This window comes from Salmo trutta, chromosome 29 (assembly GCF_901001165.1).
Source record: "Salmo trutta chromosome 29, fSalTru1.1, whole genome shotgun sequence".
Lineage (NCBI taxonomy): Eukaryota > Metazoa > Chordata > Actinopteri > Salmoniformes > Salmonidae > Salmo > Salmo trutta.
Window position 1 is genome coordinate 11,527,623 of NC_042985.1, and position 135,269 is coordinate 11,662,891.

At 44.4% G+C, this 135,269-nt stretch overlaps 2 protein-coding genes and 1 long non-coding RNA gene across 4 annotated transcripts; 2 read left to right on the plus strand and 1 right to left on the minus strand.

The window, feature by feature from the left end:
- The first annotated feature begins 12,871 nt into the window (after nucleotides 1-12,871).
- Nucleotides 12,872-51,757, plus strand: LOC115166917 (serine incorporator 4). Of its 2 annotated transcripts, none has more exons than XM_029720844.1 (12): nucleotides 12,872-13,457; nucleotides 18,527-18,694; nucleotides 22,959-23,137; nucleotides 25,012-25,091; nucleotides 28,670-28,763; nucleotides 33,535-33,746; nucleotides 38,601-38,696; nucleotides 47,278-47,404; nucleotides 47,866-47,938; nucleotides 48,309-48,348; nucleotides 48,896-49,046; nucleotides 49,921-51,757. In XM_029720844.1, the coding sequence occupies exons 1-12, from the start codon at nucleotides 13,392-13,394 to the stop codon at nucleotides 50,132-50,134; spliced, it is 1,500 nt and encodes a 499-aa protein (XP_029576704.1). In that variant the 5' UTR covers nucleotides 12,872-13,391; the 3' UTR covers nucleotides 50,135-51,757. The 2 variants fall into 2 exon arrangements, with proteins under 2 accessions (XP_029576704.1, XP_029576705.1); XM_029720845.1 differs by having other exon boundaries at nucleotides 49,566-50,010.
- On the plus strand, nucleotides 31,189-31,490 carry LOC115166920 (uncharacterized). Its single transcript, XR_003870388.1, has 2 exons — nucleotides 31,189-31,330; nucleotides 31,403-31,490. It is a non-coding gene; the product is annotated as an uncharacterized LOC115166920 (long non-coding RNA).
- A 2,256-nt stretch (nucleotides 51,758-54,013) lies between the features above and the next one.
- LOC115166921 (ADAMTS-like protein 5) lies at nucleotides 54,014-114,940 on the minus strand. The gene is made up of 13 exons (XM_029720849.1): nucleotides 113,699-114,940; nucleotides 89,112-89,187; nucleotides 83,238-83,398; nucleotides 82,296-82,356; nucleotides 81,166-81,271; nucleotides 80,588-80,715; nucleotides 73,193-73,313; nucleotides 68,202-68,288; nucleotides 66,508-66,671; nucleotides 62,727-62,925; nucleotides 59,182-59,322; nucleotides 56,926-56,997; nucleotides 54,014-56,561 (listed from the first exon to the last, which is right to left on the minus strand). Exons 1-13 carry the CDS (start codon nucleotides 113,716-113,718, stop codon nucleotides 56,218-56,220), a joined length of 1,680 nt encoding a protein of 559 aa, XP_029576709.1. The 5' UTR covers nucleotides 113,719-114,940; the 3' UTR covers nucleotides 54,014-56,217.
- Between the last annotated feature and the right edge of the window lie 20,329 nt (nucleotides 114,941-135,269).

Genomic DNA, 135,269 nt, shown 5'->3' on the forward strand with positions numbered 1-135,269 from the left:
GGGAGGGCCAACTGTTTTTTCCATTGTATATTTTTTTTAAACATACAAAAATGAATATAAGCCTGTTTATCTGAAGGGTGGAGTGATTTAGCCAACAGCAGATTAAAGATCTTCAAACCAGATTAAAGTTCTTAGTGATTCTACTCTGCTGCAATTACATCAGTGTATGTTGATTCTTGGAGAATAGTATTTGTTCATTGTCACTGTAAGGAATTAATTGGTAGTCACTAGTGTTTTTTAGGGCAATGATTGCGAGTGTTGATGGTTTTGTGATCTCAGACAGGAGCTATGATTGCTTGATATCCATCTGGGATGAAGGAAAACAAATAGTACCACTGTCACATTTGAAGAAGAAAAACAGTCCTCACCGTGTCACATTTAGCATATTGATTAACATATTTCCATTTGTACCTTAATGGGAGGAAAATACATGAACATCTCCAACGCAAGCCTGTACAGTATAGACCTATAACTCAATCTGAATTACATCAATTATCTACTGAGAGACAGCGGTGAGATCTTTCATCCACCTTGTCATCTATCCTCTCTGTCATTAGTGAGACAGGTCCCCAGAAAAAGGACAGGCATTGGCTATTTCTAGCTATTTTTGGCTACAATCCTACAGCTGTTGCTATGCTAGAGGCTTTGTCAGGCTTGTACGTCCCCAACAGACAATCAATGTGAGAGTATTCGATAACGCTTTACTTTATAACCGTGTCATGAAAGCTGACATAACTTGTCATAATCTGTCATAATATGGTCATAACACTGACATGACACATATATTTACACCTGTTGTGACATGTATTGCGTTATTTCATGGCTGGTTATGACACCTGCATAAGTGTCAATCTGGCAGTAAGTTTTTATTTCACTTGAAAGTTTGTTTTTTAAATCTTTTGTTGTTGTTGTAATTCATTCTTTCAAGTCATGTTTTTACACTTTATGAAACTGTCAAGTAGCATTAGGACTATCCTGTGTCACTTTACTTGGACTAAGAAAATACACCTCATGACACTGTCATGAAGCATTATGACCATCATAATCATATAAGCCAGATAGGCCTATCACGTATATGCCCTTATGTCAGTCATCAGTCAAAAACAGGGTGTCTTGTCCTGCTCCTGGAGGGGGCAGGACAAGAGGGTTAACCCTAACCCTAACCCAAAAAGAGGGTGTCTTGTCCTGCTCCTGAAATCTGCTCCTGCGTTCATCCCAGTCATCAGAAACAGAGCATCGGGGTAGGTGCATGTCTGACATCAATGTGTGCTCAATTACAATAATTTTATATGGTACATTTCAGAAAATGTGATATAACAAACATACTGTTGACAAGTAGGCTATGGTGTAATGGAATGTTTTGCCTTGTGTGGTAGGTTTTGTGGGTTTTGACACTCTTATGTGGGTGTCATAACCAGCCATAAAATAACACAATATATGTCACAAGAGGTCTAAATGTGTCATGACAGTGGTATGACCATATTATGACAGGTTATGACAAGTTGTGTCAGCTGTTGACATATTATTACATGGTTATGACCATGTCATATAGTGTTATGACGCTAGGTGTCAAGTAAAGTTTTACTGAGTATTCATTCAGCCGGTTTGTATCCCCCCACAAGCCTCTTATCCCAGTCAGACAGGGTCATGTCAGACAGCTCTCTAGGAAGGCCTCTTACTAGGCTCACTTGTACCAAGGATCAGAGTTGTGGAAGACAGAGAAGTTGCTATTCTGAGAGCAGATAGTAAATATTGACACAATGTGAACTTTCCACTATGTCAGAAAAGAGTTTTGTCATTGATCATCAACACAGCTTTACAGTGCATGCAGGGAGAACCAGTGTATCAGAGAGTGTGCAGTTAGATAACATAGGCCATTCTTAAATCAATCCCTAGACCCTAGACTGGGGTTGCAAAATTCCATTAACTTCTGGTCGGAAGATTCCACGTATAAGTGTATATACCCCATCAAAGTATTCAGACCCCTTGACTTATTCTATATTTTGTTACGTTATATCCTTATTCTAAAATAAATTAAATATTTATTTTTCTAAGAAATCTATACACAATACCCCATAATGACAAAGTGAAAACAGGTTTTTAGAAATGTTTGCAAATTTGTATTAAAAAAAAAAACTGTACCTTATTTACATAAGTATTCAGACCATTTCTATGAGACTCGAAATTGAGCTCAGGTGCATCCTGTTTCCATTGATCATCCTTGAGATGTTTCTACAACTTGATTGGAGTCTTCCTGTGGTAAATCCAATTGATTGGACTTGATTTGGAAAGGCACACACCTGTCTATATAAAGAAAACCAAGCCATGAGGTCGAAGGAATTGTTTGTAGAGCTCCGAGACATGATGGTGTTGAGGCACAGATCTGGGGAAGGGTACCAAAACATTTCTGCAGCACTGAAGGTTCCCAAGAACACAGTGGCCTCCATCATTCGTAAATGGTGGAAGTTTGGAACCACCAAGACTCTTCTTAGAGCTGGCCGCCCGGCCAAACTGAGCAATCGGGGGTGAAAGGCCTTGGTCAGGGAGGTGACCAAGAACCCGATGGTCACTCTGACAAAGCTCTAGAGTTCCTCTGTGTAGATGGGAGAACCTTCCAGAAGGACAACCATCTCTGCAGCACTCCACCAATCAGGCCTTCATGGTAGAGTGGCCAGATGGAAGCCACAAAAGGCACATGACAGCCCGCTTGGAGTTTGCCAAAAGGCACCTAAAGACTCTCAGACCATGAGAAACAAGATTCTCTTGTCTGATGAACCCAAGATCGAATTCTTTGGCCTGAATGCCAAGCGTCACGTCTGGAGGAAACCTGGCACCATCCCTACGGTGAAGCATGGTCAAATCAAATCAAAGTTTATTTGTCACGTGCGCAGAATACAACAGGTGTAGACCTTACAGTAAAATGCTTACTTACAGGCTCTAACCAACAGTGCAAAAAAGGTATTAGGTGAACAATAGGTAAGTAAAGAAATAAAAACAACAGTAAAAAAGACAGTGAAAAATAACAGTAGCGAGGCTATATACAGTAGCGAGGCTATATACAGGCACCGGTTAGTCGGGCTGATTGAGGTAGGATGTCTATGTAGATATGATTAAAGTGACTATGCATATATGATAAACAGAGAGTAGCAGTAGCGTAAAAGAGGGGTTGGCGGGTGGTGGGTGGCGGGACACAATGCAGATAGCCCGATTAGCCAATGTGCAGGGGCACTGGTTGGTCAGGCCAATTGAGGTAGTATGTACATGAATGTATAGTTAAAGTGAGTATGCATATATGATAAACAGAGAGTAGCAGCAGCATAAAAGAGGGGTTGGAGGGGCACACAATGCAAATAGTCCAGGTAGCCATTTGATTACCTGTTCAGGAGTCTTATGGCTTGGGGGTAAAAACTGTTGAGAAGCCTTTTTGTCCTAGACTTGGCACTCCGGTAACGCTTGCCATGCGGTAGTAGAGAGAACAGTCTATGACTGGGGTGGCTGGGGTCTTTACAATTTTTAGGGCCTTCCTCTGACACAGCCTGGTGTAGAGGTCCTGGATGGCAGGCAGCTTAGCCCCAGTGATGTACTGGGCCGTACGCACTACCCTCTGTAGTGCCTTGCGGTCGGAGGCCGAGAAATTGCCGTACCAGGCAGTGATTTAACCAGTCAGGATGCTCTCGATGTTGCAGCAGTAGAATCTTTTGAGGATCCGAGGGCCCATGCCAAATCTTTTTAGTTTCCTGAGGGGGAATAGGCTTTGTCGTGCCCTGTTCACGACTGTCTTGGTGTGTTTGGACCATTCTAGTTTGTTGGTGATGTGGACACCAAGGAACGTGAAGCTTTCAACCTGCTCCACTACAGCCCCGTCGATTAGAATGCGGGCGTGCTCGGTCCTCCTTTTCCTGTAGTCCACAATCATCTCCTTAGTCTTGGTTACGTTGAGGGATAGGTTGTTATTCTGGCACCACCCGGCCAGGTCTCTGACCTCCTCCCTATAGGCTGCCTCGTCGTTGTCGGTGATCAGGCCTACCACTGCTGTGTTGTCTGCAAACTTAATGATGGTGTTGGAGTCGTGCCTGGCTGTGCAGTCGTGGGTGAACAGGGAGTACAAGAGGGAACTGAGCACGCACCCCTGAGGGGCTCCAGTGTTGAGGATAAGCGTAGCTGATGTGTTGCTATCTACCCTCACCACCTGGGGGCGGCCCCTCAAGAAGTCCAGGATCCAGTTGCAGAGGGAGGTGTTTAGTCCCAAGATCCTTAGCTTAGTGATGAGCTTTGAGGGTACTATGGTGTTGAACGTTGCGCTGTAGTAAATGAATAGCATTCTCACATAGGTGTTCCTTTTGTCCAGGTGGGAAAGGGCCGTGTGGAGTGCAATAGAGATTGCATCATCTGTGGATCTGTTTGGGCGGTATGCAAATTGGAGTGGGTCTAGGGTTTCTGGGATAATGGTGTTGATGTGAGCCATTACTAGCCTTTCAAAGAACTTCATGGCTACGGACGTGAGTGCTACGGGTCTGTAGTCATTTAGGCAGGTTGCCTACGTGTTCTTCGGCACAGAGACTATGGTGGTCTGCTTGAAACATGTTGGTATTATAGACTCAATCAGGGACATGTTGAAAATGTCAGTGAAGACACCTGCCAGTTGGTCAGCACATGCCCGGAGCACAAGTCCTGGTAATCCGTCTGGCCCCGCAGCCTTGTGTATGTTGACCTGTTTAAAGGTCTTACTCACGTCGGCTACGGAGAGCGGGATCACACAGTCGTCCGGAACAGCTGATGCTCTCATGCATGCCTCAGTGTTGCTTGCCTCGAAGCGAGCATACAAGTGATTTAGCTCGTCTGGTAGGCTCGTGTCTGCTGGTGGTGGCAGCATCATGCTGTGGGGATGTTTTTCAGTGGCAGCGACTGGGAGACAAGTCAGGATTGAGGGAACAATGAACGGAACGGATGAAAACCTGCTCAAGAGCGCTCAGGCCCTCAGCCTGGGACGAAGGTTCACCTTCCAACAGGACAACGACCCTAAGCACACAGCCAACACAACGCAGGAGTGGCTTTGGGACAAGTCTCTGAATGTCTTTGAGTGGCCCAGCCAGAGCCCGGATTTGAACCCAATCAAACATCTCTGGAGAGACCTGAAAATAGCTGTGCAGCGATGCTCCCCATCCAACCTGACAGAGCTTGAGAGGATCTGCAGAGAAAAATGAGAGAAAATCCCCAAGTACAGGTGTGTCAAGCTTGTAGCGTCGTTCCCAAGAAGACTCGAGGCTGTAATCACTGCCAAATGTGCTTCAACAAAGTACTGAGTAAAGGGTCTGAATACTTATGTAAATGTGACATTTCAGTATTTTTTTTATATTTTTGGCGAAAATGTCTAAAAACCTGTTTTTGCTTTATCATTATTGGGTATTGTGTGTAGATTGATGAGGGGAAAAAATGATTTAATCAATTTTAGAACAAGTCTGTAACGTAACAAAATGTGGAAAAAGTCAAGGGGTCTGAATACTTTCCCGAATGTTTTGAGTTGCTGACAGTTCTTTATAGGCTACAGGTGGCTAAAAACTGTGTTCTGGTAGAATTTGTTATGTTTACTTGGCCTGTAACAAGAACATTTGACAGGCCCTAGTTGGGTCACACAACCCCGAAAGGTCTGGGAACCACTGATGAGTTAGGCCTATGCTGTTGTAGAGTAGTAGCCCCAGTAAGAACTGTTCTGCAGCCGAACGATGATAACCCAGTGTGGGTTATGGAGTTAGTCTGCGGCAGGGTCGGAGAGAGAGAGGGACTGATAAAGGTCACTCTAACTGACACTGAGAGGACTGTACAACTTCCCTGGATTATCCTGGCACAGCGCCCTGCACACTGACCCAAATCTATTCTGACTCACTCTCTCTCTCTGCGTACTCCCTCCCTGTGTAAACAACCTGTGTGGGCTACTGTACTCCAGATAAGATTGTGGGCGCAGTCCTTCTCTTGTCTTGAGAAAGGCCACTAGGCCGAAACATCGAGCAAGTCCACCTATGTAAACATGGATTAGAAACATACAGATCACCAGCATTTTTTATAGTCTACTGTACTCTTCTGCCATGGTAGAGCTCACACCCTGGCACTCAGCCCCAGTCAATGGCAGTTTAAAACAGAATATGCCAATATGGTGTCTATGACAGAATTGTCAGCGCCATTGAGGCTATCTCTATTTTAAAGTAGTCAATTTGCTTATTTTGTGTTTGAAAATTAAACAACTTTTAACTAGAAAATGACTTCTTCAAGATTTCACGTTACATATTTTGCCCGCTGGGTTGACTAGAGGCCTACATCCTCCTTCACGTGACTCAGACACAGCCCTACATGTGTCCTCTTTCTCTTGACTCACAGACACAGCCCTACATGTGTCCTCTTTCTCTTGACTCACAGACACAGCCCTACATGTGTCCTCTTTCTCTTGACTCACAGACACAGCCCTACATGTGTCCTCTTTCTCTTGACTCACAGACACAGCCCTACATGTGTCCTCTTTCTCTTGACTCACAGACACAGCCCTACATGTGTCCTCTTTCTCTTGACTCAGACACAGCCCTACATGTGTCCTCTTTCTCTTGACTCACAGACACAGCCCTACATGTGTCCTCTTTCTCCTGACTCAGACACAGCCCTACATGTGTCCTCTTTCTCCTGACTCAGACACAGCCCTACATGTGTCCTCTTTCTCCTGACTCAGACACAGCCCTACATGTGTCCTCTTTCTCTTGACTCACAGACACAGCTCTACATGTGTCCTCTTTCTCTTGACTCACAGACACAGCCCTACATGTGTCCTCTTTCTCTTGACTCACAGACACAGCCCTACATGTGTCCTCTTTCTCTTGACTCACAGACACAGCCCTACATGTGTCCTCTTTCTCTTGACTCACAGACACAACCCTACATGTGTCCTCTTTCTCTTGACTCACAGACACAGCCCTACATGTGTCCTCTTTCTCTTGACTCAGACACAGCCCTACATGTGTCCTCTTTCTCTTGACTCACAGACACAGCCCTACATGTGTCCTCTTTCTCCTGACTCAGACACAGCCCTACATGTGTCCTCTTTCTCTTGACTCACAGACACAGCCCTACATGTGTCCTCTTTCTCCTGACTCAGACACAGCCCTACATGTGTCCTCTTTCTCCTGACTCAGACACAGCCCTACATGTGTCCTCTTTCTCCTGACTCAGACACAGCCCTACATGTGTCCTCTTTCTCTTGACTCACAGACACAGCTCTACATGTGTCCTCTTTCTCTTGACTCACAGACACAGCCCTACATGTGTCCTCTTTCTCTTGACTCACAGACACAGCCCTACATGTGTCCTCTTTCTCTTGACTCAGACACAGCCCTACATGTGTCCTCTTTCTCTTGACTCACAGACACAGCCCTACATGTGTCCTCTTTCTCCTGACTCAGACACAGCCCTACATGTGTCCTCTTTCTCTTGACTCACAGACACAGCCCTACATGTGTCCTCTTTCTCCTGACTCAGACACAGCCCTACATGTGTCCTCTTTCTCCTGACTCAGACACAGCCCTACATGTGTCCTCTTTCTCCTGACTCAGACACAGCCCTACATGTGTCCTCTTTCTCTTGACTCACAGACACAGCCCTACATGTGTCCTCTTTCTCTTGACTCACAGACACAGCCCTACATGTGTCCTCTTTCTCTTGACTCACAGACACAGCCCTACATGTGTCCTCTTTCTCTTGACTCACAGACACAGCCCTACATGTGTCCTCTTTCTCCTGACTCAGACACAGCCCTACATGTGTCCTCTTTCTCCTGACTCAGACACAGCCCTACATGTGTCCTCTTTCTCTTGACTCAGACACAAACCTACATGTGTCCTCTTTCTCTTGACTCAGACACAGCCCTACATGTGTCCTCTTTCTCTTGACTCACAGACACAGCCCTACATGTGTCCTCTTTCTCCTGACTCAGACACAGCCCTACATGTGTCCTCTTTCTCTTGACTCACAGACACAGCCCTACATGTGTCCTCTTTCTCCTGACTCAGACACAGCCCTACATGTGTCCTCTTTCTCTTGACTCACAGACACAGCCCTACATGTGTCCTCTTTCTCTTGACTCACAGACACAGCCCTACATGTGTCCTCTTTCTCTTGACTCACAGACACAGCCCTACATGTGTCCTCTTTCTCTTGACTCACAGACACAGCCCTACATGTGTCCTCTTTCTCCTGACTCAGACACAGCCCTACATGTGTCCTCTTTCTCCTGACTCAGACACAGCCCTACATGTGTCCTCTTTCTCTTGACTCAGACACAAACCTACATGTGTCTTCTTTCTCTTGACTCACAGACACAACCCTACATGTGTCCTCTTTCTCTTGACTCACAGACACAGCCCTACATGTGTCCTCTTTCTCCTGACTCAGACACAGCCCTACATGTGTCCTCTTTCTCTTGACTCAGACACAGCCCTACATGTGTCCTCTTTCTCCTGACTCAGACACAGCCCTACATGTGTCCTCTTTCTCCTGACTCAGACACAGCCCTACATGTGTCCTCTTTCTCCTGACTCAGACACAGCCCTACATGTGTCCTCTTTCTCCTGACTCAGACACAGCCCTACATGTGTCCTCTTTCTCTTGACTCACAGACACAGCCCTACATGTGTCCTCTTTCTCTTGACTCACAGACACAGCCCTACATGTGTCCTCTTTCTCTTGACTCACAGACACAGCCCTACATGTGTCCTCTTTCTCTTGACTCACAGACACAGCCCTACATGTGTCCTCTTTCTCCTGACTCACAGACACAGCCCTACATGTGTCCTCTTTCTCCTGACTCAGACACAGCCCTACATGTGTCCTCTTTCTCCTGACTCAGACACAGCCCTACATGTGTCCTCTTTCTCTTGACTCAGACACAAACCTACATGTGTCTTCTTTCTCTTGACTCACAGACACAACCCTACATGTGTCCTCTTTCTCTTGACTCACAGACACAGCCCTACATGTGTCCTCTTTCTCTTGACTCACAGACACAGCCCTACATGTGTCCTCTTTCTCTTGACTCACAGACACAGCCCTACATGTGTCCTCTTTCTCCTGACTCAGACACAGCCCTACATGTGTCCTCTTTCTCTTGACTCACAGACACAGCCCTACATGTGTCCTCTTTCTCTTGACTCACAGACACAGCCCTACATGTGTCCTCTTTCTCTTGACTCACAGACACAGCCCTACATGTGTCCTCTTTCTCTTGACTCACAGACACAGCCCTACATGTGTCCTCTTTCTCCTGACTCAGACACAGCCCTACATGTGTCCTCTTTCTCCTGACTCAGACACAGCCCTACATGTGTCCTCTTTCTCCTGACTCAGACACAGCCCTACATGTGTCCTCTTTCTCTTGACTCACAGACACAGCCCTACATGTGTCCTCTTTCTCTTGACTCACAGACACAGCCCTACATGTGTCCTCTTTCTCTTGACTCACAGACACAGCCCTACATGTGTCCTCTTTCTCTTGACTCACAGACACAGCCCTACATGTGTCCTCTTTCTCCTGACTCAGACACAGCCCTACATGTGTCCTCTTTCTCCTGACTCAGACACAGCCCTACATGTGTCCTCTTTCTCCTGACTCAGACACAGCCCTACATGTGTCCTCTTTCTCTTGACTCACAGACACAGCCCTACATGTGTCCTCTTTCTCTTGACTCACAGACACAGCCCTACATGTGTCCTCTTTCTCTTGACTCACAGACACAGCCCTACATGTGTCCTCTTTCTCTTGACTCACAGACACAGCCCTACATGTGTCCTCTTTCTCCTGACTCAGACACAGCCCTACATGTGTCCTCTTTCTCCTGACTCAGACACAGCCCTACATGTGTCCTCTTTCTCTTGACTCAGACACAAACCTACATGTGTCTTCTTTCTCTTGACTCACAGACACAACCCTACATGTGTCCTCTTTCTCTTGACTCACAGACACAGCCCTACATGTGTCCTCTTTCTCCTGACTCAGACACAGCCCTACATGTGTCCTCTTTCTCTTGACTCACAGACACAGCCCTACATGTGTCCTCTTTCTCCTGACTCACAGACACAGCCCTACATGTGTCCTCTTTCTCTTGACTCACAGACACAGCCCTACATGTGTCCTCTTTCTCTTGACTCACAGACACAGCCCTACATGTGTCCTCTTTCTCCTGACTCAGACACAGCCCTACATGTGTCCTCTTTCTCTTGACTCAGACACAAACCTACATGTGTCCTCTTTCTCTTGACTCAGACACAGCCCTACATGTGTCCTCTTTCTCTTGACTCACAGACACAGCCCTACATGTGTCCTCTTTCTCCTGACTCAGACACAGCCCTACATGTGTCCTCTTTCTCTTGACTCACAGACACAGCCCTACATGTGTCCTCTTTCTCCTGACTCAGACACAGCCCTACATGTGTCCTCTTTCTCTTGACTCACAGACACAGCCCTACATGTGTCCTCTTTCTCTTGACTCACAGACACAGCCCTACATGTGTCCTCTTTCTCTTGACTCACAGACACAGCCCTACATGTGTCCTCTTTCTCTTGACTCACAGACACAGCCCTACATGTGTCCTCTTTCTCCTGACTCAGACACAGCCCTACATGTGTCCTCTTTCTCCTGACTCAGACACAGCCCTACATGTGTCCTCTTTCTCTTGACTCAGACACAAACCTACATGTGTCTTCTTTCTCTTGACTCACAGACACAACCCTACATGTGTCCTCTTTCTCTTGACTCACAGACACAGCCCTACATGTGTCCTCTTTCTCCTGACTCAGACACAGCCCTACATGTGTCCTCTTTCTCTTGACTCACAGACACAGCCCTACATGTGTCCTCTTTCTCCTGACTCAGACACAGCCCTACATGTGTCCTCTTTCTCCTGACTCAGACACAGCCCTACATGTGTCCTCTTTCTCCTGACTCAGACACAGCCCTACATGTGTCCTCTTTCTCTTGACTCACAGACACAGCTCTACATGTGTCCTCTTTCTCTTGACTCACAGACACAGCCCTACATGTGTCCTCTTTCTCTTGACTCACAGACACAGCCCTACATGTGTCCTCTTTCTCTTGACTCAGACACAGCCCTACATGTGTCCTCTTTCTCTTGACTCACAGACACAGCCCTACATGTGTCCTCTTTCTCCTGACTCAGACACAGCCCTACATGTGTCCTCTTTCTCTTGACTCACAGACACAGCCCTACATGTGTCCTCTTTCTCCTGACTCAGACACAGCCCTACATGTGTCCTCTTTCTCCTGACTCAGACACAGCCCTACATGTGTCCTCTTTCTCCTGACTCAGACACAGCCCTACATGTGTCCTCTTTCTCTTGACTCACAGACACAGCCCTACATGTGTCCTCTTTCTCTTGACTCACAGACACAGCCCTACATGTGTCCTCTTTCTCTTGACTCACAGACACAGCCCTACATGTGTCCTCTTTCTCTTGACTCACAGACACAGCCCTACATGTGTCCTCTTTCTCCTGACTCACAGACACAGCCCTACATGTGTCCTCTTTCTCCTGACTCAGACACAGCCCTACATGTGTCCTCTTTCTCCTGACTCAGACACAGCCCTACATGTGTCCTCTTTCTCTTGACTCAGACACAAACCTACATGTGTCTTCTTTCTCTTGACTCACAGACACAACCCTACATGTGTCCTCTTTCTCTTGACTCACAGACACAGCCCTACATGTGTCCTCTTTCTCTTGACTCACAGACACAGCCCTACATGTGTCCTCTTTCTCTTGACTCACAGACACAGCCCTACATGTGTCCTCTTTCTCCTGACTCAGACACAGCCCTACATGTGTCCTCTTTCTCTTGACTCACAGACACAGCCCTACATGTGTCCTCTTTCTCTTGACTCACAGACACAGCCCTACATGTGTCCTCTTTCTCTTGACTCACAGACACAGCCCTACATGTGTCCTCTTTCTCTTGACTCACAGACACAGCCCTACATGTGTCCTCTTTCTCCTGACTCAGACACAAACCTACATGTGTCCTCTTTCTCTTGACTCACAGACACAAACCTACATGTGTCCTCTTTCTCCTGACTCAGACACAAACCTACATGTGTCTTCTTTCTCTTGACTCACAGACACAGCCCTACATGTGTCTTCTTTCTCTTGACTCACAGACACAAACCTACATGTGTCCTCTTTCTCGACTCACAGACACAGCCCTACATGTGTCTTCTTTCTCTTGACTCAGACACAGCCCTACATGTGTCCTCTTTCTCCTGACTCAGACACAGCCCTACATGTGTCCTCTTTCTCCTGACTCAGACACAGCCCTACATGTGTCTTCTTTCTCCTGACTCAGACACAAACCTACATGTGTCTTCTTTCTCTTGACTCACAGACACAGCCCTACATGTGTCCTCTTTCTCCTGACTCACAGACACAAACCTACATGTGTCTTCTTTCTCTTGACTCACAGACACAACCCACTGCGAAAACGTCAACAGTATGTCAATGTAATCTGTCAACATACTGACCTTGAACATCAATGGAATTTTGTGTTGAAAATACAAAAAGTTGTCAAAGTACACAAATTTTAACCCGGCTTCAACCACAAATCAACAACAGGATTTCAAGGGTTGGTTAATTTGAACTACAATAGAATTCATGTTTGTTGAGAACAGTAATTTGCGGGTAATTCCATTCTGATGGGTATGTAACCCAATGAACAGTGTGGCCCAAGCCTATTGTGACCATGGGGCTGCTCTGTCCTGTGTGTGTGTGTGTGTGGGGGGGGGGGGGGGGGGGGTGCCTGGAGGCTGTCTCTGGAGCAGTGGAGCGAGGGCCCTGGGGGAAGGGAGGGACAGATGGGACTAACACATGCCCCGCCCCCCTCTCTCCCTGGCTCTGACTAATCTGCCAGGGTAAAGCGGAGCAGGGGGAGGAAGGGTTGAGGGCATTCATCGTCACCACCTCTCTCGCCAACTCTTCTGACAGCGCCCGACACAGAAGCAAAAAGAGAGCACACAGGATATGAGCAAAATAAATACCCGGACACTTTCTATCCCCCCGAAGTTGGATTGAGGTTTAGCAAGGTTGGTTGGATGTGTCTTTGTGTTACATGTGATCCAGGATATAGCAGAGAAGAACTCAGGAAGATCTACCCTGTTGACCCGTTGGAAGTTGGATTGCACAACCACAAGTAGCGATTTTCTTTTGTAACGCCGGTACTTATTTTGGGAAAACAATTTGTATTGTTTTAGATGTTAGAGGATCTTTTTGTGTGGACTTTTAGGATGTCGTCCTCACAGGGTCTGTGATCTAACACCCAAAGCTGTCAGTTTTGGAGGGTTCTGAACGGATGACAGCCCAGGAGATGCACCAGAGTGGCATCTACAGCTACTTCCTCAACATGTTTGCCTACCAGGTGAGACAGAGTCCTGAATGACAGAGAGTTGGCGGGAGGGAAAGAGAGAACATCAAATCAAATTTGATTTGTCACATACACATGGTTAGCAGATGTTAATGCGAGTGTAGCTAAATGCGTGTGCTTCTAGTTCCGACAATGCAGTAATATCCAACAAGTAATCTAACCTAACAATTTCACAACAATTACCTTATACACACAAGTGTAAAGGAATGAATAAGAGTATGTACATACAAAAAAAATATATGAATGAGTGATGGTATAGAACGGCATAGGCAAGATGCAGTAGATGGTATAGAATACAGTATATACATATGAGATGAGTAATGTTGGGTATGTAAACATATAAAAGTGGCATTGTTTAAAGTGGCTAGTGATACATTACATCAAGATGGCAAGATGCAGTAGATGATATAGAGCACAGTATATACATATGAGATGAGTAATGTAGGGTATGTAAACATTATATGAAGTGGCATTGTTTAAAGTGGCTAGTGATACATTTATTACATACATTTTTCCATTATTAAAGTGGCTGTAGTTGAGTCAGTATGTTGGCAGCAGCCACTCAATGTTAGTGATGGCTGTTTAACAGTCTGATGGCCTTGAGATAGAAGCTGTTTTTCAGTCTCTCGGTCCCCGCTTTGATGCACCTGTACTGACCTCGCCTTCTGGATGATAGCGGGGTGAACAGGCAGTGGCTCGGGTGGTTGTTGTCCTTGATGATCTTTTTGGCCTTCCTGTGACATCGGGTGGTGTAGGTGTCCTGGAGGGCAGGTAGTTTGCCCCCGGTGATGCGTTGTGCAGACCTCACTACCCTCTGGAGAGCCTTACGGTTGTGGGGGGAGCAGTTGCCGTACCAGGCGGTGATACAGCCCGACACGATGCTCTCGATTGTGCATCTGTAAAAGTTTGAAAGTGTTTTTGGTGACAAGCTGAATTTCTTCAGCCTCTTGAGCTTGAAGAGGCGCTGCTGCGCCTTCTTCACCACACTGTCTGTGTGGGTGGACCATTTCAGTTTGTCCGTGATGTCTACACAGAGGAACTTAAAACTTTCTACCATCTCCACTACTGTCCCGTCGATGTGGATAGGGGGTGCTCCCTCTGCTGTTTCCTGAAGTCCACGATCATCTCCTTTGTTTTGTTGATGTTGAGTGTGAGGTTATTTTCCTGACACCACACTCTGAGGGCCCTCACCTCCCTGTAGGCCGTCTCGTCGTTGTTGGTAATCAAACCTACAACTGTAGTGTCGTCTGCAAACTTGATGATTGAGTTGGAGAAGTGCATGGCCACGCAGTCGTGGGTGAACAGGGAGTACAGGAGAGGGCTGAGAACGCACCCTTGTGGGGACCCAGTGTTGAGGATCAGCGGGGTGGAGATGTTGTTACCTACCCTCACCACCTGGGGGCGGCCCGTCAGGAAGTCCAGGACCCAGTTGCACAGGGCGGGGTCGAGACCCAGGGTCTCGAGCTTGATGACGAGTTTGGAGGGTACTATGGTGTTAAATGCTGAGCATATAAGAGGAATTATGGAGACGTTACACATGAATGAAAATGTGTTTGGATTGCTGTCTGTTTAGTAAGACATTGAGTCCCATATTTTCATGATATGTTTGCTAGTAGCTGTTGTGTTAAACATAGCTATATTAGTTGTTGTGTAAAACATAGCTAAATTAGTTGTGTTTAAAACATAGCTATATTAGTTGTTGTGTTTAAACATAGCTATATTAGTTGTGTTTAAAACATAGCTATATTAGTTGTTGTGTTTAAACATAGTTATATTAGCTGTTGTGTTAAAACATAGCTATATTAGTTGTTGTGTTAAAACATAGCTATATTAGCTGTTGTGTTAAAACATAGCTATATTAGTTGTTGTGTTAAACATAGCTATATTAGCTGTTGTGTTAAAACATAGCTATATTAGTTGTTGTGTTTAAACATAGTTATATTAGTTGTTGTGTAAAACATAGCTATATTAGTTGTTGTGTTAAAACATAGTTATATTAGTTGTTGTGTTAAAACATAGCTATATTAGTTGTGTTAAAACAAAGCTATATTAGTTGTTGTGTAAAACATAGCTATATTAGTTGTTGTGTTAAAACATAATTATATTAGTTGTTGTGTTAAAACAAAGCTATATTAGTTGTTGTGTTAAAACAAAGCTATATTAGTTGTTGTGTTAAAACAAAGCTATATTAGTTGTTGTGTTAAAACATAGTTATACTAGTTGTTGTGTTAAAATATAGCTATATTAGTTGTTGTGTTAAAACATAGTAATATTAGTTGTTGTGTTTAAACATAATTATATTAGTTTTTGTGTTTAAACATAGCTATATTAGTCGTTGTGTTAAAACATAATTATATTAGTTGTTGTGTAAAACATAGCTATATTAGTTGTTGTGTTAAAACATAATTATATTAGTTGTTGTGTTAAAACAAAGCTATATTAGTTGTTGTGTTAAAACATAATTATATTAGTTGTTGTATTAAAACAAAGCTATATTAGTTGTTGTGTTTAAACATAATTATATTAGTTGTTGTGTTTAAACATAGTTATATTAGTTGTTGTGTTAAAACACATCTTCACTTTCTCATGGCTATTGTTTTGTACCTAACTGGCCTGGCCTGTTGTTAATGCGTATCAGGTCCAGAACTAGCATCAGGTGCTCTATGTTACAATGCATCAGGTGCTCTATGTTGTTACAATGCGTCAGGTGCTCTATGTTGTTACAATGCATCAGGTGCTCTATGTTGTTACAATGCATCAGGTGCTCTATGTTATTACAATGCATCAGGTGCTCTATGTTGTTACAATGCATCAGGTGCTCTATGTTGTTACAATGCATCAGGTGCTCTATGTTGGATAGAGATCAATACACCCATTGTACAGTAGTCTATACTGTGTCTCATTGCATTTTGCCCCATTCTCCACCCCCTCCGCTTGAGACCTGAGGCTGTGTCCTGTATTAATATTAGGTCTATTGGACTCTGAAATGTTATTGGCAAGATATACATTTGATACAACAATGCAGGTTAATCTCATATTGGAAAGACGTGAGTCATTGTCCCACAAATCCAACATGACCTAGCCACTCTACAAATTACACTGACCAGGTGAACCAGCTGTCTGTTGCAGATTAGAGAGATTAGAGAGATTAGAGAGATACAGGTAGATCGATCGATCGATAGATAGGATAGCTTTCATCTACAGTTCTGGATGTTTATCAAAGAAACAGTCTATGCTTGTGTTTAGACTCTCCTCCCTCATCCAGTAACCCCCCCACCCCCCCCACCCCACCCCCAGTAAAATCCCAGATAACAACAACTTAAAACGGGACAAGCAGTTCTACACAGTGTACTACAATACAATGCTCTTAGTCTATAAATTGGTTTGACTCCAGGAAGATCAGATATTCTGTGTGTTTGGACTACATTCAACCACCTGTAACACGCAACAACCACCTGCCCAAAATCCTCATATCAAGGTGAAGCTCCTCTGAGAATAGTTCACTGAGTTCACTCACTGTGTAAAAGGTGTCCCTTCATATAAACAAATATTATTGAGAGCATCATGTTTTCTCTGTGGTACTACAGTGAATTAGATGTTGGTGAATTTGTAGGCAGTTATGTGCACCTGGTGAGTTGTGGAAAGAATTTCCTCTTGAGGGATGATCACTGTCATTCATTCATGCATTTATTCATTTATTCACTCACTCACTCACTCACCTCACTCACCTCACTCTTCACCTCTCTCTTCCTTCAGTTATGTAGCTTTCTGTCTAGCACTAAGGCTATGTTCAGTTGACTTCTGATGCACAGACAACATGTTGACTCCACTCCATCCTAAAATATGCTAAACACCTCTCTCCTTTCCATCAATCAAATATGTTGACGTTGGAGTGTTGGAGTTGTTGATGATGACCAAGGTTTTGATCCAATTGGTTACGTGCATTATAATCCCTTTATTGTTGAATTTACACATCTCCTCACAGATATTGAACATCTCTGTTCTCCTCTTATAGATATATTGAGCATCTCTCTCTTTATCTCCTCTCAGTTACAGCTCTCATATATCATTTATATTGAAAATCCCTCTCTCCTCCTCCCTCAGATATATTGAGCATCTCTCTCCTCATCTCCTAGGATATATTGAGCATCTCTCTCCTCATCTCCTAGGATATATTGAGCATTGTCACTATATTGTTGAGTTGACTCCTCACCTGTTCTGCTCTCCAGATAGGTTTCTTCCTCTCCCCAGATAGGTTTCTTCCTCTCTCCAGATAGGTTTCTTCCTCTCTCCAGATAGGTTTCTTCCTCTCTCCAGATAGGTTTCTTCCTCTCCCCAGATAGGTTTCTTCCTCTCTCCAGATAGGTTTCTTCCTCTCCCCAGATAGGTTTCTTCCTCTCCCCAGATAGGTTTCTTCCTCTCCCCAGATAGGTTTCTTCCTCTCCCCAGATAGGTTTCTTCCTCTCTCCAGATAGGTTTCTTCCTCTCTCCAGATAGGTTTCTTCCTCTCCCCAGATAGGTTTCTTCCTCTCCCCAGATAGGTTTCTTCCTCTCCCCAGATAGGTTTCTTCCTCTCTCCAGATAGGTTTCTTCCTCTCCCCAGATAGGTTTCTTCCTCTCCCCAGATAGGTTTCTTCCTCTCCCCAGATAGGTTTCTTCCTCTCCCCAGATAGGTTTCTTCCTCTCTCCAGATAGGTTTCTTCCTCTCTCCAGATAGGTTTCTTCCTCTCTCCAGATAGGTTTCTTCCTCTCTCCAGATAGGTTTCTTCCTCTCTCCAGATAGGTTTCTTCCTCTCTCCAGATAGGTTTCTTCCTCTCTCCAGATAGGTTTCTTCCTCTCTCCAGATAGGTTTCTTCCTCTCCCCAGATAGGTTTCTTCCTCTCTCCAGATAGGTACCCTCCTCTCCTCTCCCCTCCCCTCCCCTCTCTCATCTTCTCTCTTCTCCTCTCTTCCTCTCCTCTCCCCTCCCCTCCCCTCTCTCATCTCCTCTCCTCTCCTCTCCTCTCCTCCTCTCTCCTCTCAGATATATATATATGTGAACATATCTCTCTCCTCTCCCCAGATATGTTGCTGCTGTGGCCCGGCCCCGTGCTCACTGTGCTGCTCCTTCTGCCCCCCGGTGAAGTCATCGTCCAGCACGAGGATCATGTACACACTCTTCCACATCATGGCCTGCGCCGTCTCCTGTCTCATGCTCTCACGCACTGTCTCCGAGGCTGTCCGGGACAATGTGAGTGTCTGATGTCATGTCCTCCTTTGGGGATCAACAAAGTTCCATCAATTTCTGAGCACTTTGTTTGCTCTGAGAGGCTATAAAGTGTTCCTGTTCTGATTCAATTGCATTAGTATATTAGTAATCTATTATGGTCAGACTACTTAATATGCAAGATTTGAGTTCTGGGTTAACCAAGATTAGTACATTACTACTGTAGCGAAGGCCGGCAAAGTGCACCTTGAGAGTAACTAAATTAAATGTATTGTTGTGTAAATTAGTGCAGGGCTCTCCAACCCTGTTCCTGGAGAGCTACCGTCCTGTAGGTTTTTTCTACTAATCCTAATCTAGTGCACCTGATTCTATTTAATTAGCTGGTTGATAAACTGAATCAGGTTAGTTACAACTGGGGTTGGAGGAAAAAGCTACAGGAGGGTATCTCTCCAGGAACAGGATTGGAGAGCTCTGAATTAGTGCATTAGAACATCAGCACCTTGTAGGTCTCCAACCCTGGTCTTTCCAGCCCATAGGCAAACGTGCTAATCACTACACAACCAATAGGATGGCATAGTGTAAGGACCCTTCCCTTTCTATCTATTGCATTTGGAAAAACATATCCCCACGCTTCACTATAGCAAGTCCCTCTCCAATGGCCTCACGCGTCCCATCCCACCTCTCACGCGTCCCATCCCACCTCTCACGCGTACCATGCCATCCCACCTCTCACGCGTCCCGTCTCACCTCTCACGCGTCCCGTCCCACCTCTCACGCGTCCCGTCCCACCTCTCACGCGTCCCGTCCCACCTCTCACGCGTCCCGTCCCACCTCTCACGCGTCCCGTCCCACCTCTCACGCGTCCCGTCCCACCTCTCACGCGTCCCGTCCCACCTCTCACGCGTCCCGTCCCACCTCTCACGCGTCCCGTCCCACCTCTCACGCGTACCGTCCCACCTCTCACGCGTCCCGTCCCACCTCTCACGCGTCCCGTCCCACCTCTCACGCGTGCCGTCTCACCTCTCACGCGTGCCGTCCCACCTCTCACGCGTGCCGTCCCACCTCTCACGCGTCCCATCTCACGCGTCCCGTCCCACCTCTCACGCGTCCCGTCCCACCTCTCACGCGTCCCGTCCCACCTCTCACGCGTACCGTCCCACCTCTCACGCGTACCGTCTCACCTCTCACGCGTCCCGTCCCACCTCTCACGCGTCCCGTCCCACCTCTCACGCGTCCCGTCCCACCTCTCACGCGTCCCGTCCCACCTCTCACGCGTCCCACCCCACCTCTCACGCGTCCCGTCCCACCTCTCACGCGTCCCGTCCCACCTCTCACGCGTACCGTCCCACCTCTCACGCGTCCCGTCTCACCTCTCACGCGTCCCGTCCCACCTCTCACGCGTCCCATCTCACGCGTCCCGTCCCACCTCTCACGCGTCCCACCTCTCACGCGTCCCGTCCCACCTCTCACGCGTGCCGTCCCACCTCTCACGCGTGCCGTCCCCACCTCTCACGCGTGCCGTCCCACCTCTCACGCGTGCCGTCCCACCTCTCACGCGTGCCGTCCCACCTCTCACGCGTGCCGTCCCACCTCTCACGCGTCCCGTCCCACCTCTCACGCGTCCCGTCCCACCTCTCACGCGTCCCGTCCCACCTCTCACGCGTCCCGTCCCACCTCTCACGCGTCCCGTCCCACCTCTCACGCGTCCCGTCCCACCTCTCACGCGTCCCGTCCCACCTCTCACGCGTCCCGTCCCACCTCTCACGCGTCCCGTCCCACCTCTCACGCGTCCCGTCCCACCTCTCACGCGTCCCGTCCCACCTCTCACGCGTCCCGTCCCACCTCTCACGCGTCCCGTCCCACCTCTCACGCGTCCCGTCCCACCTCTCACGCGTCCCGTCCCACCTCTCACGCGTCCCGTCCCACCTCTCACGCGTGCCGTCTTACGTGTGCCATCCCACGTCTTACGTGTGCCATCCCACGTCTTACGTGTGCCATCCCACGTCTTACGTGTGCCATCCCACGTCTTACGTGTGCCATCCCACGTCTTACGTGTGCCATCCAAGGGCCAGACTGATTTCTTGAATGTGTAGTAGCGAAACATTTAGGAGAGAAACAGAACATGGATTCCCGTTTGGATATCAGGCAAATGTAGTATGTAGTAGGCTAAGTATGTTTCTCTAGGTAGTGTTGGTCCCATCCACACACAAAAAGTCAGTAAGAAGAAGGGTTGCAAAGGGATGGCATATCACTGGAAACTTTCAAAGTTTATTAGTAAACTACCAGAATGTAGGTATTTTTCAAGGATTTGCTGTAATCTATCAAAAGACATCTAGTGGGCCTTTTGGGTACTACAGGTGTCTGTAATTATCTCTGGCTCTCTGTGGCCTTATCGTGTAATAGTTATGAATTAATTAAATAAGATGATTTTCAAATAAAAAATAGAACAACAAAGCTGTAAAACAGTATCCTAAATACAAACCATTAGTGTTTAACATGAGGGTTTCAGCATGAAATATCCTTTATATTTGTTTTTACACACTTCTATTTATTTTACTATGTCCGTATGTATTTATTTTACTATGTCCGTATGTATTTATTTTACTATGTCCGTATGTATTTATTTTACTATGTCCGTATGTATTTATTTTACTATGTCAGTATGTATTTATTTTACTATGTCCGTATGTATTTATTTTACTATGTCCGTATGTATTTATTTTACTATGTCCGTATGTATTTATTTTACTATGTCCGTATGTATTTATTTTACTATGTCCGTATGTATTTATTTTACTATGTCCGTATGTATTTATTTTACTATGTCCGTATGTATTTATTTTACTATGTCCGTAGTATTATTTTACTATGTCCGTATGTATTTATTTTACTATGTCCGTATGTATTTATTTTACTATGTCCGTATGTATTTATTTTACTATGTCCGTATGTATTTATTTTACTATGTCCGTATGTATTTATTTACTATGTCCGTATGTATTTATTTTACTATGTCCGTATGTATTTATTTTACTATGTCCGTATGTATTTATTTTACTATGTCCGTATGTATTTATTTTACTATGTCCGTATGTATTTATTTTACTATGTCCGTATGTATTTATTTTACTATGTCCGTATGTATTTATTTTACTATGTCCGTATGTATTTATTTTACTATGTCAGTATGTATTTATTTTACTATGTCAGTATGTATTTATTTTACTATGTCCGTATGTATTTATGTATTTATTTTACTATGTCCGTATGTATTTATTTTACTATGTCCGTATGTATTTATTTTACTATGTCCGTATGTATTTATTTTACTATGTCCGTATGTATTTATTTTACTATGTCCGTATGTATTTATTTTACTATGTCCGTATGTATTTATTTTACTATGTCCGTATGTATTTATTTTACTATGTCAGTATGTATTTATTTTACTATGTCCGTATGTATTTATGTATTTATTTTACTATGTCCGTATGTATTTATTTTACTATGTCCGTATGTATTTATTTTACTATGTCCGTATGTATTTATTTTACTATGTCCGTATGTATTTATTTTACTATGTCCGTATGTATTTATTTGTTGTCAGTGTTTTGGCATCAAACTGGAGGCAGTTGTGAAAAAAGTAAACAGTTGGAAGAGTTGCAGAGTTAATTGGTTAATTGGTTGGTTAGATGCTTTTTCCATTAATTTAGGATATTTTCTCTTGAACCATATGTTCTATCCACTAGAAACTCATGAACAATATGGACACAGATGTATAAAAAAAACTATATATGAATACATTTTGTAAAAGTTATTCAAGTATAAATGACCAAAATTACGATAGATTGCCATAGATTACTAGTGCTTTTGACCAGGGCCCATGGTAGTGCACTATGTAGGGAATAGAGTGCCATTTGGGATGCATACCTACTCTCTCCCTGTCACTCGTTGTAGTGTAAATCCACTAATAATGTGTGCCAATGAGAATACTGGTTCTGTTTGTTGTGTCGCGTCACATTCAATAACTGTCTGGTTAATCGCTATGCTACATGCAGTAGGCTACAGGATAATCTCAGTACACTATTTTCCTCCCAAAGACAGACAGAGAAAGGCCTGGAGGCTTCCACTAGCTAACCTCTAGGTTACACACACATATACTGTACATGTATGTACACACACACACATTTAAAAAGAGAGATACGCACGCACGCACACACACACGCTCACAAATGGGCACACACACACGGACACACACACACACCATAACAGTGTGTGTGTGTTTCAGGTGCCTTTCTTCAACATGGTGTGTGACCAGGCCCATGGCGGAGGGCACTGTGAGATGCTGGTTGGCTACTCAGCGGTCTACAGGGTCTGCTTCGGCACCGCCTGCTTCTACCTGATGATGGCGCTGTTCCTCATCGATGTCAAGTCCAGCCAGGACTTCAGAGCGCTCATCCACAATGGGTCAGCAGTAGCCCTGAAGGTTCATTTATATTGGGGAGACGCAGGAGAACTACCATGGTGTATATGTGAATGAAGCTTTGCGTTCTACATGTACTACCCCTTTAAGGTGTTTTGTGCTAATACATCATGTAACCCCCCTCCCACTAGTACAATACTAACGTCATTATCAACACATCTATTTGAGGCTACGTGGGCCTTTTCCTCACCTGCCTGACCAATGCACCAGTGTCCTTTTTTAACCAGCTTGTGATACTGTCCACTGCTGTGCTGTTGATTAGAGCAGTGACGCGCTCTGGGGGGTTGATTAAAGCAGTGACGCGCTCTGGGGGGTTGATTAGAGCAGTGACGCGCTCTGGGGGGTTGATTAGAGCAGTGACGCGCTCTGGGGGGTTGATTAGAGCAGTGACGCGCTCTGGGGAGTTGATTAGAGCAGTGACGCGCTCTGGGGGGTTGATTAGAGCAGTGACGCGCTCTGGGGGTTGATTAGAGCAGTGACGTGCTCTGGGGGGTTGATTAGAGCAGTGACGCGCTCTAGGGGGGTTGATTAGAGCAGTGACGCGCTCTGGGGGGTTGATTAAAGCAGTGACGCGCTCTGGGGGGGTTGATTAGAGCAGTGACGCGCTCTAGGGGGGTTGATTAGAGCAGTGACGCGCTCTAGGGAGGTTGATTAGAGCAGTGACGCGCTCTAGGGGGGTTGATTAGAGCAGTGAGGACCTCTAGGGGAGTTGATTAGAGCAGTGACACGCTCTAGGGGGGTTGAATAGAGCAGTGACACGCTCTAGGGGGGTTGAATAGAGCAGTGACACGCTCTAGGGGGGTTGAATAGAGCAGTGACGCGCTCTAGGGGGGTTGAATAGAGCAGTGACGCGTTCTAGGGGGGTTGAATAGAGCAGTGACGCGTTCTAGGGGGGTTGAATAGAGCAGTGACACGCTCTAGGGGGGTTGAATAGAGCAGTGACACACTCTAGGGGGGTTGATTAGAGCAGTGACGCGCTCTAGGGGGGTTGAATAGAGCAGTGACACGCTCTAGGGGGGTTGATTAGAGCAGTGACGCGCTCTAGGGGGGTTGATTAGAGCAGTGACGCGCTCTAGGGGGGTTGATTAGAGCAGTGACGCGCTCTGGGGGTTGATTAAAGCAGTGACGCGCTCTGGGGGGGTTGATTAGAGCAGTGACGCGCTCTAGGGGGGTTGATTAGAGCAGTGACGCGCTCTGGGGGGTTGATTAAAGCAGTGACGCGCTCTGGGGGGGGGGGGCTTTGAGAGACACATGGCCTCTAGCTGGCCCTCTGTGGCATATCTACCATAAGGCTCTTGTTAATGAGAAGTCAGACAGTCGGCCACAGGGCCCTGGAACTCCTGGGCACTTCTCAGTGCGCACTAGGGGCAGAATCCTAACTTGAGATCAGTGTGAGTAACAATTTTTTTCTTACGTTAAGAATTTTTAAACGTTATATCCCATATGCAACAATAATTGTCATGACATAATTTGTTTTTCCGAAGGTACCCCACCTCCTATTCCACCCACACTCAACATTCAAGCATATTTTGTACCTCAGACCTTCGACTTAAATTATGTGTCAGGTTTAGACCTGTACAGGTTTGAAATACTATAATCGATCAAGGCTATACAAGGTGATCACAGCATCACTTTCCTTAGACCTGCCTACTCAGCTATTCCTCCATTCACTTCCCTTGTGTCATGCAGCTTCTTAACTAAGATGCTCTTCATCTGCATGTCCTCTGTATATAGGGCAGTATATATTGTAGGTGGGTAGTTGTCCCTAGGTGGTTTCAAACAAACATATCAAAAACATGTTATTATGCAAATATTAGGCATACAACCATATAACTGGTCCTGTCTGGTCCTAATGCAGGTTCTGGTTTCTGAAGTTCATCACCCTGCTTGGGATGTGTACTGCTGCCTTCTTCATCCCTACTGAGTCCTTCCTGCATGGTGAGCAGCCTGGACACACAATCAAGATTCCCTCTTAGAATACATTGTTAAACTTTCAACACATAGGATTGCCCTAGCTGAAAGCAATAGATGCAGTTATATTTTAATACTGATAGGGGGCACTGTAGACCTACTCATCATCTCACGAGATTCACCCAGCAGTCAAGCCACCATAAATTTATCTGTGGTTGGATAGTGTTGTTCTAGCAGCAGTAAATCTCATCGTGACACAGTAACTGGTCTCAGATCCTACATGTTTTATGGCTGTTCCTCTGCCTCTGAATCTTCTGTGCTATAAGTTCATTATTTAATAGATGACTACAGTATGTTATTCTTGATGAGGAAATGTGTTTTGCAACATACACATAAGAAAATACTCTCATATACAGTACCAGTCAAAGGTTTGGACACCTACTCATTCAAGGGTTTATCTTTAATTTTTACTATTTTCTACATTTTAGAATAATAGTGAAGACAACAAACTATGAAATAACACATATGGAATCATGCAGTAACCAAAAAAAGTGTTAAACAAATCAAAATATATTTTAGATTTTAGATTCTTCAAAGTAGCCACCCTTTGCCTTGATGACAGCTTTGCACACTCTTGGCATTCTCTCAACCAGCTTCATGAGGAATGGTTTTACATCACTATTGAAGGAGTTCCCACATATGCTGAGCACTTGTTGGCTGCTTTTCCTTCACTCTGCGGTTCAACTCATCCCAAACCATCTCAATTGGGTTGCGGTCGGGTGATTGTCCTGTTGAAAAACAAATGATAGTGGAACTAAGTGCAAACCAGATGGGATAGGGTGTCGCTGCAGAATGCTGTGGTAGCCATGCTGGTTAAGTGTGTCTTGAATTCTTAATAAATCACTGACAGTGTCACCAGCAAAACACCCCCACACCATCACACCTCCTCCTCCATGCTTCACGGTGGGAACCACACATGCGGAGATCATCCGTTCACCTACTCTGTGTCTCACAAAGACACAGCGGTTGGAACAAAAAATCTCAAATTTGGACTGATCAGACCAAAGGACATATTTCCACCGGTCTAATGTCCATTCGCTCGTGTTTCTTGGCCCGACCAAGTCTCTTCTTATTACTGGTGTCCTTTAGCAGTGGTTTCTTTGCAGAAATTCGACCATGAAGGCCTGATTCACGCAGTCCCCTCTGAACAGTTGATGTTGAGATGTGTCTGTTACTTGAACTCTGTGAAGCATTTATTTGGGCTGCAATTTCTGAGGCTGGTAACTCAAATGTACTTATCCTCTGCAGCAGAGGTAACTCTGGGTCTTCCTTTCCTGTGGCGGTCCTCATGAGAGCCAGTTAGCGCCTTATGGTTTTGGCGACCGCAATTGAAGAAACCTTTCCGGATTGATTGACCTTCTTGTCTTAAAGAAAGGATGGACTGTTGTTTCTCTTTGCCTATTTGAGCTGTTCTTGCCATAATATGGACTTGGTCTTTCACCAAATAGGGATATCTTCTGTATACCAACCTTACCTTGCCACAACTGATTGGCTCAAATGCATTAAGAAGGTAATAAATAAGACTAATTAACTTTTAACAAGGCACATCTGTTAAATGAAATGCACTCTAGGGGACTACCTCATGAAGCTGGTTGAGAGAATGCCAAGAGTGTGCAAAGCTGCCATCAAGGCAAAGGGGGGGCTACTTTGAAGAATCTCAAATAGAGAATATATTTAGATTTTTTTAAACATTTTTTGTGTTACTGCATGATTCCATATGTGTTATTTCATCATTTTGATGTCTTCACTATATTCTACAATGTAGAAAATAGTACAAATAAAGAAAAACTCTTGAATGAGTGGGTGTGTCCAAACTTTGACTGGTACTGTACAGTCGTGGCCAAAATATTTGAGAATGACACAAATATGAATTTTCACAAAGTCTGCTGCCTCAGTGTCTTTAGATATTTTTGTTCGACGTTACTATGGAATACTGAAGTATAATTACAAGCATTTCATACGTGTCAAAGGGTTTTATTGACAATTACATGAAGTTGATGCAAAGAGTCAATATTTGCAGTGGTGACCCTTCTTTTTCAAGACCTCTGCAATCTGCCCTGGCATGCTGTCAATTAACTTCTGGGCCACATCCTGACTGATGGCAGCCCATTCTTGCATAATCAATGCTTGGAGGTTGTCAGAATTTGTGGGTTTTTGTTTGTCCACCCGCCTCTTGAGGATTGACCACAAGTTCTCAATGGGATTAAGGTCTGGGGATTTTCCTGGCCATGGACCCAAAATATTGATGTTTTGTTCCCCGGGCCACTTAGTTATCACTTTTGCCTTTTGGCAAGGTGCTCCATCCTGCTGGAAAAGGCATTGTTCGTCACCAAACTGTTCCTGGATGGTTGGGAGAAGTTGCTCTCGGAGGATGTGTTGGTACCATTCTTTATTCATGGCTGTGTTCTTAGGCAAAATTGTGAGTGAGCCCACTCCCTTGGCTGAGAAGCAACCCCACACATGAATGGTCTCAGGATGCTTTACTGTTGGCATGACACAGGACTGATGGTAGCGCTCACCTTGTCTTCTCAGGACAAGCTTTTTTCCGGATGCCCCAAACAATCGGAAAGGGGATTCAGAGAAAATTACTTGTCCTCAGTAGTCCAATCCCTGTACCTTTTGCAGAATATCAGTCTGTCTCTGATGTTTTTCCTGGAGAGAAGTGGCTTCTTTGCTGCCCTTCTTGACACCAGGCCATCCTCCAAAAGTCTTCGCCTCACTATGCGTGCAGATGCACTCACACCTGCCTGCTGCCATTCCTGAGCAAGCTCTGTACTGGTGGTGCCCCGATCCCGCAGCTGAATCAACTTTAGGAGACGTCCTGGCGCTTGCTGGACTTTCTTGGGCGCCCTGGAGCCTTCTTCACAACAATTGAACCGCTCTCCTTGAAGTTCTTGATGATCCAATAAATGGTTGATTTAGGTGCAATCTTACTGGCAGCATATCCTTGCCTGTGAAGCCCTTTTTGTGCAAAGCAATGATGACGGCACGTGTTTCCTTGTAGGTAACCATGTTTGACAGAGGAAGAACAATGATTCCAAGCACCACCCTCCTTTTGAAGCTTCCAGTCTGTTATTCAAACTCAATCAGCATGACAGAGTAATCTCCAGCCTTGTCCTCGTCAACACTCACACCTGTGTTAATGAGAGAATCACTGACATGATGTCAGCTGGTCCTTTTGTGGCAGGGCTGAAATGCAGTGGAAATGTTTTTTTGGGACTCAGTTCATTTGCATGGCAAAGAGGGACTTTGCAATTAATTGCAATTCATCTGATCACTCTTCATAACATTCTGGAATATATGCAAATTGCCATCATACAAACTGAGGCAGCAGACTTTGTAAAAATGTATATTTGTGTCATTCTCAAAACCTTTGGCCACGGCGGTATATATAATTTTTTAAGTATACATACATTTGGACTACACACACATTCAGAATGGGCCTGCATCAAGTGAGTTAGACAGCAAACCTGTTTCTTTCTGTCTGTCTTTTTGTTTCTCTCTGTCTGTCGCTCTCTCTCTTTCCATTTCTCTCTCTCTCCCAGCCTGGCACTACGTAGGTGTGGTGGGAGGATTTGCCTTCATCCTCATCCAACTCAGTCTCATCACAGCATTCGCCCACACCTGGAACAAGAACTGGTGAGAGGAGAGGGAGAGATGTGTGTGTGTGGGAGGGGGAGGGGGGTCTTGGGGGGGTTTCGTGTGGTGGCTTAGTGTGGTGTGTTGGGGATGAGAGGTGATAATGAGTTTGGGCAGTTGTCAGTTGAAGCAGCTGGTGTGAGAGTGGATGTTGGGGTCCTTGTGTTGGAGAAGGACAGGCCACGTCCTCCAACCATAGGAGCGCAAGTGCAGTTTGACTGGACGTTACCTTGTACTGATCTGTTTCAGCTAGGAGCTGCAGTTTGACTGGATGTTACCTTGTACTGATCTGTTTCAGCTAGGAGCTGCTCCTCTCCTCTGCAGCTGTTGCAGTGGGCTAGGGTTTCCATTTCTCCCGTTCGGGGTCGTCTGTAACTCATGATTGCAACTCAGTTCAACTCAATGCAATACAACTTTAAGGGGCAGTTCAGAAGGCATGGTCTGGGCACAAGAGTGCAGCACAATTACATATCCTTTACTTCCTATACATCACAGGTGGCTACTGGCACCTTAATTGGGAAGGACGGGCTTATAGTAATGGCTGGAACGGAATGTATCAAACACATAGTTTCCATGGTTTCCATGTGTTTGACACCACTCCATTCCAGCCATTGTTATAAGCCATCCTCCCCTCACCATTCTCCTGTGCTACATATGTAGCATAGAGTATGTAGCATATCACTCTGACTGCCCTGCTCAGTCCCTCACTGGCCTGCTATCTGTCTCTTCTGCTCCACCTCTCCTCCCCTCTCCAACATCGCTGTATAAATCAGACAGACTTGTTTTAATAAAAACTGTCCTCAAGGGGAGGGCCTCAAACAACACTACTACTGCTTACCCTCTCTCTCTCTCTCTGTAGCTTTTTCATCTCTCCCTCAATCCCATCTCTCTGTCCATCATCTCTTATTTGTTCTCTCGCTCTCTCTCCTCCATCTTTCCTCTCTCTCTCGCTCCCTTTCTATTTCTCTCTCTCTTTCTCTCCTCTCTGTTTCGCTTTCTTCTCTCTCACGCTCTCTCTCTCTCGGTCCCTTTGTCTCTCTCTCTCTCTCAATCTCTTTCCTTCTCTCTCTCAATCTCTTTCCTTCTCTCTCTCTCAATCTCTTTCCTTCTCTCTCTCAATCTCTTTCCTTCTCTCTCTCTCAATCTCTTTCCTTCTCTCTCTCAATCTCTTTCCTTCTCTCTCTCTCTCTCTCTCTCTCCCCCCCTTTGTTTCTCACTCACTTATTCCCATCTCTCAATCTCTTTCCTTCTCTCTCTCTCTCGGTCCATTTGTTTCTCATCTCTCTCTCTCTCGCTCGGTCCATTTGTTTCTCATCTCTCTCAATCTCTCTCTCTCGCTCGGTCCATTTGTCTCAATTTCTCTCTCTCACACTCTCACTCACTCACTCACTCACTCACTCACTCACTCACTCACTCACTCACTCACTCACTCACTCACTCACTCACTCATTCCCATCTCTCAATCTCTTTCCCTTTGTTTCTCACTCACTTATTCCCATCTCTCAATCTCTTTCCTTCTCTCTCTCTTTCCTCTCTCCTCTCTCCCTTTCTGTTTCTCTCTCTCTTCTGTCTCGCTCCTCTCTCTCTTTCCTTCTCTCTTGCCCCATTCGTTATTCTTTTTCTCACTCCCTCATTCCTTCTCATCCTCTGACAGGCATCTTGTTTCCAGATGTTTCTTATTTTTACAGTAAAACATCCACTCCAGCTGTTGTTTTCACTGCTGTATGTGAGGAATGGGTGTGTATGTGTGAGATGCGCTCGTGCAGGCGCGTATGTGTGTGTTTGTGTGTATATATACAGTATGCGTGGCATGTCAGTTAAATGCTGAACCCCTCGCCCCCCATGTCAGAGTTGTAGCTAACACAACTTAAGAGGCTTTGCTCTGTCTGGAACCTCTCCTAGCCAAACACACAGTTACCAGGAAGCGTGTGTAAGCCCTGTCATGGTGTCCCAGTCCCACACGGTCATGTTCCCTCTCCCCTAGTCTCTCATGACAGACTTAACATCAATATAACATAACAGAAATCTAGTTGCTGCCTGGTCAGCATACATGCAATATTTGGTTCTGGGTTACAAGATTACTGACCTAAACCAGCTGCCCTGTCAATGACCTAAACCAGCTGCCCTGTCACTGACCTAAACCAGCTGCCCTGTCACTGACCTACACCAGCTGCCCTGTCACTGACCTAAACCAGCTGCCCTGTCACTGACCTAAACCAGCTGCCCTGTCACTGACCTACACCACCTGCCCTGTCACTGACCTAAACCAGCTGCCCTGTCACTGACCTACACCAGCTGCCCTGTCACTGACCTAAACCAGCTGCCCTGTCACTGACCTAAACCAGCTTCCCTGTCACTGACCTAAACCAGCTGCCCTGTCACTGACCTAAACCAGCTGCCCTGTCACTGACCTAAACCAGCTGCCTTGTCTGAGTCTGTCTCTCTCAGGGTGTGCAGGTCAGGTATGTTGAGTCTGTCTCTCAGGGTGTCCAGGTCAGGTATGTTGAGTCTGTCTCTCTCAGAGTGTGCAGGTCAGGTATGTTGAGTCTGTCTCTCAGGGTGTGCAGGTCAGGTATGTTGAGTCTGTCTCTCAGAGTGTGCAGGTCAGGTATGTTGAGTCTGTCTCTCAGGGTGTGCAGGTCAGGTATGCTGGGTTTATGAGTGGAAAGAGATACAGTTTTAGGAAAGGAGAATGAAGAGAAAGGAGAAGAGAGGGAAAAGAGGAAAGGAGAGGAGAAGAGAGGATAGGGAAGAGAGGAGAGAGGCTCTGTCGAATTTCCCGTTAGGCAATGGGCATCCAAATGTTATTTTAATTTACCAACATAATGTTATTTTAAACAACGATTTTAACATAAATGTATTATCCATCACTCTGTCATTATCCAATTGAATTGGTAATCCTAATGTTAATGAAACTCTGCACTTTATGATGGTAGTGATGGCTGCTGGTGGGTATGTGTTTATGTATTTAAGATCCATAAACCTTTCATCAGTCAACTGCACAACTCTACAATTAATATGATGTTATTAGGTTTTATAGTATGTTGGCTGATTGTCAACACCAGATCAAGCATTATGCACTCAAGTCACCCTGCGTAACTATGACCCTTGCTTAACCAACACCATGGTTTTGATTGAGCAATTGGCTAGAACACTGCTTTGGCTAGTGCGTTGCCATCTGGGGCGGTATTTGTGTTCCGGAGGCAGCGGCTTAGACCACCCTAGGTCACTCAGTTACATATCAATGTGTGTGTATTTCTGGATTGTTCTCTCAGGTTGATGGTGATGTGTGTGTATTTCTGGATTGTTCTCTCAGGTTGATGGTGATGTGTGTATTTCTGGATTGTTCTCTCAGGTTGATGCTAATGTGTGTCTTTCTGGATTCTCCTCTCAGGTTGATGGTGATGTGTGTATTTCTGGATTCTCCTCTCAGGTTGAAGGTGATGTGTGTATTTCAGGATTGTTCTCTCAGGGTGATGGTGATGTGTGTATTTCTGGATTGTTCTCTCAGGTTGATGCTAATGTGTGTATTTCTGGATTCTCCTCTCAGGTTGAAGGTGATGTGTGTATTTCTGGATTGTTCTCTCAGGTTGAAGGTGATGTGTGTGTATTTCTGGATTCTCCTCTCAGGTTGATGGTGATGTGTGTATTTCTGGATTGTTCTCTCAGGTTGATGGTGATGTGTGTATTTCTGGATTCTCCTCTCAGGTTGAAGGTGATGTGTGTATTTCTGGATTGTTCTCTCAGGTTGATGGTGATGTGTGTATTTCAGGATTGTTCTCTCAGGGTGATGGTGATGTGTGTATTTCTGGATTGTTCTCTCAGGTTGATGGTGATGTGTGTATTTCTGGATTCTCCTCTCAGGTTGAAGGTGATGTGTGTCTTTCTGGATTGTTCTCTCAGGTTGAAGGTGATGTGTGTATTTCTGGATTCTCCTCTCAGGTTGATGGTGATGTGTGTATTTCTGGATTGTTCTCTCAGGTTGAAGGTGATGTGTGTATTTCTGGATTGTTCTCTCAGGTTGATGGTGATGTGTGTATTTCTGGATTCTCCTCTCAGGTTGATGGTGATGTGTGTATTTCTGGATTCTCCTCTCAGGTTGATGGTGATGTGTGTATTTCTGGATTCTCCTCTCAGGTTGATGGTGATGTGTGTATTTCTGGATTCTCCTCTCAGGTTGATGGTGATGTGTGTATTTCTGGATTCTCCTCTCAGGTTGATGGTGATGTGTGTATTTCTGGTTTCTCCTCTCAGGTTGATGGTGATGTGTGTGTATTTCTGGATTGTTCTCTCAGGTTGATGGTGATGTGTGTGTATTTCTGGATTCTCCTCTCAGGTTGATGGTGATGTGTGTATTTCTGGATTCTCCTCTCAGGTTGATGGTGATGTGTGTATTTCTGGTTTCTCCTCTCAGGTTGATGGTGATGTGTGTGTATTTCTGGATTGTTCTCTCAGGTTGATGGTGATGTGTGTGTATTTCTGGATTGTTCTCTCAGGTTGATGGTGATGTGTGTATTTCTGGATTCTCCTCTCAGGTTGAAGGTGATGTGTGTATTTCTGGATTGTTCTCTCAGGTTGATGGTGATGTGTGTATTTCTGGATTGTTCTCTCAGGTTGAAGGTGATGTGTGTATTTCTGGATTCTCCTCTCAGGTTGATGGTGATGTGTGTGTATTTCTGGATTCTCCTCTCAGGTTGATGCTAATGTGTGTATTTCTGGATTCTCCTCTCAGGTTGATGGTAATGTGTGGATTTCTGGATTCTCCTCTCAGGTTAACAGGGGCGGCAGAGGACAAGCGCTGGTACCTGGCGGTGATGTGTGCCACCCTGTTCTTCTACAGCATCGCCACCATGGCCTTCACCTTCATGTATAAGTACTACACCCACCCCACCGCCTGCCAGTCCAACAAGGTCCTGCTCTGGACCAACCTGACCCTGTGTGGCATCATGTCCTTCATCGCCGTCACGCCCTGTGTACAGCAGAGTGAGCAGTCACACACACGTACACATTCTGGCTCTCTCTCAAACACATACAGTCGTAGCCAAAAGTTTTGAGAATGACACAAATATACATTTTCAAAGTCTGCTGCCTCAGTGTCTTTAGATATTTTTGTCAGATGTTACTATGGAATACTGAAGTATAATTACAAGCATTTCATAAGTGTCAAAGGGTTTTATTGACAATTACATGAAGTTGATGCAAAGAGTCAATATTTGCAGTGGTGACCCTTCTTTTTCAAGACCTCTGCAATCCGCCCTGGCATGCTGTCAATTAACTTCTGGGCCACATCCTGACTGATGGCAGCCCATTCTTGCATAATCAATGCTTGGAGTTTGTCAGAATTTGTGGGTTTTTGTTTGTCCACCCGCCTCTTGAGGTTTGACCACAAGTTCCCAATGGGATTAAGGTCTGGGGAGTTTCCTGGCCATGGACCCAAAATATCGATGTTTTGTTCCCCGAGCCACATAGTTATCACTTTTGCCTTATGGCAAGGTGCTCCATCATGCTGGAAAAGGCATTGTTCGTCACCAAACTGTTCCTGGATGGTTGGGAGAAGTTGCTCTCGGAGGATGTGTTGGTACCATTCTTTATTCATGGCTGTATTCTTAGGCAAAATTGTGAGTTAGCCCACTCCCTTGGCTGAGAAGCAACCCCACACATGAATGGTCTCAGGATGCTTTACTGTTGGCATGACACAGGACTGATGGTAGCGCTCACCTTGTCTTCTCAGGACAAGCTTTTTTCCAGATGCCCCAAACAATTGGAAAGGGGATTCATCACAGAAAATGACTTTACCCCAGTCCTCAGTAGTCCAATCCCTGTACCTTTTGCAGAATATCAGTCTGTCCCTGATGTTTTTCCTGGAGAGAAGTGGCTTCTTTGCTGCCCTTCTTGACACCAGGCCATCCTCCAAAAGTCTTCGCCTCACTGTGCATGTAGATGCACTCACACCTGCCTGCTGCCATTCCTGAGCAAGCTCTGAACTGGTGGTGCCCCGATCCCGCAGCTGAATCAACTTTAGGAGGCGGTCCTGGCGCTTGCTGGATTTTCTTGGGCGCCCTGAAACGTTCTTCACAACAATTGAACCGCTCTCCTTGAAGTTCTTGATGATCCGATAAATGGTTGATTTAGGTGCAATCTTACTGGCAGCAATATCCTTGCCTGTGAAGCCCTTTTTGTGCAAAGCAATGATGACGGCACGTGTTTCCTTGCAGGTAACCATGTTTGGCAGAGGAAGAACAATGATTCCAAGCACCACCCTCCTTTTGAAGCTTCCAGTCTGTTATTCGAACTCAATCAGCATGACAGAGTGATCTCCAGCCTTGTCCTCGTCAACACTCACACCTGTGTTAACGAGAGAATCACTGACATGATGTCAGCTGGTCCTTACAGTGGAAATGTTTTTGGGGGATTCAGTTCATTTGCATGGTAAAAAGGGACTTCGCAATTAATTGCAATTCATCTGATCACTCTTCATAACATTCTGGAGTATATGCAAATTGCCATCATAAAAACTGAGACAGCAGACTTTGTGAAAATGTATATTTGTGTCATTCTCAAAACTTTTGGCCACAACTGTACAATTGAACTCGGAAGTTTACATACACTTAGGTTGGAGTCATTAAAACTATTTTTTCAACCACTCCACAAGTTTCATGTTAATAAACTATAGTTTTGGAAAGTCAGTTAGGACATCTACTTTGTGCATGACAAGTCATTTTTCCAACAATTGTTTACAGACAGATAATTTCACTTATAATTCACTGTATCAAAATTCCAGTGGGTCAGAAACTTAAATACACTAAGTTGACTGTGCCTTTAAACAGCTTGGAAAATTCCCGAAAATAACGTCATGGCTTTAGAGCTTCTGATTGGCTAATTGACATGATTTGAGTCAATTGGAGGTGTACCTGTGGATGCTTTTCAAGGCCTACCTTGAAACTCAGTGCCTCTCAGTGCCTCTTTGCTTGACATCATGGGAAAATCAAAAGAAATCAGCCAAGACCTCAGAAAAAAAGTTGTAGACCTCCACAAGTCTAGTTCATCCTTGGGAGCAATTTCCAAATGCCTGAAGGTACCACGTTCATCTGTACAAAACAATAGTACGCAAGTATAAACACCATGGGACCACGCAGCCGTCATACCGCTCAGGAAGGAGACGCGTTCTGTCTCCTAAACCGTACTTGGGTGCGAAAAGTGCTAATCAATCCCAGAACAGCAAAGGACCTTGTGAAGATGCTGGAGGAAACGGGTACAAAAGTATCAATATCCACAGTAAAACAAGTCCTATATCGACATAACCTGAAAGGCCGCTCAGCAAGGAAGAAGCCACGGCTCCAAAACTGCCATAAAATAGCCAAACTACGGTTTGAAACTGCACATGGAGACAAAGATGGTACTTTTTGGAGAAATGTCCTCTGGTCTGATGAAACAAAAATAGAACTGTTTGGTCATAATGACCATCGTTATGTTTGGAGGAAAAAGGGGGAAGCTTGCAAGCCGAAGAACACCATCCCAACCGTGAAGCACGGGGGTGGCAGCATCATGTTGTGGGGGTGCTTTGCTGCAGGAGGGACAGGTGCACTTCACAAAATAGATGGCATCATGAGGAAGGACAGTTATGTGGATATATTGAAGCAACATCTCAAAACATCAGTCAGGAAGTTAAAGCTTGGTCGCAAATGGGTCTTCTAAATGGACAATGACCACAAGCATACTTCTAAAGTTGTGGCAAAATGGCTTAAGGACAACAAAGTCAAGGTATTGGAGTGGTCATCACAAAGCCCTGAACTCAATCCCATAGAAAATTTGTGGGCAGAACTGGAAAAGTGTGTGCGAGCAAGGAGGCCTACAAACCTGACTCAGTTATACCAGCTCTGTCAGGAGGAATGGGCCAAAATTCACCCAACTTATTGTGGGAAGCTTGTGGAAGGCTACCCGAAACGTTTGACCCAAGTTAAACAATTTAAAGGTAAGGCTACCAAATACTAATTGAGTGTATGTAAACTTCTGACCCACTGGGAATGTGATGAAAGTATAAAAGCTGAAATAAATGAATTCTCTCTACTATTATTACATTTAGAACTAGGAATAGATATAGTCCTTGGTTCACTCCAGACCTGTCTGCCCTTGACCAGCACAAAAACATCCTGTGGCGTTCTGCATTAGCATCGAATAGCCCCCGTGATATGCAACTTTTCAGGGAAGTTAGGAACAAATATACACAGGCAGTTAGGAAAGCTAAGACTATCTTTTTCAAACAGAAAGTTGCATCCTGTAGTACAAACTCAAAAAAGTTCTGGGACACTAAAGTCCATGGAGAATAAGAGCACCTCCTCCCAGCTGCCCACTGCTCTGAGGCTAGGAAACACTGTTACCACCGATAAATCCACTATAATTGAGAATTTCAACAAGCATTTCTCTACGGCTGGCCATGCTTTCCACCTGGCTACCCCTACCCCGGTCAACTGCCCGGCACCCTCCACAGCAACCTGCCAAAGCCCCCACCATTTCTCCTTCACTCAAATCCAGACAGCTGATGTTCTGAAAGAGCTGCAAAATCTGGACCCCTACAAATCAGCCGGGCTAGACAATCTGGACCCTCTCTTTCTAAAATTATCTACCGAAATTGTTGCAACCCCTATTACTAGCCTGTTCAACCTCTCTTTCGTATCATCTGAGATTCCCAAAGATTGGAAAGCTGCCGCGGTCATCCCCCTCTTCACAGGGGGTGACATTCTAGACCCAAACTGCTACAGACCTATATCTATCCTACCCTGTCTTTCTAAGGTCTTCGAAAGCCAAGTTAACAAACAGATTGCCAACCATTTCGAATCCCACCGTACCTTCTCCGCTATGCTATCTGGTTTCAGAGCTGGTCATGGGTGCACCTCAGCCATGCTCAAGGTCCTAAACGACATCATAATCGCCATCGATAAGAGACATTACTGTGCAGCCGTATTCATCGACCTGGCCAAGGCTTTCGACTCTGTTAATCACAACATTCTTATTGGCAGACTCGACAGCCTTGGTTTCTCAAATGATTGCCTCGCCTGGTTTACCAACTACTTCTCTGATAGAGTTCGTTGTGTCAAATCGGAGGGCCTGTCGTCCGGACCTCTGGCAGTCTCTATGGGGGTGCCACAGGGTTCAATTCTCGGGCCGACTCTCTTCTCTGTATACATCAATGATGTTGCTCTTGCTGCTGGTGAGTCTCTGATCCACCTCTATGCAGACGACACCATTCTGTATACTTCTGGCCCCTCTTTGGACACTGTGTTAACTAACCTCCAGACGAGCTTCAATGCCATACAACTCTCCTTCCATGGCCTCCAACTGCTCTTAAATGCAAGTAAAACTAAATGCATGCTATTCAATCGATCACTGCCTGCACCTGCCCGCCCGTCCAGCATCACTACTCTGGACGGCTCTGACTTAGAATATATGGACAACTACAAATACCTAGGTGTCTGGTTAGACTGTAAACTCTCCTTCCAGTCCTCCAATACTTAGCAGGGAACACTTACTCCATCTCAGGCTGAGCCAACATCCATGTGTGGATGATGCCATATAATCTAACCTGATGTCATCTCTCCTACTGCTCTCGATCATTGTTCAGACAGAACTGTGTTTGGGGACCTCTGTCTATACATGCCAGGGTTTTACCAGGATGTTTTTACCATATATTGAATATCATGCCGATTTCCCGACCTGGCCTCCCACTTTGTGTGTGTGTGCATGTGTTTGTCCATTTGTGTGTGTGTGTGTGTGTGTTTGTGAAAGCTCATAATTGTGTGTTCTTAGTTCTCAAGCTCTCCTCTCGCTCTCTGTCTACAGAACAGCCTCGTTCAGGGCTCCTGCAGGCTTCCATCATCAGCTGCTACGTCATGTACCTCACCTTGTCTGCCCTGTCCAGCCGGCCCCCAGAGAAAAGTATGGCACACTAGCCTTTTCCCTATGGGAAATGGGGCATTGGAAACACTTTAGAACACACATACATACTTGCATGGATGCACGTGTGAGCAGGCACGCACACACACATCATATCCCGTCCGACCCCTCACCACACACACTCACCTGAGTCCCTTCTGGCATCCTGTTCACTTCAGTCACCTCTACTGCACCACAAACAACTCAATCACAGCAATGCCCAAGCACACATTCACTCCAAGACAAAGGCTCTATACATCACACTATCTGCTGCTACATGTTGTTCTTACTGGAGACAGTATGCTGTAGGGAGGTGAAGAGGCTATTTGACATTCCTGATGGATCTAATGACAACATAATAACACAGTAATGCTGCCCGACAGTATCATTACACACTCTTACACACCTTGTCTTGGTGAACAAGTAGTCCTGTCCGCCTGTCTTTATCTGTCTGTCTGTCTGTCTGTCTGTCTCAGTCAGTCATTTTTTCAATGGAAACTAGTGGCTACAAGATGAAATAGTCCAATGTTATTCTGAAAGCATTTTAAAGGTTTTGCTGAAGTTACTCTGACATAATCAGGTAACATTTCAATACGTCAAATGGGATGAAATAATCAATCATTTTTATTGTGTTTTAATGGTTTTGTTAATTGTGCATACTGTAGCTGGGTAAAGTTCACCATGACAAATACTTTATCAACATGCCATTACTGTGGTGATAAAGTAAAGGAGCTTCAACACAAAATACCAGGAGACAAGGGGAGAGAGATTTGATTAGGATCTCTTTTAGTCCACAATGTATAATACAATCACATTTTCACATATAACACACTGTTACAAACAGCAGACATAATGCCCTGCCTTACTGAGCAGATAAATACTCTAACAGTCTGAAAAGTTTGGTTCCTTCATCTACCATGGTCCTGCACAACCTTCCAATTTATTATATTTAAATGGTTCTAAAGTATTGTTTGAATGTATACTGTATATTGAAAGGTTTCCGGTCTGCTCAGATAAGAGAAAGAAGAATTACTGGGATGATAAAGAAGGGGGTCTATTTTTTTTAGTCTTTGAGCTCCTGTCAGCTTCACCAGGCCAGAGGTTCCCCGCAGTGCTGACCCCTCTGAATCCTTGTACATTTTCTCATGATGCATCCAATACACCAAACCAGTGTTTCTGAATCTGTATCCAATCTAGTCTCAAGCTGTGATTCATAAGGTATGAGATTCAGATAGAACTGACCTGTGGCTCCCACCGTTACTGTCATCAGCCAAGCTCCCCTTACTTACACGCGCTTAGTTCAATAACTCCATGTGAACGGATGGATGTGGATGTCAGTGTGCTACGTCAGATGAGTAATGGAGCAGCACAGTACTGTAACTGTACTCTACCTACCTGACCTCTCCACCAGCTCACTGCCATTCCAAACTGCCTCCCCCAATTGCCCCTCATCACTTGCAACCTTCCCCCATCCTCCCCCCAGCCACCTACTACAACTCCAGCCTGGCCCCTCAAACTTTCATTCCAATTCAGATTGCTTTATCATGCTGTACAGTACATTTAGCAAATATTGTTTCTGACTCCTATTCTTCCACCTGCCTCCGCTAATTCCCCCCGGTCTTTCACAACCTCCTCCAGCCCCCGACAGACTCCAAACACAACCCCCAGGGAGTCCAACATAGTCATCTTCCTCATTCCTGTTTCTGGATTTATGAGTCTCTTCAGACATCCAGCTATTTCCTCTCATCTTTCTCCTTTTAAACATTCTCTCTTCCTTTCTTTTGTCTCTATTTATCTATGTATCTTTCTCCCTCTCTCCTCACAAGCCATGCTTCTATCATATAACGGTGATTTGTTGTGACATTGCAACGTGATATTGCTTTGAGGTGACATGTACATACCATTGTTTTGAAAAGGAACGTGTGTTCCACCCATTCTGATTTGTACATTCTTTGTACCTGCTAGTTGTTTTGCGTGGAGGCAGGGGTGCGTGCTGTCCCGGGGCAGTACAGGGCAATGCTGCAACTTGTTGAGGAAATCAGCACAGTGTATAAAAACATCTGTTCAACACATACACTCACACTGTACATCCCCAGTAAGGATAGTGTTTTAAATAGTAATTTTCACTGGAGAGTGTGTATGCGTGTATGTGTGTACACATGCATGTGTATGTGTGGGCCCTGTTCAAAAGTAGTTAACTATAAAGGGAATAGGGTGACATTTGGGACGGAAAAGAGTGGTGCTCCCTCCTGTCCTGTTCAGTCATGTTTGCCTGTTCAGTTTCCCTCTGGCTCTGTCTGACCTCATCAAGCACACAGACACACATCCCTGTTTCTATGTGGAGGAATTAGTCTGGAGTGGGACTGAAAACACACAACACTGGGAGCAGGACAGGTCCCCTACTCCCCTGCAGTGGGCTCGGCCTGGTGTGTGTGTGTACAGTAAGCAACCCTGTAATTGTTTTCACTGAACACAAGGCATCTGTTCTCTTGGTCACAACACACAGGAATCCACAGCCGGCCCTGTTATGGCCATCTGGGGGAGGGAGACACAGAAACAGAGAGAGACACAGAAACAGAGACACAGAGAGAGAGAGACAGAGAGAGACAGAGAGAGACAGAGAGAGAGAGAGAGAGAGAGAGAGAGAGAGAGAGAGAGAGAGAGAGAGACACACACACACACACACATAAATAGCAGTGATGGTGTTAGTTTGTGTAACAGTGTAGGTTCCGTCCCTCTCTTCGCCCCAACCCGGGCTCGAACCAGGGACCCTTGCACACATCAACAACTGACACCCACCGAAGCATCGTTACCCATCGCGCCACAAAAGCCGCGGCCCTTGCAACGCAAGGGGAAACCCTACTTCAAGTCTAAGAGCGAGTGACGTCACCGATTGAAACGCTATTAGCGCGCACCACCGCTAACTAACTAGCCATTTCACATCGGTTACATTTGCATCTCACACAAAATAATCCATGTTTGACAGTCTGTTTAGTCTTACGCACAGACAGAGACTCAGTGGCCCCTCTACCTTTATTGTTCCAATTGTCCCAGGGATAGACATGAGGCAAAGAAAACAATGTCCGGTCAAGTATATTGTTATCATTGCACTTACTTACCTCCAGGGGTGTTTCCTTGTCCTGTCTTGGCTACTATTGTATTGTAAATCTGTAATATTAGAGTAATAATATATTGTATGATGTATTGTGCTGTTAGGTTTTGTTGTGATGTAATTGTTTTAATCCTGTTTGGACCCCAGGAAGATTAGCTGCTGCCTCAGCTAATGGGGATCCTCAGAAATATCAAAACAACTATACAACACTGGGCCTCCGTAGTCTGACATTCTGAATCAGAGCCTGTATTCATTTATCATCTTAGAGAAGGAGTGCTGATCTACGATCAGTTTTGTATTTTAGATCATAATGAAAAAGATAATATGGACAGGGTGGCCCTGATCCTAGATCAGCACTCACTACTCTGAGGTGAATACAGCCCCAGGCGATTATAGAGAACAGCGGAGGCTGGTGACTTGAAAAATGGAAGAGGATGGGAGAACCACGGTATAGGGGCGGAATGCACAGACGCCAAAGTGTGTTTAAAAAATCGTCAGAGTAATTATGTTAACCTAAAGCATTTAATAAAGACATTTATAGTACAATATTACGGGGAATGGGAATGAGAGGGCTACTTACAGTGTTGGAAAGGGATCACAGCAGTGATTGAATGAGGGTTTGAGGCGTGAGTTGAGGTGTTCAGAGGCTTGACTTCAGTGCAGGACAGGATTTGACTAGAAAGACAAAAAACAATAACACAATGCACAGTTAGACAAGAGCTAAGAATGTGTTAGTCCAAGCAAGGAGTCAAATCATGGATGTGTAATAATGTGATTGTATGTGTGATTGACTCTACATACAGTAATGATAGAAAATTGATAGGGGTACTCACAGTGCTTGGAGAGGAAACATTCAATTTACCCCCTGGGACTCAAGAGTTCTTCATTATCTGTTAACCTAACCAGGAAAACTCTGGACCCTACAGTGAGGGGAAAAAAGTATTTAATCCCCTGCTGATTTTGTACGATGGCCCACTGACAAAGAAATGATCAGTCTATAATTTTAATGGGAGGTTTATTTGAACAGTGAGAGACAGAATAACAAAAAAATCCAGAAAAATGCATGTCAAAAATGTTATAAATTGATTTGCATTTTAATGAGGGAAATAAGTATTTGACCCCCTCTCAATCAGAAAGATGTCTGGCTCCCAGGTGTCTTTTATACAGGTAACGAGCTGAGATTAGGAGCACACTCTTAAAGGGAGTGCTCCTAATCTCAGCTTGTTACGTGTATAAAAGACACCTGTCCACAGAAGCAATCAATCAGATTCCAAACTCTCCACCATGGCCATGACCAAAGAGCTCTCCAAAGATGTCAGGGACAAGATTGTAGACCTACACAAGGCTGGAATGGGCTACAAGACCATCACCAAGCAGCTTGGTGAGAAGGTGACAACAGTTGGTGCGATTATTCGCAAATGGAAGAAACACAAAAGAACTGTCAATCTCCCTCGGCCTGGGGCTCCATGCAAGATCTCACCTCGTGGAGTTGCAATGATCATGAGAACAGTGAGGAATCAGCCCAGAACTACACGGGAGGATCTTGTCAATGATCTCAAGGCAGCTGGGACCATAGTCACCAAGAAAACAATTGGTAACACACTACGCCGTGAAGGACTGAAATCCTGCAGCACCCGCAAGGTCCCCCTGCTCAAGAAAGCACATATACATGCCCGTCTGAAGTTTGCCAATGAACATCTGAATGATTCAGAGAACAACTGGGTGAAAGTGTTGTGGTCAGATGAGACCAAAATGGAGCTCTTTGGCATCAACTCAACTCGCCATGTTTGGAGGAGGAATGCTGCCTATGACCCCAAGAACACCATCCCCACCGTCAAACATGGAGGTGGAAACATTATGCTTTGGGGGTGTTTTTCTGCTAAGGGGACAGGACAACTTCACCGCATCAAAGGGACGATGGACGGGGCCATGTACCGTCAAATCTTGGGTGAGAACCTCCTTCCCTCAGCAAGGGCATTGAAAATGGGTCGTGAATGGGTATTCCAGCATGACAATGACCCAAAATACACAGCCAAGGCAACAAAGTAGTGGCTCAAGAAGAAGCACATTAAGGTCCTGGAGTGGCCTAGCCAGTCTCCAGACCTTAATCCCATAGAACATCTGTGGAAGGAGCTGAAGGTTCAAGTTGCCAAACGTCAGCCTCGAAACCTTAATGACTTGGAGAAGATCTGCAAAGAGGAGTGGGACAAAATCCCTCCTGAGATGTGTGCAAACCTGGTGGCCAACTACAAGAAACGTCTTACCTCTGATTGCCAACAAGGGTTTTGCCACCAAGTACTAAGTCATGTTTTGCAGAGGGGTCAAATACTTATTTCCCTCATTAAAATGCAAATCATTTTATAACATTTTTGACATGCGTTTTTCTGGATTTTTTTGTTGTTATTCTGTCTCTCACTGTTCAAATAAACCTACCATTAAAATTATAGACTGATCATTTCTTTGTCAGTGGGCAAACGTACAAAATCAGCAGGGGATCAAATACTTTTTCCCCTCACTGTATAAAGGTATGTGTAACGGATTGGCAGTCGTGGTGAAGGAATGAGGCACAGGAAGCAGCGAGCACAGGGTAGTGGCGTATTTAATGTACACTCACTCATCAAACAAAATATTCCCAAACACAGGGGAGAAAGTACACACGGCGTAAAATAGCGCCGACACGAACATGAACCGTCACAATAGAAATAATCCCGCACAACACGGAAGCGGACCAGCTAACATAAATAGCCCCGCTAATTAACCAAACTAAACACAGGTGCACAAAACCAAAAAGGGAAAACCAAAAAGGGAATCAGTGGTAGCTAATAGGCCGGTGACGACGACCGCCGAGCGCCACCCGAGCAGGAGGGGACGCCACCGTCGGTGGGAATCGTGACAGTATGACAGTGATTATTCAGTTGTAAAAAGGTTTTATAAGGGCTAAGATGGGACCAGTTTTTCCTAATCAGGTCACATGGTTATTTTAAAAACTGTCAAACTGCAGCAACCTTATACTTGTTCATATGAATTATATTTAGACTAGATTAGGAGGGGGATTTCCTCTACCCAGACACAGACAACTGATAGACAGAACTCACAGGGCTGAGCTTGCTTCATGCATGTTTGCGTTATGCAGGCCTATGCAGCTGTAGGCCTTATAACAAATGACTGACATCTGTCATCACTATTATGTTGATAGATTCATTCCAGTTAATCATTTTGGGTTGGAAACGTTTAGGCAGCCTAGCCAGCCCAATGTTGAATATAAGCCAAATTTAATCACATTCACATTTTCTCCTGACACACAAATGGACTATAAATACATAACATGACCAACTATTTACCTTGACCAGATGAACAGGGTGCTTAGGCTGTATGCAGCACCTATTATTAGTAACCTACAGTTAATCAGACTGAAAGATTGTCTCGTTTTCATCACATACAGCATGTCAGATCTGTAATGTTTAGGTAGCCTAGGCTGCTGCAACATTTATGTCATGAGTTTTTGCTTGTGTCTGTCTGGAGTGATTGTGTTATCTTTGGTAAATAAATACCGGAGCAAAGAGGAAACCCTACTTGAGCGCGCGCGAAAAAAACATGTTCCGCGTCAAACTCTCTTTCATCTAACTTTTAATGGATGACGCGATGGAAGAACATCCCAGATTTTTTTTATTTTTAAGTTCCATACACTCGGTTTTAATTAGTACCTTTTCCGTTTACCACTGTGAATTAAAAGGGGTTCTTCATCAAAAAGTTAACTACATTTGCGGTGGCGCACTCGAGCTGGTAGCTAGCTACTACTATTTGCTACTGAAGTTAGCAAGGCAAATTGAAATAAATTGCACTAACTGGACACAAAAATTATGTTCTAAAACCAAGAAAACTATTTATAATCTACCTCCTCCGTCTCCTGTAATTTGAAGAAACGAATTTGAATGGAAAAATATCGTAAAATTGCTCAACTATGACTTTTCAATCTCTATCTAATAGTCATCAAGCTCCTCAACACACAGATCCCCCCACCTTAATACAACACTCGTTTCTTCTGATCCTAATCCTATGATTGGATGACAACATGTCAGTTCATACTTATCAATGCTGATTGGTTGGAGGTCGTCTTCTGGAAGTGGTCAAAATTACCATGCAGGTCTATGGAAGGGGGTGAGGCCGACGTGCCTCCTAGGTTTTGTGTTGAAGTCAATATACACAGAAGACAAAGGCTATCTTTTTTAGTGTTTCACTATTTTTATTTTAATGACATTTCACTGAGGTGGATGGTCCTCCCCTTCCTCCTCTGAGGAGCCTCCACTGATAGAGAACCACACACTACTATAGGGTTAAACAGACAGGGAGAACCACACACTACTATAGGGTTAAACAGACAGGGAGAACCACACACTACTATAGGTTCATACAGAGAGAGAGAACCACACTACTATAGGGTCATACAGACAGGGAGAACCACACACTACTATAGGGTTAAACAGACAGGGAGAACCACACATTACTATAGGGTTAAACAGACAGGGAGAACCACACATTACTATAGGGTCATACAGACAGGGAGAACCACACACTACTATAGGTTCATACAGAGAGAGAGAACCACACTACTATAGGGTCATACAGACAGGGAGAACCACACACTACTATAGGGTTAAACAGACAGGGAGAACCACACACTACTATAGGGTCATACAGACAGAGAGAACCACACTACTATAGGTTCATACAGAGAGAGAGAACCACACTACTATAGGGTCATACAGACGGGGAGAAACACACTACTATAGGTTCATACAGACAGGGAGAAACACACACTACTATAGGGTTAAACAGACAGAGAGAACCACACAGTACTATAGGGTCATACAGACGGGGAGAAACACACACTACTATAGGGTTAAACAGACAGAGAGAACCACACAGTACTATAGGGTCATACAGACCGGGAGAAACACACACTACTATAGGTTCATACAGACAGAGAGAACCACACTACTATAGGTTCATACAGACAGAGAGAACCACACTACTATAGGTTCATACAGACAGAGAGAACCACACTACTATAGGGTCATACAGACAGAGAGAACCACACTACTATAGGTTCATACAGACAGGGAGAACCACACTACTATAGGTTCATACAGACAGAGAGAACCACACTACTATAGGTTCATACAGACAGAGAGAACCACACTACTATAGGTTCATACAGACAGAGAGAACCACACTACTATAGGTTCATACAGACAGAGAACCACACTACTATAGGGTCATACAGACAGAGAGAACCACACTACTATAGGTTCATACAGACAGAGAGAACCACACTACTATAGGGTCATACAGACGGGGAGAAACATACTTCTTTATTCCTTCAGTAAAACCACACAGTTCACTGTTACTAAAGAAAAGCTGGAAACAGAGGATGAAAGTTTCTTTGCTCTGCTCCCTCTCTCTGTTTTCCAGTGGTGTACCAGGGGGTGAATATGACGGTATGTTACCCCAGTGTAGGTCAGGATGGCATCCAGAAGGAAACCAACGCGGTGGCCATTATAGGAGCTGCCATCATGTACTGCTGTGTGCTCTTCGCATGGTGAGTGGCACGTAACTGGAGGAGTGTGCAATGAATGTCAAAACGCTTTCCCATTGAATCATATGTACAGTCTAGTCTCTCTACACAGTGATCGAACAATAAGGGCTCTATTCAATCCGAATCGCTGAAGTTCAGCGTTACAGCGTGATTGAAATTTAAAGACAATTGTCCTGCGTTAGTGGAGACTGCATTCACGGTAAACACTGCATGTGTTGGCTCAATCGGAAAATACCTTTACCTTTATAGTGCGCAATCTGTAACACTTCATCGATACAGACTGAATAGAGACCTAAGTACTTTACTCATTGACTTATTTAGGCTACTTACTAACTTTCTATGTAACAAATGGAGTGCAATGTTTTGAGGTTATTTTTAGTTTCTGTTTGAAAAAAATACATAGCTTGTCTTAATATTAATAATATTTACTTCAGTTGCTTATTCAAACAATGCTATGTTTTCAGTAACGAAGCATCCTACCTAGCAGAGGTATTTGGCCCTTTCTGGATGATCAAAGTTTACCGCTATGAGTTCCAGGTAAAGTACCAATTCATATAAAAATATTACTGTCGAGGATCATTCACTGCCAACATGGATAATCAACTCTGTGTTCCTGTAGCTCTGCCTGCGTCTTGTTCTCAGTGGGTTCGTGGCACTTTAATTGGGGAGGATGGGCTCGTAGTAATAGTTGGAGTGGTTGTAATAGTTGTCCATTCCGGACATTATTATGAGCCCCCCCCCCCCCCCCTCAGCAGCCTCCACTGATCTTGGTATTAATTTGTGATGTGTGAGCGGCATGTTTCCATGCTCCATACATGTGTGGAGAATGTATGGGCATCCTGAGCTCTGCTTACCTCTAGCAGTTTGATATAACTCCTGGAATCTCTCTCTCTCTCTGTTTTCCTAGAAAGCCACATGCTGCTTCTGCTGCCCTGACAAAGAGGAAGGTTAGTAGCCTACATGTCAATATATTCTCAGCAACACTATTTGAAGGGTACCTGAATAAGGACTTCGTAACACATTCATGAAACATGCATAAAACAAAAATAAGCAGTACATTTATGTTGACGAAAAACATCCTTTAAAGTTGTGGTTGTTGACATGAGCATGAATGTTAATGTAGTGCTTATGAATGTTTATAACAGTGTAATGAAGTCCTTATGTAGGTACCCATAAAATATATAGTTACGTAGTTATCTTAATACGGATTCTTCTCCATATTATGAAGATGCCAGTATTAAGGCTGCAGAATAGAAAATATGTCGAAATAATTGATGTACAGACTAGCGGCTAGCCTATACTGAGACTGGTGTTATGACATTCAAATAAATCAATATTATTTAGCACTATTCTTACACCTTCTGGGAAAATAAAATGATTGTGAAAGATAAATTGCATGTTTTCTATATGCTGCTATGGTATTGTCGAGAGCAGCACGATTCTTTATCACCCTCAGGTGATTGACTTTATATGTTCGGTCTGTGGTGTTTCCAGAGGTGGAGTTTGTGATTGACGAAGATATCAAGGGCTGCCAGAAGGTGATTCACAACGAGAGCCAGAGAGTGGCTTACAGCTACTTCTTCTTCCACTTCGTCTTCTTCCTGGCCTCGCTCTACGTCATGATGACCCTAACCAACTGGTTCAGGTCAATATCTCACTCACTGGGCATTGGACACCCCAGCAAACACACAATCACAACACAACGTTGTCGTTACATGAAAATTAAGACACTTTACTTGATGGCTCCATCATAAGGGCTACATGACCCTGTCATAATATAACCCTGTCACAATATAACAGATGTCATAGTCATGATAGCTTTCAACGTGCTAGCACATTTTTCCTCTATATTGTGCTCGCATTTTGTGCACTGCTTTTCCAAAGCGAAGCGTTTCGCACCGCATCCCAAACGCCTGAGGGTAACTCAACATCAGTTTGTCAGTAAATGTCTACAACTAGCTAGCTATTCATTTAGTAATAGTAGCTAAGTTGAGTTAAACATTTTCGGCATAGCTAGTTAGTGATGTATGCTAACGTTAGCTATAGTTGCAAACTAGGTAGCTAGAGGACCGCATCTAACTAGTTCACTTGCTGCTGATGTTGAGTCATTGCTGTTGAGTGTTGATTAAATCTTTGTGGGTTTTAACTGAGCTTTGTGATATAGCTAGCTAGCCTCCAGCTAGAAAGGGAACCAGAACATTTGGTTGGATTCACCTAGCAACAAAAAAGTGCACTGACTCAGCGGAGTGCATCAACAGCTCAGCTGTTCAAAGCGGAGCGTCTCTCTTCTTTTGGGGGAAATTGCCATGTCGACGCAGAACCAAACTTCACAACAGTAATTAAACAAACTACAGTACAGCGTAAAAACAAACATTTTAGTTCCCTTAATTGTGGGTAAGATTATTGTTGACTCACCTCATTCCTTACCTGGGTGTACACAGCAGCTATATTGTGCCATTGTACCTCCATTGCAGTGCTAATCAAAATTCCTCTCCCACCTTTCCTTCCTCCACCTCTAGCTATGAGTCAGCAGTGCTGGAGACCACGTTCACCCACGGCAGCTGGTCCACGTTCTGGGTGAAGATGTCGTCGTGTTGGGCATGCGTGGTGCTCTACCTCTGGCTGCTGCTGAGCCCACTCTGCCACTGTGGCTCCGACTCGCACCGCCCGCGACGCTCCCGCATTAAACGCCGCTCAGCCAACTCCTCCAGCCACGTCAGTGTCAGCGTCTGACTTGTGACCTTTGGGCCAGAGCCTAGCTTCTGGGGGTGGAGAACAGGATAGGACAGCTGGCAGGGGAAGATGGACAATTGCCCCCGCTGTGGTACCCTGAAGGTGAGGGGTGGTTTTGATGATGTCAACTTGCACCCTCCACCTGTCTCCCATGTTGAGGTTGGATGTCAGGGGTCAGAGATGAGAGGTCAAGGGTCAGAGACTCACTCCAGCTAGAAGGACAGACTAACAGACTAACCAGAGGATTAATGATTGAATCTGATGTTCTTCACACAGACCACCTGAACCTCCAAACATAGGCCAAGGGACTAACCAGACTGTGCTCTGAAACAGGAACAAAAGACCCTATACAGAATCACTACATCCTGCCATCCAAACTGATTTCGCAACATTTCACTATTGTTTCACTCGGTGAGTGAAGTATTCAGTCTGGTTTTACTAGGCTAGAACCACTATGGACTACTATGCTGAGACTGCCAAAAGGGAACAAAAAGGATGAGCTCTCGACTCGCGTACGACTGGAGCTGTAGGGAAATGTTGGCTGACTTTTTACTCTTTTTGAATATTTTATTTCTTATAGTAAGGACTGTGTAGCATTTTTTAAATTACAAACAGGGGTAGATTTGTCAGTAGGATCATTATTTTTCTCAGTGGTCTCAACAACTGAAGGTTTACCTGAATGTTTTGGTGAAAGTTTCCCTGAACGTTTCACACCATTTCGAAGGTTTACATTAACATTTTGCACATTAGTGTGTTCACACTGTTTGATTATGCTCGCTCTGGTGTGGAGCTAATGTGAATTATAAAATAAAATAAAATATTACTTAACACTTTCGCCAACAGGTATAATGCTATATTACTTGTTATAAGCATGTATGAGCCTTTATAATGCCTTACAATAAGGCATATAATGTTTTATGTTGGCCGAGCAAATTTCCAATGGACCTAATAGCTCATATAGTCAGGATCATTATGAGTTGATTACAACACATTATAAGGGGTTCATATATGCTTATGACAAGTCTTTCAATACATTATATCTGTCGGCTTTAAGTAAAGTGTTACCAAATACTCTTATACCAATTATTTATTTCGCAATGCCTTTTTAACATCGTGGGAGTGGTTTATCCATTTCTAAATTGGTTTTTGAAAGGAAAATGTGGTAAAATTGTTTTGGCAGTTAAGTTTTACAACTCCAGCTACAAGCCCCTGACATGTTTGGTTTGAAGGGGCTCTCTGTGATCTGGGGTGTATTTGCTAGGAACGGAATGGAAACAAATGTGCCGAAACGGGAAGAGACCTACCTGGAATTTTCCAATATGAAATGCTTGTTTTTGTATTCACGTTTCAAAATGCTTCACTACGGAGTGCACTAATGAATGCACCCGTGTTTTAGAGAACCATTGAGGATCGAGAGCCAAGTTTCTGTGAAGACTTCTCCACAGTTAATGACCAATAATTTGACTCTGTAAAACCTGTGTGTATGATACTACATTTAGGTCCTTTTTTTTTAGCTCATTTCATGTTACTATGATAGCAGATGTGTGAAGTTATTTTTGTAAATACATTTTGTAATGAAACACAGCTTCTGTTGATTAAAGTGTGATTTTTTTTGTAAGCGAACAACCCCTAAAATCACATGGATTTTGGTAAGCGTTATGGCGAGTGGTTCTCTAATCACATGACATGACTGGGAAAAAAACTATGGCCCAGATTAACTAAGAGGGGCACATTTTGAATTGTGTGAACTAACTAGATAGTCATTTTCAATGAAGAAAAATTGTGGCACTTGCTTTAACTCTTTAAGACTATTTTTGTGGTAGTGGAAGAAGTTTAAAACGTTTTACTTAAGCTAAGCAGTTAAATATAGTCAAAGTTAAATGTAGTAAAATAATTGATCGCATTACTTTGATAGACTACCAGATCAACCTTATTACTTTGGATTGTAGGGCAGTTAAATCACACATTTCATCAGAAATAAATACACTCTGACTACTACACTTTTAGACACTCTCCTACTAGAAAATCACAGTATATGCAAACTGTAATAAAAGACAAGACAATGAGGCATTGTTGAAGTCCTCTCTGGGCTGGAGGGGTATCAGTGGGAAGAGGTACCCATTGGCCGGAAAGGCGGAACCCTTTCCCTGGGAGGACATCATCCACTAGTTAACAGAGCATAGCATATACACAGGGCCCTATAAAAACATTCGATTTTTGGGCCCGATCCTGATTAGTTGTTTCCCAAATTCCATTTTCTCCCTTTTGTATTTTTCAGGTTTTCGCTCTCAGAAATCACACTTTTTTTTTTTACAGAGTTCCAAGACCACAATGCTTGAACCACATCATGGCACCACTTTTGAGGTCTGTGAAAAATAGAATACATTTAGATTTTTGGTTGTAGTTACCCTTTAATGCAACTGTGCACCAGCAAGAGACTGTTGTTTGGTTAGTGATGTTTCTGTGGAGCTCATATGATTGCAGAATTTGCAAAACAAATGGCCACTGGATTGATGCAAATAATCATATAATTCTGCCAGGTAGGTATAGGCAACTTTGTAGTTAACATTTAATTGAGAAGGTTTTGGGGAAAAGCCTTTCTATCTCTACCAGGTGGAGGTTATCATTACCATCATTGCTAATGGCTACACAAAGTGTAGACATATGTGCGCGCACACACATACACACACACACAGAAACACACACACATACACACACACACACAGAAACACACACACACACACACACACACACACACACAGAAACACACACACAGACACACACAGACACACACAGACACACACACACACTCCTTTTCCGTTTCAGAAAGTTGCTGGATAATACGAATCACATTCTGACTGACTGAACCGAATAGGCTACACAACGCTCATTCAAATGAAAATATCTAAACTACAGTTGTTGCGTATGAAACGTTTTCACGTGCAGAAAATAAAAAGTCAATGTGCATCAGCGTTTCTTCTTTCCCTACTCTTGCTTCGCTTGTTAGATATTAAGCACATTGATAGTTTGCTAGCAAACTTCTCCTGTTGATTTACTGTATCATAGCAGCAGGCTAACAGGAGGCAGCAGCAGTCTAAATGATCAGATCGAAACATGCGATGAGAAGTGATCAATTGAAATATGAAGCAAGTGAACGGAGACAGCTTCACTCTATCCAATCAGAACAGCAGGATCAACATACAGCCCTCCCTTCTCTTTACAGACAGGCAACTAGCCTGTTGAGGTATGTATAGCACGGTGCTGAGGAGGACGACACGCTGTTGCCTTGGCTGCCACCTCTGGAGCAGCAGCTGCTTTCTTGTTCACAATTCTTCATCATCCTAACACTACTGTTCTAAACACCCTTTTTACCCTCTGCTTTATTTTCCCTGCGAGTGTGAGTATCCATAGCAACGGCTTAATGAAGAGACATGAGAAAGCTGTTAGCTGGAGTTAGCCAGCTAATTTTCTCCACTCAACTAAAACAGCTGTAACTTTTGATTGGTAGCAGATACTTGTTCTGATTCCAGATTTTAATAGCAGATAAGTAGAGGAAGATATCATATGCCCAACGTGTCTGACTTGTTGAGAAACTGGTCAAACGTTGCAGTGAATGGAGTGTTAGAAGTCTGGAAGTTGATATTGTCACAATGGGATTTTTAGAAATCCCATGAAAGTGAATGAAGATGGGAAATAAAATAGTTTCATAGTTTAAAAAGTATAAAAGATATCAAAAAGTTGTATGCAAGCACTTAGCACATTTTAAAATTTGAATGACGTTTCTAGGGTAATCTACCTATACAAAAATGCATATGAGCACAGACCCATCCCGCCTTGTAAAATGTGGTGTCGGTGGTGTTAAAGAAAGCAATGTGTTGGCAAATTTTTAAAACCTTATAATAAAAAATGACTTGTTACAGCATAGTTAATGTATAGGAATAGATTGCAAATAATTCACCAGTCATTCAAATCAAATATGTTTCTTATATTTGTAGCTACTCAGTGCCGCACCAATATAAAATACTGAATAATCCATATTTTTTGTTTCTGACAAAAGTAAATCTTCATGTGAATAAGACAACAGGCGACGTAACAAAACAGACTAAGGGAACCTGATTGATTTAATATTCAAAACACAGTAACACTTTACATTAAGTTGCTCTTATGTCCGTGTATTTTTTATTGCATAGTAATAGTAGTAGAGTTGAGCGGTTTCTGTTACTACACAAGTGGAATAAACTCAACCCCATCACTACGCAATTACAATGCAATTCATGAAGTACTGTGCTATAACATGTAACTACAATGTTACTAGTGTAGTTAATGACACTGTTACTACACAGGTATAAGAGCAAATTGATGTAAATTGTTACCCAAAACACATACATCAATAGAGAGAAATGCATTGATAGATTATTTAAAAAAAATACTATATTTTAGAAGCAAAACACAAATATAAATGTTATGATTTAGATATTATTTTGCCACATAAATACAATATGGAACAATATGTTGTTTTATATATCTTAGGTATGAGAAGAAAGTAAAAAGTCACACATTTATTTTGACAGAGTGACTGAACTGTTAGCAGTCCTGGGGAGTAGTTCCACGACATTTAATTCAGTTAGTAATTTACCTACATTTTGTAGTAACTACATTAAAATCATGGTAGTGTCTTTGGTAGTTAATTACTTGTTTTAGCCATGTAGCCATCTACTGGAACTGCCCACTACATTTATTCAACAACAAAACAACTACCCCCTATTTATTCTCTCTCTCCCTGGCCACTGGGCTAAGCCAAAGCACTCTCTCTGGCTGTCACACAGATCTCACTACACTGTTAACATCTGACTCCAGAATGATGTGTTCTTGCAGTCATTTTTCTTAACTGTGTAGTCGATGACATTTCAGATTTAGATATGATAGTTTTTTACGAAATAGTTTGGATGTAGTGAACTACTTTTTCAAAGTAACTATTAAAGTCAACTATATTTTTCTTTAGGGTAGCGTAAGGGCTCTATTCAATCACATCCGCTTTAGCCGACATCCTCATAGCAGTTGTTCAGGCAGTGTCGGAGGTGGAACTGCGTTAGAACACCTCCTGGCATTACACCTGAAGCAGACATTGCTATTGGCTGCACGGAGTCGCATTAAGACAAATCTCATGCAAGCCTTGTTTACAAGTTCAAAACACTGGAATGTGAGATGTGATCTACACCTCGATTCGGCTGATAGAAATCCTCATTATTTTCTTTAGGCTAATGATTTTCAATTTGAGCATCATTATTTCTATATAGCCTACACTTTGTCATTCTGAATATCTAACTCGAGTGACAATGACAAAGAGTAGCTCTTCACCAGTTTGACAGCTCCAACACAGTTACATCTCCGGCACGTCAAAACATCAGCTATGTAGGTGTCGGCTATCGCCGGTTAACGCTTGATCTGATTGAATCTGGGCTGAAGTGTAGCTTAACCTCTTCCAGTGTGAAGTAATTGATACAAGCTATAAACTATATTTTCAGAGTAGCTTCCCCAACACTGCCTGTTAGTAACCCAGACAGATAGTTATTGTCAGTTTTCTAGTTAGCAAAGGGAACAAAACAACACAAACACTTGGCCATTGAAGTGGATATATTCTTCTCTTTGGTAAGTTTAAAGGTGGGTGATAACGGCCACCTAAAGTGCTATACTTTGTGAGCTGGTCAGCTTTTGCATTGCTCTTTGAGAGGGCTTTGCCTTCTTATCACACTGACTGACAGATCTACTGGGTCACCCTGAGCATAGTCTCTTCCCAGGGTTCAACTAGTGTTTGCCTCCTCCATTTTCAGTTCCCCCATTTTGGAATTCTAGTGGTTCTGTTGCTCTCTGTGTGTCTTTTGAAGGGCCAGAGGCAGGCAGTTGTTGCGTAGGGGTGTATGGGATTTTAATGTCACACACAGACACACACATGCAGCCCCATTGTTTGTCTGATTCGCCATCAGAAGTGCTCAGTCTTGAGGAGTGTTAAGGAGTTGTGACAGTCAAAGTATGTGTGCATCAGTGGTGTCTGGTGTGCACGTGTATACTGTACATCTCTATGTCTAGGCATAGCCGCGTCTCAGTTCCGCAGGTGGCCTGGGCCCTCTGTTACTACACAGATCCTCCAGGGGGCGCAATAGAGCGTCCTCTCTAGGTTTATAGGGTATCGCGTAGCTGTCCTCCTCCATCAGTATCCGGTTCAACGTCTGCTCGTTGTTAATGTGGCGACGCACCATCAGTACGTACTGGCGCCCTTCCTCCAGAGGGGGGCAGTCACACACGTTGGGCACCCACAGGAACTCGCGGTGCTCCAGGCGGAAGCGATTGTGGTAGGTGTGGATGATCTGGACATCGTAGCGCGTCTCCTCGCCCCGGTACAGCTTGCTCATGACTTTGGCACGGAACACTGACAACCAATGAAAGACATTATGCTAACACTTCACATAAAGCCAACAGGCATTATGCATTAAAACTTGTTAGAACTTACAAGCATGTATGCGCCTTTACAATGTCTTATAATAAGGTTTGTTGTGCCATGCTTGTTTTTCCATGCTGCGATTTTTCAACTGGCTTAAAAAGGCTGTTTAAGTTTCACCGAATTACATTCATTCCTTACTTTAAAAAAAACTATTCAAGTGAGATTTGTCACTTGCACCACTATCACCTGATGTTGTAAACCCAAACCCAGCTGTAAACTGGGTCATGTGAATTGAAAGCACACAAGGGTGTTTGAACCTCTAACTTTAGGTATTGAAGAAGTTCAGACTTACCAAAGTCTTTCTGGCAGTACTGCCTCTGGCGCTCCCCTCGACCGCGGGCCCGCCTACATTTCCCACAATGCCCTACGGGAGTAGAAAGAGAAGCAGTGAGTTGATTTGAGCACAGATTGTTTTTTATATCAGGGTATTGCACAATGTTTAGGATGGCACAGATGAGTTTCTGAGAGTGAGTAGGGGACTTAAGGATAGTAGAGTAGAGAGTAGGACAGATTAAAGGAAAGAGTAGAGTAGGACAGATTAAAGGAAAGAGTAGAGTAGGACAGATTAAAGGAAAGAGTAGAGTAGGACAGATTAAAGGAAAGAGTAGAGATTAGGACAGATTGAAAGGAAGAGTAGAGAGTAGGATAGATTAAAGGAAGAGTAGAAGTAGTACAGAGTAGGACAGATTAAAGGAAGAGTAGAGTAGAGAGTAGGATAGATTAAAGGAAGTGTAGAGTAGAGAGCAGGACAGATTAAAGGAAAGAGTAGAGTAGGACAGATTAAAGGAAAGAGTAGAGATTAGGACAGATTGAAAGGAAGAGTAGAGATTAGGACAGATTAAAGGAAAGAGTAGAGTAGGACAGATTAAAGGAAAGAGTAGAGATTAGGACAGATTGAAAGGAAGAGTAGAGATTAGGACATATTAAAGGAAGAGTAGAAGTAGTACAGAGTAGGACAGATTAAAGGAAGAGTAGAGTAGAGAGTAGGATAGATTAAAGGAAGTGTAGAGTAGAGAGTAGGACAGATTAAAGGAAGAGTAGAGTAGGATAGATTAAAGGAAGTGTAGAGTAGAGAGTAGGATAGATTAAAGGAAGAGTAGAGTAGAGAGTAGGATAGATTAAAGGACAGAGTAGAGATTAGGACAGATTACTCTTCCTTTAGAGGTAGTAGAGAGTAGGACAGATTAAAGGAAGAGTAGAGTAGGACAGATTAAAGGATAGAGTAGAGAGTAGGCTAGATGAAAGGAAGCGTAGGACAGATTAAAGGAAGAGTAGAGTGTAGGACATATTAAAGGAAGAGTAGATTAGAGAGTAGGCTAGATGAAAGGAAGAGTAGAGTAGAGAGTAGGACAGATTAAAGGAAGAGTAGAGTAGGATAGATTAAAGGACAGAGTAGAGTAGAGAGTAGGATAGATTAAAGGACAGAGTAGAGATTAGGACAGATTACTCTTCCTTTAGAGGTAGTAGAGAGCAGGACAGATTAAAGGAAGAGTAGAGTAGAGTAGGATAGATTAAAGGACAGAGTAGTGTAGAGAGTAGGATAGATTAAAGGAAGTGTAGAGTAGAGAGTAGGATAGATTAAAGGACAGAGTAGAGAGTAGGCTAGATGAAAGGAAGCGTAGGACAGATTAAAGGAAGAGTAGAGTGTAGGACATATTAAAGGAAGAGTAGATTAGAGAGTAGACTAGATGAAAGGAAGAGTAGAGTAGAGTAGAGAGTAGGACAGATTAAAGGAAGAGTAGAGTAGGATAGATTAAAGGACAGAGTAGAGTAGAGAGTAGGATAGATTAAAGGACAGAGTAGAGATTAGGACAGATTACTCTTCCTTTAGAGGTAGTAGAGAGCAGGACAGATTAAAGGAAGAGTAGAGTAGAGTAGGATAGATTAAAGAACAGAGTAGTGTAGAGAGTAGGATAGATTAAAGGAAGTGTAGAGTAGAGAGTAGGATAGATTAAAGGACAGAGTAGAGAGTAGGATAGATTAAAGGAAGTGTAGAGTAGAGAGTAGGATAGATTAAAGGACAGAGTAGAGAGTAGGATAGATTAAAGGAAGTGTAGAGTAGAGAGTAGGATAGATTAAAGGACAGAGTAGAGAGTAGGATAGATTAAAGGACAGAGTAGAGTAGAGAGTAGGATAGATTAAAGGAAGTGTAGAGTAGAGAGTAGGATAGATTAAAGGACAGAGTAGAGAGTAGGATAGATTAAAGGAAGTGTAGAGTAGAGAGTAGGATAGATTAAAGGACAGAGTAGAGAGTAGGATAGATTAAAGGACAGAGTAGAGTAGAGAGTAGGACAGATTAAAGGATAGAGTAGAGAGTAGGCTAGATGAAAGGAAGCGTAGGACAGATTAAAGGAAGAGTAGATTAGAGAGTAGGCTAGATGAAAGGAAGAGTAGAGTAGAGTAGAGAGTAGGACAGATTAAAGGATAGAGTAGAGTAGAGGGGGGAGGCAGAGGAGAGAGGATCATAGCATTTGAGCAAGGTGAGAGTTGAGGTTTAGGGGAGTGGGGGTGAGATAGGGGTTAAATATTTAGGTGAGGTGGAGCAAACCTCCTCGGGGTGGTTGGGGTAGTCGATTCCTCCTGGTCTCGTCCCTCTCCAGGCGGGGAAGGAGGGGTGGGTGGTGGGGCTGGTGAGGGGGTTGTCGAGCTGGATGGCGAGGGGACTTGATGGGCCAGCCACCTGGAGGAGCTGAGGGACAGTGCGGGAAAAGGTGAGTTACATTATTGAGTATCAACATGCCTTTGGAGTTAGGGCCAGGAGTTTTCATGACCTGACCAAGAAAATGACCTGGGTCCAAGACATAAACTCAAATGTAACTTTAAGGGATAGTTCAGCGAGTTTACATATTTATTAGATATTTGTTTTCTTACCTTAAAAGCAGTCTATGGAAAAGAAGTGACTGCAATCCACACTTTGGTTTTGTTAAACTAGCCACGGCCAACAAAATGTTAACGTTCACATTTTTTGGGACCATGTAAGTAAATCTCCCCAGTTAAGCATGTTTTAAATTTCATGCCCAAATAATTTTAAAATCATTAAAAAAAAAATTAATTGAGGACCACAATCCATTTAAGAGATGAGGGAAAAAAACATTAAATATGTACAATTTCTGAACTATTCCTTTAAATTTTGCATTAATCATCCATTAATTTGAGATTTGTGCAAACGATGGAGAAGCACATGTGTATCTTGAATCAGGATTCGGGCAAGGGATCTTTCCAAGGCATTCTTTAGGTAGAATCTGTAAGGACAGACGCTGGGAGACGAGAAGCAAGTACAGGGAGTGAACGTTTAATGAAATGGACAGGAAACAAAAAATGAACAGCGTCTGGACAGGGGAAACATAACAACATTAATGCCGACACGGAGATCCAACTGAGGAACAGACAGATAGAGAGGGGGCAATCAACAAAGTGAAGGAGTCCAGGTGAGTCCAATGAAGCGCTGATGCGCGTAATGATGGTGACAGGTGTGCGTAATGAGGGGCAGCCTGGCGCCATTGAGCGCCAGAGAGGGGGAGCGGGAGGAGGCGTGATAGAATCACTAAAGAGTGACTTTCTGTCCAGCATCAAATCACTATGATTCGACATGAGCAAACATTGTCTTAGATCATTGATTTCTACTCCAAAATGCTAAAAAGCAAATCGCTTTTGTTTGTCTTGACTCCCCCAAAGGCTTTCAATGCTCCCTGTGAACCACAAGGTAAATAAGACCATGTTTCTGGACCTAACCCAGTCTTTAGCCACGACCCAAAAGGAACTAACTGCGTGACCCTTTAGTGGATCTATACCCACCAGTTGGGAAACACTATGCTACGGGCTAGACTACTTCTCAACCCACCAGTTAGAAAACACTATGCTAGGGGCTAGACTACTTCTCAACCCACCAGTTAGAAAACACTATGCTAGGGACTAGACTACTTCTCAACCCACCAGTTAGAAAACACTATGCTAGGGACTAGGCTACTTCTCAACCCACAAGTTAGAAAACACTATGCTAGGGGCTAGACTACTTCTCAACCCACCAGTTAGAAAACACTATGCTAGGGACTAGGCTACTTCTCAACCCACCAGTTAGAAAACACTATGCTAGGGGCTAGACTACTTCTCAACCCACCAGTTAGAAAACACTATGCTAGGGACTAGACTACTTCTCAACCCACCAGTTAGAAAACACTATGCTAGGGGCTAGACTACTTCTCAACCCACCAGTTAGAAAACACTATGCTAGGGACTAGACTACTTCTCAACCCACCAGTTAGAAAACACTATGCTAGGGACTAGACTACTTCTCAACCCACCAGTTAGAAAACACTATGCTAGGGACTAGACTACTTCTCAACCCACCAGTTAGAAAACACTATGCTACGGGCTAGACTACTTCTCAACCCACCAGTTAGAAAACACTATGCTAGGGGCTAGACTACTTCTCAACCCACCAGTTAGAAAACACTATGCTAGGGGCTAGACTACTTCTCAACCCACCAGTTAGAAAACACTATGCTAGGGGCTAGACTACTTCTCAACCCACCAGTTAGAAAACACTATGCTAGGGGCTAGGCTACTCCCATTATGTCCTGCACCAAATTACTTGATTAATTACTAAATGATCAAACCTCTTAACTAAATTCTAAAGGATGCTAAAGTCTTAGATCATTGCTTTGTTGAGCAGTACACAGAAATCAGTCAAAACTATGCTACTGTACCAAGCACCACTATCTCAGCATGGAATATGCAGTGGGTTTTGGGATTAGCGTTATCACTAAACACTTCTAAGATAAGAGGGGGACATTCCACTCCAGAAACTTCATGCCTTGGTTTTATCTGTTATTGTCAGCCAGGTACAGATCAAAGTATAGCAGGTCAGCACAGTGTATTCAGTTTTGGATCAAAGTCCACTTTTGCAGTTATATAGGACAAATATAATGATTACTATTGAATGTTGGTTACATTCTAACCAGTGCCAATTTAATAGAAATACAACACTGATTATACGCCTATCATTGAGTTTGCAGTTAATAATTCCCCTCTTATATAAACGGATGTAATAAAACATTCCAGAAGACATTTGCTGCACATTAGCAAGGCACAGTCTGTGGGGCATTTTGTAGGTTAGGGGTTTTCAAACTGGGGTCCCTGTCAGCCTCCCAGGCCCATGTTGCCCAGGGTTATGAACATACATTGTAGATTAATAATATTACATTGTGTTGTATTACACCTTCTAAACTTATACCACAGATCCCTTGGCCAAAATGTGTTACCTTTGTTGTTGTTAGTAATATTCATTAAAACAAAATGAAATGTAAAAAAACCTATTTGAATATTTTGAGATCTGGCAGTACCTCTGCTGTACCGGAGGCAGTGAGATCTGAAAATATTAAAAACATACAGATAAACCTTTTTTCTTTATTAATTTTACGTTGTAGAGCTTGTCGTAAGGTGCAGATTTTTTTTTACCCCTTGCAATAATGTTTAGATCTATCTATCTATCTATCTATCCATTTTCCGTGTCTATCCATCTTCCGTATCTATCCATCCATCTTCTGTATCCATCCATCCATCTTCCGTATCCATCCATCCATCTTCCGTATCCATCCATCCATCTTCCGTATTCATCCATCCATCCATCCATCTTCCGTATCATCCATCTTCCGTATTCATCCATCCATCCATCTTCCGTATCCATCCACCCATCCATCTTCCGTATCCATCCATCCATCCTCCGTATCTATCTATCTATCCATCCATCCATCCATCTTCCGTATCCATCCATCCATCATGTATTAAACTTCAGTCACACAAACAGAGGATGAATGAAACCAGGGGCAGGTTTTCTCATGTAAATGCATACATCACATTAAATGGACATTTTGGACATGAAATTTAACACATGTTAATAATGGGTACATTGACGTCCATTGGCTTTTGCTTAGAAAATGCTAGCTAGCTAGGTTAGCGGTTGGTGACAGTGCCTAGGTAAACAAACCCAAAACCTGGATTGCATTTTGTCCTTAGACTTCTTACAAGGTAAGGAAACAAAATGTTCTTTTAATTTGGTTGAACTACCCCTTTAAGAATGGTCAGCGGTCTTACCCCAGTAGGGTCTTGTGGTGACAGGGAGAGGCCTAGTAGTAGTAGTGGTAGTAGTAGTGGTGGGGTGATCCCAGGGGACGTAGCTGGCAGTGTGGTGAGGCTGGCGTAGCTGACTCCTCCTGCCATGGAACAGAGCGTAGCGGTCTGGAGGGAGCCAATACTCGTATTCTATCCCCGGGTTCCTGTCTGTCACCAACACCTGCAGACACAACCACACAGTTAGAAAATATATAGTTATAATACCTGGTATACAGTGAGGGAAAAAAGTATTTGATCCCCTGCTGATTTTGTACGTTTGCCTACTGACAAAGAAATTATCAGTCTATAATTTTAATGGTAGGTTTATTTGAACAGTGATGGACAGAACAAAAAAATCCAGAAAAACGCATGTCAAAAATTTTATAAATTGATTTGCATTTCAATGAGGGAAATAAGTATTTGACCCCTCTGCAAAACATGACTTAGTACTTGGTGGCAAAACCCTTGTTGGCAATCACAGAGGTCAGACGTTTCTTGTAGTTGGCCACCAGGTTTGCACACATCTCAGGAGGGATTTTGTCCCACTCCTCTTTGCAGATCTTCTCCAAGTCATTAAGGTTTCAAGGCTGACGTTTGACAACTTGAACCTTGAGCTCCCTCAGATTTTCTATGGGATTAAGGTCTGGAGACTGGCTAGGCCACTCCAGGACCTTAATGTGCTTCTTCTTGAGCCACTCCTTTGTTGCCTTGGCCGTGTATTTTGGGTCATTGTCATGCTGGAATACCCATTCACGACTCATTTTCAATGCCCTGGCTGAGGGAAGGAGGTTCTCACCCAAGATTTGACGGTACATGGGCCCCGTCCATCGTCCCTTTGATGCGGTGATGTTGTTCTGTCCCCTTAGCAGAAAAACACCCACAAAGCATAATGTTTCCACCTCCATGTTTGACGGTGGGGATGGTATTCTTGGGGTCATAGGCAGCATTCCTCCTCCTCCAAACACGGCGAGTTGAGTTGATGCCAAAGGGCTCCATTTTGGTCTCATCTGACCACAACACTTTCACCGAGTTGTCCTCTGAATCATTCAGATGTTCATTGGCAAACTTCAGACAGGCATGTATATGTGCTTTCTTGAGCAGGGGGACCTTGCGGGCGCTGCAGGATTTCAGTCCTTCATGGCGTAGTGTGTTACCAATTGTTTTCTTGGTGAATATGGTCCCAGCTGCCTTGAGATCATTGACAAGATCCTCCCGTGTAGTTCTGGGCTGATTCCTCACCGTTCTCATGATCATTGCAACTCCACGAGGTGAGATCTTGCATGGAGCCCCAGGCCGAGGGAGATTGACAGTTATTTTGTGTTTCTTCCATTTGCAAATAATTGCACCAACTGTTGTCACCTTCTCACCAAGCTGCTTGGCGATGGTCTTGTAGCCCATTCCAGCCTTGTGTAGGTTTACAATCTTGTCCCTGACATCCTTGGAGAGCTCTTTGGTCTTGGCCATGGTGGAGAGTTTGGAATCTGATTGATTGATTGCTTCTGTGGACAGGTGTCTTTTATACAGGTAACAAGCTGAGATTAGGAGCACTCCCTTTAAGAGTGTGCTCCTAATCTCAGCTCGTTACCTGTATAAAAGACACCTGGGAGCCAGAAATCTTTCTGATTGAGAGGGGGTCAAATACTTATTTCCCTCATTAAAATGCAAATCAATTTATAACATTTTTGACATGCGTTTTTCTGGATTTTTTTGTTGTTATTCTGTCTCTCACTGTTCAAATAAACCTCCCATTAAAATTATAGACTGATCATTTATTTGTCTGTGGGCAAACGTACAAAATCAGCAGGGGATCAAATACCTTTTTCCCCTCACTGTATTTTAAGCAATATTGGCGATATAACACAAACCCCAGAGGTGCCTATTATAAACTGGTTACCAATGTAATTAGAACAGTAAAAAATAAATGTTTTGTCATACGCGTGGTATACGGTCTGATATACCACGGCCGTCAGCCAATCAGTAATCAGGGCTCGACCACCCAGTTTAGAACTGTCAATACCAACAATATACTGAAAAAATATATAACAAATGGAAGACAACACGTTAAGAAAATATACGTCAGTTATATATAGGAGAGGAGACTGAATGGTTCTGCTAAATTGGCGTTTTGTATTTGTAATTATTAGGGATCCCCATTAGCTGCTGCCAAGGTAGCAGCTACTCTTCCTGTGGTCCAAACATATTAAGGCACTTATATTACACATAAACAGTTTATCATATAACAGTATTACACCACTAAATATCTACAATACAAAATGTATAATACCACAATATTACAATGTACGTGTGTGCAGAGAGAGTGTGCTAGCGTGTGTGCGTATGCATGTGTCTGTACCTGTGTGGGTGTCTCTTCACAGACTCCATTGTTCCATAAGGTGTATTTGTAGCTGTTTTTTAAAATCTGATTCTACTGCTTGCATCAGTTACCTGATGTGGAATAGAGTTCCATGTAGTCATGGCTCTATGTAGTACTGTGCACCTCTCATAGTCTGTTCTGGACTTGGGGACTGTGAAGAGACCTCTGGTGGTATGTCTTGTAGGGTATGCATGGCTGTCCGAAGTGTGTACTTGGAGTTTAAACAAACAGCTCGGTACATTCAGCTTGTAAACACTTCTTACAAAAACAAGTAGTGATGAAGTCAATCTCTCTTCCACTTTGAGCCATGAGAGATTGACATGCATATCATTAACGTCAGCTCCCAGTGTACTTTTAATGGCCAGACGTGCTGCCTTGTTATGAGCCAATTGTACTTTTCATAAGTCCCTCTTTGTGGCACCTGACCACACTACTGAACAGTAGTCTAGGTGCGACAAAACTAGGGGCTTGAACAAGTATACTAACAAATCTATCATTGTGTACCTTAATTAGTAAGGTTAGTTTGCAGTCTCTATATACACTGAACAAAAATATACAGTAAACACAACATGTAAAGTGTTGGTCCCATGTTACCTCAGCTGAAATAAAAAATCTCAGAAATGTTCCATACACACAAAAAGCTTATTTCTCTAAAATGTTGTGCACAAATTTGTTTACATCCCTGTTAGTGAGCATTTCTCCTTTGTCAAGATAATCCATCCACCTGACAGGTGTGGCATATCAAGAAGCTGATCAAACAGCATGATCATTACACAAGTGCACCTTGTGCTGGGGACAATAAAAGGCCACTCTAAAATGTGCAGTTCTGTCACACAACCCAATGCCACAAATGTCTCAAGTTTTGAAGGCGCGTGCAATTGGCATGTTGACTGCACGAATGCCCACCAGAGCTGTTGCCAGAGAATTGAATGTTCAGTTCTCTACCATAAACCGCCTCCAACGTCGTTTTAGAGAATTTGGTAGTACGTCCAACCGGCCTCCCAACCACAGATCACGTATATGTTGTTGTGTGGGTGAGCGGTTGGCTGATGTGAACAGACTGCCCCATGGTGGCGGTGGGGTTAAGGTATGGACAGGCATAAGTTACGAACATTGAACACAATAGCATTTTATCAATGGCAATTTGAATGCATAAAAATACCGTAACGAGATCCTGAGGCCTATTGTGAGGCCCATTTGTTTCTGTACTCCCCGTCATGTGAAATCCATAGATTAGGGCCTAATGAGTCTATTTCAATTGACTGATTTCCTCATATGAACTGTTACTCAGTAAAAATCTATGAAATTGTTGCATGTTGCGATGATATTGTTGTTCAGTATAGTTATTGCATTGCGTCTCCTGTCCCTCATAACTTTGACCAGACTGACCATGACGTGCAGGTCCTCCATAGTGGGTCCAGGGACCTCAAAGCTTTCCCAGGTGTCCACAGAGCGCTTGTACAGGAGCTTGGTTCCCGCTACGCTGTACTCCCCAGGAACACTGATCTTCCAGTTCCCATTAATGACAAACTGGGAACGCCCGTTCTGGAGCGCTGGAGGGAGAAGAGAAGGTTGAATGAAGGTAGGGAATGTGTCTGGTCTTCAATGCTGATTGGTGAAGTGTGACTGAAATTGGCTGTGTGATGATAATATGTATAGAGTGATTGATTGAATTATGCTACGGTTGGGGTCAATTCATTTTCAGTCAATTCAAGAATCGCAATTGAGGAATGAGGGAAATTTGAGGTGGGTTTTTCTCCCTAATTTCATCATATCCAATTACGAACTTGTCTCATCGCTGCAACTCTCCAACAGGCTCGGTAGAGGTGAAAGTTGAGTCATGCATCCTCTGAAACATGACCTGCCAAACAGCGTTTCTTAACACCCGCCCACTTAACCCGGAAGCCAGCAGCACCAATGTGTCGGAGGAAACACCGTTCAACTGACGACCGAGGTCAGCCTGCAGGTGCCCGGCCAGCCACAACAATGAGTCGCTAGATGAGCCAAGTAAAGCCCCCCCCCCAGCCAAACCCTCCCCTAACCCGGGCAACGCTGGGCCAATTGTGTGCCGCCCTATGGGACTCCCGGTCACGGCCGGTTGTGACACAGCCTGGGATTGAACCCGGGTCTGAAGTGACGCCTCAAGTACTGCGATGCAGTTCCTTCGATCGCTGCGCCACTCAGGAGGCCCTGAGTTGGAATTTCTACTTACATTTAAGTCGTTTAGCAGACTCTTTCATCCAAAGTGACAGAGTAGTGAGTGCATACATTTTTTTGTACTGGTCCTATGTGGGATTCAAACCCACAAGTCTGGCGTTGCAAGAGCCATGCTCTACCAAGTGAGCTACATGGGACCACTTTACTAAATTTAAATGGAACTAACCTCAACCGTACAATTTAACATTTCTTAATTCAGCAAAGTAACAAGGTTGCCTTGCCAAACCATCTCTTGGAAGTTATTTTGGGGGGGGGGGGGATCTTCCAACCAAATCAGAACTAACCAAGTACATCCACTTGCCTGCCAGAAGGCCAGATCCCCAGTTCCCCACCCCCTTGTCCCGCACCCAGTTCCCCCACCCTGCCCATGGCCAAATTAAACCTTTACGAGTGTTCCATTTAGGAACCCTGCATTTTCCATTTCAGGAGTCACGTTATTACGGTCTTGTAAATGTGGGTGAGAATAGATGGATAGCCTTGGGTGTTGTGTTGACTGGAGAGCCCAGCCAGAGTGCAGCTGGGTATCAACCAGAGAACTGTATCTGTCTCTGGTGCCAGGAAGTAACAGTAAGCTAACAGGAATGAGAGGAGAGCAGAATTATGGCTACTTAAAGTGTCAGGGAAGTGGTAGAGTTCTATAGCCATGGCTGGGTGGGTTGAAACTCATAGCAGACATACAGAAGATGATAAAAAAGTCTCAAAGCAAATTCTCTGTCAAACCAGCACTTCTGAGAGGCTGTCTGTGTATGTAGTGTATATAGTTAATGATATACAGAACATTGATGCTGTCCTTGTGTGACAGCTCATTCCCAGTGTGTGTGTGCATGTGTGTGCGCGTGCATCTGTCAAGCTGAGCCATCTCTTACCCAGATAGTTCCTGCTGTTATCGGTGACACGGATGTGAGTAGCTCCAGCTGGGATCATGGTCACTTCATTGTACCCAAACGGACCCGCTATAGCCAACAGAGTACAGAGACATTCATTAAGACAGATATTACACCAGTGGGAGACAAGTAGAAACCATTCATTTAGAGACTGAGTAACATTAATGATGTAGATAAACACAATATGTGGTGCAGTATGTGGTATACATATATATATATATATATATATATATATGTGCCACATACTGCACCACATATATATACATATATATATATACATATACATATACATATACATATACATATACATATACATATACATATATATATATATATATATATATATATATATATATATATATATACACATACACACACCACATACTGCACCACATATTGTGTTTATCTACATCATTAATGATATATATATATATATATATGAAAATATACTGTATATGCTTATGTGTAACACTTATAAAACTTTATTAAAGTAAATACATAAACTCAGAAAAAAGAAACGTCCTCTCACTGTCAACTGCTTTTATTTTCAGCAAACTTAACATGTGTAAATATTTGTATGAACATAACAAGATTCAACAACTGAGACATAAACTGAACAAGTTCCACAGACATGTGACTAACAGAAATTGAATAATGTGTCCCTGAACAAAGGGGAGGGGGGGGGTCAAAATCAAAAGTAACAGTCAGTATCTGGTGTGGCCACCAGCTGCATTAAGTACTGCAGCGCATCCCCTCCTCATGGACTGCACCAGATTTGACAGTTCTTGCTGTGAGATGTTACCCCACTCTTCCACAAAGGCACCTGCAAGTTCCCGGACATTTCTGGGGGAATGGCCCTAGCCCTCACCCTTCGATTCAACAGGTCCCAGACGTGCTCAATGGGATTGAGATCCGGGCTCTTCGCTGGCCATGGCAGAACACTGACATTCCTGTCTTGAAGGAAATCCCACACAGAACGAGCAGTATGGCTGGTGTCATTGTCATGCTGGAGGGTCATGTCAGGATGAGCCTGCAGGAAGGGTACCACATGAGGGAGGATGTCTTCCCTGTAACGCACAGCATGGAGATTGCCTGCAATGACAACAAGCTCAGTCCGATGATGCTGTGACACACCATGACAGACCCGCAACCTCCAAATCAATCCCGCTCCAGAGTACAGGACTCGGTGTAACGCTCATTCCTTCGACGATAAACGCGAATCCGACCATCACCCCTGGTGAGACAAAATCGCAACTCATCAGTGAAAAGCACTTTTTGCCAGTCCTGTCTGGTCCAGCGATGGTGGGTTTGTGCCCATAGGCGACGTTGTTGCCGGTGATGTCTGGTGAGGACCTGCCTTACAACAGGCCTACAAGCCCTCAGTCCAGCCTCTCTCAGCTCATTGCGGACAGTCTGAGCACTGATGGAGGGATTGTGCGTTCCTGGTGTAATTTGGCCAGTTGTTGTTGCCATCCTGTACCTGTCCCGCAGGTGTGATGTTCGGATGTACCGATCCTGTGCAGGTGTTGTTACATGCGGTCTGCCACTGCGAGGACGATCAGTTGTCCGTCCTGTCTCCCTGTAGCGCTGTCTTAGGCGTCTCACAGTACGGACATTGCAATTTATTGCCCTGGCCACATCTGCAGTCCTCATGCCTCCTTGCAGCATGCCTAAGGCACGTTCATACAAATGAGCAGGGACCCCTGCTGCTGGTGTGTGAAAAGCGAGCAGCAAGACTACCCTATTCATTGTGTTTTTTTCTATGGGACTGAGATTCCGTTGCTGTTGTTTTGACAATTTTAGGTCTCTGAGATTAAAGCTGTGTGTGAATTAAGAGTTATAGTGCTATTTTAAACTGGTCCATTTTCTTATTATTTTGTGTTTGAAGAAAGCATAAAGCTAATATGGTGATTTACCGCCACCTGTAGCACTGAGTCCTGAACCGAATATTGTGTGAAATTCATTTATTTTGGTCACTAGATTGCGGTGATATAGCTTAAAGGGGCAATCAGCAGTTGCTACATAAATTTTTTTGGGACTTATAAATTAAATGTACCCACTGAACTCATAAATGTCTCATGAACTTACTTCATCTGTCCTACCCCATCAGAACACAAAATATAAGCTTGTTTTACTCCAACGTTTGTAAACAAAGAAAATGTAAACAAACACTATGTGGCCTCATAACATGGTTAAAACTATAATGTTGATATCATGCATGGTTAGTCCTTGCATCCATAGCTTTGTCTATGAATTTGAGAGTGGTTCATTTCTGCAGCCCCATCCCTCAGCTGTTTACTGAACCAGGGGCAGGAACAACACTTTGTTATTGTTTCTACTGTAGATTCGTCGCTTTAAAGCCATTTCCTAACCATAAGCAAGCAAATTTGAAGACAATGCTCTAATCATTGGCTAGTTTAAAACGGTGGAAGCCGTTGCAATTGCAATGTCCATGATAAAATGAGTTATATCCATCTAGAGTCCTCTATCCATCTCTATGGTTCAGCAATAGACTTAGTTATGAACCTGAGTTAGAGTTTTAGAACAAAGGCCTGCAGACCCCGGAGGGGCCTACCCTTAATAAGTTCAGCTGTGTTCAGGACATTCTCGTTCAAACAAACATCTAGCAACATCTAAAAATCCAAAACGTTTTCTATGCAAGCTAACATCACTGTGTGGTTGTACTTGTTTCGAGTTAGTAGGTACTGTACTGTTAAAAATGCCATGAAATAGCTTTTAATTCAAATTCCCGTGGTTGTAGCATGGCCAAAATCAAAGCAAAAGTAGGACAAATCCAACTCATGCAAACTTTCATCAAAACACCACTGCCTAATGCAGCAGATGCAATGCTGTGGTGCGGACTGGTTATATCCATCCAGAGTCCTCTATATATCTCTATGGTTCAGACTGTCTCCATTGAAAATGAATGAATTCCGTCAGATCGCAAAGATTTTGCCATGTTGTGTGAAGAGCTGGAGTAAGTCAGCTGTTCTACAACACAAAACTCTTAAACTGTCTAGTTTTGTCTCGTCTCTCCTTACGTCAGCTCTACACCACATGGCTGTAGAGTTATGAACTGATCTAGATGTATGTGATAGATCTGCACAGGGCTGTAGAGTTATGAAACTGATCTAGATGTATTTGGGGTAGATCAGCACAGGGCTGTAGAGTTATGAAACTGATCTAGATGTATGTGATAGATCTGCACAGGGCTGTAGAGTTATGAAACTGATCTAGATGTATGTGATAGATCTGCACAGGGCTGTAGAGTTATGAAACTGATCAAGATGTATGTTTGTGTTAGTGCTAGGCTGGAACAAAGATCTTCACACAATTTGGCCACAAAGATGCCTATCCTGTAGAGTTCAGCTGTAGGGTTTGAGTTATCAACCTGGAGTCAGGGTTCTGTTCCGCCTCCGGTTAACATTAGAGAGTTATAGCCTGACCGTGATGATTATTTGAATCTGGTGAGTTAGTACTGGGCTGGAACAAACACCTGCACACCAGACGTGCCTGCCCTTAAGAAGATCTTATAGAGTTAGAAAAGGTAAGATAAATGTATGAAGTCACTCTGGATAAGCGCGTCTGCTAAATGACTAGAATATAAATGTATGAAGTCACTACTGTAAGTCACTCTGGATAAGCGCGTCTGCTAAATGACTAGAATATAAATGTATGTATAGCTTGACCGTGATGAGTTCTCTGGGCCCTTGGCTTTTGACCCTGTGGGAAGCAATGATTACACCCAGCGGCATCAAATCTGTTATGCCTCATTGGGACACACAGCTGCAGGAGGAGAGAAAACCCAGCAAGCCCTCCTAGGCTGCCCAGGCACTCAAACAAAGCCTCCTTTATCTCCATGTTGTCTCCTCACTCAAGCTGAACCATCATGAAGCAGTACAGTCTCTCTTCAGTCACTGTGCCCACACGCGGCGCCAGCTTAAGAGAGGATTCTGTTTCAGAATGGAGCGCAGTGCCAAATCACACGCCAGAGGTGTTGGCCGCTCTGTGTGTGTGTCTGTATGTGTGTGTGTGCGCGCGCGTGTGTATATGTGTCTGTGTGGAGGGGGGATTTATTCTTGTTTGGGTGCCTGTGTCTGCCTTTGATAGAGACAGAGTACACGTGTGTGGGTCTTTCTCTGCTGCTTGAACACTCGTCACTGTCCTGCAGGAACCATTTAGTGGCGGGGGGCCAGAGCTTAGAGTTTGGGGGCCTCTGCTTTGACCCTCACACACACACACACACACACACACACACAGCATTTATGGGCCTAGAGTAACATTCTGTTGACGCTGTTTGTACATTCTGTTTCTTAGATTGCAGTAAGTACCATTAATTAGTGTTCCCTTCTCAAAACCTCATGAATCCAGCTTTGACTAAACATATACACTGAGTGTACAAAACATTAGGAACACCTGCTCTTTCCTTGACATACACTGACCAAGTGAATTCTATGATTCCTTATTGATGTCACCTGTTAAATCCACTTCAAATCAGTGTAGATGAAGGAGAGGAGACAGATCAAAGAAGGGGTTTTAAGCCTTGAGACAATTCAGACATGGAGGGTGTGTGTGTGCCATTCAGAGGGTGAATGGTCAAGACAAAAGATTGAAGTGTCTTTGAACAAGGTATGATAGTAGGTGCCAGGTGCACCGGTTTGTGTCAAGAACTGCACCGCTACTGGGTTTTTCACGCTCAACAGTTTCCTGTGTGAATCAATGGTCCACCACCCAAAGGACATCCAGTCAACTTGACACAACCATAGGAAGCATTGGAGTCAACATGGGCCAGCATCTCTGTAGAACGCTTTTAACACCTTGTAGAGTCCATGCCCAACAGATTGAGACTGTTCTGAGGGCAAAGGGGGGTGCAACCAAATATCAGGAAGTTTCTAATGTTTTGTACATTCAGTGTGTCAGCCTTTGACATTTTGTTTGCTCTGTCTATGCTTCGAGGTTGTGTGCATGTGTACCTGCTCCCTGTGCATTCTGGTACACACTCCTGTGGTGTAGACAGGTGGAGTTCTGTCCTCCACACACCATACAGGCATCCTCCTGCTGGTCCGAGCCCAGGATCAGGTCACAGCCCGGTGCCTGCACAACACAGACAACACACAGGCAACGTTCAGACAACGCACAGGCAGTACACAGGCAACGCACAGGCAACGTTCAGACAACACACAAGCAACGTTCAGACAACACACAAGCAACGTTCAGACAACACACAGGCAACGTTCAGACAACGCACAGGCAGCACACAGGGCAACACACAAGCAACGTTCAGACAACACACAGGCAATGATCAGACAACACACAGGCAACGTTCAGACAACACAGAAAAAGACAACAGAGACAATGAACATAAAACCAGACACACATAACAGACAAAGCAAAAACAAATCAAGGTTGAAAACCAAATACAGCACCCCAAGATACCACCTGAAAAACAGAGCACCACCAACTGCTGATGGACTTGTTAAACGTAGACTCAGTGAAATGCCACAAGCAGCACCGCAGATATTGAGATGAGCGAGATGCAAGAGTTCCCTCTCACACAGTCACACACAGCATCTGCGTATGTACACGGGTTCGCTTTACGCTATTACAACGTGGGAGCCACGGGACCAAAATGGCTGAGAATTTGTGCCTCGCTCTTCAATGCTCTTAGTTGTTGCGGAAAATGACCCACTCTGCTGTTTACTTTCTGCATTTATGTCATATCGCTGAGTCTACCTTTAAGGGACGATCCCTCCGGGTACCTGATTAGACTGGACAGGCTCTTTTACCATGCCTCAGACACACAGCTTTATGACTGGGTTTTCATCGTGACACATTCACACCACGTCATGGAGTTCAGAGTCGGTAATCCTTTGGCAGAAAAGAGCCTATGGAAAAGTCTAGTTGTTTTCTCCTTTCTCTGTAAAAGTGGGACTGACCTCTGACCCCGGCTTGGGCAGGCTGACCCCCAATATATCAGTCCAGGCCTAAAGTTCAGGGGTGATGATTGGCGGGTCAAAGGTCCCATAAGAAGTCAGGGGTGTGTCAGGGAAACAGACAGCCCTTCCCCCTACGGCAGAATTGCAGTAATCGTAAAGCAATTCTAGTTGAGGGGTGCAGGTTTTCTACAACACCACAGAACTCAGAAGGCATCAGAATAATTCTGAACAGGAAGTAGTGCATGTAGATAATACCACACCAACATTTCTTAGAAGATGGTGACCTAGCGATGGAGGTAAGTTGAAGATGTGGATGTTTTTTCCACTACATAAAAGGACAAGGGCCACAGCACTAATTAACTATGTCCATGTAGTCAGATGTTGCTCTATGGTGAACATCCCCACTGTCTCTGTTAAAGCATGTTCCACTCTCCCTCCACACTGTCTCTGTTAAAGCATGTTCCACTCTCCCTCCACACTGTCTCTGTTAAAGCATGTTCCACTCTCCCTCCACACTGTCTCTGTTGAAGCATGTTCCACTCTCCCTCCACACTGTCTCTGTTGAAGCATGTTCCACTCTCCCTCCACACTGTCTCTGTTGAAGCATGTTCCACTCTCCCTCCACACTGTCTCTGTTGAAGCATGTTCCACTCTCCCTCCACACTGTCTTTGTTGAAGCATGTTCCACTCTCCCTCCACACTGTCTCTGTTGAAGCATATTCCACTCTCCCTCCACACTGTCTGTTGAAGCATGTTCCACTCTCCCTCCACACTGTCTCTGTTAAAGCATGTTCCACTCTCCCTCCACACTGTCTCTGTTAAAGCATGTTCCACTCTCCCTCCACACTGTCTCTGTTGAAGCATGTTCCACTCTCCCTCCACACTGTCTCTGTTGAAGCATGTTCCACTCTCCCTCCACACTGTCTCTGTTAAAGCATGTTCCACTCTCCCTCCACACTGTCTCTGTTAAAGCATGTTCCACTCTCCCTCCACACTGTCTCTGTTAAAGCATGTTCCACTCTCCCTCCACACTGTCTCTGTTGAAGCATGTTCCACTCTCCCTCCACACTGTCTCTGTTGAAGCATGTTCCACTCTCCCTCCCCACTGTCTCTGTTGAAGCATGTTCCACTCTCCCTCCACACTGTCTGTTGAAGCATGTTCCACTCTCCCTCCACACTGTCTGTTGAAGCATGTTCCACTCTCCCTCCACACTGTCTCTGTTAAAGCATGTTCCACTCTCCCTCCACACTGTCTCTGTTGAAGCATGTTCCACTCTCCCTCCACACTGTCTCTGTTAAAGCATGTTCCACTCTCCCTCCACACTGTCTCTGTTGAAGCATGTTCCACTCTCCCTCCACACTGTCTCTGTTAAAGCATGTTCCACTCTCCCTCCACACTGTCTCTGTTGAAGCATGTTCCACTCTCCCTCCACACTGTCTCTGTTGAAGCATGTTCCACTCTCCCTCCACACTGTCTCTGTTGAAGCATGTTCCACTCTCCCTCCACACTGTCTCTGTTAAAGCATGTTCCACTCTCCCTCCACACTGTCTCTGTTAAAGCATGTTCCACTCTCCCTCCACACTGTCTCTGTTAAAGCATGTTCCACTCTCCCTCCACACTGTCTCTGTTGAAGCATGTTCCACTCTCCCTCCACACTGTCTCTGTTGAAGCATGTTCCACTCTCCCTCCCCACTGTCTCTGTTGAAGCATGTTCCACTCTCCCTCCACACTGTCTGTTGAAGCATGTTCCACTCTCCCTCCACACTGTCTGTTGAAGCATGTTCCACTCTCCCTCCACACTGTCTCTGTTAAAGCATGTTCCACTCTCCCTCCACACTGTCTCTGTTGAAGCATGTTCCACTCTCCCTCCACACTGTCTCTGTTAAAGCATGTTCCACTCTCCCTCCACACTGTCTCTGTTGAAGCATGTTCCACTCTCCCTCCACACTGTCTCTGTTAAAGCATGTTCCACTCTCCCTCCACACTGTCTCTGTTGAAGCATGTTCCACTCTCCCTCCACACTGTCTCTGTTGAAGCATGTTCCACTCTCCCTCCACACTGTCTCTGTTGAAGCATGTTCCACTCTCCCTCCACACTGTCTCTGTTAAAGCATGTTCCACTCTCCCTCCACACTGTCTCTGTTGAAGCATGTTCTTCTGCTGTGCTCTAAGGGTTATATGTGGTTAGGCAGCAGTAGTCTCACACTATGACCAGCTAACTCTAACCATTCTATAGAGAGGCCAGTGCTGTACCTTCTGTGACAGAGAGTTCACACACAGATATGCACTCACGCATGCATGCACACACACGGGAAAGTGCATGTACACACAAACCTGCTCTATTTTGTATAGTATTTGAAAGTATTTACTTGGATATACCACAGAGGCACAAAGAGGGACTGGTGACAAGGGAAGCTGAGGAGTGATGGAGGAGAGACGAGGAGAGAAGAAAAGAAAAGAGGGGAGACGTGGAGAAACGAGACAAGGAGAGGAGAGAATAGGAGAGACATGAAGAGGAGAGACAGAGAGGAGAGACATGAAGAGGAGAGACAGAGAGGAGAGACATGAAGAGGAGAGGAGAGACGTGGAGAGGAGAGACGAGAGATGTGGAGGGACGATGAGAGGAGAGAAGTGGAGGAGAGAATAGGAGAGACGTGGAGAGACAATGAGAGGAGAGACGTGGAGAGGAGAGAATAGAAGAGACGTGGAGAGACGATGAGAGGAGAGAAGTGGAGAGACGATGAGAGGAGAGACGTGGAGAGACGATGAGAGGAGAGACGTGGAGAGACGATGAGAGGAGAGACGTGGAGAGACGATGAGAGGAGAGACGATGAGAGGAGAGACGATGAGAGGAGAGACGATGAGAGACGATGAGAGGAGAGACGTGGAGAGGAGAGAATAGGAGAGACGTGGAGAGAAGTGGAGAGGAGAGAAGAAAAAAGAGAGACGAGGAGAGGAGAAATACCAACCATACAAAGCACTTTGAAGCCTGGTGAAAAGCATCATATAAATAGAAATCATTATTATAATAATAATTATATTAAACATTCAGAGAGAGAAGATTCTTTTACATTTTAAATGTAACCTTTATTTAACCAGGCTAGTCAGTTAAGAACAAATTCTTATTTACAATGACGGCCTACCGGGGAAAAGTGGGTTAACTGCCTTGTTCAGGGGCAGAACGACAGATTTTTATCTTGTCAGTTCGGGGATTCGATCCAGCAACGGTTACTGGCCCAACGCTCTAACCATTAGGCTACCTGCCGCCCCAGATTCAAGTGGGCCTTTGTGTATGTTTGAGTGTGTGTGTGTGTGTGTGTGTGTGTGTCTCCGCCTGTGTGTGTGTGTGTGTGTGTGTGTGTGTGTGTGTGTGTGTGTGTGTGTGTGTGTGTGTAAAGGGGTCATTTGCTTGCTACACCCCAGTCAGATTATGTATGTTCCTCCTGCAGTGCAAAGAAAACCGATCAAGTGGGAGGTTCTAGAGTAGAGACCAGCAATCTAGGAAATATATAATTATCTACCCCTCACACACACACAGTGAATCTGTGTACGCAACAGTATATGAATCAACACAACAAGCTACCTGAGTGCATGAGGCACTCTTTATTGTATACATGAATACACAGACATATACACCATATTTAGTCCAGGCAGCTATGTGTTGTGTGGGCCGGAACTCAATCTGTGTCACGCTGCTTTCCAGACCAGCTGGACTCTGCATCTGCTTCCTGTCCTAGACCACGCCCCCTGGGACCTCAGACAGTTTAGGACCACCGCTGACCTCACGCCCCATAAATCCCCTCATACACGTCAACTCACACAAAGACATACAATCACACACACAGACATAAAGACCAACATGCTAATGTTCACACCCCTATACTTCTCTGCACACACACACACACACACACACGTTTTGATAGAGGACCATAATGTACTAATGACCAAAGCCTCAACCTCAGGGGAGAGAATTGAATTTCCAATCATCTCCATCTGCTGGAGTGTGTGTGGGGGGGGATGGGAGAACCCTATTACTGAGGTGTGTGTTGGGGGGATGGGAGAACCCTATTACTGAGGTGTGTGTGGGGGATGGGAGAACCCTATTACTGAGGTGTGTGTGGGGGATGAGAGAACCCTATTACTGAGGTGTGTGTGGGGGATGGGAGAACCCTATTACTGAGGTGTGTGTGTGGGGGGGGATGAGAGAACCCTATTACTGAGGTGTGTGTGTGGGGGGGGATGAGAGAACCCTATTACTGAGGTGTGTGTGGGGGGGGGGATGAGAGAACCCTATTACTGAGGTGTGTGTGTGGGGGGGGATGAGAGAACCCTATTACTGAGGTGTGTGTGTGGGGGGGATGAGAGAACCCTATTACTGAGGTGTGTGTGTGGGGGGGGATGGGAGAACCCTATTACTGAGGTGTGTGTGTGGGGGGAGGATGGGAGAACCCTATTACTGAGGTGTGTGTGGGGGGAGGATGGGAGAACCCTATTACTGAGGTGTGTGTGTGGGGGGATGGGAGAACCCTATTACTGAGGTGTGTGTGGGGGATGAGAGAACCCTATTACTGAGGTGTGTGTGGGGGATGAGAGAACCCTATTACTGAGGTGTGTGTGGGGGATGAGAGAACCCTATTACTGAGGTGTGTGTGGGGGATGAGAGAACCCTATTACTGAGGTGTGTGTGGGGGATGGGAGAACCCTATTACTGAGGTGTGTGGGGGGGATGGGAGAACCCAATTACTGAGGTGTGTGTGTGGGGGGGATGGGAGAACCCTATTACTGAGGTGTGTGTGTGTGGGGGGGATGGGAGAACCCTATTACTGAGGTGTGTGTGTGGGGGGGATGGGAGAACCCTATTACTGAGGTGTGTGTGTGGGGGGGATGGGAGAACCCTATTACTGAGGTGTGTGTGTGGGGGGGATGGGAGAACCCTATTACTGAGGTGTGTGTGGGGGGGGATTAGGAGAACCCTATTACTGAGGTGTGTGTGGGGGGATGGGAGAACCCTATTACTGAGGTGTGTGTGGGGGGGATGGGAGAACCCTATTACTGAGGTGTGTGTGGGGGGATGGGAGAACCCTATTACTGAGGTGTGTGTGGGGGGATGGGCGAACCCTATTACTGAGGTGTGTGTGGGGGGATGGGAGAACCCTATTACTGAGGTGTGTGTGTGGGGGGATGGGAGAACCCTATTACTGAGGTGTGTGTGGGGGATGAGAGAACCCTATTACTGAGGTGTGTGTGTGGGGGGGGGGGGTGGGAGAACCCTATTACTGAGGTGTGTGTGGGGGGGGGTGGGAGAACCCTATTACTGAGGTGTGTGTGGGGGGGATGGGAGAACCCTATTACTGAGGTGTGTGTGGGGGGGGATGGGAGAACTCTATTACTGAGGTGTGTGGGGGGGTGGGAGAATCCTATTACTGAGGTGTGTGGGGGGATGGGAGAACCCTATTACTGAGGTGTGTGTGCATGTGTGTCCCTGAAAGGGCCCCTTATGCATCCCCTGTTGCATTGTTCCATATACACAGAGCAACAACATGTTTATGTCTGTGTGTGTCTTTCTCTGCTGCTTGAACACTCGTCACTGTCCTGCAGGAACCACTTAGGTTGAGAATACTGTGGCGGAGGGCCAGAGCTTAGAGTTTGGTGGGATCTGCTTTGACCCTCACACACACACACACAGAGAGTGCATTTATGGGCCTAGAGTAACATTCTGTTGACGCTGTTTGTACATTCTGTTTCTTAGAGTGCAGTAAGTACCATTAATTAGTGTTCCCTTCTCAAAACCTCATGAATCCAGCTTTGACTAAACATCAATTAGTTATAAAAGAAAGCCACAAGGAATGTCAGCCCTTGACATTTATTTTGCTCCGTCTATCCTTTAGAGGCTGTGTGTGCGCGCGTGTGTGTGTGTGTGTGTGTGTGCGGGGGGTGCTCTGACAAGTGCACTCTGGTCCTAACGCACAGGATGAGTAAACTACTCCTAAGGGAACCAGCAGAAATGGTCAACACAGTCCCAATACTGTCCAGACAGAGACAGTCCCAATACTGTCCAGACAGAGACAGTCCCAATACTGTCCAGACAGAGACAGTCCCAATACTGTCCAGACAGAGACAGTCCCAATACTGTCCAGACAGAGACCGTCCCAATACTGTCCAGACAGAGACCGTCCCAATACTGTCCAGACAGAGACCGTCCCAATACTGTCCAGACAGAGACAGTCCCAATACTGTCCAGACAGAGACCGTCCCAATACTGTCCAGACAGAGACCGTCCCAATACTGTCCAGACAGAGACAGTCCCAATACTGTCCAGACAGAGAGAAAGGGGATGAGTGAGAGTGTGTGCTTTTGATTCCGGTACTGCCTGACACACACACACATAGTGAGACCATAGTGGACACACACACACACAAAATTGTCACTCACCAAGCATTTTCCATTGACACACACATCTCCAGCCTCTTTACTGCAGGCAGTGCCGTCCAGGACGCGACCAAAGTTGTAGTAGAAGTTGTGACCCTGGGCCAGACAGCTCAGCTCACACGGGTTAGAACCTTAGGTTAGGAGGTGGTATTACAAGACAATGTAAATATACACATATATACAACCTCCTCGCTGACAGACATTACCTCTCACATACAACTAACAAGTACAGTTACTAGAAAGTTGGGTGAGTCACGTTACTGGCTATTCTAGTCTATTTTCTCCTGCTGTAGTACTGCAGTACAGGGTTTAAAAGAACTGTACATTTTAATGGATGGAAGGAGGTAACTAGTAGCAGGTGGAGGACAGATGGGAATGGAAGGAGGTAGGAAGGGGGGGAGTAGTAGTGGTGGGGGTAGGGTGCAGAGGGGAAAGGGTGAAACAGGTCAGTGGAGAGTATGGACTGAACTCATAATACAGATGTGGCCAAATGACAAGCAGATTTCCCAACGCACGCATGCACGCACGCACATGCACACGCACACGCACACGCACACACACACACATCATGCCTCACCGACCTCCATAGAAGGTGGTCCATCTGTAACTGTTTCCAGTCACCAGCGGTCTGTCGTTGTAGGCAGAACACTGCATCTCCCTGAAGTCCTCTGAGCCCCCAGCACACCCCTACAGCAGACAGATATACAGTAGAGACCTGGTTACCCAGTGCTATGCACTCACACATGCATGCCTCAACACACCTCACCCCCTTATGTTACTATGTTTAATATACTGTACCCAATACTGACTCACTGTCTAAACACACATGTACACACCCATACGTCTGACAGAGGATCCTCGCCGTATACCTTCCAAGGTAACCAACGTCTTGGACGATATATCTTCAAGAATATATACCATGAAAATATACTATTCACTGAGGGTGTAGATGAAAACTCTGTTGTATCTATCTATTTATGGGACTCAGATAGAAGCATATGTACTGTTCATATAGTATCAGGAGCTCAACTTGTGTACAGTACAATGGAGTGACAGGTTCATGTTTCAGTGAAACTGATCACGCCCAGACAGCATACCTGCTTAGTTAAATATAGTAACAGCACAGTTCACATTCACTGAACCAACTTTGTTATCAGCCCTGAAGCACACTTAGCTTATCGTTTCAAAATGTTTGACAACAATACAAAAGTCTGCATCGACCTTTCAGTATAGAAATCCATCATTCAAAAGTTGTGATCCTGATTACAATTTTTTTTTAACACATAGTGGAATCTCAAACTCCAAAAAAAGCAACAAGTGACAAATTGATAGGTTACAAATTCCTGTCATACACACAAGGCCGACGCAGGGTTACAGATCTGTTTGTGACTTAGCCAACTCCTCGTTCTGTTGTGTTTATCCATTGTCTTGCCAGCGTGTCATGTAGGCCTACGGCAGGACTCAGAGGAGTTGGCATGCTAATTAGACTAAAGGGACTTCCTGGACTCATCCAAAACAAAATGCTCCTTTAAATGTTCCTTTCCTAAATGTTTTAAACCGTTTTCCATTGCGTGCCGTACACAAGCTTGACCCTCACTTGGCTGCATGATATTCTGGATGTTGTATTGGGCCAGTAGGTCTTGGCATGATAGCTGTGCAAACACAGCATACTGGTTTCCCTGTGTGGTGATGTCATCGTGTTGACACATACCTTGGTGTTGCAGATCTTGTATTGTCTGGGGTCTCCTGAACATGGTCCGCCAACTGGGTTCCTGGGACAGAGTTCAGTCATTTATGAAAATGACAATGACTTAGAAATAAGGAGGGTTCTATGGTGTAACAATCAAATAAATGCTATTACGGTTAGCCTGATGTCCCGTGGGCAGATTCTGTGTGTAGACCGAGAGAATCTGCCAGGACTGAATGGGATGTGTGAGACCCAAGCAGCATTAGTTAAAAAATTTTGTCACTGGTTATTTGGATGAATCAGGATTGGGAAAAGGTGATGCTTAAACTGATTAGTCTCGAGTGCTTCGCACCTGTGCCCACACGGATGGGAAGGGGGGGCGGGGGGGGCTTTGCCTGAGAGTTTCCTTTTGCAACGGGGGGAGACTTGGTATTTGCTGGAAATTAAAATGTGTAATATATATGAACACCGAAGTTAAACACGCAGCTGACCAAATTCCGTGAGATTTTACTTCTGCTTTAACAGAGATTACTGTAAGCCTACTGAACACAGGGATGAGCCTCCAGCCAAATGTTTTCATTTGAGAAGTAGTAAATCTGACTGGGGCCATTGTGGTCAAAATGTTAAAGGCCCTGTCCAGTTAAAAACTTGATCTTTCTATGTTTTATATTTCCACAAAATAAGGTTGGAATATTACTGTGAAATTGTGAAAATTATGATAATGTACTTTTAGTTTAAGACTGTACACTTATGGGCACATTAAATAAGGCCACTGGTCATCCCATTACAGAAATCTGACTTGAATGGGAAAGTTTGTGGTAGTCATTGTGCTTCTCATGTTTTATTACTAGATAAACCACAGCAAATACAGAGAAAGCAGCATACAAAGACATTTACTTACATTTTTTGAGGATTAACCTGTTTGAAACAGGTCTCTGTTGTGATTGGACCATCCCTGGTTCTTACCTGGTGATGCAGGTGCGTGTACGCACAGAGGCCCCTCCCCCACATGAGCGCGAGCACACGGACCAGCCATTCCACGATGCCCATTCGTTCCTGTAGTGCAGCTGTCGTCGGGCACGCGCTGAACGACCCTCTGAAGGACCCCACGCAGACACCCAGGAAGACTGAGACACAGAAGGTCAGAGGTCAACATCATTTATTGACGTAAAGTAAACTAGACTCTATCTATTGATATTTTTCTAATGGTTCACATACATTACAAACAGCACTCTGCATCAACTGATTATTCATTGATTCCTATAGAACTGATCCCAAAGGGCCAAGGCCATTTGGAGAATGGATTCTCTAGGGCCCCAATTATGATTCCTTAGAAGATACGTCACTTTGGATTGAAAGATTGGCTGATTGATTTGGTCATTCAACAATACACTTAGACAACAGTCAAATCAGTTTCCGTTATTACCACTCACATATTATGATTAAAGCAGTACATTCATTCCAAATGATTGAGCATGAACATGTATTGCCAGAATAAATCAAACAACTCTCCCCATTGTAGAGCTCTGGGCCCATATTCATAAAGGTTGAGTTCATGCCCGACTACATAGACACATAGCAGATCTTACCATGCCTGGATAAGTATTTAACATATCACACTGTGTGTGTTTGTGTGTGTGTGTGTGTGTGTGTGTGCGTGTGTGTGTGTGAGAGAGAGGAGGGCGTGAAAGCGAGGTATAGGTGAGGTAAATGCCATGAATGTGTGAAAGGGGTGTAGTGTGTGTGTGTGTGTGTGTGTGTGTGTGTGTGTGTGTGTGTGTGTGTTTGTACACAACCTGCTACCTGTCAACAAGATCACCTTGGGGAAGCCAGTTGTTTAGTGCTGTCTATAAAAACGTAATCTCCATCACATAAATCTATTTCAAGAGTGTGTGTGTGTGTGTACCTGCACCCCTATGTGACAACTGTAAACATAGCCAAACAACAAAATGATGAGAGAACTACAAGGTTAATTTTCCAAAGCATTCCAGGGTTTCCCTGGAGGTGGATTTAAACTGGCAGTGATCCATCTTATCTTCCATCAGGAAGCAGAGCATGGGCTTCAAAACCTTTCACTTATAGTACACATTAATATGTATCACTAACTGACAAACATATCCACTTCTACTGAAAGCATTTCTGTGCACGTACGTGGTTGACACCCGTGCCAAAGGTGTGTGTTCACCCTGTCTGACTTCCTGGTTGGCTACTATTGGCCTGGTTTCAGATCAATCAGTTCCCTTGTTGTGCATAGCTGTAAGCAATATGGTTATATCCCCACCTATCTCTCTGAGAGCCCTAGCCCTGGGTGGAGTTTAGGCCATATTATTTCTATACTAATCAGGTATTTCCAGGTCAATGGGGGGGAGTCACTAAGGGCCAAGTGAGTGGATTGGAAATCGGCCCCAAAGTCTGACTCTTTCTAACTGACAGTCAGGTTTCCTTCTGTTAAGGTTCAGGAGTGACTAGTCTAGAGGACATATGGTCATGGCAAGGTGACCTGGGGTTACCACCACCGCCAGTTAAATTAGCATCGATAAAGTTGGAGATAGGAAGGCCCGGCATTTTAGATTAATGAAAACAACCTCTGACCTTTCCAAACACCCCCCAATCCCCTTATCCCTCAATCTATTCCGGGAGAGGTGATTGAAGGGAAGGTACAGCGAATCAGGAATCCCCTTCACTTTTACAGAGTAAATAATTAATCTTTGTCCGAGCCAAAACAGCCCATAGGACAGGAGTGTGTGTAGTGTGAGGCAGCTTGATGTACACCCCTTGGACAGGACGCTATGCTAGTCTGTCGCAGGGCCTTACCGCCAAACTATCTCCCTACTGCTGAGTGCCAAGCAGAGAGCCCCGGTTTTTAGAGTCTTTGGTACAACTCGACCAGGAAACAAACCCACAACCTTCCAATCTCAATCTCTTCTTGGACTCCCGAGTGGTGCAGCGGTCTAAGGCACTGCATCTCAGTGCAAGAGGTGTCCCTAAAGTCCCTGGTTCAAATCCAGGCTGTGTTACATTTGTCTGTGATTGGGAGTCCCATAGGGCGGTGCACAATTGGCCCAGTGTTGTCTGGGGTAGGCCAGCATTGTAAATAAGAATTTGTTCTTAACTGACTTGTCTTGTTAAATAAAGGTTAAATATAAAATACATTTAAAAAGGGGGATAGTCTAACCACAAGACCTCTGAAGTGAACGCTCTCAGAGTGGCTTATAGGTAATCAGGTTGACCTGGATACCAGAATGGATGGACATCTCAGGGTAGGAGTGCTGATCTAGGATCAGGTCCCCCGTCTATGTAATCTTATTCATTGGGATTCAAAAAGGGAAGTCGGATCCAAAATTAACACTAGGTTTACTTAGCTGTTGGACTAGATTGTGGATTTGTGGCTGTAGGAACATGCGCATTAACTAATCCCAGAGAAGATTCAGGAGAACTGTGCTGATCTAGGATCAGTTTTGCCTTGTAGATGGAATATTCGTACATGGTCAGGACATCGTGGATCAAGAGTCCTACTCCGAGACAGAATACGGGCCCTGATGAAGCAGATACAATTCGTCATTCACACCATTTCTATTCACACCTTTATGAAGACTAAATAATATTATTGGTATCTATAGTAGTTATCAAGGTAGATTGTTGTTTTTCAAGTGTATAATTATGATGCATCTGAATGACTCAGGTAAGACTCTGGTAAGAGTTAAGGTAAGAGAATAAAGACTTCCACAAAGTTGAATAGTTGTTTGTGTAACATGGTGGATGGATAAAGCACAGGGGAGCAGCATTATACAGAGTGCTGGCCTTTCTTTATACAGAGTGCATTTTTGCCCAGCACCTGTGTGCAACACGCCACAGGTTCATGGTCTGGTGATGAGGTGGCCCTGCCTGCGACTTCAAAATCAATGTCAAGTCTATAACAGTACCCTGCTCACCCATGAGTGTGTGGCCAGGCACATCTCCAACTCAATCATCAAGTTTGCTGACAACACAACAGTGGTAGGCCTGATTACCAACAATGACGAGACCACCAACAGGGAGGAGGTGAGAGCGCTGGTGGAGTGGTGCCAGGAAAATAACCTCTCCCTCAACGTCAACAAAACAAAGGAGCTGATCGTAGACTACAGGAGACAGCAGAGAGAGCACACCCCCATCCACATCGATGGAGAGGGTAAAAGGTTTCATGTTCCTCGGCGTGCACAACACTGGTGACCTGAAATGGTCTCTTCACACAGACAGACAGTGTGGTGAAGAAGGCGCAACAGCGCCTCTTCAACATCAGGAGGCTGAAGAAATTTGGCTTGGCCCCTAAGACCCATTGAGAGCATCCTGTCGGGCTGTATCACCGCCTGGTACGGCAATCGCATCGCCCGCAACTGCAGGGCTCTCCAGAGGGTGGGGTAGTCAGCCCAACGCTTCATCAGGGGCACATTGCCTGTTCTCCAGGACATCTACAGCACCCGTTGTCACAGGAAGGCCAAGAAGATCAAGGACCTCAGCCCCCCGAGACACGGCCTGTTCCCCCCGCTACCATCTAGAAGGAGGAGACAGTACAGGTGCATCAAGAGACTGGGACCATCAAATCTGGGACCGAGAGTCACTACTAGCCGGACTCAGCCCAGTACCCTGCCCTGAACCTCAGACACGGTCACTAGCCGGCTACCACCGGGTACTCTACCCCACACCTTAGAGATCACTGCCCTATGTACATAGAGTCATTGAACACTGGTCACTTTAATAATGTTTACATACTGTTTTACCTAATTAACATGTATATCGTGTATTCTAGTCATGACTTATCCTATATAACCACTGCTATACACATCTTCCTATTCAGATACTGTCCATATTGTCTACACACATCATTCACATACATCTAGAGTACCTTCAGAAAGTATTCATACCCCTTGATTTTTCCACATTTTGTTGTGTTACAAAGTGGGATTAAAATGTATTTAGTAATAATTTTTTATTAAATGATCTAAACAAAATACTCTATAATCTTGATTTCTTGTTGTGTTTTTATTTATTTGTTATATCTTCTTTATTATTTGTGTACTTGTTTGACATGATACTGCATTGTTAGGAGCTAGTAACTTAAGCATTTCACTGCAACCTCTATAAAATATGCAACCAATAAACTTTGATTTGAGACTTTGGTCTCTACCGTGGGTGACCTGGGTTCAGATCCCGCCCATGACATGATTTCACCTTAGTTGACTTGAAGAGTTTGGCACATGCCTACCTTAGTCGGACAAAAACCTGTAAAGTGCTCCATTTGATCACTCCCCTTTTCACTATAGCCCAGTCAGTCAGAGGAATGACACTGGTGATTGGCTGAGGGTTAACGGACATGGCTGGCCAATGGTTGACTGTCTCAGCCACCTGAGGGTAGTGTGTGTGTGTGAGAGAGAGAGAGAGTAAGAGTGAAAGAAGGAAAGAAAGAATCCAGGACCAACAGATGGTGTTAACAAGGCTGTAAATTCAACCTCAAGTTCAGTTTGCTGCCACATTTAGTGGGACCAGCGTTTTAAACCGGCCTGTCTGTGTGTCAACATTCTGAGGGAAACTAGAGAGGAAGGCACTTGGCTTTGACGTCTCTGACGGAGGGACAGAACGGAAGGACTGGATGGAATTCCAAGAGAAAGTCATGTTAATAAAAACACAGCCTTGTTTAAGGGGGGGTGGACAGAGGACTATTTGGGATGTCAGGAGGAGGTGTGTGTGGGGGAGTGTGAGGGGTGTGTGTGTGTACGTGTGTCAGGAAAGCATCCTTACCCTCAGGCTCTCCCTGGCAACCAGACAAACAGTGATGAAAGATGGCCGCTCTGTGTTGAAGGAGAAGCGAGGGGCAACGCAGCAATTAGAGCGTGCCCAGATGGGAGAGAGATGGAGAGCAAACTACCAGCCCTATAGGAACATGCCGCCATCCCCGCCTTCATTAGCAGGCTAAACGCTACACAAACATTCCAATCAGCTCCTTTCTTCCAGAACCTCAAAACCTCAGTAGCCGTGCCAGCAGGACCCCTCATCACATCTGATACTAGTTGGAGCACTTTGATTTCTATATTATCTAAATGACCTGGATTTTCCTCAGGGAAACACTGGAGAACAGGCACCCTTTTCCTTATATAGGCCACTACTTTTGACCAGGGCCCATAGGGTTAGGGTTAGTAATGCACTATATAGGGAATAGGGTGCCATTTGGTACGCAAACTTTCTTCGCACAGATTAGAGCATCAGACTAATCAGGCCCTGTTCTCAGACCTGTTTCTGCTGTCTTGCCAACTCCTATGGTCATTGTCAAGCCAATAGGAGTTGGCAAGACCGCACAAACAGATCTGGGAGCAGGCTACTGAATCGGGCCTGTGAGTTTATAAAGTGTCCAGCCAGGATGGGTTCAATTCCATTTCACGTCAGCCATTTCAGAGGGATGATTGGAAATGTCCCATTAAATGTAGCATTGTGGGGACTTTCATGAACTGACTCAAAACCGTGGGCATCCAGTCAGTAGGTGTTGAGGTGAATCCAAACATTCTTGTCTGAGGTTTCCAAAAGCTTTCCTAGCGAAATTGTTAATATTCATTATTTAGTAGTGTTATCTTGACAACATGAAATCACACGCTCGCAGAACAGTTAAGTGCTACATTTGACAAATTCTGTTCGTTCACACATATACTGTATAATTGTTACTTTCTCGCAGCTGTGCAGCAGGGCTGTGGAGAGAAATAAGAAACTTCTTTAGCGATGTGAAACCCAGCCCTCAGCAGGCGCTGTGGACATGTCTATCAGTGTTAATGAGGTGTGCTGGAGAAGGGAGTGAAGAGGACAGAACTAACTTACACTGGGCTGGGAGGACTGGCAGACGGCAGAGACCAGCAGGCAGATGAAGGTCAGAGCCTGGCAGAGAGACAACCTCCTGGAGACAGAGACAATAAACAACCTCTGTCAGTTACGCACCCAGCTCTTCTCCATACCAATCACACTATCACCTCGATAAACAACCCCGATTAAATCAGAGAGAGAGAGAGCGAAATGAGGGGGGACAGCAAGAGAGAGGGAGGTGAGAGAGAGGGAAAGCGAAAGACAGAGAGAGAGTGGGGAGGAGGGAGAGAAGAGATTTTTGATGGTCTTTATTGACAAATCCTCACTTACAGTAGTTAAACACAGAGACAGAGAGACAAAGACAGAGACAGAAAGAGATCCTCACTGAGTTCAAGACAGAGACAGAGAGAAAGGCAGAGATACAGAAGGACAAAGAAATCAGGTAAATTATTAAATTCAAGCTATATGTTGTAATATCTAAGCAAGATTCCTGATGCTGTGCATATGTGAATGGCACTAGCCCAAGCGCACCCTTGGAGATGTAGAGTGGTACATTTGTAGTGGAGATATCCATCTAGTGGGCAGACATGACAGGCCAGAAGGAAATAGCAAGCAAAAGAGAGAGAGAAAGAGAAAGAGAAAGAGAAAGAGAGAGAAGCGAAAGAGAGAAACCCATCGGGAGACAATGAGAGAGAGAGAGACCGATCGAGAGAGAGAGACCCATCGAGAGAGAGAGAGAGAGAGAGACAGTCAGACGGCTGAGACCAGCAGGCAGATGAAGGTCAGAGTCTGTGGCGACCTAAATGCCAGAACCGAACAAGAACCTGACACCCTCAGCACACAGGTGGACAAACACCTGCCTAGAGGTGACAGCATTCCCTCCCTCATATGCCCCTATGACAACATAACCAACAAAAACTGGTCACAACTCCTGCAGATCTGTCGCACGCTGGGTATTGTCATGACGTTGGCCTGTGGGTAAGGTTTATGACCCCCCCATAAATACCTTTCTCCCTTCCCCTCTCTGACCCTACTGAAGGACTGCTGTCCTGAAGGACTGCTGTCCTGTTAAATATAGAGTCTGGGAACATCAAACAAATGGGGAAAGGAACCATATTTTGGTAATAAAACCAGTTGGAAATATGCTTTGGAACGTAATGAGTATGGATGTCAGTTCGGTTGTCATCTGAGACATTATGACTGATGACAGGACGACATAAACTGTACCTGAGAAAGTATACACCCTCTAGTTATCAGAGTAACATGGAATTGTTATGCAATTGAAATGTTTGATATTGAAATTGTTTGTTAGGAGATTAAATGTAATTTTAGCTTCCAAATGAGAGAATTGGGTTTTCATAAGGAAAGTGCCCTGCTTGATCAGTGGCCCAACCCTGTGAAGAGACAGGGGTTATAAACGATGAAACACATCCTTCCCCCTCTCCACTATATAAGCCTTTGACGAAAAGATAACCAGGTTGTTCCAGTACGTGAGGTCTGCAGCCTCTACGTTAGAAGGACACACATGTCAAGTACAGAACTAAGCCAACCTCGGCGTGAGCTTTGGTGGCGAATGGTATGAACTTTGAGCTTATTCACTACAGAAGTGATACTTCCTAGCCGTTGAGTTAGCAGCGGCCGCTGTAGACGTGGGCTAGGAAAGGACGGACGACGGATCCAGTCTAACAAACAGACGAAGATACCACCACGTATCCAATGTACCACCAGAGACATTCTTCCGAGGACAGGAAGATCTGTTGGCCAACCCGGCCAGCATCTACGACCAATCTACCGAAGCGCAGCTCAGAGTAAATATTTATTGCATTTTCCTTTTCCAAATGGGCGGTAATTTAGAATGCATAAGATAATGTATTTACGATAGCATAGCTGCTGTTTGTTTGTTCCTAAGTCTTCCCGCGCTTTCATTCAAGCCTAACCCCCTTTCCTTTGTGTAACCAGCCGTCATATCTGTTCCGTCCACCGGGACGTTTTCTGTATGACATCATTTGTATTCTGTGTATTTGTAATTCTGTGTGATTAGTTAGGTATTTAGTAAATAAATAATTAAACCCAATTTTGTATTGCTGATTCAACTTGTTAGCCAGGGTTCGTGAAGATAGCCAAGAATTTACAACTTTCATTATGAGACTGAAAATAAGATAAGGGTTAATATTGACTGCTATCGATGTAAAATATTACTAAGTATTTTAAGAGTTTATTCGGAAGATAACGGCTCTATAAACGTTCTTCCGTGGTGCCCCGGCTTTCTAGTTAATTACATTTACATGATTAGCTTAATCAGGTAATATTAATTACAGAGAAATAATTTTATAGGTTAGCATGTCATATCACTTAATCCGGAATAGTCAAAGACACGACAGTATGTACATAGTGAATGGTAGGCTTCGAGGGGACTCCTATGGTAGGTGCACCTACAGCTCATCTCTTGGCAGTAGTACTGTAGACTACTTTATCACTGACCTCAACCCAGTGTCTCTCAGAGCATTCAGCCCATTGACACCCCTATCAGATCATAGCAAAATGAACAGAGCAATACTCAATCATGAGGCATCAAAGCTCAGTAATATTAAGAAATGCTATAGAGGGAAGGAATGTAGTGTGGACACCTACCAAAAAAAACAATTAGGCAACAACAAATTCAATCCCTTCCAGACAACTTCCTGGACAAAACATTCCACTGTAATAGTGAAGGTGTAAATTTGTCAGTAGAAAATGTTAACAGTATATTTGACCTCTCAGCTTCCCTATCTAATCCCAAAAAATCTAAACAAAAAAACAAGGAAAATGAACAACAATGACAAATGGTTTGATGAAGAATGTAAAAACCTAAGAAAGAAATTGAGAAACCTGTCCAACCAAAAACATAGAGACCCAGAAAACCTGAGTCTACACCTTCACTATGGTGAATCACTAAAACAATACAGAAATACACAACGGAAAAAAGAAGGAACAGCACGTCAGAAATCAGCTCAATGTAATTGAAGAATCCATAGACTAACCACTTCTGGGAAAATTAGAAAACACTAAACAACACCACGAAGAATTATCTATCCAAATGGAGATGTATGGGTAAACCACTTCTCCAATCTTTTTGGCTCTATAACAAAGAGCAAAAAATATACATGATCAAATACAAATCTTAGAATCAACTATTAAAGACTACCAGAACCCACTGGATTCTCCAATTACCTTGAATGAACTACAGGACAAAATAAAAAGCCTCCAACCCAAAAAGGCCTGTGGTGTTGATGGTATCCTTGATGAAATGATAAAATATACAGACAACACATTTCAATTGGCTATACTTAAATTGTTAATATCATCCTTAGCTCTGGAATCTTCCCCAATATTTGGAACCAAGGACTGATCACCCCAATCCACAAAAGCGGAGATAGATTTGACCCCAATAACTACCGTGGGACATGCGTCAACAGCAACCCTGGGAAAAATCCTCTGTTTATCATTAACAGCAGACTCATACATTTCCTCAGCGAAAACAATGTACTGAGCAAATATCAAATTGGCTTTTTACCAAATTAACAAATGACGGACCACGTATTCACCCTGCACACTCTAATTGACAAACAAACAAACCAAAACAAAGGCAAAGTCTTCTAATGCTTTGTTGATTTCAAAAAAGCCTTCGACTCAATTTGGCATGAAGGTCTGCTATACAAATTGATGGAAAGTGGTGTTGGGGGAAAACATACAACATTATCAAATCCATGTACACAACAAGTGTGCGGTTAAAATAGGCAAAAAACACACATTTCTTCCCACAGGGCCGTGGGGTGAGACAGGGATGCAGCTTAAGCCCCACCCTCTTCAACATATATATCAACGAATTGGCGAGGGCAATAGAAAAAAAGTCTACAGCACCCGGCCTCACCCTACTAGAATCTGAAGTCAAATGTCTATTTGCTGAAGATCTGGTGCTTCTGTCACCAACCAAGGAGGGCCTACAGCAGCACCTAGATCTTCTGCACAAATTCTGACAGATCTGGGCCCTGACAGTAAATCTTTGTAAACCAAAATAATGGTGTTTCAAAAAAGGTCCAGTCGCCAGGACCACAAATTCAAATTCCATCTAGACACCGTTGCCATAGAGCACACAAACTATACATACCTTGGCCTAAACATCAGCACCACAGGTAACTTCCACAAAGCTGTGAACGATCTGAGAGTCATGGCAAGAAGGGCATTCTATGCCATCAAAAGGAACATCAAATTTGACATACCAATTAGGATCTGGCTAAAAATACTTAAAATATCAGTTATAGAACCCATTGCCCTTTATGGTTGTGAGGTCTGGGGTCCGCTCACCAACCAATAATTCCCAAAATGGGACAAAGACCTAATTGAGACTGCATGCAGAATTCTGCAAAAATATATTCCGTGTACAACGTAAAACACCAAATAATGCAGAGCAGAATTAGGCCGATACCCATTAATTATCAAAATCCAGAAAAGAGCCATTAAAACTTCTTCGGGCTAGTGGGCAGTATTCGGAAGTTTGGATGAATGAGGTGCCCAAAGTAAACTGTTACTCAGGCCCAGAAGCTAGGATATGCATATAATTGGTAGTATTGGATAGAAATCACTCTAACGTTTCCAGAACTGTTAACATAATGTCTGTGAGTATAACAGAACTGATATGGCAGGTTTTTTCAGCTCACCACTGATTACTATGGCTGTCAATGGGAATATAAAAGGAATACCTCCCAGAGTGCAGTTCCTAGGGCTTCCATTAGATGTCAACAGTCTTTAGAAAGAGTTTCAGGCTTGTTTTTTCAAAAATGAGCTAGAATTTGTAGTTTTAGTAAGTGGCTCACATTTTGGCTGTAGTGTTTGTTGCACGTTCCGGTAAGGGTGCGTACTTCGTTTTTTATCTCTGTTAATGGTCTCCGGTATTCTCCGTCTTAAATTTGATTAGGGTACCTGAGGATTGATTAGGAACGTTGTTTCATATGTTTGGAAGAAATTTATTGGTAACTTACGGGATTCATTTGTATGCATTTTGAACGAGGGAAACCGGTGGATTACTGAGTCAAGCGCGCCAATGAAACTGACTTTTTTGGGATATAAAGGACTTTATCGAACAAAAGGACCATTTGTTATGGACCCTTGTGATTGCAACCAGATGAAGATCTTCAAAGGTAAGTGATTTATTTTATCGCTATTTCTGACTTTTGTGATGCCTCTGCTTGGTTGGAAATGTATGTAATGCTTTTGTGTGCAGGGCGCAGTCCTCAGATAATCGCATGGTGTGCTTTCGCCGTGAAGCCTTTTTGAAATCTGAAAGTGGCTGGATTAACAAGGAGTTAAGCTTTTAACTGATGTATGACATTTGTATTTTCATGAATGTTTAATATTACAATTTATGTCATTTGAATTTCGCGTTCTGCAATTTCACCGGATGTTGTCGAGGTGGGACAACTTCCGTATGAAGTTCAATTCTACAACCACCTACAAGGAAGCGACTCCCAAGCCTTCCATAACAAAGCCATCATCTACAGAGAGATGAACCTGGAGAAGAGTCCCCTAAGCAAGCTGGTTCTGGGGATCTGTTCACAAACAGACCCCACAGAGACCCAGGACAGCAACACAATTAGGCCCAACCAAATCATGAGAAAACAAAAATATAATTATTTCCAATGTGTCAAGTAATTAACAAAAAAACAGAGCAAACTAGAATGCTATTTGGCCCTAAACAGAGAATACACTGTGGCAGAATACCTGACCACTGTTACTGACCCAAACTTAAGAAAAGCTTTGACTACAGTATGTAAAGACTCAGTGAGCATAGCCTTGCTATTGAGAAAGGCTGCCGTAGGCAGACCTGGCTCTCAAGAGAAGACAGGCTATGTGCACACTACCCACAAAATGAGGTGGAAACTGAGCTGCACTTCCTAACTTCCTGCCAAATGTATGACCATATTAAAGACACATATTTCTCTCAGATTACACAGATCCACAAAGAATTCGGAAACAAACCCGATTTTGATAAACTCATATCTACTGGGTGAAATACCACAGTGTGCCATCACAGCAGCAAGGTTTGTGACCTGTTGCCACAAGAAAAGGGCAACCAGTGAAGAACAAACACCATTGTATATACAACCCATATTTATTTTCCCTTTTGTACTTTAACCATTTGCACATCGTTACAACACTGTATGTATACAGTTGAAGTCGGAAGTTTACATACACTTAGGTTGGAGTCATTAAAACTCATTTTTCAACCACTCCACAAATTTCTATAGTTTTGGCAAATCGGTTAGGACATCTACTTTGTGCATGACACAAGTCATTTTTCCAACAATTGTTTACAGACAGATTATTTCACTTATAATTCCCTGTATCACAATTCCAGTGGGTCAGACGTTTACATACAGTAAGTTGACTGTGCCTTTAAACAGCTTGGAAAATTCCAGAAAATTATATCATGGCTTTAGAAGCTTATGATAGGCTAATTGACATAATTTGAGTCAATTGAAGGTGTACCTGTGGATGTATTTCAAGGCCTACCTTCAAACTCAGTGCCTCTTTGCTTGACATCATGGTGCACTTCACAAAATAGATGGCATTATGAGTAGGAAAATTATGTGGATATATTGAAGCAACATCTCAAGACATCAATCAGGAAGTTAAAGCTTGGTCGCAAATGGGTCTTCCAAATGTACAATGACCACAAGCATACTTCCAAAGTTGTGGCAAAATGGCTTAAGGACAACAAAGTCAAGGTATTGGAGTGGCCATCACAAAGCCCTGACCTCAATCCTATAGAACATTTGTGGGCAGAACTGAAAAAGCGTGTGCGAGCAAGGAGGCCTACAAACCTGACTCAGTTACACCAGCTCTGTCAGGAGGAATGGGCCAAAATTCATCCAATTTATTGTGGGAAGCTTGTGGAAGGCTACCTGAAACGTTTGACCCAAGTTAAACAATTTAAAGGCAATGCTATCAAATACTAATTGAGTGTATGTAAACTTCTGACCCACTGGGAATGTGATGAAAGAAAAAAGATTATCTCTACTATTATTCTGACATTTCACATTCTTAAAATAAAGTGGTGATCCTAACTGACCTAAGACAGGGATTTTTACTAGGATTAAATGTCAGGAATTGTGAAAAACTGAGTTTAAATGTATTTGGCTAAGGTGTATGTAAACTTCCGACTTCAACTGTACATAACATGACTTTTGTAATGTCTTTATTCTTTTGGAACTTCTGTGAGTGTAATGATTACTGTTCATTTTTATTGTTTATTTCACTTCTGTATATTATCTACTTCACTTGCTTTGGCAATGTTAACATATGTTTCCCATGCCAATATAAAGCCCCTTGAATTGAATTGAGAGACAACGAGGGAGAGAGAGTGTGAGAGAGAGAGAGAGCACGATTGCTTTCGAGAGAGAGCGGACAATTCAGGCCTCGCTTAACACAGGAGCTCCGGCTCTAGGGGTCACTGATAATAACAACAAACAAGCTGCCATGCCACTGGGGCCCCTGGGGGCAGGGCAGGAGCCAAAGTCAAGAATGCACCCACACAACCACCATCATCATCATCATTAACTCTCTCCCCCACAGCACCACCAGGATTCAGCCACCTCCCACCATCATTAACTCTCTCTCCCACAGCACCACCAGGGTTCAGCCACCTCCCATCATCATCATCATCATCATCATTAACTCTCTCTCCCACAGCACAACCAGGGTTCAGCCACCTCCCACCATCATCATCACCATCATTAACTCTCTCTCCCACAGCACCACCAGGGTTCAGCCACCTCTCACCTTCATCATCATTAACTCTCTCTCCCACAGCACCACCAGGATTCAGCCACCTCCCACCATCATCATCATTAACTCTCTCTCCCACAGCACCACCAGGGTTCAGCCACCTCCCACCATCATCATCATCATCATCATCAACTCTCTCTCCCACAGCACCACCAGGGTTCAGCCACCTCCCACCATCATCATCATCATCATTAACTCTCTCTCCCACAGCACCACCAGGGTTCATCCACCTCCCACCATCATCATCATCATTAACTCTCTCCCCCACAGCACCACCAGGGTTCAGCCACCTCCCACCATCATCATCATTAACTCTCTCTCCCACAGCACCACCAGGGTTCAGCCACCTCCCACCATCATCATCTACTCTCTCTCCCACAGCACCACCAGGGTTCAGCCACCTCCCACCATCATCATCATTAACTCTCTCTCCCACAGCACCACCAGGGTTCAGCCACCTCCCACCATCATCATCATTAACTCTCTCCCCCACAGCACCACCAGGGTTCAGCCACCTCCCACCATCATCATCATCATTATTAACTCTCTCTCCCACAGCACCACCAGGGTTCAGCCACCTCCCACCATCATCATCATCATTAACTCCCTCTCCCACAGCACCACCAGGGTTCAGCCACCTCCCACCATCATCATCATCATCATTAACTCCCTCTCCCACAGCACCACCAGGGTTCAGCCACCTCCCACCATCATCATCATCATCATTAACTCCCTCTCCCACAGCACCACCAGGGTTCAGCCACCTCCCACCATCATCATCATCATCATCATCATCATCATTAACTCTCTCTCCCACAGCACCACCAGGGTTCAGCCACCTCCCACCACCATCATCATCATCATCATCATTAACTCCCTCTCCCACAGCACCACCAGGGTTCAGCCACCTCCCACCACCCCTGACTGTGACACACAACTATTCTCAAATGTAAGAACTGAGTGTATTTGTGCGTGTGTACCCATGCGGATGTGTAATGGGTGTGTTTTCCCAATGCCCTAGAAATGCTAATTCAGTCAAAATAAACAACTTGTGTGTGTGTGCCAGCTACAGGGCAAGACATTGCCTTAGGTTCCATAGCCTATGTTTTAATGGTAGGTATACTATTCAGCCTATGTTTTAATGGTAGGTATACTACTCAGCCTATGTTTTAATGGTAGGTATACTATTCAGCCTGTGTTTTAATGGTAGGTATACTACTCAGCCTATGTTTTAATGGTAGGTATACTATTCAGCCTATGTTTTAATGGTAGGTATACTACTCAGCCTATGACTGCTTATTAAACACATGATACTGCTGATATGTCTGTCAAAACGTTCCTCCTATAATCAATAGAATGGAGACAAACACATTGTAAACATGGACCATGTCTGTCAAAACGTTCCTCCTATAATCAATAGAATGAAGCCAAACACATTGTAAACATGGACCATGTCTGTCAAAACGTTCCTCCTATAATCAATAGAATGGAGACAAACACATTGTAAACATGGACCATGTCTGTCAAAACGTTCCTCCTATAATCAATAGAATGGAGACAAACACATTGTAAACATGGACCATGTCTGTCAAAACATTCCTCCTATAATCAATAGAATGGAGACAAACACTTTGTGAAACATGTGTTTGGTACCACTCTATTCCAGCCATTACAATGAGCCCGTCCTCCTAAAGCTCCTCCCACCAGCCTCCTCTGCTGTACAGTTCCCTTCGTTCTTTAGTCATGTTTATTTATTTGAATGACTGCCGTGCTCCATCTGGATATGTGTGGAGACACTCTCTTTGCAATGTGTATGACTGGTAGCACAACTGTATGTCTTGAGCAGCCACTGCCAGCCACAGTCTACTCCCTGTCTGTCCTTATTAACCCGTCTGCATTCGCCTCAAGGATGCTCCGACGATAACCCGAGACCACACACACACACACACACACACTTAATTTGACTCGTTACACCCACATGCACACCGGTCATGCGCACACAAACAGGATATCTGTACTTCATCCTCTCCCTGGCTGACACACACAGGATATCTGTACTTCATCCTCTCCCTGGCTGACACACACAGGATATCTGTACTTCATCCTCTCCCTGGCTGACACACACAGGATATCTGTACTTCATCCTCTCCCTGGCTGACACACACAGGATATCTGTACTTCATCCTCTCCCTGGCTGACACACACAGGATATCTGTACTTCATCCTCTCCCTGGCTGACACACACAGGATATCTGTACTTCATCCTCTCCCTGGCTGACACACACAGTCAATCTGACTCATCAAAGGCTTCAGTGTGTTTTCTCAGAAATGCCTCCTCAGAAATCCTTGGAAACCCCCCTCTATAAAGGCTTCCTGGTACTGATTTGTTTAGTGCTAACTAACTACTGTTAGTCCATCTGTAAGGAGAGTTGCACAAGTCAAGTGGGTCTGATTTGTCATTTGAGAAACAGCACATGAGTACGTCCCTAATGGTACTTTATTTCCTGCATATGGCTCTGTTAAGAAATGGTGCACTATGGGCCCTATAAATAGAATAGGGTTCCATTTGAGGTGACACTCATACCATTTGTCCAAGTCTCAGTATTAGAGACCACTAGGGTATGTTGATGTTAGATCTCCATCAGCAAATCAAGCTCCTCCAGTTCACTCACTCCTTCTTTCTCTCCTTTTCTCACACTCTCTCCCCTCTTCTCCACTTCTCACTCTCTCCTTCTCACTTTCTCTCCTCGACCTCTACCCTCCCCTTTTCTGTCAATCTCCACTCAAGCCTCATATAAACGGGTCCAGGGGTATAGGCACGGGGCCCACCTAACTACCGGGGAGCCAGGCCAATAAAGCCAGGCCCACCCACTCAGATTGATCAAAAAATTAATATTTGTATTTATTCATTTAAAAAACAAAATTATGCTCTTTAATTTCCAGTGTTCCAAACAGGACATTATTTGTATTTTTATCTAAACATGCAAACACCATCAGATAGAATTGACAGCAAGCAGTGCACTGGGTTAGTCAGATTTGATGAAATATAACAGAACATATGACCTGGGATGACATTCACTCTCACAGGACAGGTTGCCAAAATTAACTACCTGAAAGCCACACCCCCAATAAACCATGAATATGACTGCATTGAGGCATACAGCGCATTCAGAAATTATTATTCAGACCCTTGAACTTTTTCCACATTTTGTTACATTACAGCCTTATTCTAAAATTGATTAAATCGTTTTTTTCCCCCTCAATCTACACACAATACCCCATAATGACGAAGCAAAAACAGTTTTAAAAAAAAGTTTTGCTAATATAAAAAATGTTTAAACTGAAATATCACATTTACATAAATATTCAGACCCTTTACTCAGTACTTTCTTGAAGCACCTTTGGCAGTTATTACAGACTCGAGTCTTCTTGGATATGACATTCCCATTCTTCTCTGCAGATCCTCTCAAGCTCTGTCAGGTTGGATGGGGAGCATCGTTGCACAGCAATATTCAGGTCTCTCCAGAGATGTTCGATCGGGTTCAAGTCCGGGCACTGGCTGGACCACTCAAGAGCATTCAGAGACTTGTCCTGAAGTCATTCCTGCATTGTCTTGGCTGTGTGCTTAGGGTCAATGTCCTGTTGGAAGCTGAACCTTCGCCCCAGTCTGAGGTCCTGAGCGCTCTGGAGAAGGTTTTCATCAAGGATCTCTCTGTACTTTGTTCCATTCATCTTTCCCTCGATCCTGACAAGTCTCCCAGTCCCTGCCGCTGAAAAACCTCCCCACAGCATGATGCTGCCACCCCCATGCTTCACCGTAGGGATGGTGCCAGGTTTCAGCCAGAAGCGACGCTTGGCATTCAGGCCAAAGAGTTCAATCTTGGTTTCATCAGACCAGAGAAATCTTGTTTCTCATGGTCTGAGAGTCTTTAGGGTGCCTTTTGCCAAACTACAAGCAGACTGTCATGTGCCTTTTACTGAGGAGTGGCTTCTGTCTGGCCACTCTACCATAAAGGCCTGATTTGGTGGAGTGCTGCAGAGATGGTTGTTCTTCTGGAAAGTTCTCCCATCTCCACAGAGGAACTCTGGAGCTCTGCCAGAGTGACCATCGGGTTCTTAGTCACCTCCCTGACCAAGGCCTTTCTACCATGATTGTTCAGTTTGGCCGGGCAGCCAGCTCTAGGAAGAGTCTTGGTGGTTCCAAACTTCTTCCATTTAAGAATGATGGAGGCTACTGTGTTCTTGAGGACCTTCAATGCAGCAGACATTTTTTGGTACCATTCCCCAGATCTGTGCCTCGATACAATCCTGTCTCGGAGCTCTACGGACAATTCCTTCGACCTCATGGCTTGGTTTTTGCTCTGACATGCACTGTCAACTGTGGGATCTTATATAGACAGGTGTGTATCTTTCCAAATCATGTCCAATTTACCACAGGTGGACTCCAATCAAGTTGAAGAAACAACTCAAAGATGATCACTGGAAAAAGGATGCACCTGAGCTCAATTTCGAGTCTCATAGCAAAGGGTCTGGATACTTACTTAAATAAGGCTTTTTTTAATATACATTTGAGAACATATCTAAAAACCTGTTTATGGGGTGTTGTGTGTAGATTGATGAGGAAAAATAATAATTTCCTCCATTTTAGAATAAGGCTGTAAGGTAACAAAATTTGGAAAAAGTCAAGGAGTCTGAATACTTTCCGTGTGCACTGTATGTCACTGTGCTTTATGGCTACAGTATATGCATCATACCAGTGCCTAATTTCCCGTGTGGCTCAGTTGGTAGAGCATGGTGTTTTCAACGCCAGGGTTGTGGGTTCGATTCCCAAGGGGGACCAGTACGGGAAAAAAATGTATGATATGTATGCATTCACTACTGTAAGTCGCTCTGGATAAGAGCGTCTGCTAAATGCCAAAAATGTAAAAATGTAATTTGTTTATTTGGCAAACAAGACAGCTCATAATCCACCTACATTTCTGCAAGCCCACCCACCAATGAATTTCTGGCTATGCCAATGCACCGGACTAGGAACCATGTTTTCTCCTGGGTCTCCCTTCAGTGTATTTGGTTCTTCCCATGTAATGATATGCCATTTAGCAGACACTTTTATCAAAAGCAACTAAAAGTAGTGCATTGATACATTTTGTATGGGTGGAAAAAAACGCAGTGGAAATCAAACCCACAATCCTGGCATTGCAAGTGCCATGCTCTACCAACTGAGCCACACACACACACACACACACACACACACACACACACCTTTCCCTTTATGCGTTCTGTTTATTCTCCCCGTCTTCTCCCGCTCCCTCTTTCTTATCTGTAACAAGTTTGTAAACACACATCTAGGCCAAAAGCTCTGTTTGGCAGAGTTCCCGGTCAGTAGTTGCCCTGTCCAATTAAACGATACACATCTCCCTCACATTCCACTGAGCAGCCCTTCTACTAGGGAAGTCTGGGGGAAGCTGGCGCTGGGCTGGAGCTATGGAAGCCTGGGAAATCTGGCACTGGGCTAAAGCTAGGGAAGTCTGGGGAATCTGGGAAATCTGGCACTGGGCTGGAGCTAGGGTAGTCTGGGGGAATCTGGCACTGGGCTGGAGTTAGGGAAGCCTGGGGAAGTCTGGGGGAAGCTGGCGCTGGGCTGGAGCTATGGAAGCCTGGGAAATCTGGCACTGGGCTAAAGCTAGGGAAGTCTGGGGAATCTGGGAAATCTGGCACTGGGCTGGAGTTAGGGAAGCCTGGGGAAGTCTGGGGTTGCTGGTGCTGGCCTGGTGCTAGTGCAGCCTGGAGAAGCTGGTGCTGGCCTGGAGCTAAGGAAGGCTGAGGGAACATGGGATGGAGTTGGTGGAATCTGGGCTGGGGGACACTGAGTTGGTGTTACAGGGAGGTTACAGGATGCTGGGCTGGGGCTAGGAGAGACCGGGGGAAGACTTGGGGAGTCAGGGCTGGTGAAGGTCGGGGGAAAACTAGACCAGGGCTAAGGGAAAACTAGGCTAGGGCTAGGCGGGGTTGGGGATAGCTGGGTTAGGGGACACTGGGGGTAGTTAGGCTGGGACTAGGGGAAGGAGAGACTGGGGTTAGCTGGGCTGGGGGTAACTGGGCTGGGGCTAGGAGAGACTGGGGTAACTGGGCTGGGGCTAGGAGAGACTGGGGTAACTGGGCTGGGGCTAGGAGAGACTGGGGGTAGCTGGGCTGGGGCTAGGAGAGACTGGGGCTAGCTGGGCTGGGGCTAGGAGAGACTGGGTCTAGGAGAGACTGGGTCTAGGAGAGACTGGGTCTAGGAGAGACTGGAGGTAGCTGGGCTGGGGCTAGGCAGGGGATAGCTGGGTTAGGAGAGACTGGGGGTAGCTGGGTTAGGAGAGACTGGGGATAGCTGGGTTAGGAGAGACTGGGGATAGCTGGGTTAGGAGAGACTGGGGATAGCTGGGCTGGGGATAGCTGGGTTAGGAGAGACTGGGGGTAGCTGGGCTGGGGATAGCTGGGTTAGGAGAGACTGGGGGTAGCTGGGCTGGGTCTAGGAGAGACTGGGTCTAGGAGAGACTGGGGGTAGATGGGCTGGGGCTAGGAGAGACTGGGTCTAGGAGAGACTGGGGGTAGATGGGCTGGGGCTAGGAGAGACTGGGTCTAGGAGAGACTGGGGGTAGCTGGGCTGGGTCTAGGAGAGACTGGGTCTAGGAGAGACTGGGGGTAGATGGGCTGGGGCTAGGAGAGACTGGGTCTAGGAGAGACTGGGGGTAGCTGGACTGGGGATAGAGGAAAAAGAAGCAAAAACCAAACTTACGGAGGGGAAGTGTAGCAGTAGGCCGGATACAAGATCGAATGTACCGCTTATCAGACAGAATATACTGAGCCATACCCAAAACTACATGCTGGACCTATGCCTACTCCATTTTCCCCAGGTCGCAGGGAGCCTGTCTGGCCACTGTTGGCCCCCTAATCACAGAGGCCCTGCTGGAGGTCAACAACAGCTCCTCCTGCGTCTCATTAAGCCAATGGTAGCACATTAGAGCAGGGCTCAGGGGCAGGCAGGGGGAAATGGCTTTAATCATTACGAGACAAGTTGTTTATTTTGACTGAATTAGCCTTTCTATGGCATTGGGAAAACATACCCATTACCCATCCACATTGGTGTACACACACACACACACACACACACACAAAGTCAGTGCCAAAGAAAGTGTGAGAAAGCAGTTGGTGGTGCCTTCATGGTGATGGGTAATTCCACACGATCGCCATTAAACCTGTGACTCATGAAACCATAGCCAAGAATCCAACTATTCAGGCTGCATCTTCTATGTGTCTCTTTTCATGAAATAGATATATTGCATTATTCAGTTTAATACAGTAAATGGCCTATAAATGTTGTTTTTAACCAAGGTTATCTATTTGCTATAGGACCGTAGTACTTGATGATGTTAGCGACCCATGAATACCGGAGGTGATGCGGAGCAGTGCATCACTGCATCTGTAGTGTTAGTGTGCAGGCATTTGGGTTTATTTAAGCAGACCTTTTCACCAAGCATCTACATATAATGGATGTAACCTGTCACAACATTACTGTTCTTTCTTATATATGTATATATTTTGAAAGGTATTTTTCAGATTTTACTGAAGAGAGAGAGGGAGGATGACAGTAGGGAAAGATAGAAAAAAGGTTGTGTGAAAGGTCAGCAGGCCGGAATCCAACCCACCCTGACACCGTAGATCTGTATGCCGAGGCTGTGGCAGTGCCACTAGTCCAGCCAGGCCACCATTGCCATTATTTAAATACATTTGCTAATATCACACATAGGCTGAAACTGTTCCACCCACCTGTCTGGCATGAGTACAAAGAGAGAAGAGAGTTCAGAACCCTCATTAAAAAAGGACCAAAAACCCAGCATCCCCACCCACCACCCTACATTTCTCCCCATATTTTGGTTCAGCTGTAATATGGTTGACCTCACACACCCTTGTTTTAATTCACTCCAGAAAACACAGCTCTCGCTCTCTGGTCATTTTTATGCTGTTATCTTGAAGTGAGATTACTGCCATAACTGTGCACTGATTACTAGAGTGTATTGCAGGTTAGAATGTGCCCTTTGGCCCTCTAACGCAGTGTGCACCATGTCACAGGGACAGAGACGGCATGGCTGCTAGGGGGGCCACCTGCCTCTGGCTCCCAGTGGTCCCTACTTTGTGTAAGATGGATTCCCACTAAAAATATATTTTTATTTACATTGTTGGACATGAAATTGTGAGAGACTCCAGTCACCAAAGTCATAGACTGTTTTCTCTGCTACCGCACGGCAAGCAGTACCAGAGCGACAAGTCTAGGACCAAAGGGCTCCTTAACAGCTTCTACCCCCAAGCTATATTTGTTTTCTACACTGCTGCTACTCACTGTTTGTTATCTATGCATAGTCCCTTCACCCCTACCTACATGTACAAATTACCTCAACTAACCTGTACCCCAGCACACTTACTTGGTACCGGTAACCCCAGCCTCATTATTGTTATTGTGTTACTTTGTATTATTTTTTACTTTAGTTTATTTGGTAAATATTCTCTTAACTCTTCTTGAACTGTACTGTTGGTTAAGGGCTTGTAAGTAAGCATTTCACAGTAAGGTCTACACTTGTTGTATTCGGCGCATGTGACAAAGTTTGACTTGATTTGAAAGACTAAAAACACCAGGAAATCAACTCCAAGTGAATTTAATTTAGAAAGTATTCCCACGCATAATATAAAGACACGTGATTGTATACAAATGTAAGCAAGGTTTGAAATTATTATGTTTTAGTCAAATATTATATCTGTTTGGGCAAATGATTTGCAATTACTGTATGTTCCGGCCCCCCGACCATCTGCTGAAGAAAATAAAATGTCCGGCTTAACAAAAATATAAAACAATAACATGCAACAATTTCAAAGATTTTACTGAGTTATAGTTCATATAAGGAAATCAGTCAATTTAAATAAATTCATTAGGCCCTAATCTATGGATTTCACACAACTTCGCAGGGGATAGGCCCACCCAATTGGGAGACAGACCCAGCCAATCAGAATGAGTTTTTTCCCCACAAAAGAGAATTTGTACAGACAGAAATACTCCTCAGCACCGTGGCTACACGTGGTCTGCAATTGTGAAGCCGGTTGGACGTATTGCCAAATTATCTAAAAATATGTTGGAGGCAGCTTATGGTAGAGAAATGAACATTCAATTCTCTGGAAACAGCTCTGGTGGACATTCCTGCAGTCAGCGTGCCAATTGCACACTCCCTCAAAACATCTGTGGCATTGTGTTGTGTGACAAAACTGAACATTTTAGAGTGACCTTAAAGTGGCCTCCCCAGCACAGCATGCACCTGTGTAATGATCATTCTGTTCAATCAGCAAACATTTTTAGAGAAAAAAGCTTTTTGTGCGTATGGAACATTTCTGGGATTTTTTATTTCAGTGCATGAAACATGGGACCAACACTTTACATGTTGCGTTTCTATTTCTGTTCAGTGTAGCTGATGATCCCTGGTGTAGGCCATCATTTCCCAACACATCTTCAGGGACCCAAGGAGTGGACATCTTTGTTCCAGCCCAGAACGAACACACCTGATTCAACTAATCAAGGCAAGGGCTTGGTGATTAGATTCCCTAGTTGAATCAGATGTGTTATTGCTGGTCTAGAACTAAAATGCGCAGGGCATGGGTTCCTAAACTAACGGGTTTCTGTAAAACACTGGTCAGGCCTGGTGGTTCCTAAGGCCGGGATTAAATCTGAAACCTCCCTATATGACACTTGACATTTAAAGGGAATTTCCAATTTAGCTGATATCTGCTGTGTTTACCATTAATTTGATCTCCGCCAACACGTTAACATTGCCGCGTTGCCTAGAAGCGCAATTAGATTGAATCCTGGCCTAAACTATTTTGTGCTATGACCCAACTATACTCTTGAATGTATGCAGCTGTGCCGGAGCTACCAAAAGGTTTCTATGGGAACGGGGTGCTTTTCTGGGTAAACATACCAATAAAACTGGGTAAAGAAAACCAAAATTACAGCTACACCCTATGACTGCAACAATGATATATTCAGTTAATTTTGCATCAGCTTTATTTATTTTATTTTTTTTTTTTACAAAAGAGCACCATGAAATTAACTGAATACGTCAGAGTCACCTGCAGCTTTTGAATGATCCACCAAGTGAACAAAAGACAGTGTTTCTAGCCAGTCCCCCATCCTCCATGACCACAGGGACTTAGCTGTGACCCACTATTTGGTGAACACTGGTATAAAAATAGATTATCTGGTACTTTTTGCAGTTTTCAGCTAGTAGTTCTGAAAGTAGCCAAAAAGTGGTCCCCGAAATTTGCATACTAAGTCACACATGTACAGATATGTGCACCACATCATTGCGCTCTCTCTTGCTTTGCTATGTGTGCATCTTGCTAGCTGTCACTCAAATGGCAATGGGCTAAAGCTCATTGGCTGGAACTTGAATTGCTAGGTGGCTGGCCCACGTGGGGGAAAATGTAGGGTAAATAGTGCCACAGCTTTCAGTAAACAGTCACTTTCAAACTAGGGGTTTCGCAGCTAATTGAGTTAGGACAGTAATCCTGCTAATATATTATGCATGTATGAACTACACATTGACACATCCAGCGCAGACCGGGAGGTTTAAAAAAAGACTTACTAGTGGCCAGTGTTCCAGAGCTTGCCTTTAAGGCCTGGAGGACGCATATAGACTAGGTACTTCAGTAAATAGAGGTGAAAAGACTAAAAAACATGACATTTGAACCCTAAATCTGAACAGACTTAATGGGCGGGAACAATGAGACACTCACGGTCAGGCAACGATCCTGGTCAGGGATTAGCCCACTCAATGAGGCAACAATTCATCATTGCACGAGTATGAAACACTGAAATGGTCGATCCATGGGTATACCTCAATCCAAAATGAATGACAAAAATGAGCACCATATAATGAATTTGTTTCAGTTGAGGCAGGAAACTGGATCAACACAACTGATGGCGTGGGACATGGCTTTTGACAAACTTTGACTTTGTGTAATGCCCCTTTAAGCAACATAAGGAGTTTAAGACCTTCACTTTGAAAAGCAGTGCTGAGTATTGACCAAATGCATTATGTTTAATGTGATGCTATTCTAAGGACAGAGGTTGCTGTTTAAATTAATCCCACACCTTGGTTGTGTCTTGGGGTCTCTGACCATTGCTCCTAGAACTCAAAGATTCTCCTCTGTTCCTCTACTGCCTGACTGGCTGCACCAGCGTTCTGCTTCTCAGGACGAACAGACGAAATCTCTTGACATTGTCATACCTCTTGGATTATGAGCTTATCTTTTTTACTGAGACAGAGCATCCGTCTGATCCGGTGTGGCTGGCCATCTACGGTCATGCTCTTCCTCAGCCAGCTCCAACATTTGGAACTACTGACATGGTGAATAACACCAGGGTCGTGTTCAGTAGGGCAAGCAACTGAACATTTTATAAAATGTTTTGCAATGCCAAACGAAAATGTGCGTTTCTTTCCGTTTTCTTCCGTTTGGTTCCTAATGAACATGACCTGATCTCCTTTTAGGTCACTGCCAAACACATTAGAACACCTCCATTTTTCCACCAACACTTCCTCCACTGAGAATTGAAAATACACACATTTTTATACACTTGGTTTTCACTGTGGAAATAGTCTGGTCAAATCAAATCAAATTTTATTGGTCACATACACATGGTTAGCAGATGTTAACGCGAGTGTAGTGAAATGCTTGTGCTTCTAGTTCCGACTATGCAGTAATATCTAACAAGTAATCTAACAATTTCACAACAACTACTTTATACACACAAGTGTAAAGGAATGAATAAGAATATGTACATAAAAATATATGAATGAGCGATGGCCGAACGGCATAGGCAAGATGCAGTAGATGGTATAGAGTACAGTATATACATATGAGATGAGTAATGTAGGGTATGTAAACATTATATAAAGTGGCATTGTTTAAAGTGACTAGTGATACATTTATTACATCCATTTTTTTACTATTAAAGTGGCTAGAGACATTGGAGAGTCCCAGGTCTGTTTGTGCTGTATATCTAACTCCTAATGTTGTAGGATCTTAATTTTAACCAGTCTGCTACAGCAGGAAAATAATCCTGCAGCAACAGGAAATGTGAATTATAATTAATGGACATTTTTGTAGGGGCTGATACATTTTTCGTTATGAAAAATCAAGTCTGACATTTCATAGAGGAAATGATGAAACATCAGTAGTCTTTTTAAGCCTCAAACACAAGTTTTAAATTTCCTTGCAGGAAAGTTTTCCTGCGACAGATTGGTAAAATGAAGATTCTACATCTGTGTGGTCATTCATGCCAAATCATACGATGATAGAAGTTGAGACAGCAAACAGATCTGGGACCAGAGTACAGTGGAATACCAGCCAACACATAAACATGCGATTGGGGGGAGAAAGTGCAAGGTGATATTAATATAGACAAACACAACTGAACTATCATAGTCATAGCATTCTTGACGTGACTATTGACCTGTAAAGTCTTATCTGACAGTGTACTTTGCGACACTCCAATGTCACTCAATGAGGATCCAGCCACATTATTTTAATCATTACTATATCCCAACCGCACGCAAATACAAGGTATAGTGCTGACCCAAACCAACAGTCCACTGTGCTGGCTCAGATACCGTATGTTCTTTTCATATTGTTGTTATTTCCAGCGAGGTTTCACTTCCAGCAACTATGGTGGGTACATAACCAGGCCAGCACAGTACAGCTCGGCATGGCTCTGCTTAATAGTATGAACAGTTTAAAACAGAAGAGGCTATATCACAGTGTGACCGACCAGAGATCTAAGGCTACAGCCACACAGACTCATGAACAACAATGAAACTGTCAAAAGTACAACACAAGTCAAATATTTTCAGAGGAGTTTAATCAGTCAAAAGACAGAAAGTTTGGGCGTTTTTTTGTCAGACAATCATCCAGTTTCATTGATCCGGCACGGGATGACTCCCATTGAAAGAACATTTGATTCATCTGAAATTCTGACACAAAATCCCAGTGTGCCGATGGCCTTATCCGGGTCTCCTGCGCGCGGAGCCCCTGAGCTTGGAGAGCAGACCCGCGTCTTCAGGTTTCAAACACGCGAACGTTGATCCGAACCTCCTTTACACCATCAAGGATCAGACCTGCTTATCCATGACCTTCATTAAAGTATCGATTACACGCTGCCTCATGCATAAACATACATGCCCATCGCCAAGCGATCGAAATTCCACCCCCGGGGGAAGAGATCTCTTGAGTGACGACATGGACATTCTGAAGCTGTCGCTTTAATTAGGGAACTCATTCCGGAGGGATGTGAGCAGCGTGCCATAGTACATTGAGCTGTCTCGCTCCCATACAAACATTCCTCAAGAGACGGATCTGAGAGAAAGACTTATCCCTCTCATGTCCCGAACATTCAACCTAATCTCACATTAGCCAATTTGACAGACTACAGACCAGTACAGGAAACATCATAGGTTGATCCTGAGGAAGCTCATGTCGACCGTTAAGTCGAGAAGACTCGCTATTTTATTTGTGCTTCTAATATAAAAATTGCATTTGATTAATCAAAAAGTGCTTCATTAGAAGGTCTAAAATCCCAAATCCGACCCAGATGTTCTGATTCTCATTTCCCCCCAGGAATATCTTCTTCAGTGAATGACATACAATATCTAGGAACAGTAGATGATACTTCAACTCTTCAGGAAAATAAAACACCTCATCTCCTATTAGGGATTGAGTACTGAGGCACAATCCAGTCCCCTTATTCCAACAGCCATGAGACTGCCCTTATTCAAGTGGGACGGTTCTGTAGAACAGCCATGATAAGACTGCCCTTATTCTAGTGGGGCGGTTCTGTAGAACAGCCATGATAAGACTGCCCTTATTCTAGTGGGGCGGTTCTGTAGAACAGCCATGATAAGACTGCCCTTATTCTAGTGGGGCGGTTCTGTAGAACAGCCATGATAAGACTGCCCTTATTCTAGTGGGGCGGTTCTGTAGAACAGCCATGATAAGACTGCCCTTATTCTAGTGGGGCGGTTCTGTAGAACAGCCATGATGGGATACGTATGAAGCTGGATATTTATAGCCTCTGACATTTGGAGATAAAGGAAATGGAGACAGATGAGAGGAATGCACAGCCAGGGGCTTCTATACAAGCCACGCTGCTGCAGTCTCTCATGGATGGGGGTTACCTCAGACTAGTAAGGCTACTTCACTCCACTCTTGATAAATATGCCTGACTGTATCTGCATCATACTCTGATAGGGACTGTTACACACACACACCCATACACCCACAGCAAACAAAAGCTCGTACACACACACTATGTGTTTGTCAGGGCGTTCAAGACCAAACTTTCCCTTGTTTACCATAACAATGTGTACAGTCACTAGACCTAATAATAGCATTGTTGAAGTGTTAGCCAACTGCCATTCAAGGACAGCATGTACAGTGGACTGTACATCACAGGTAATCCTACAGTTGTTTATCGTTGAAAAGATCATGTGTTCTCGAAATAATCTTAATACACTCATATACAAATCACACAGCACCTTCATAGTTAAATTGGATAAATCAGATATGGATGCTTTAATACCCTAACGCCATTATATATATATATATATATATAGTAGGTTACACAGTCACACAGGAGACAAACTGCCACTGGAATTTATCACCGACCATCCCTTGGTGTAGACCAGGTATTCCCAAACTGGGGTACGCGCAATGCCGCCAGGTGTTCGCCAAATAAAAATGTTATTCACATTTTCAAACAGTCCATTTATATTTTCCTTCTGGGCTATAGGTTTGGGTTTTTTCTCACCCGAGTAGCCTCGTTTCACTGCAAAAATAAAACTAAACCATCTAGTGTTCAGCAAAATAACAACAATGTCAAATACAGGTAGCCTAGTCAAATACTTAACATCCAATCACATGAACCGTTACGCTCTCGTGGGAATTCCACTAACGGTCCGTATGTAGCTGCTGCTCATGTTGGTATCTGTACTGATGGTGCAAAAGCCATGACAGGGAGACATAGTGGAGTGGTAATGGTATGCAAGCAGCTGCTCCCGGCGCCACTTGGGTAAACTGCAGCATCCACCGAGAGGCTCTTGCCTGACAGCTTGAAAGGCGTTTTGGACACTACAGTGAAAATGGTTAACTTTGTATAAAGCAAGGCCCCTGAACTCTCGTGTATTTTCTGAACTATGTAATGATATGGGCAGTGACCATGTAACGCTTTTACAACATACAGAAGTGCTCTGGTTATCAAGGGCCAAAGTATTGACACGTTTTTGGGGAATTGAGAGAGAAGCTTAAAGTTTTTACTGACCATAATTTTCACTTGTCTGACAGGTTGCATGATGACGAGTTTCTCACACGACTGGCCTACCTGGGTGATGTTTTTTCTCGCCTGAATGATCTGAATCTAGGATTACAGGGACTCTCGCAACTATATTCAATGTGCGGGACAAAATTGAGGCTATGATTAAGAAGATGGAGCTCTTCTCTGTCTGCATTAACAAGGACAACACACAGGTCTTTCCATCATTGTATAATTTTTTGTGTGCAAATTAACTCAAACTTACGGACAATGTCAAATGTGATTTGGGAAGCAGCTGAGTGAGTTGGGTGAGCAATTACACAGGTACCTTCCCGACACAACTGGATTCATTATCCCTTTCCTGCCCTGCCTCCAGTCCACTTACCGATATCTGAACAAGAGAGCCTCATCAAAACTGCAACAAGCGGTTCTGTGAAAATGATACTTAAATCAGAACCACTGACAGATGTCTGGATTGGGCTGCGCTCAGAGTATCCTGCCTTGGCAAATCGCGCTGTTAAGACACTGATGCCCGTTGCAACCACGTACCTATGTGAGAGTGGATTCTCGGCCCTCACTAGCATGAAAACTAAATACAGGCACAGACTGTGTGTGGAAAATTATTTAAGACTGAGACTCTCCAATACAACCCAACATTGCAGAGTTATGTGCATCCTTTCAAGCACACCCTTCTCATTAACCTGTGGTGAGTTATTCACAGATTAACAAATAAGGTTTTATATGTAACATGGTTAAATAAAGAGCAAAATGATTGATTATTTGTGCCCTGATCCTATAAGAGCTCTGTCACTTCCCACAAGCCGGGTTGTGACAAACTCACACTCATTCTTATGTTAAATAAATGTATCGTATAGTGTGTGTGTGGCAGGCTTACAATGATGGCAAAAACAACATTTGAGAGAACGAAGACCCTGGTGCTAGAGGGGGTACGCAGCTGGAGGTTGAATGTTTGAAGGGGTATGGGACTATAAAAACTTTGGGAACAACTGGTGTAGACCACACACACACACACACACACACACACACACACACACACACACACCCTCTCGGATAACAGTAATAATCGACTAGGTGAGAGCTTGCCAAGTTACTAAATCAACTGAAAAGCACTTGATATGGGCCACTAAATACTCCCCTTTCATTCACTACAACAATTAGGCTGTGTGGATTAATAGTAACTTTATCAGAGGTATGTACAACGTCATTTTTTAAAAATGTACAACGTCATAAACATATACTTTAGCATAAACATAGGCTACTTCAGCATATAGGCTACACTTGTACAGTCATAAACTTGTAGGCTATATCAAATGTTAAACTGCGTTTATAACCATACACCTGCGTTTATAACCATACCCCTGCATCTTACCTGGTTAGTAATGTTGACATAGTAGGTCCTTGTCAAATGTGATCAGCTGTGTTACATTCGATGTCAGTTGCAATTTTACGCTTGCATCATGATCCAAGCAGTTCCAGGACAGTCAATGGGTTTGTTGGGCATCCCGGAGTCAGTGGAGTCCAAGAGAACGTTCACAAATTTAAATTCAAAATGAGTTGAAATCCATACTTTGAGAGATGTCTACCTGTACTTTGTTGAAATACCGTAACCAGAGAATTCACTTGTGATCTCTTTCATTCAAGCTTAGAACGTTTGGCTATCCAAAGAGTTCCAAATATATCCTTTGCAGTTCTATTCCATGTTCTTCCTGCGAAAGGCGCGACGAATCTCTTTCGGAAGACGAGGCAAAACTCATCTCTCTCGCCAAGTAGACATTCAGGTGCAAATGTCACAGGACACACACTACACACTGCGCTCTGCGTCTGGCCGTGCCAGGATTAAATAACATTTGTATTATGTTCTATTCTCAGCGATAACTTTCTGAGGAAAACGCAATGGTTTATCATTGGAATGGTCCCAAAAGCGCAGGTGATCGCACACCCGATCGCTAGATTAGTGTACAGAAAGCATAGGCTAAACTACTGGCAAGAATAACATTGCAATCTGACAAATTTGGTTTACATTTCAGGCAATTTAGCAATGGTAGGCTAATATAAGAACAGTAGGCATATGCTCTTAAAATGGCATGAATGTGCGATTAAGCCTAATGCTGTCAATTTTCACATGCGCACAAAATCAATATTGTTTTTCCCATTTAAGCAACTTTTTTTGAACGAGCTCTTACAAGTTGGATGAGCATTACGAACAAATAGATATGCTAAGCAAATAAAATGTCATGAGGACAAGGCTACTCCTCTGTATTCTTCATGAGTCAACGTCTGTTCCACTTGCAGCCGGAAAATAATATCCTTTTGATACGCCGTTACCAGCAACCAACAGGACAGGTAGGTAGCCCTGTCCCTCTCTCTCTGAATTGAAACAAGTTGTTTAGGGCCCAGTCCTTTTGTGTATATCCTACACACGCAAGCCTTTTCAGATAGAATAGAACGCTGTCAATAAATAATGTCAACCCCGCAAGCGACAACCACCCTTTAGTTATAGTTCTCCAATAGGGATCAGCTGGTCAAAAAATAAACTCGCCGAAAAGAAAAAAAGCTTCTCTCATATCTGAGTGTATCCAGTTATCGCTTCAGCATGCTGCCTACACCTGAGGCCCGCTCCCCTATGCTGCATTCCATTGGAAATGTAGTAAACACTCCCCTTTTCACTCAGCGCGTCCAATCCAGAGTGCTGTCGCTCAGTAGCCCCGCAACAAACAAATAAAACATCAGGAATCGAATGATCTGCTATTTTAGTCTGTGTGTCTGAAATGATTAGAGACTAGGGGACTGGGTTATGTACACATAACTGTCAAAATAAAGGAAAAACTTGAGTAAATGAGGGATACAAAGTATATTGAAAGCAGGTGCTTTCACACAGATGTGGTTCCTGAGTTAATTAAGTAATTAACATCCCATCATGCCTAGGGTCATGTATAAAAATGCCCAGTTGCCCATTTTCTTGCCGACCATGGCTGCATTCTTAGAAAAAAAAGTTCCAAAAGGGTTCTTCGGCTGTCGCCATAGGATAACCCTTTTGGCTTCCATGTAGAACCTTCTGTGGAAAGGGTTCTACCTGGAGCTCAAAAGGGTTCTACCTGGAACCCAAAAGGTTTCTTCAAAGGGTTCCGCAATGGGGACAACCGAACAAACCTTCTAGGTTCTACATAACACCTTTTTTCTAAGCGCGTAGAAGAAGAGATCTCAGTGACTTTGAAAGAGGGGTCTCAAAGGAACATAGGGGGTTTAAAGGGTGTGTGTGTGTCTCAGTCACCAGATCTCAACCCAGCTGAACACTTATGGGACATTCTGGATCAGTGCCTGAGACAGCATTTTACATCACCATCAACAAAACACCAAAATGAAGGAATTTCTTGTGGAAGAATGATGCCAAATTGATTCTACAAGTGTCTGGAACTCTATTGGAGGGATGTGACATCATTCTTCCAAAATTTCAAAATTCCTTAATTTTGTTGATGGTGATGTAAAACGCTGTCTCAGGCACTGCTCCAGAAAGTGTTCAGCTGGGTTGAGATCTGGTGACTGAGACACACACACACCCTTTAAACCCCCTATACTCCTTTGAGACCCCTCCTTAAAGCTGTTTTGTTTGCTCGTGGTGGCCCAACACCCTATGAAGACACTTTATGTTGGTTGTTTATTTTATTCTGACAGTTACCTGTAGCAAGCCTACTGTGTGTTGTCTGTGGCTGGCTACTGTAGCTGTCAGACACAAAAGTTCTGCTATGCATTCTTCTTGACCTGTAGGTTACATGGCTACAAGCTGACTTTCAAACTCTTTGCTCTTTGAACCTATATTAAAATATAAAGGCCTATGACACTTAAATGATCTCTTTGGCTATTAGTGAAAGTATCCTATTTTTGCCATGCGGTTGTACCAATGTCCAGTAAAAAGTGATGGGAGAAAAGAACATGGGGAGTGACGTGTGATCCGTCTCTCTGACAATGAGTCCCAGACTGCCTGTCTCTCCTCCCCAAAGGCCACACCTCCACACACCTCCTCCCCAAAGGCCTCATCACACACCTCCTCCCCATAGGCCTCATCACACACCTCCTCCCCAAAGGCCTCATCACACACCTCCTCCCCATAGGCCTCATCACACACCTCCTCCCCATAGGCCTCATCACACACCTCCTCCCCCATAGGCCTCATCACACACCTCCTCCCCATAGGCCTCATCACATACCTCCTCCCCATAGGCCTCATCACACACCTCCTCCCCATAGGCCTCATCACACACCTCCTCCCCATAGGCCTCATCACACACCTCCTCCCCATAGGCCTCATCACACACCTCCTCCCCATAGGTCTCATCATAGGCCTCATCACACACCTCCTCCCCATAGGCCTCATCACACACCTCCTCCCCATAGGCCTCATCACACACCTCCTCCCCATAGGTCTCATCACACACCTCCTCCCCATAGGCCTCATCACACCTCCTCCCCATAGGCCTCATCACACACCTCCTCCCCATAGGCCTCATCACACACCTCCTCCCCATAGGTCTCATCATAGGCCTCATCACACACCTCCTCCCCATAGGCCTCATCACACACCTCCTCCCCATAGGCCTCATCACACACCTCCTCCACATAGGCCTCATCACACACCTCCTCCCCAAAGGCCTCATCACACACCTCCTCCCCATAGGCCTCATCACACACCTCCTCCCCATAGGCCTCATCACACACCTCCTCCCCATAGGCCTCATCACACACCTCCTCCCCATAGGCCTCATCACACACCTCCTCCCCCATAGGCCTCATCACACACCTCCTCCCCATAGGCCTCATCACACACCTCCTCCCCATAGGCCTCATCACACACCTCCTCCCCATAGGCCTCATCACACACCTCCTCCCCATAGGCCTCATCACACACCCAGTGTCCAGTGTCTCCCCTCTTCAACCCTTTTCTCCTCCTCAGTCCTCTGCTCTCCTCTCAGCAGCTCAGTGCTGCCTGTCTGACACCTCCGGGACTTGAATGTTATCTTAATCTGCAAGTCAAGACACCTATAGCTCATTCACTTCATGTCTCTCTCTCTCTGGGAAATCATCTGGGCTTCTCTCCTATTTCTGGCCTGGGTGTAATTTACGCCTAAGGCATCTCCTGCTGCTGTGACTACTATGTGTACTTTCGAAAGTAAAACATTTTGTGAAAACGGCCTATCACTCATAGGATTTGAAAATGTAGCACAATGTCACAGTGACATTTGACAAGTCAGGACAAAGCAGGGACGATAATCTGTAATTTCCTACAGCACTTTCACCCCCGCATGTCCTTTCCAGGACTGAAGTTTGAACAATCTCCATGACAGAGTTATCGTCAAGAAACAACACGGCCTCACCCTGACCCAAACCTACAGAGAGCTATCTGCACGAACCACACAGCGCTCTAATCTATTACTAATGCTGAAAAGGGTGTGTTCATTAGGGCACACAACGGGAAGCGTTTTAACACATTTTGCAACTGAAACAGAACAGGTAATGCCTCCCTGTTTCAATCAGTTTTCTTCCGTTTGGTGTCTAATGAACACAACCTTCAGACAGTGACCTTGAGCTACCACCGGTAGCTATGCAGCCATAACAAAGCAAAAAAGTCTAACCAAGCCAAAAGATGATCCCAATGGAATGCAGTCTTATCTCAGGCCTATCTGTGTGATCTTGACTGTAAATGCAATTTAAAAAAAACAAACATTTTGCAATTACATAGGGTGTGTTTGTAAATTCACTCTGGAGTGCCAGAGTGCACTCTGGGTGTTCGTAAATTCAGTGCTTTGTCAGCACCCAAGCTAACTGGCTAAAGTTGGCTAGCTTGCTAGCTACTTCCAGACACAAATGAGAGAACGCCCCACTCTGACCATTTTACTCGCCCTAGCAGAGCTGGTAAGGCAGTGTTCATTTTATCTAGAGCGTTGGTGACTAACTGTGCTGCTGGCAACAATTTAATTCAGTTGTTTTGCCGATGTTTACTGACACCGGTCATATTCAACGGGTGTTGCTCGTTCATAAATTCCTCAGTTATTATTCTGTGCTCTGGCACACTTAGACGAGAGTGCTCTGACATCGGAGTAGACAGCCAGAGTTAATTCATGAATGCACCTATAGTTAATTGCTGTCATGTCATCAATGGAATCCAGCAAGATTCTGCAGATCCGATTACAAGTGTGACAGAGATGGTTCTCGAAGCCGAAATAGGCTCCTGCGATGAGTAACCATGCAGAGACCTGAAGATTCAGCTCCCAATGCTTCTTAGACTTTAGCTCAGCAGGCTAACTCAGTCTTGAATCACACAGACAACTTGGATCAGTAGACCGTGTAGTAGTCTACAGGAGTGTGACTGTGGAGCCAACATCCTCTTAGTGTGTGTTACACTCACTAGCGTGCCTAACCTTAACCTTACCCTAACCTACACCATTCACCTGCATGCCTCATTTCTGTTTTCCATTTCCTTTTATAGTCAAGTGAAACCAAGCACCCCTGGTGAGAAATGTCAACTATCCCACTGCTATCTTGTTTAGCATGGCCTTGCTAGACAGAACCTGTATCTACTAGGACACTGAGGGACAGGGTAAATCATGCACGGTAGAGAATAGCTATGGGAAATCACAACAAAGAGGGGGAAATCTATAAACATGACATTCGCTACAAATTTGTACCAAAGGTGAGATTAGCTGTGCAGCCTCTCCATGCACAGAATGTCGACTTTATACCCATGGTAGCCGTTATGAAACAGATGATTACAATAACAATTTACGACAACGATAAAAGAACACAGCAACACCCAGCATTTCTTACTAGACAAGGCCAGGTAGTCCCTCCCCGTTTCAGTACATTTTCTTAAGTTCGGTGCCTAATGAACACAACTTTGGTCTTGCAGCTCCAACAGCATGGAGGGATTCTGCTGAATAATAATGATTAGCTGAGTAGTCTCCCTGGCATCTATGGACGTGTCCTGTCTCGCAGGGAGATTTTCCATGGCAGTCCCATATTCATGTCCTTGTTTAGCATAGTCTGAGATATTAACAGAGACCAGAGAGATGGATAGCACTGTCTGATTATCATTCTACTGACAGCCATGTGTGGTCAGTAATCATTAGTTTGGGTGCACAGCATTACATAAGAGTGTGTGTGTGTACGTGTGTGTCTGAAGCACCGATCGGCGGACAGCTTCTAAGGGCAGCACTAAACTGATTTATTACCACATAGAGACATGTGGATGACACTTGCTGTATTCCAAGCATCCGACTGGGCACACACTGGTTGAATCAACGTTGTTTCCACGTCATTTCAATGAATTTAGACGTTGAGTTGACGTCTGTGCCCAGTGGAGTGAGCCACGGTGAGTGTGAGTGAGTATGATAAAAGGCTTGGACACATGACCTGGCTGACACACACGCCTCCACTACAGGGCCAATTATGGCCCCTGAGGCACTTCCTGCTTCTTCCTCAAGATGGCCGCCGTGCTGTCGCCTGGGCAACACACGTGATTGATGGATCTCTCAGGAAATGGGCTGCTGCTGCGTGCACACGCTTGACAGATGGGGTTCATCAAGTCCGTCAAATAAAGTAGCTGGAAAAATGGAATAACAACAGTGATTTATGCTGGCAGGGAGGTGGAAGGTATTGGAGAATTATACAGCTCATAATGCTAAGGTATGGGAAAGGACAAAACTAAAATGATTTCCCAGCCTTTAGCGTGCGTGGGGATAAATCTAATGGGTTTCTCTAATCTAGCGACACACAAGCACGCCCTGGCAACGTGACGGACAACATCACCATCACAATAGAGGTTATTCATCAAACGTAACCCCCATGTTAAGTTCACAGTCAGGTTTTAACACAGGGAGAAAGCAGAAGGTGAATGCTCCTGTAGGGTCACAGAAAATACCAAGCAAGCATGCATCAATAAAATATCTGTTTCAATTTACAACCGCTCCCATTACCATAAAAACAAACCAAAACATTGTGTTATGTAGTGAGGAAGCTCCGGGGCTGGTATCCAGGACACAGGTTAAGCCTATAGACTCAACACCATTGAGTCTGCTTTTTAGCCTAAGAGTAGGCCATGTGTCCAGGAAATCACCCCAAATCTATTTGTTATACAGTAAATGAAAGGGACAGAACACACAACAATAATAACTGTTGGGGTGTCTTTGCACAACATCTGGCTAAGAGTCCCTCTAATGTGTGTGTGTGTACTTCTCTCTGTGTGTCTGTGTGTAGGGCACAGTGTCTGCCTCTGATCTAGGTGAGCTGCGTGGAACATTGCTTTATTGTGTTTATTTTGCACGGGACGTCAAACAAACAACACATTTAACCCCCGTCCATCTCCCATCGCCCCAGACAGCTGTCTGACGTTGAGATGTAGGGATATTACTGGGATATTACTGGAAGTAAAATAAACCAGAGTCCTGCTCGGATGATATAACTCAGATGCTGCTGAGTTGTGTTTACATGAATGCACAGTAGTCAGAGTTACAGTATGTGTGTGTGTTTGTGAAGAGGAGGCCACCTCTGGACATCTCAACACAAACAGTAAACAAACAGTGGCCAGTAAACACAGCTGCAGGGTGAATAAGTGTCAGAGCATGCCACTGATTACCATGGGCCACAGTGTGTGTGTGTGTGTGTGTGTGTGTGTGTGTGTGTGTGTGTGTGTGTGTGTGTACAGCAGACAAAACATTAAGAACACATTCCTAATATTGAGTTGCACCTCCCCACTTGCCATCAGCACAACCTCAATTCGTTGAGGCACGGCGCTACAAGTTGTCAAAAATGTTCCACAGGAATGGTGACCCATGTTTTAAAAACAATTTACCCCTTTTTTCTCCCCAATTTCGTGGTATCCAATTGGTAGTAGTTACAGTCTTGTCTCATCGCTGCAACTCCCGTACGGACTCGGGAGAGGCGAAGGTCGAGAGCCATGCGTCCTCCGAAAACACAACCCAACCAAGCCGCACTGCTTCTTGACACAATGCCAACTTAACCCGGAAGCCAGCCGCACCAATGTGTCGGAGAAAACACCATGCACCTGGCGACCTGGTCAGCATGCACTGCGCCCAGCCCGCCACAGGAGTCGCTAGTGCGCGATGGGACAAGGACATCCCTGCCGGCCAAACCCTCCCTAACACGGACGACGCTGGGCCAATTGTGCGCCGCCCCATGGACCTCCCAGTCGCGGCCGGCTGCGACAGAGCCTGGGCTCGAACCCAGAGTCTCTGGTGGCACCTTAGACCATTGCGCCACCCGGGAGGCCTGGTGACCCATGTTGACTCCAATGCTTCCTACAGTTGTGTCAAGTTGGCTGGATGTTCTTTGGTTGGTGGACCATTGATTCACACAGGAAACTGTTGAGCGTGAAAAACCCAGCAGCAGTGCAGTTCTTGACTCAAACCGGTGCACCTGGCACCTACTATCATACCCCGTTCAAAGACACTTCAATCTTTTGTCTTGTCCAATCACCCTCTGAATGGCACAGATAAACAATCCATGTCTCAAGGCTTAAAAATCCTCCTTTATCCTGTCTCCTCCCCTTCATGTACACTGATTGAAGTGAATTTAACAAGTGACATCAGTAAGGGATCATATCTTTCACCTGGATTCACCTGGTCAGTCTATGTCATGGAAAGAGCAGCTGTTCTTAATGTTCTGTACACTCAATGTACCAGTGTATATATACACGTTTGTACAGTATATGAAATTACAGCAGTGGACATGCCTTCACAGGAGACTGTCTATAAGCAGGTCTATAAACAGTATATAAACATGTTTTATTGTCACATTGACCGGATAGGTGCAGTGACGTGCTGTTTTACAGGATTAGCCATAGTAGTACGGCGCCCCCTTGCTCAAGGGCACCGACAGATTTTTCACCTTGTTGACTCGGGTATTTTAACCAGCAAACTTTCGGTTTCTGGCCCAACACTCTAACCGCTAGGCTACCTGCCACCCCGTACTTAACAACTCAACGTTGATTCAATCAAAAGCAATGGAAAATGGCTTTGATAAACAAGGACACTAGCTGTTGTGGTCATAGCAGCAGATGTGACTGCTGTAATACCAGAGTAAGAATTCCCCAGCCCCTTGGCACCAAATAATAGCATGAAACAGAATACCAGAACACCACACTGGTCTTGAGAAACACAACCACTGGTTCACACAATATCAAGGATCAAAACAGATTTAGAACATGAGAGGTTTGATAGTTCTTCATTTCAGGGAGTACAATGGAGTAGTTAAAGGGGAAGTTCACTATTTTACAACTTAATGTAAGATGATTCCTCAACCTAACTGTAGTCTATGGGCCAGGAAATACTGTAAACCATTGTTTGGTTTTCTTTACCCAACCACTGCAAACTTCAGATAACTTAATCCACTGCTAGCTAAACATCTATGGGAATGGTAGATGCATGCAAATGACCTTTAAGTAATGCCAAACCAAATACTTGGGTTGATTTGAGTTTGATTTGGCCATTACAAGTGAACTTCTCCTTTAACTGCTTATCCTAGTGTGGTGGTTAGGATATAAGGCTATTTCTGCCTCAAGCGCACTACAGCAGTCAACAACATAGCTGGGACTTTAGTGTGTTCCAAGTCTCTGTCTGTGTCCCAAATGGCACCCTATTTTGACCAGAGCCCTTAGGGCCCTAAGAGCCCTGGACAAAATGAGTACACTAATAGGGAATAGGGTACCATTTGGGACAGATCCTCTGTATTCTATTAATAGGGGTCACAGGCCTAGATACAGAATGGTAACCAAGGAGTCTGTTTTGTGGACGGCTTTGCGTCAGATGTGCAGCAAAATTTAATTTCCTTAAATCCGGTTTTCCTTTGAATGTGCCAGAGAGGTTACAGAGAGAGAGCAGCTGACTAGGGAGATGACCGGTAGAGATCTAAGGAGCGATACATGAGGGGCGGACCAGGGGATGTGTGTGTGTGTCCAACTGAGCCAGAAGGCTGTGTTATCCCAATTAACTAAAGCTCTGGGAGCTAACACAAGTCTTCAGGTCTCAATTAACTAAAGCTCTGGGAGCTAACACAAGTCTTCAGGTCTCAGGTCTCAATTAACTAAAGCTCTGGGAGCTAACACAAGTCTTCAGGTCTCAGGTCCCAATTAACTAAAGCTCTGGGAGCTAACACAAGTCTTCAGGCCTCAGGTCAAATATTAACTAAAGCTCTGGGAGCAAACACAAGTCTTCAGGTCTCAGGTCCCAATTAACTAAAGCTCTGGGAGCTAACACAAGTCTTCAGGTCTCAGGTCCCAATTAACTAAAGCTCTGGGAGCAAACACAAGTCTTCAGGTCTCAGGTCTCAATTAACTAAAGCTCTGGGAGCTAACACAAGTCTTCAGGTCTCAATTAACTAAAGCTCTGGGAGCTAACACAAGTCTTCAGGTCTCAATTAACTAAAGCTCTGGGAGCTAACACAAGTCTTCAGGTCTCAGGTCCCAATTAACTAAAGCTCTGGGAGCTAACACAAGTCTTCAGGCCTCAGGACCCAATTAACTAAAGCTCTGGGAGCTAACACAAGTCTTCAGGTCTCAGGTCCCAATTAACTAAAGCTCTGGGAGCTAACACAAGTCTTCAGGTCTCAGGTCCCAATGAACTAAAGCTCTGGGAGCTAACACAAGTCTTCAGGTCTCAGGTCCCAATTAACTAAAGCTCTGGGAGCTAACACAAGTCTTCAGGTCTCAATTAACTAAAGCTCTGGGAGCTAACACAAGTCTTCAGGCCTCAGGTCCCAATTAACTAAAGCTCTGGGAGCTAACACAAGTCTTCTGGTCTCAGGTCCCAATTAACTAAAGCTCTGGGAGCTAACACAAGTCTTCAGGTCTCAATTAACTAAAGCTCTGGGAGCTAACACAAGTCTTCAGGTCTCAGGTCTCAATTAACTAAAGCTCTGGGAGCTAACACAAGTCTTCAGGTCTCAGGTCCCAATTAACTAAAGCTCTGGGAGCTAACACAAGTCTTCAGGTCTCAGGTCTCAATTAACTAAAGCTCTGGGAGCTAACACAAGTCTTCAGGTCTCAGGTCCCAATTAACTAAAACTCTGGGAGCTAACACAAGTCTTCAGGTCTCAGGTCCCAATTAACTAAAGCTCTGGGAGCTAACACAAGTCTTCAGGTCTCAGGTCCCAATTAACTAAAGCTCTGGGAGCAAACACAAGTCTTCAGGTCTCAGGTCTCAATTAACTAAAGCTCTGGGAGCTAACACAAGTCTTCAGGTCTCAGGTCTCAATTAACTAAAGCTCTGGGAGCTAACACAAGTCTTCAGGTCTCAGGTCTCAATTAACTAAAGCTCTGGGAGCTAACACAAGTCTTCAGGTCTCAGGTCCCAATTAACTAAAGCTCTGGGAGCTAACACAAGTCTTCAGGTCTCAATTAACTAAAGCTCTGGGAGCTAACACAAGTCTTCAGGTCTCAGGTCTCAATTAACTAAAGCTCTGGGAGCTAACACAAGTCTTCAGGTCTCAGGTCCCAATTAACTAAAGCTCTGGGAGCAAACACAAGTCTTCAGGTCTCAGGTCTCAATTAACTAAAGCTCTGGGAGCTAACACAAGTCTTCAGGTCTCAGGTCTCAATTAACTAAAGCTCTGGGAGCTAACACAAGTCTTCAGGTCTCAGGTCTCAATTAACTAAAGCTCTGGGAGCTAGAACAAGTCTTAAGGTCTCAGGTCTCAATTAACTAAAGCTCTGGGAGCTAACACAAGTCTTCAGGTCTCAATTTACTAAAGCTCTGGGAGCTAACACAAGTCTTCAGGTCTCAATTAACTAAAGCTCTGGGAGCTAACACAAGTCTTCAGGTCTCAGGTCTCAATTAACTAAAGCTCTGGGAGCTAACACAAGTCTTCAGGCCTCAGGTCCCAATTAACTAAAGCTCTGGGAGCTAACACAAGTCTTCAGGTCTCAGGTCCCAATTAACTAAAGCTCTGGGAGCTAACACAAGTCTTCAGGTCTCAATTAACTAAAGCTCTGGGAGCTAACACAAGTCTTCAGGTCTCAGGTCTCAATTAACTAAAGCTCTGGGAGCTAACACAAGTCTTCAGGTCTCAGGTCCCAATTAACGAAAGCTCTGGGAGCTAACACAAGTCTTCAGGTCTCAGGTCCCAATTAACGAAAGCTCTGGGAGCTAACACAAGTCTTCAGGTCTCAGGTCTCAATTAACTAAAGCTCTGGGAGCTAACACAAGTCTTCAGGTCTCAGGTCCCAATTAACTAAAACTCTGGGAGCTAACACAAGTCTTCAGGTCTCAGGTCCCAATTAACTAAAGCTCTGGGAGCTAAGACAAGTCTTCAGGTCTCAGGTCCCAATTAACTAAAGCTCTGGGAGCAAACACAAGTCTTCAGGTCTCAGGTCTCAATTAACTAAAGCTCTGGGAGCTAACACAAGTCTTCAGGTCTCAGGTCTCAATTAACTAAAGCTCTGGGAGCTAACACAAGTCTTCAGGTCTCAGGTCTCAATTAACTAAAGCTCTGGGAGCTAACACAAGTCTTCAGGTCTCAGGTCCCAATTAACTAAAGCTCTGGGAGCTAACACAAGTCTTCAGGTCTCAATTAACTAAAGCTCTGGGAGCTAACACAAGTCTTCAGGTCTCAGGTCTCAATTAACTAAAGCTCTGGGAGCTAACACAAGTCTTCAGGTCTCAGGTCCCAATTAACTAAAGCTCTGGGAGCTAACACAAGTCTTCTGGTCTCAGGTCCCAATTAACTAAAGCTCTGGGAGCTAACACAAGTCTTCAGGTCTCAATTAACTAAAGCTCTGGGAGCTAACACAAGTCTTCAGGTCTCAGGTCTCAATTAACTAAAGCTCTGGGAGCTAACACAAGTCTTCAGGTCTCAGGTCCCAATTAACTAAAGCTCTGGGAGCTAACACAAGTCTTCAGGTCTCAATTAACTAAAGCTCTGGGAGCTAACACAAGTCTTCAGGTCTCAGGTCTCAATTAACTAAAGCTCTGGGAGCTAACACAAGTCTTCAGGTCTCAGGTCCCAATTAACTAAAGCTCTGGGAGCTAACACAAGTCTTCAGGTCTCAATTAACTAAAGCTCTGGGAGCTAACACAAGTCTTCAGGTCTCAGGTCTCAATTAACTAAAGCTCTGGGAGCTAACACAAGTCTTCAGGTCTCAGGTCCCAATTAACTAAAGCTCTGGGAGCAAACACAAGTCTTCAGGTCTCAGGTCTCAATTAACTAAAGCTCTGGGAGCTAACACAAGTCTTCAGGTCTCAGGTCTCAATTAACTAAAGCTCTGGGAGCTAACACAAGTCTTCAGGTCTCAGGTCTCAATTAACTAAAGCTCTGGGAGCTAGAACAAGTCTTAAGGTCTCAGGTCTCAATTAACTAAAGCTCTGGGAGCTAACACAAGTCTTCAGGTCTCAATTTACTAAAGCTCTGGGAGCTAACACAAGTCTTCAGGTCTCAATTAACTAAAGCTCTGGGAGCTAACACAAGTCTTCAGGTCTCAATTAACTAAAGCTCTGGGAGCTAACACAAGTCTTCAGGTCTCAGGTCCCAATTAACTAAAGCTCTGGGAGCTAACACAAGTCTTCAGGCCTCAGGACCCAATTAACTAAAGCTCTGGGAGCTAACACAAGTCTTCAGGTCTCAGGTCCCAATTAACTAAAGCTCTGGGAGCTAACACAAGTCTTCAGGTCTCAGGTCCCAATGAACTAAAGCTCTGGGAGCTAACACAAGTCTTCAGGTCTCAGGTCCCAATTAACTAAAGCTCTGGGAGCTAACACAAGTCTTCAGGTCTCAATTAACTAAAGCTCTGGGAGCTAACACAAGTCTTCAGGCCTCAGGTCCCAATTAACTAAAGCTCTGGGAGCTAACACAAGTCTTCTGGTCTCAGGTCCCAATTAACTAAAGCTCTGGGAGCTAACACAAGTCTTCAGGTCTCAATTAACTAAAGCTCTGGGAGCTAACACAAGTATTCAGGTCTCAGGTCTCAATTAACTAAAGCTCTGGGAGCTAACACAAGTCTTCAGGTCTCAGGTCCCAATTAACTAAAGCTCTGGGAGCTAACACAAGTCTTCAGGTCTCAGGTCTCAATTAACTAAAGCTCTGGGAGCTAACACAAGTCTTCAGGTCTCAGGTCCCAATTAACTAAAACTCTGGGAGCTAACACAAGTCTTCAGGTCTCAGGTCCCAATTAACTAAAGCTCTGGGAGCTAACACAAGTCTTCAGGTCTCAGGTCCCAATTAACTAAAGCTCTGGGAGCAAACACAAGTCTTCAGGTCTCAGGTCTCAATTAACTAAAGCTCTGGGAGCTAACACAAGTCTTCAGGTCTCAGGTCTCAATTAACTAAAGCTCTGGGAGCTAACACAAGTCTTCAGGTCTCAGGTCTCAATTAACTAAAGCTCTGGGAGCTAACACAAGTCTTCAGGTCTCAGGTCCCAATTAACTAAAGCTCTGGGAGCTAACACAAGTCTTCAGGTCTCAATTAACTAAAGCTCTGGGAGCTAACACAAGTCTTCAGGTCTCAGGTCTCAATTAACTAAAGCTCTGGGAGCTAACACAAGTCTTCAGGTCTCAGGTCCCAATTAACTAAAGCTCTGGGAGCTAACACAAGTCTTCAGGTCTCAGGTCTCAATTAACTAAAGCTCTGGGAGCTAACACAAGTCTTCAGGTCTCAGGTCTCAATTAACTAAAGCTCTGGGAGCTAACACAAGTCTTCAGGTCTCAGGTCTCAATTAACTAAAGCTCTGGGAGCTAGAACAAGTCTTAAGGTCTCAGGTCTCAATTAACTAAAGCTCTGGGAGCTAACACAAGTCTTCAGGTCTCAATTTACTAAAGCTCTGGGAGCTAACACAAGTCTTCAGGTCTCAATTAACTAAAGCTCTGGGAGCTAACACAAGTCTTCAGGTCTCAGGTCTCAATTAACTAAAGCTCTGGGAGCTAACACAAGTCTTCAGGCCTCAGGTCCCAATTAACTAAAGCTCTGGGAGCTAACACAAGTCTTCAGGTCTCAGGTCCCAATTAACTAAAGCTCTGGGAGCTAACACAAGTCTTCAGGTCTCAATTAACTAAAGCTCTGGGAGCTAACACAAGTCTTCAGGTCTCAGGTCTCAATTAACTAAAGCTCTGGGAGCTAACACAAGTCTTCAGGTCTCAGGTCCCAATTAACGAAAGCTCTGGGAGCTAACACAAGTCTTCAGGTCTCAGGTCCCAATTAACGAAAGCTCTGGGAGCTAACAAGAGTCTTCAGGTCTCAGGTCTCAATTAACTAAAGCTCTGGGAGCTAACACAAGTCTTCAGGTCTCAGGTCCCAATTAACTAAAACTCTGGGAGCTAACACAAGTCTTCAGGTCTCAGGTCCCAATTAACTAAAGCTCTGGGAGCTAAGACAAGTCTTCAGGTCTCAGGTCCCAATTAACTAAAGCTCTGGGAGCAAACACAAGTCTTCAGGTCTCAGGTCTCAATTAACTAAAGCTCTGGGAGCTAACACAAGTCTTCAGGTCTCAGGTCTCAATTAACTAAAGCTCTGGGAGCTAACACAAGTCTTCAGGTCTCAGGTCTCAATTAACTAAAGCTCTGGGAGCTAACACAAGTCTTCAGGTCTCAGGTCCCAATTAACTAAAGCTCTGGGAGCTAACACAAGTCTTCAGGTCTCAATTAACTAAAGCTCTGGGAGCTAACACAAGTCTTCAGGTCTCAGGTCTCAATTAACTAAAGCTCTGGGAGCTAACACAAGTCTTCAGGTCTCAGGTCCCAATTAACTAAAGCTCTGGGAGCTAACACAAGTCTTCTGGTCTCAGGTCCCAATTAACTAAAGCTCTGGGAGCTAACACAAGTCTTCAGGTCTCAATTAACTAAAGCTCTGGGAGCTAACACAAGTATTCAGGTCTCAGGTCTCAATTAACTAAAGCTCTGGGAGCTAACACAAGTCTTCAGGTCTCAGGTCCCAATTAACTAAAGCTCTGGGAGCTAAGACAAGTCTTCAGGTCTCAGGTCTCAATTAACTAAAGCTCTGGGAGCTAACACAAGTCTTCAGGTCTCAGGTCCCAATTAACTAAAACTCTGGGAGCTAACACAAGTCTTCAGGTCTCAGGTCCCAATTAACTAAAGCTCTGGGAGCTAACACAAGTCTTCAGGTCTCAGGTCCCATTAACTAAAGCTCTGGGAGCAAAACACAAGTCTTCAGGTCTCAGGTCTCAATTAACTAAAGCTCTGGGAGCTAACACAAGTCTTCAGGTCTCAGGTCTCAATTAACTAAAGCTCTGGGAGCTAACACAAGTCTTCAGGTCTCAGGTCTCAATTAACTAAAGCTCTGGGAGCTAACACAAGTCTTCAGGTCTCAGGTCCCAATTAACTAAAGCTCTGGGAGCTAACACAAGTCTTCAGGTCTCAATTAACTAAAGCTCTGGGAGCTAACACAAGTCTTCAGGTCTCAGGTCTCAATTAACTAAAGCTCTGGGAGCTAACACAAGTCTTCAGGTCTCAGGTCCCAATTAACTAAAGCTCTGGGAGCAAACACAAGTCTTCAGGTCTCAGGTCTCAATTAACTAAAGCTCTGGGAGCTAACACAAGTCTTCAGGTCTCAGGTCTCAATTAACTAAAGCTCTGGGAGCTAACACAAGTCTTCAGGTCTCAGGATTCAATTAACTAAAGCTCTGGGAGCTAGAACAAGTCTTAAGGTCTCAGGTCTCAATTAACTAAAGCTCTGGGAGCTAACACAAGTCTTCAGGTCTCAATTTACTAAAGCTCTGGGAGCTAACACAAGTCTTCAGGTCTCAATTAACTAAAGCTCTGGGAGCTAACACAGGTCTTCAGGTCTCAGGTCTCAATTAACTAAAGCTCTGGGAGCTAACACAAGTCTTCAGGCCTCAGGTCCCAATTAACTAAAGCTCTGGGAGCTAACACAAGTCTTCAGGTCTCAGGTCCCAATTAACTAAAGCTCTGGGAGCTAACACAAGTCTTCAGGTCTCAATTAACTAAAGCTCTGGGAGCTAACACAAGTCTTCAGGTCTCAGGTCTCAATTAACTAAAGCTCTGGGAGCTAACACAAGTCTTCAGGTCTCAGGTCCCAATTAACGAAAGCTCTGGGAGCTAACACAAGTCTTCAGGTCTCAGGTCCCAATTAACGAAAGCTCTGGGAGCTAACACAAGTCTTCAGGTCTCAGGTCTCAATTAACTAAAGCTCTGGGAGCTAACACAAGTCTTCAGGTCTCAGGTCCCAATTAACTAAAACTCTGGGAGCTAACACAAGTCTTCAGGTCTCAGGTCCCAATTAACTAAAGCTCTGGGAGCTAACACAAGTCTTCAGGTCTCAGGTCCCAATTAACTAAAGCTCTGGGAGCTAACACAAGTCTTCAGGTCTCAGGTCTCAATTAACTAAAGCTCTGGGAGCTAACACAAGTCTTCAGGTCTCAGGTCTCAATTAACTAAAGCTCGGGGGGCTAACACAAGTCTTCAGGTCTCAGGTCTCAATTAACTAAAGCTCTGGGAGCTAACACAAGTCTTCAGGTCTCAGGTTCCCAATTAACTAAAGCTCTGGGAGCTAACACAAGTCTTCAGGTCAGTCTCAATTAACTAAAGCTCTGGGAGCTAACACAAGTCTTCAGGTCTCAGGTCTCAATTAACTAAAGCTCTGGGAGCTAACACAAGTCTTCAGGTCTCAGGTCCCAATTAACTAAAGCTCTGGGAGCAAACACAAGTCTTCAGGTCTCAGGTCTCAATTAACTAAAGCTCTGGGAGCTAACACAAGTCTTCAGGTCTCAGGTCTCAATTAACTAAAGCTCTGGGAACTAACACAAGTCTTCAGGTCTCAGGTCTCAATTAACTAAAGCTCTGGGAGCTAACACAAGTCTTCAGGTCTCAGGTCTCAATTATCTAAAGCTCTGGGAGCTAACACAAGTCTTCAGGTATCAATTTACTAAAGCTCTGGGAGCTAACACAAGTCTTCAGGTCTCAATTAACTAAAGCTCTGGGAGCTAACACAAGTCTTCAGGTCTCAATTTACTAAAGCTCTGGGAGCTAACACAAGTCTTCAGGTCTCAATTAACTAAAGCTCTGGGAGCTAACACAAGTCTTCAGGTCTCAGGTCTCAATTAACTAAAGCTCTGGGAGCTAACACAAGTCTTCAGGCCTCAGGTCCCAATTAACTAAAGCTCTGGGAGCTAACACAAGTCTTCAGGTCTCAGGTCCCAATTAACTAAAGCTTTGGGAGCTAACACAAGTCTTCAGGTCTCAATTAACTAAAGCTCTGGGAGCTAACACAAGTCTTCAGGTCTCAGGTCTCAATTAACTAAAGCTCTGGGAGCTAACACAAGTCTTCAGGTCTCAGGTCCCAATTAACGAAAGCTCTGGGAGCTAACACAAGTCTTCAGGTCTCAGGTCTCAATTAACTAAAGCTCTGGGAGCTAACACAAGTCTTCAGGCCTCAGGTCCCAATTAACTAAAGCTCTGGGAGCTAACACAAGTCTTCAGGTCTCAGGTCCCAATTAACTAAAGCTCTGGGAGCTAACACAAGTCTTCAGGTCTCAGGTCCCAATTAACTAAAGCTCTGGGAGCTAACACAAGTCTTCAGGTCTCAATTAACTAAAGCTCTGGGAGCTAACACAAGTCTTCAGGTCTCAGGTCTCAATTAACTAAAGATCTGGGAGCTAACACAAGTCTTCAGGTCTCAGGTCCCAATTAACGAAAGCTCTGGGAGCTAACACAAGTCTTCAGGTCTCAATTAACTAAAGCTCTGGGAGCTAACACAAGTCTTCAGGTCTCAGGTCCCAATTAACTAAAACTCTGGGAGCTAACACAAGTCTTCAGGTCTCAGGTCCCAATTAACTAAAGCTCTGGGAGCTAACACAAGTCTTCAGGTCTCAGGTCCCAATTAACTAAAGCTCTAAGAGCAAACACAAGTCTTCAGGTCTCAGGTCTCAATTAACTAAAGCTCTGGGAGCTAACACAAGTCTTCAGGTCTCAGGTCTCAATTAACTAAAGCTCTGGGAGCTAACACAAGTCTTCAGGTCTCAGGTCTCAATTAACTAAAGCTCTGGGAGCTAACACAAGTCTTCAGGTCTCAGGTCCCAATTAACTAAAGCTCTGGGAGCAAACACAAGTCTTCAGGTCTCAATTAACTAAAGCTCTGGGAGCTAACACAAGTCTTCAGGTCTCAGGTCTCAATTAACTAAAGCTCTGGGAGCTAACACAAGTCTTCAGGTCTCAGGTCCCAATTAACTAAGCTCTGGGAGCAAACACAAGTCTTCAGGTCTCAGGGTCTCAATTAACTAAAGCTCTGGGAGCTAACACAAGTCTTCAGGTCTCAGGTCTCAATTAACTAAGCTCTGGGAGCTAACACAAGTCTTCAGGTCTCAGGTCTCAATTAACTAAAGCTCTGGGAGCTAACACAAGTCTTCAGGTCTCAGGTCTCAATTAACTAAAGCTCTGGGAGCTAACACAAGTCTTCAGGTCTCAATTTACTAAAGCTCTGGGAGCTTAACACAAGTCTTCAGGTCTCAATTAACTAAAGCTCTGGAGCTAACACAAGTCTTCAGGTCTCAGGTCTCAATTAACTAAAGCTCTGGGAGCTAACACAAGTCTTCAGGCCTCAGGTCCCAATTAACTAAAGCTCTGGGAGCTAACACAAGTCTTCAGGTCTCAATTAACTAAGCTTTGGGAGCTAACACAAGTCTTCAGGTCTCAGGTCTCAATTAACTAAAGCTCTGGGAGCTAACACAAGTCTTCAGGTCTCAGGTCCCAATTAATGAAAGCTCTGGGAGCTAACACAAGTCTTCAGGTCTCAGGTCTCAATTAACTAAAGCTCTGGGGAGCTAACACAAGTCTTTCAGGTCTCAGGTCCAATTAACTAAAACTCTGGAGCTAACACAAGTCTTCAGGTCTCAGGTCTCAAATTAACTAAAGCACTGGGAGCTAACACAAGTCTTCAGGTCTCAGGTCCCAATTAACTAAAGCTCTGGGAGCAAACACAAGTCTTCAGGTCTCAGGTCTCAATTAACTAAAGCTCTGGGAGCTAACAACAAGTCTTCAGTCTCAGGTCTCAATTAACTAAAGCTCTGGGAGCTAACACAAGTCTTCAGGTCTCAGGTCTCAATTAACTAGAGCTCGGGGAGCTAACACAAGTCGTCAGGTCTCAGGTCCAATTAACTAAAGCTCTGGAGCTAACACAGTCTTCAGGTCTCAGGTCTCAATTAACTAACAGCTCTGGGAGCTAACACAAGTCTTCAGGTCTCAGGTCTCAATTAACTAAAGCTCTGGAGCTAACACAAGTCTTCAGGTCTCAGGTCTCATTAACTAAAGCTCTGGGAGCTAACACAAGTCTTCAGGTCTCAATTTACTAAAGCTCTGGGAGCTAACACAAGTCTTCAGGTCTCAATTAACTAAAGCTCTGGGAGCTAACACAAGTCTTCAGGTCTCAGGTCTCAATTAACTAAAGCTCTGGGAGCTAACACAAGTCTTCAGGTCTCAGGTCCCAATTAACTAAAGCTCTGGGAGCAAAACAAGTCTTCAGGTCTCAGGTCTCAATTAACTAAAGCTCTGGGAGCTAACACAAGTCTTCAGGTCTCAGGTCTCAATTAACTAAAGCTCTGGGAGCTAACACAAGTCTTCAGGTCTCAGGTCTCAATTAACTAAAGCTCTGGGAGCTAACACAAGTCTTCATGCTCAGGTCTCAATTAACTAAAGCTCTGGGAGCTAACACAAGTCTTCAGGTCTCAGGTCCCAATTAACTAAAGCTCTGGGAGCTAACACAAGTCTTCAGGTCTCAATTAACTAAAGCTCTGGGAGCTAACACAAGTCTTCAGGTCTCAGGTCTCAATTAACTAAAGCTCTGGGAGCTAACACAAGTCTTCAGGTCTCAGGTCCCAATTAACTAAAGCTCTGGGAGCAAACACAAGTCTTCAGGTCTCAGGTCTCAATTAACTAAAGCTCTGGGAGCTAACACAAGTCTTCAGGTCTCAGGTCTCAATTAACTAAAGCTCTGGGAGCTAACACAAGTCTTCAGGTCTCAGGTCTCAATTAACTAAAGCTCTGGGAGCTAACACAAGTCTCATGTCTCAGGTCTCAATTAACTAAAGCTCTGGGAGCTAACACAAGTCTTCAGGTCTCAGGTCCCAATTAACTAAAGCTCTGGGAGCTAACACAAGTCTTCAGGTCTCAATTAACTAAAGCTCTGGGAGCTAACACAAGTCTTCAGGTCTCAGGTCTCAATTAACTAAAGCTCTGGGTACTAACACAAGTCTTCAGGTCTCAGGTCCCATTTAACTAAAGCTCTGGGAGCAAACACAAGTCTTCAGGTCTCAGGTCTCAATTAACTAAAGCTCTGGGAGCTAACACAAGTCTTCAGGTCTCAGGTCTCAATTAACTAAAGCTCTGGGAGCTAACACAAGTCTTCAGGTCTCAGGTCTCAATTAACTAAAGCTCTGGGAGCTAACACAAGTCTTCAGGTCTCAGGTCTCAATTAACTAAAGCTCTGGGAGCTAACACAAGTCTTCAGGTCTCAATTTACTAAAGCTCTGGGAGCTAACACAAGTCTTCAGGTCTCAATTACTAAAGCTCTGGGAGCTAACACAAGTCTTCAGGTCTCAGGTCTCAATTAACTAAAGCTCTGGGAGCTAACACAAGTCTTCAGGCCTCAGGTCCCAATTAACTAAAGCTCTGGGAGCTAACACAAGTCTTCAGGTCTCAATTAACTAAGCTCTGGGAGCTAACACAAGTCTTCAGGTCTCAGGTCTCAATTAACTAAAGCTCTGGGAGCTAACACAAGTCTTCAGGTCTCAGGTCCCAATTAATGAAAGCTCTGGGAGCTAACACAAGTCTTCAGGTCTCAGGTCTCAATTAACTAAAGCTCTGGGAGCTAACACAAGTCTTCAGGTCTCAGGTCTCAATTAACTAAAGCTCTGGGAGCTAACACAAGTCTTCAGGTCTCAGGTCCCAATTAACTAAAACTCTGGGAGCTAACACAAG

Coding starts and splice junctions, on each gene's coding strand:
- LOC115166921 (XM_029720849.1), bottom strand. CDS start 113,718: ATGTCAACATTACTAACCAG. Junction 80,716..81,165: donor ATGGACCACCTTCTATGGAG/GTCGGTGAGGCA, acceptor TCCTAACCTAAG/GTTCTAACCCGTGTGAGCTG. Junction 62,926..66,507: donor TGGAGGACCTGCACGTCATG/GTCAGTCTGGTC, acceptor TTGTGTCTGCAG/GTGTTGGTGACAGACAGGAA.
- LOC115166917 (XM_029720844.1), top strand. CDS start 13,392: ATGACAGCCCAGGAGATGCACCAGAGTGGCATCTACAGCTACTTCCTC. Junction 47,939..48,308: donor TTTACCGCTATGAGTTCCAG/GTAAAGTACCAA, acceptor CTGTTTTCCTAG/AAAGCCACATGCTGCTTCTG. Junction 48,349..48,895: donor CTGCCCTGACAAAGAGGAAG/GTTAGTAGCCTA, acceptor TGGTGTTTCCAG/AGGTGGAGTTTGTGATTGAC.